General features: G+C 44.2%; 6 protein-coding genes and 1 long non-coding RNA gene across 8 annotated transcripts in view; 5 read left to right on the top strand and 2 right to left on the bottom strand.

Moving 5' to 3' along the window:
* Positions 1–20,438, top strand: part of LOC115161044 (E3 ubiquitin-protein ligase SH3RF3) — a 73,970-nt gene extending 53,532 nt beyond the window's left edge. The window contains 8 exon segments of the mRNA XM_029711725.1: positions 698–748; positions 751–798; positions 6,058–6,527; positions 7,157–7,327; positions 7,684–7,889; positions 10,240–10,574; positions 11,707–12,038; positions 20,242–20,438. Of these exon segments, the coding sequence (XP_029567585.1) occupies positions 698–748; positions 751–798; positions 6,058–6,527; positions 7,157–7,327; positions 7,684–7,889; positions 10,240–10,574; positions 11,707–12,038; positions 20,242–20,410 (1,782 nt within the window). The 3' untranslated portion in view covers positions 20,411–20,438.
* A 6,681-nt stretch (positions 20,439–27,119) lies between these two features.
* Positions 27,120–28,325, bottom strand: LOC115161521 (uncharacterized). Its single transcript, XR_003869276.1, has 4 exons — positions 28,244–28,325; positions 27,613–27,638; positions 27,475–27,518; positions 27,120–27,314 (listed from the first exon to the last, which is right to left on the bottom strand). It is a non-coding gene; the product is annotated as an uncharacterized LOC115161521 (long non-coding RNA).
* Positions 28,326–28,483: 158 nt separating this feature from the next.
* On the top strand, positions 28,484–30,548 carry LOC115160521 (ankyrin repeat domain-containing protein SOWAHC-like). The gene is made up of 3 exons (XM_029710689.1): positions 28,484–29,446; positions 29,564–29,950; positions 30,066–30,548. Exons 1-3 carry the CDS (start codon positions 28,649–28,651, stop codon positions 30,546–30,548), a joined length of 1,668 nt encoding a protein of 555 aa, XP_029566549.1. The 5' UTR covers positions 28,484–28,648.
* A 2,807-nt stretch (positions 30,549–33,355) lies between these two features.
* LOC115161043 (A-kinase anchor protein 17A) lies at positions 33,356–46,017 on the top strand. Its single transcript, XM_029711724.1, has 9 exons — positions 33,356–33,485; positions 34,003–34,111; positions 34,242–34,351; positions 36,483–36,612; positions 36,779–36,982; positions 37,107–37,331; positions 41,572–41,717; positions 43,706–43,946; positions 44,051–46,017. The coding sequence occupies exons 2-9, from the start codon at positions 34,022–34,024 to the stop codon at positions 45,041–45,043; spliced, it is 2,139 nt and encodes a 712-aa protein (XP_029567584.1). The 5' UTR covers positions 33,356–33,485; positions 34,003–34,021; the 3' UTR covers positions 45,044–46,017.
* A 134-nt stretch (positions 46,018–46,151) lies between these two features.
* On the top strand, positions 46,152–53,589 carry LOC115161042 (acetylserotonin O-methyltransferase). Its single transcript, XM_029711723.1, has 8 exons — positions 46,152–46,708; positions 46,792–46,966; positions 48,186–48,315; positions 48,402–48,470; positions 48,956–49,074; positions 49,815–49,955; positions 50,058–50,180; positions 52,956–53,589. The coding sequence occupies exons 1-8, from the start codon at positions 46,616–46,618 to the stop codon at positions 53,165–53,167; spliced, it is 1,062 nt and encodes a 353-aa protein (XP_029567583.1). The 5' UTR covers positions 46,152–46,615; the 3' UTR covers positions 53,168–53,589.
* A 22,049-nt stretch (positions 53,590–75,638) lies between these two features.
* Positions 75,639–109,026, bottom strand: LOC115161041 (dehydrogenase/reductase SDR family member on chromosome X-like). The gene is made up of 7 exons (XM_029711722.1): positions 108,783–109,026; positions 91,850–91,957; positions 91,339–91,407; positions 81,479–81,580; positions 81,161–81,368; positions 79,743–79,932; positions 75,639–76,810 (listed from the first exon to the last, which is right to left on the bottom strand). The coding sequence occupies exons 2-6, from the start codon at positions 91,878–91,880 to the stop codon at positions 79,791–79,793; spliced, it is 552 nt and encodes a 183-aa protein (XP_029567582.1). The 5' UTR covers positions 91,881–91,957; positions 108,783–109,026; the 3' UTR covers positions 75,639–76,810; positions 79,743–79,790.
* Positions 109,027–110,685: 1,659 nt separating this feature from the next.
* Positions 110,686–135,515, top strand: LOC115161040 (fibrous sheath CABYR-binding protein). Of its 2 annotated transcripts, XM_029711720.1 has the most exons (11): positions 110,707–110,992; positions 116,740–116,798; positions 116,847–117,147; positions 120,495–120,527; positions 121,353–121,403; positions 121,557–121,643; positions 122,237–122,257; positions 122,383–122,400; positions 131,329–131,445; positions 132,743–132,796; positions 132,893–135,515. In XM_029711720.1, the coding sequence occupies exons 1-11, from the start codon at positions 110,932–110,934 to the stop codon at positions 132,922–132,924; spliced, it is 834 nt and encodes a 277-aa protein (XP_029567580.1). In that variant the 5' UTR covers positions 110,707–110,931; the 3' UTR covers positions 132,925–135,515. The 2 variants fall into 2 exon arrangements, with proteins under 2 accessions (XP_029567579.1, XP_029567580.1); XM_029711719.1 differs by having other exon boundaries at positions 110,686–110,992; positions 116,740–117,147.
* Positions 135,516–144,179: the final 8,664 nt, after the last annotated feature.

The raw sequence follows: 144,179 nt of genomic DNA, 5'->3' as shown, positions 1-144,179 counted from the left end.
AGTCGCTGTAATCCACTGTGTGTGCATCTATGATACCCCACTGAATGGTTTGTGTTTATCTACTCACTCTTCCTTCTCTCTGTCTGTCTTTCTACCTCTATCTGAATATAGTTATTCTCCTCGTGTGTGGGAGAGAGAGAGGAAGAGAGAGAGCAAAGACACTCTCTCTTTCTCTCTCTCCCCCCCTTTCCCCAGCACAGTGTTTGTGATAAACAGTGATTTGTATTCCCTCCGCTCCTCTCCTCTTTAAAGCTCATATTTGTTCATGCTGTTACACACACTCATCTAGCTAAGGACCTGGAGAAATGCAGCGGTCTCTTGTTCTCTCTCTAATCAATTACTCTGTGTGTGTGTGTGTGTGTGTGTAGGGTGGGGGGGGGGGGGGGGGGGGGTGGGGGGGGGGGGGGGGGTGTGTGTGTGTGTGTGTGTGTGTGTGTGTGTGTGTGTGTGCGTGGCTGTGCGTGCGTTGGCGGGCGTGCGTGTGTGTGTGTGTTCCTCAGCAGCACCTGTTCTGGGTTCACACACTCTCTCAGGATGGATCTGGGGAAAGTGGGGCCAAGTCAAAGGACAGAGAGACACAGACACACACAGAATCACAGCTGCAGTTCCCTAGCTAAATGTCTGAATGGAAGGATTGGCTGAAATTCATTAGAAATGAAGAGAGGAGAGATTAATCGAATTCCTGTCTGTTTAATAGGATGAGGTTCTGACAGTGATCAGACGAGTGGATGACAACTGGGCACGAGGGCAATGCTGGGAGATAAGATCGGGATCTTCCTCCCCATCCTCTACGTAGAGGTAACACAACACTCACACACACACACTCACACAACACACACACACACACACACACACACACACACCCACACACACACACACACAGGGGGTCTTATTAGATAGAGATACATCAATAATTAAGGGTCTTCCATCACTTTGACACGGCATGGAGTGTGTGTGTGTGGTTATCTCTGCACGAGGTGGTTTGGGGGGGGACATAATTAGGGTGTCCCAGCTGGAGTGGAGCATTGCGGGAGGGAGGAGGGAGCTCTCTCTTGTCCTCTGCTATGCTATCCTCCTGTCTCCTCTCCTCTGGTGGTGTGGCCTCTGCGCCCATTAACCCTTCACACCCCTTTAATCACACTGCAGATTGACTTAGGAGTGGGTGTGGGTGGAGAAGACACACTTGCCACAGTGTGTGTGTCTCGCTTGCCCTTTTCGCAGTGCAGATATCAGCTCATCAGCTGTAGTGTCAGACTCACCTAGAGGAGTACTTAATGCACCTCTCTCTCTCACACACACACACCACACAAGCCACACACACAGTGAGCATAGCGCTACTCAAATGAAATATGACCACAGCAGAAAGCAAAAAAGCACAGGGTGGAGGATGGGGTCTGCCTCAGGGAAGAGTAAATGCAGACACACAACACACACACACACACACACACACGTAAAGACAGTGATAAGGGACACATTCAGGTGTATTGTGTATACTGTGGGAAAGTATGCATGAGATGGCGAGGCAAAACATCATATTTGGATGAAGTTATTCACTGTCTGTCTGTGTGTAGCTGACCTTCAGAAAGAGTGTGTGTGTGTGTCTATTGGTCCCCTGAGTGTGATGCCGTCAGTGCAGGATCAATCTATCAGGCTCATTTCCATATGGTCTGGCTCTGATTAGCATATCTATTAATATGGAAAACTGACATGTCACACACTGAGACAGATTCACTCCTACAGTCTATACACACACACACACACAGAGAGGGAAACAGCGCAGGTGATATTGATGTAAATGAATGTAGCAGTAGCCTCCCCCTGAGTTCAACATGGTGAAAAATACAATGGCGCCGGAGGGGAGGGCTGCCGTCTTATCGGCTCTTCAAATTTTAACCAACCGTGCTATTTTGTTTGTTTTTTCGCGTTGTTCGTAACTTGTTTTGTAGATAATGTTGCTGCTACCTTCTCTTATGACCGAAAAGAGCTTCTGGACATCAGAACTGCGATTACTCACCTCAAACTGGATGAAGAATTCTTCTTCAATGAGTCGGAGCGGGAGGGATATACTACTACAGACACCCAACCAGGCCCAGATCCCTGTGATTCACATGGAGAAGGAAACTGAGATTTCATGGAAAAAGATCAGGGTGCCTTGCGAGGATCAGATGATGAGTGGCTAATCTGCCCTTGCCTTCTGTCCTGCTAGCTAATGTTCAATTGCTGGAAAATAAATGGGACGTGCTGAAAGTACCACAACAGCTGGTGCACGATATCTAAGGAAGTCTCAAAGTTTTTTGCTCGTCTGAGATAGTGTGGTCTACAGCTTATCATGAGATACTCTAGAGAGTTTTCATCTGTATTTTTTAAGCTGTCTACATACCACCACAACCGATGCTGGCACTAAAACCTCACTCAATGAGCTGTATACCGCCATAAGCAAACAGGAAAACGCTCATCCAGAGACCACCTTTACTCCACACACAGAGACGCGGGACAAAGTTCTCCCTCGCCCTCCATTTGGCAAATTTGACCAGAATTCTATCCTCCTGATTCCTGCTTACAAGCAAAAATGAAAGCAGGAAGCACCAGTGATGCTAAACTACAGGACTGCTTTGCTAGCACAGACTGGAATATGTTCCGGGATTCTTCCGATGGCATTAAGGAGTACACCCCATCAGTCACTGGCTTTATCAATAAGTGCATCGAGGACATCATCCCCACAGTGACTGTATGTACATACCCCAACCAGAAGCCATGGATTACTGGCAACTTTCGCACTGAGCTAAAGGGTAGCGCTGACGCTTTCAAGGAGCGGGACTCTAACCCGGAAGCTTATAGGAAATCCCGCTATGCCCTCCGACAAACTATCAAACAGACAAAGTGTCAATACAGGACTAAGATCGAATCGTACTACACCGGCTCTGACGCTCGTTGGATGTGGCTGGGCTTGCAAACTATTACAGACTACAAAGGGAAGCACAGCCGAGAGCTGCCCAGTAACACGAGCCTACCAGATGAGCTAAATAACTTCTATGCTCGCTTTGAGGCAAATAACACTGAAACATGCATGAGAGCATCAGCTGTTCCAGACGACTATGTGATCACGCTCTCCGCATCAGATGTGAGTAAGACCTTCAAACAGGTAAACATTTAGGCCACAGGGCCAGACGGATTACCAGAACGTGTACTCCGAGCATGCGCTGACCAACTGGCAAGTGTCTTCACTGACATTTTCAACCTCTCCCTGTCTGAGTCTGTAATACCAACATGTTTCAAGCAGACCACCATAGTCCCTGTGCCCAAGAAGCACTAAGGTGACCTGCCTAAATGACTACCGACCCGTAGCACTCATGTCTGCAGCCATGAAATGCTTTGAAAGCCTGGTCATGGCTCACATCAACACCATTATCCCAGAAACCCTAGATCCACTCCAATTTGCATACCGCACCAACAGATCCACAGATGATGCAATCTCTATTGCACTCCACACTGCCCTTTCACACCTGGACAAAAGGATCACCTATGTGAGAATGCTATTCATTGACTACAGCTCAGCCTTCAACACCATAGTGCCCACAAAGCTCATCACTAAGCTAAGGACCCTGGGACTAACCACCTCCCTCTGCAACTAGATCCTGGACTTCCTGACAGGCCACCCCCAGGTGGTAAGGGTAGGTAACAACACATCCGCCACGCTGATCCTCAACACGGGGTCCCCTCAGGGGTAGGTGTTCAGTCCCCTCCTGTACTCCCTGTTCACTCATGACTGCACGGCCAGGCACGACTCCAACACCATCATTAAGTTTGCTGATGACACAACAATGGTAGGCCTGATCACCGACAACGATGAGACAGCCTATAGGGAGGAGGTCAGAGCCCTGACCGTGTTGTGTAAGGACAACAACCTCTCCCTCAACGTGATCAAGATGAAGGAGTTGATTTGTGGACTACAGGAAAAGGAGGACCGAGCACGCCCCCATTCATCGACGGGGCTACAGTGGAGCAGGTTGAGAGCTTCAAGTTCCTTGGCGTCCACATCACCAACAAACTAACATGGTCCAAGCACACCAAGACAGTCGTGAAGAGGGCACGACATAACCTTTTCCCCCTCAGGAGACTGAAAAGATTTGGCATTGGTCCTCAGATCCTCAAAAGGTTTTACTGCTGCAACATCGAGAGCATCCTGACGGGTTGCATCACTGCCTGGTATGGTAACTGCTCAGCCTCCGACCGCATCGCACCACAGAGCGTAGTGCGTACGGCCCAGTACATCACCGGGGTCAAGCTTCCCACCATCCAGGACCTCTATACCAGGCGGTGTCAGAGGAAGGCCCTAAAGATTGTCAAAGACTCCAGCCACCCTAGTCATAGATTGTTCTCCCTGCTACTGCATGGCAAGCGGTACCGGAGCCCCAAGTCTAGGTCCAAGAGGCTTCTAAACAGCTTCTACCCCCAAGCCATAAGACTCCTGAACAGCTAATCAAATGGCTACCCAGAATATTTGCATTGCCCCACCCCCACGCTGTTGCTACTCTCTGTTATTATCTATGCATAGCCACTTTAATAACTCTACCTACATGTACATAATTACCTCAATTACCTACACACCGGTGCCCCCGCACAGTGACACATTGACTCTGTACCAGTACCCCTGTATATAGCCCCGCTATTGTTATATACTGCTGCTCTTTAATTATTTGTCATTCCTATCGCTTTCTTTTTTTTTAGGTATATTCTTAAAACTGCATTGTTGGTTAAGGGCTTGTGAGTAAGCATTTACTGTAAGGTCTACACCTGTTCGGCGCATGTGTCAAATACAATTTGATTTGATAATGGCATGATGTCACATTGACATTGACCTTTGTGGTACGTGTGTGTATATTTGTGGGTGTTTGTGTGTGTGTTTTTGGTTTTACTATCCTTGTGGAGACCAGAAGTCCTCACAAGGATAGTAAAACAAGGAACATTTGGACAAGAGGGGACATTTTACCGGTCCCCACAAGGAAAAAGGCTATTTTAGGGTTAGGTTTAGGGTTACAATTAGGTTTATTGTTACAATTAGGGTTAGGAGTTAGGGTTAGATTTAGGGTCAGGGCTTTAGGGTTAAGGTTAGAGTTAGGTGTTAGGGAAAATTGGATTGAATGGGATTAAGTTGTTTGATCCCCACAAGGATAGTAAAACAAACATGTCTTTGTGTGTGTGTGTGTGTGTGTGTGTGTGTGTGTGTGTGTGTGTGTGTGTGTGTGTGTGTGTGTGTGTGTGTGTGTGTGTGTGTGTGTGTGTGTGTGTGTGTGTGTGTGTGTGTGAACTGAGAGGACCTGTGAGACTGAGCATCCGTCTGTGAGGTAGAGTGAGTAGTATTGTTGCTGGGCAGATTCAGTGTGTATATTATCTGACTAGCAGGAACAGACTACAAGATCTACTATCATCCTCTCAGATATGAGCTGCATTACAAACATTGTTCTCTCCTCCTACTCTTTCACTGAGTACATAGATACTCCTAAGGGTGCGGCGTGTGGTTGTGTGTGTGTGTCTTTGTGTGTGTGTCTTTGCACGTGCGTGTGTGTGTGATCCTTTGCGGCTGGTTTGAAGTTCTGCCAACAAGAGAAGGCGGGCTCTGAGAGCCAGGAGATCTGAGATCCTCTCCTCCTCTCTCATCTCTCCTCTCTTCTCCTCTCCTCCTCTCTTCTCCTCTCCTCCTCTCTCCTTTCTTCTCCTGACCTCCTCTCTCCTCTCTCTTCTCCTCTCCTCCTCTCTCCTCTCTTCTCCTCTCCTCCTCACTCCTCTCTTCTCCTCTCCTCCTCTCTTCTCCTCTCCTCCTCTCTCCTTTCTTCTCCTCTCCTCCTCTCTCCTCTCTTCTCCTCTCCTCCTCTCTCCTCCTCTCTTCTCCTCTCCTCCTCTCTCCTCTCTTCTCCTCTCCTCCTCTCTCCTTTCTTCTCCTCTCCTCCTCTCTCCTCTCTTCTCCTCTCCTCCTCTCTCCTCTCTTCTCCTCTCCTCCTCTCTCCTCTCTTCTCCTCTCCTCCTCTCTCCTCTCTTCTCCTCTCCTCCTCACTCTAGCTAAATGAAACAGCCAAACAGTTGATGGAGATTGACAAGCCGACACCCAATCCTGTCCCTGGCCCCAGCTCTGACCCGCCCCCCGGCCTCCCATTGGGTCCCTGCTCCTCTGGCCCCTCCCCTAACCCATCCTCTCCAGGAAGCAGCAATGGCGCCCTCCAGAGGCGAGGGGAGGAGAGGAGAGGAGGAGAGGAGAGGAGAGGAGGAGAGGGGAAGAAGAATGCTAAGAAGCGCCACTCGTTCACAGCTCTGAGTGTGACCCAGCGGACAGCACAGCTCAACAACAGACACAGTATGGAGATCTCCCACCCTGTACTCATCAGCTCCTCTGACCCCAGGGCTGCTGCACGGATACAGGACTCTCCCCCTGGTCCCTCTCCCTCCTCAGTAGGGGTTCTGGTTCCTCCCAGAGTGGCTTCAGTCACCTCAGAACTGCTGGCTCAAGCCAAGGTCCAACTACCACTCAACATGTAAGTACACTCAAGAAACGTACAGTTTACTCATCACACAGGCATGGTTCACTAACTGGTAAATCTATAGGTAAATGAGTTGCCTGACAATGTTTGCTGTTTTCTCTGAGCTGCTGTCCTATCTATATGGTGATACAGAAACTGAGATGAATATAGAGATGCTGTCGCACCTAATTACATATTTCCCTGGGCGCAGGAAACACACACACACACAGTATCCAGAGCAGGTTGTCCCGCTGATGAGGTCACACACTTCCATCTCCGACCTGGCAACCAGCCCTGTTGCTATGGGGAAAACGTCCCCCAGTTACCATAGTAACCCAGAGGCAGTGCATGGAGACCTTGTTTACGCTTCCTTCCTATTATTCTTCAGACATATATTCAGACGTATACATTCATATATCAAACATATATTCAGCCATACAGTACCCTCCAACAGTATTTGGACAGTGAAGTCAACATTTTTCTTTGAGTTCTTTCCTCCAGCCATTTGGATTTGAGTTCATGAGACAATTGTACGGGACCTCTTTTTATGGGGGAGTATTTTATTACATATTTGTTTGACCATTTGAAAAGAATACCACTCATTTTTTCATCCTGTTATCATGAATGATCTCTGTGTATCCCAGCTACCTGGCCCTGTATGCGTATAAGCCCCAGAAGGCAGATGAGTTGGAGCTGAGGAAAGGAGAGATGTACCGCGTCACAGAGAAGTGTCAGGACGGGTGGTTTAAAGGAACCTCTCTGCGCACCGCTGCTTCAGGTGTCTTCCCTGGAAACTACGTCACACCCGTGTCCAGGTGAGACACGCACGCACACACACACATACTTTCTCTCTTTCTCAGAAAAATACTCTCTCTCTATCTCTCTCTTTCTCGATCTCTCGATCTCTCTCTCTCTCTTTCTCTCTCTCTCTCTCTCGATCTCTCTCTCTCTCTTTCTCTCTCGATCTCTCGATCTCTTTCTCTCTCTCTCTCGATCTCTTTCTCTCTCGCTCTCTTTCTCTCTCTCTCTCTTTCTCTCTCGATCTCTCTCTCTCGATCTCTTTCTCTCTCTCTCTCTCGATCTCTCTCTCGATCTCTCTCGATCTCTCTCTCTCTCTCTCTCTCTCGATCTCTCGCTCTCTCTCTCAATCTCTCTCTCTCTCTCTGTGCAGAGCTCCGTTTGCGGTGGGTGGTTCGCGCAACTCCTGTCTCTCAGGGCAGGTGGGAGGGGCGGGACAGGGGAGTAAGGCAGCCTCCCCCTCCTCCTCTCGTCCCTCACCTCCCCCTTCCTCCCCCCAGTCTGCCGCTGCTCAGCTGAAGAACTGCCTTCGCTCTGGACAACAAACAGTTAACCAGGCCCGCTCTGCCATGCAACTGGGTGAGTACACGCAAAAGTTTGAGCACACCTACTCATTCAAGGGTTTTTCTTTATTTTACTATTTTCTACATTGTAGAATAATAGTGAAGACTTCAAAACTATGAAATAACACATATGGAATCATGTAGTAAACAAAAAAGTGTTAAAATCAAAATCAAAATCAAATCAAAATCCATTTTATATTTGATCTTCTTCAAAGTAGCCACCCTTTGGCTTGATGACAGCTTTGCACACTCTTGGCATTCTCTCAACCAGCTTCATGAGGTAGTCACCTGAAATGCATTTCAATTAACAGGTGTGCCTTGTTAAAAGTTAATTTGTGGAATTTCTTTCCATCTTATTGCATTTGAGCCAATCAGTTGTGTTGTGACAAGGTAGTGGTGGTATGCAGAAGATGGTGTCACACGCTGATCTGTGACACTATCTTCTGTCCTTGTGATTGTCTCCACCCCCCTCCAGGTTTCGTCCATCTTCCTCATTATCCCCTGTGTATTTATGCCTGTGTTCTCTGTTTGTCTATTGCCATTTCGTCTTGTTTGTCAAGTCAACCAGCATTTTTGTTATCAGCTCCTGCTTTTCCCAGTCTTTCTTTTTCTCGCCCTCCTGGTTTTTGATCCTTGCCTACCTGACTCTGAGCCCGCCTGCCTGACCACTCTGCCTGCCCCTGATCCTGAGCCTGCCTGTCTATTGCCTGCCGACCTGTCCATTGCCTGCCCCTGTTGGAATATTAAACCATTGTCAACTCGACGTGTCTGCATCTGGGTCTTACCTTGATTCCTGATAGATAGCCCTATTTGGTAAAAGTCCCTATTATGGCAAGAACAGCTCAAATAAGCAAAGAGAAACGACAGTCCATCATTACTTTAAGACATTAAGGCAATTTAAGACTTTAAGACAATCCGGAAAGTTTAATGAACTTTGAAAGTTTCTTCAAGTGCAGTCGCAAAAACCATGAAGCTCTATGATGAAACTGGCACTCATGAGGACCGCCAAAGGAAAGGAAGACCCAGAGTTACCTCTGCTGCAGAGGATAAGTTCATTAAAGTTACCTGCCTCAGAAATTGCAGCCCAAATAAATCCTTCACAGAGTTCAAGTAACAGACATCTCAACATCAACTGTTCAGAGGAGACTGCTTGAATCAGGCCTTCATGGTCAAATTGCTGCAAAGAAACCACTACTAAAGGACACCATTAGGAAGTGGAGACTTGCTTGGGCCAAGAAACACTAGCAATGGACATTAAACTGGTGGAAATCTGTCCTTTGATCTGATGAGTCCAAATGTAAGATTTTTGGTTCCAACCGCTGTGTCTTTGTGAGACACAGAGTAGGTGAACAGATTATCTCCGCATGTGTGGTTCCCACCGTGAAGCATGGAGGAGAACGTGTGATGGTGCGGGAGTGCTTTGCTGGTGACACTGTCTGTGATTTATTTAGAATTCAAGGCACACTTAACCAGCATGGCTACCATTGCATTCTGCAGTGATAAGCCTTCCCATCTGGTTTGTGCTTAGTGGGACTATCATGTGGGACTATCATTTGTTCACCTGGAAAAGCATTCCAGGTGAAGCTGGTTGAGAGAATTCCAAGATTGTGCAAAGCTGTCATGAAGGCAAGACTGGGTACTTAAAATATAGTAACTTTTTTATATTTTTGGTTACTACATGATTCCATATGTTATTTCATAGTTTTGAAGTCTTCACTATTATTTTACAATGTAGAAAATAGTAAAAATAAAGAAAAACCCTTGAATGAGTAGGTGTGTCCAAACTTTTGACTGGTGCTGTACATACACTTACACACACAAAGATGATTCAGGTTCTAGTGCTGTACATTTTATCTCTCTCTCTTACATCTGGCCTCTCTCTCCCTCCTTCCCTCTCTCCGTCACGGAGAACATGATGATATTTAAAGTTTCTCCTGGGAGCCTTATGAGTGCACAGTGTGGAATCGCTTCCCAGAAAAACACACACACACACACACACACACACACACACACACACACACACACACACACACACACACACACACACACACACACACACACACACACACACACACACTTCTTCCTCAGTGACATCACTGCTGTTGTTTAGTGGAGGCGTAATAATAAAGCACAGAACTCAATCTCTCCCCACCTCCTCTCTCTCTTTCTCTTTTTCTTTCTCACTCACACAAATCAACACATCTGGTATCCATTACAAAAGAAAGTATCGCCATAGGTAGGCTATGTGAGTTCAAACTGCCAGCTCTGATGACAGCAGGAACAGGATGCAGGTGGTGTCTAGTAACAGTAAGATGCTGTGTAATACTATATAAGAGTGTGTTATAGTGTGTAATGTGTTTGTTCAGTCCACAGCCCGCCCGCCAGCAGCCCAGAGCGTCCCACAGCGGCCATCTCTCCTCTCCGACATCAGAACTCCTCCCCCTCGCGCTGCGCTGGCCAATCGGCTCGCCCAATGTCCATGGTGTCCCCTGGCCCTTCCCCCCTCTCCTCCCCTGCCTCACGCCCCCTCTCCTGCCTCTCCTCCCCTCTCCTTCCCCGTTCCTCTCCCCTCTCCTGCCTTACCCCTCCCAACGCCAGTGCTGCCCTGCTCAATGGAGAATCAACCAATCCCTTCCAGCCACCCTCACCTGGCCCCTCCCACAGCAACGCCCAGGGGGCAGTCCCCCCAAAACCAGAGAAGGTGAGTCATCTAGCTGTCTCTCTTTTTCTGTCCTCTCATCTCTTCTCTCTCTCCTTGCTCCATGCTCACAACAGAGTCTGGCTCCCACATCACACTGCTTTAAAATCTTTCAACATGATGCCATAGTCAGGATATAGACAGGGATTATTAAAGGAATGGCTAGGGGAAAAGGTGTTGGGGGGAAGTTGCTTGCACCTGGACATGGAGCAGAATCGTCCAACGACAAACAGACAGACTACCCGTGTAACAGGGCTGTCTCTGTGTTGCTCTCTTCATCTTGATGTGTATATTAAAGCTGATTCCACGGTGACAGTGATGGATGGTCAGGATGTCTGTGAGAGAGGAGCCTATCTGGCTTCACAGACACAAGATGAGACAGTTTGTGGCAATAAGATTTAATCTGAAGCTGGGCAGAGACTAAGACAAATAGACTAGGGAACGACCACGATAAACATTCTTTGGCTATGAGCTGTGATGGATCATCTATAGTATGAATTAGTCTCATAGCATTAAGCCTCCTATCTTTCCTAACCATTTTATTTCCCCCATGCATTGGCTTATTATGCGTTGGAGTTGCCTGATTGAGCTGTGTGTGTCAGGGAGTTTGAGATTTGTGGTGTGCGCACGCGTGTCTTCGCGTGTGTGTGTTATGAGTCCTGCTGTGCCGTCACAGACGCCTCCATACTCATTATGCGCTGATAATTGGCTCACCCATCACCTCTAACACGCACACACAGGCACATGATTACACACACACACACACACACACACACACACACACACACACACACACACACACACACACACACACACACACACACACAAACACACACACAAAAACACACACACACACCCTCAGTAAGTTCCACCTCACATACATCGAGACTAAACTATCTGTTCTCTGTATATGTGCTGCTCTCTGGTGGCGAGTCAGAGAACTACACTCAGATCTCAGAGACTGTACTGGCAAACAGGAGGTGTCATTATTACATCAGGTAGATAGCAGTTAACTGTCTCTGAGACCAGGAGTGATACTGTCAGACAAAGAGAACAGATAGTCTGTAGATGAGTGAAAAGAACACGTCGTTTTACCATCCCCTTCTCTTCTCCGTCTCGTTCGCTCTGTCCGCAGAAAGAGAAGAAAGGATGTCTGCTAAAGCTTCTCTCGGGAGCCGCGGCCAAGAAGAAGTCATCGCGCTCTCCCCCGTCCTCACCCCCGACCCTCCCCCTGTCGGGTGCCGTCCTCCCACATCACACCCGCTCTGGCTCCTGTCCAATGGAAGCTCAGGGGCGTGCCGGGTCTTGTCCAATTGAGAGTGAGATGGTGGGGGCCATGGGGTTAGAGCCTCTGCACAGGAAGTCAGGATCCCTCGACCTCAACTTCCCCCGGTCGGCCCCGACGCCCCGCACCGGAAACGCACTGCTGGCCCTCCGGCCTGAACCCAAACCCCTGTCCAGAGAGAGGTATACGTATACAGTATTGTGGTAACACACACTCTCATACACACACCCTGTCCAGAGAGAGGTATACGTATACAGTATTGTGGTTACACACACTCTGATACACACACCCTGTCCAGAGAGAGGTATACGTATACAGTATTGTGGTTACACACACTCTGATACACACACCCTGTCCAGAGAGAGGTATACATATTTTAGTATTGAGTAGTATTTATTAGGATCCCCATACATCATAAATAACACAATACATCATTACTCTGTTAAATGTATAAAATCCACAATAGCACAGCATTACAATGTGTGTGTAGAGTGCGTGTGTTAGAGTGTGTGTATGTGTGTTTGTCAAAAAATCTAATATAATTGTATTTGTCACATGGTTCGTAAACAACAGGTGTAGTTAAACAGTGAAATGCTTACTAACGGGCCCTTCCCAACAATGCAAAAAATAATTGTAATAATAACACAAGGAATAAATACACAATGAGTCATGATAACGTGTCTATATACCGGGTACCAGTACTGAGTCCATGTTCAGGGGTATGAGGTAATTGAGGTAGATGTACATATAGGTAGGGATAAAGTGACAGGCAACAGGATAGATAATAAACAGTAACAGCAGTGTATGTGATGAGTCAAAAGAGATTAGTGCAAAAAGGCTCAATGTAGATATTCTGGGTAGCTATTGGTTAACTATTTAACTAACTATGCTGAACAAAAATATAAACGCAACATGCAACAATTTCAAAAATGTTACTGAGTTACAGTTCATATAAGGAAATCAGTCAATTGAAATAAATCAATTAGGCCCTAATCTATGGATTTCACATGACTGGGTATACAGATATGCATCTGTTGTTCACAGATACCTTTTAAAAAAGGTAAGGGCGTGGATCAGAAAACCAGTCAGCATCTGGTGTGACCTTGCCTCATATCTCCTTCACATAGACTTGATCAGGCTGTTGATTGTGGCCTGTGGAATGTTGTCCCACTCCTCTTCAATGGCTGTGTGAAGTTGCTGGATATTGGCGGGAACTGGAACACGCTGTCGTACACGTCAATCCAGAGCATCTCAAACATGCTCAATGGGTGACATGTCTGGTGAGTATGCAGGCCATGGAAGAACTGGGGCATTTTCAGCTACCAGGAATTGTGTACAGATCCTTGCGACATGGGGCCGTGCATTATCATGCTGAAACATGAGGTGATGGCGGTGGATGAATGGCACAACAATGGGCCTCAGGATTTCGTGATATCTCTGAGAATTCAAATTGCCATCGATAAAATGCAATTGTGTTTGTTGTCCGTAGTTTATGCCTGCCCATAACATAACCCCACCGCCACCATGGGGCACTCTGTTCACAACGTTGACGTCAGAAAACCACTCGCCTCTGTCTGCCATCTGCCCGGTACTGTTGAAACCCGGGATTCATCCGTGAAGAGCACACTTCTCCAGGGTGCCAGTGGCCATCAAAGGTGAGTATTTGCCCACTGAAGTCAGTTACGACGGCGAACTGTAGTCAGGTCAAGACCCTGGTGAAGACGATGCGCATGCAGATGAGCTTCCCTGAGACGGTTCCTGACAGTTTGTGCAGACATTCTTTGGTTGTGCAAATCCACAGTTTCATCAGCTGTCCGGGTGGCTGGTCTCAGACGATCCCGCAGGTGACGAAGCCGGATGTGGAGGTCCTGGGCTGGCGTGGTTACACATGGTCTGTGGTTGTGATGCCAGTTGGACGTACTGCCAAATTCTCAAAACGTTCTCTGGTGGACGTTCCTGCAATCAGCATGCCAATTGCATCTGTGGCGTTGTGCTGTATGACAAACTGCACATTTTAGAGTGGCCTTTTTTGTCCACAGCACAAGGTTCACCTGTGTAATGATCATGCTGTTTAATCAGCTTCATGATATGCCACACCTGTCAGGTGGATGTATTATCTTGGCAAAGGAGAAATGCTCACTAAGAGGGATGTAAACAAATTTGGGCACAAAATTTGACAGAAATAAGCTTTTTTTGCGTGTGGAAAATCTCTGGGATCTTGTTAAGGCTGTGGGTAACTGGTGAAAGGAGTCAGGCGCAGGAGAGCTGAGATGCGTGGACAAGGTATTTAATTCAAGAAAACACCAGTATAAACACAATACTAATGGTGCTGGAAAAATACCGGTACCACGAAATAAATGGGCGTAATAACAAAACCCGGTAACAATATACCAGCTGTCAGATACAGCCTTACAATAAAACAAACACGCACACAAACATGGGGAAACCAGAGGGTTAAATAATGAACATGTAATGGGGGAATTGAAACCAGGTGTGTAAAAAACAAAGACAAAACAACTGGAAAATGAAAAGTGGATCAGTGATGGCTAGAAGGCCGGTGACGTCGACCGCCGAACGCCGCTCGAACAAGGAGAGGGACCGACTCCGGCGGAAGTCGTGACAGATCTTTTATTTCAGCTCATGAAACACAAACTTTACATGCTATGTTGTGTTTACATGTTGTGTTTATATTTTTGTTCAGTGTATTTAGCAGTCATATAGCTTGGGGGTAATTATAATAATTAGCTGGGTGCTTACATTTGTCCGATTTCATACATGTACTATAGAGTGCATTTGGAAAGTATTCAAATTTCCAAATTTTTGTTAGGTTACAGACTTATTCGAAAATGGATTACATTGTTGGTTTTTTTAATCTACATACACTACCCCATAATGACAAAGCAGACAGGTTTTTAAAAATGTTTGCAAATTTATCAAATAAAAAAAGAAGTAAATATTACATTTACATAAATATTCAGATCCTTTACTCAGTACTTTGTTGAAGCACCTTTGGCAGCGATTACAGCCTCAAGTCTTCTTGGGTATGACACTTCAAGCTTGGTACACCTGTATTTGGGGAGTTTCTCCCATTCTTCTCTACAGATCCTCTCAAGCTCTGTCAGGTTGGATGGGGAGCGTCACTTCACAGCTATTTTCAGGTCTCTCCAGAGATGTTCAATCGGGTTCAAGTCCAGGCTCTGGCTGGGCCACTCAAGGACATTCAGAGACTTGTCCCGAAGGCACTCCACCGTTTCCTTGTTGTGTGCTTAGGGTCAATGTCCTGTTGGAAGGTGAACCTTCGACTCAGTCTGAGGCCCTGAGCACTCTGGAGCAGGTTTTCATCAAGGATCCTGACTTGTCTCCCAGTCCCTGCTGCTGAAAAACATCCCCACAGCATGATGCTGCCACCACCATGCTTCACCGTAGGGATGGTTCCAGGTTTCCTCCAGATGTGACACTTGGCATTCAGGCCAAAGAGTTCAATCTTGGTTTCATCAGACCAGAGAATCTTGTTTCTCATGGTCTGAGAGTCCTTTAGGTGCTTTTTGGCAAACTCCAAGCGGGCTGTGCCTTTTACTGAGGAGTAGCTTCCGTCTGTTTTCACTTTGTCATTATGGGGTATTGTGTGTAGATTGATGAGGAAAACAATTAATTTAATCAATTTTAGAATAAGGCTGTAAAGTAACAAAATGTGGAAAGGGTCTGAATACTTTCCAAATGCACTATATATATATATATTATGTGAATTGGAAATTAGTTTTTTGCATATCCCACTCTCCCGAGACACCCTCAGAGAGTGGGGTCGCAGCCAGGGATCAGCCATTATTGATGGCGACCCTGGATCAATTTTGGTTAAGTGCCTTGCTCAAGGGCACATTGACAGATTTCTCACCTAGTTGTCTTGGGGATTTGAACCAGCGACCTTTCAGTTACTGGCCCAATGCTCTTAACTGCTAGACTACCTTCCACCCTAGAAGCTGTTCAGGGTCCTGTTGGTTCAAGACTTGGTGCATCGGTACCGCTTGCCGTGCAGTAGCAGAGCGAACAGTCTATGACGGGTGGCTGGAATCTTTGACAATTTTTAGGGCCTTCCTCTGACACTGCCTGGTGTAGAGGTCCTGGATGGCAGGGAGCTCGGCCATCCGCTGGGCCATCCGCACTACCCTCTGTAGCGCCTTGCGGTCTGATGCCAAACAGTTGCCATACCAAGTGGTGATGCAGCCAGTCAAGATGCTCTCCAATGGTGCAGCTGTAGAAATTTTGGAGGATCTGAGGGCCATGAATGTTTTCAGCCTCCTGAGGGGGAAGAGGCATTGTCGTGCCCTCTTCACAACTGTGTGTGGACATCAAGGAACTTGAAGCTCTCAACCTGTTGCACAACAGCCCTATCTATGTCAATGGGGGCCTGTTCGGCCCTCCTTTTCCTATAGTCCACAATCAGCTCCTTTGTCTTGCTCATATTGAGAGAGAGGTGGTTGTCCTGTCAGCACACTGCCAGGTCTCTGACCTCCTCCCTATAGGTTGTCTCATCGTTGTCGGTGATCAGGCCTACCACTGTGGTGTCGTCAGCAAACTTAATGATGGTGTTGGAGTCGTGCTTGGCCACGCAGTCGTGGGTGAACAGGGAGTACAGGAGGGGACTAAGCACGCACCCCTGAGGGGCCCCTGTGTTGAGGATCAGCGTGGCAGATGTGTTGTTGCCTACCCTTACCACCTGGGGACAGCCCATTAGGAAGTCCAGGATCCAGTTGCAGAGGCAGGTGTTTAGTCCCAGGGTCCTTAGCTTAGTGATGAGCTTTGTGGGCACTATGGTGTTGATCGCTGAGCTGTAGTCAATGAACAGCATTATTCACATAGGTGTTCCTTTTGTCCAGGTGGGAAAGGGCAGTGTGGAGTACGATTGAGATTGCGTCATCTGTGGATCTGTTGGGGTGGTAAGCGATTTGGAGTGGGTCTAGGCTTCCTGGCATTAGAGTGTTGATGTGAGCCATGACCACCCTCTTCATAGCACTTCATGGCTACCAATGTGAGTTCTACGGGGCGGTAATTATTTAGGCAGGTTACCTTCACTTTCTTGGGCACAGGGACTATGGTGATCTGTTTTAAACATGTAGGTATTACAGACTCGGCCAGGGAGAGGTTGAACATGTCAGTGAAGACACTTGCCAGGTGGTCCGCACATGCTTTGAGTACACGTCCTGGTAATCCTTCTGGCCCTGTGGCTTTGTGAATGTTGACCTGTTTAAAGTTCTTGCTCACATCAGCTATGGAGAGCGTGAGCACACGGTCGTCCGGAACAGCTGGTGCTCTCATGCATGCTTCACTGTTGCTTGCCTCGAAGCGAGCATAAAAAGCATTTAGCTTGTCTGGTGGGCTTGTGTCACTGGGCAGCTCGCGGCTGGGTTTCCCTTTGTAGTCTGTAATAGTTTTCAAGCCCTGCCACATCCGACGAGCATCAGAGCCAGTGTAGTAGGATTCAATCTTAGTCCTGTATTGACACTTTGCCTGTTTGTTGGTTTGTTTGAGGACATTGCAGGATTTCTTATAAGCGTCCGGATTAGTGTCCCTCTCCTTGAAAGCGGCAGCTCTAGCCTTTAGCTCGGTGCGGATGTTGCCTGAAATCCATGGCTTCTGGTTAGATTTGCCAAATGGAGGGAGAGGGAGAGCTTTGTATACATCTCTGTGTGTGGAGTAAAGGTGATCTAGAGTTTTTTTTCCCTCTGGTGTCACATGTGATATGTTGGTAGTAGTTTGCCTGCATTAAAGTCCTCGGCCACTAGGAGCACCGCTTCTGGATGAGCATTTTCTTGTTTGCTTATGGCCTTTTACAGCTCGTTGAGTTCGGTCTTAGTGCCAGCATCGGTTTGTGGTGGTAAATAGACAGCTATGAAAAATATAGATGAGAACTCTCTTGGTAGATGGTGTGGTCTACAGCTTATCGTGTAGTATTCAACCTCAGGCGAGCAATACCTCGACACTTCTTTAATATTAGACATCGCGCACCAGCAGTTATTGGCAAATAGACACACACCCCCGCCCCTCATCTTACCAGACGTAGCTGCTCTGTCCTGCCGAAACACATCGAAGCTAGCCAACTCTATATTATCCGTGTCGTCGTTCAGTCTCTGTGAAACATAAGATATTAGAGTTTTTAATGTCCCGTTGGTAGGATAGTCTCAATCATAGATCGTCCTGTTTGTTTTCCAATGTTTGCACGTTAGCCAATAATACAGAGGGTAATGGTGGTTTACCTACTCGTCGGCGAATTCATACAAGGCACCCTGCCCTCCTCCCCCTTTTTCTCTTTCTTTTCTTCACGCTTATGACGGGATTTGGGCCTTGTCTCAACAAAGCAGTTCAACCTTCGTGTCGGACTCATTAAAGAAAAAATCTTCATCCAGTTCGAGGTGAGTAATCGCTGTTCTGATATCCAGATGTTATTTTCGGTCATAAGAGACGGTAGCAGCAACACTATGTACAATATTAGTTACAAACAATGCGAGAAAAAATAAATAAAAATAGCACAGTTGGATTGGAGCCCGTAAAACAGCAGCCATCCCCTCTGGCGCCATTATAATCTCAATAAACTTATTCATGAAGCCAGTGATTGAGGTAGTAAACTCCTCAATGCCATCGGATTAATCCCGTAACATATTCCAGTCTGTGCTAGTGAAACAGTCCTATAGCTTAGCATCCGTGTCATTGGACTACTTATAGTATCTAATATAATAATAATATATGTGTCACACCCTGACCTGAGAGAGAGGGTTTGTTTCTCTATGTGGTTAGGTCAGGGTGTGGGGTGGGCATTCAATGTTTTGTATTTCTTTGTGTTGGGCCGAGTATGGTTCCTAACCAGATGCAGCTGTCTATTGTTGTCTCTGATTAGGAACCATACTTAGGCAGCCTTTTTTCCACCTGTGTTTGTGGGATCTTGTTTTTGTATTGCTGTTAGTAGCCTGCAAAACTTTTTGTTCGTTGTGTTGTTTATTGTTTTGTTTTTTGCTGGTTCACCGTTAAATAAAATATGATGAACCCAACACACGCTGCGCCTTGGTCTACCTTTAACGACGGACGTTACAATATGCCATTTAGCAGACACTTTTATCCAAAGCGACTTACAGTCATGAATATATTTTACTCACGGGTCGTCCTGGGAATCAACCCCATATCCTGGCGCTGCACGCACCATTCTCTACCACCTGAGGACCACTTCCGTATTGAGCATGTCACTGGTACTTCCTTATTGAGTTTTTGCTTGTAAGCAGGAATAAGGAGGATTGAGTTATGGTCAGATTTGCCAAATGGAGGGCGAGGCGGAACTTTTTATTGCATATTTTCTTCGTTTCTTCGCCTCTAGTTGCACAGGTGACATGCTGGTAGAAATTAGGCTAAACAGATTTCAGTTTTTCTGCGTTAAATTCACCGGCCACTAAGAGCTGCCTCTGGGTGAGCATTTTCTTGTTTGCAGTTCGTTGAGTGTGGTCTTAGTGCCAGCATCGGTTTGTGGTGGTAAATAGACAGCTATGAAAAATATAGATGAAAACTCTCTTGGTAAATAGTGTGGTCGACAGTTTATCATGAGGTGTTCTAATTCAGGCAAGCAGAACTTTGAGGCTTCCTTCATATAAGAGATTGTGCACAAGTTCTTGTTAACAAAGAGACACAAACCATGTGGCCATGTCAGTTTACAATCTAGGGTTACACCAATATATACTGTGTTCCAACAAATATACTGTGTTACAACAAATATACTGTGTTTACACACACTCTCATACACACACCTTGAAACATACACTAGTCTACGCCACGGCAGCACAAAAAAGAACTGAGCCTCTGATCATCACTCTTCTCCTATCCCCATCACTGTGTGTCAGAGATAATAGTGCCCTCCAGCACACGCACACGCAAGCAAGCGCAAGCACGCGCAAGTACTAGCGCACACACAGAAACACACACACACACACACATACGCACACACACACACAGACACACACACACACTCACAGCTTGGAGCTTGATACTAGCTGTAGGTTATCAGTCCTTCAGCGGTCACTGTGAGCTATAGCTCCTCTGGTTTACACAGACATGTATTTTTTCTCTGAGAGCAGCTGCTTAACATACACACACACACACACACACACACACACACACACACACACACACACACACACACACACACACACACACACACACACTACTCCAAAGTGTCAAGCACTTTGTGAGCCGTTTATGTACAAAACTGCTGAATGATGTTGACCTGAGTAGCTGCATATATCAACTCTTACTGTGTGTGCATGTGTGTGTGTGTGTGTGTTTTGGTGTGTGTGTGTGTGTCTTAATATGAGTTACAGTGCATCATTCTTCCTAACTCTCCCTCCCTAGGTATCGTGTGGTGGTGCCCTACCCCCCTCAGAGCGAGGCAGAGATCGAGCTGAGAGAGGGAGACGTGGTGTTTGTTCATAAGAAGAGAGAAGATGGCTGGTACAAAGGCACTCTGCAGAGGACTGGACGCACTGGGCTCTTCCCCGGCAGCTTCGTAGAAATCTTCTGAACAGGATCGCTACACACACACACACAAACACACAGAGCATACAGTTGAAGTCGGAAGTTTACATACACTTAGGTTGGAGTCATTAAAACTTGTTTTTCAACCACTCCACAAATTTCTTGTTAACAAACAATAGTTTTGGCAAGTCGGTTAGGACATCTACTTTGTGCATGACACGTGTCGTTTTTCCAACAATTGTTTACAGACAGATTATTTCACTTATAATTCAATGTATCACAATTCCAGTGGGTCAGAAGTTTACATACACTAAGTTGACTGTGCCTTAAAACAGATTGGAAAATTCCAGAAAATGATGTCATGGCTTTAGAAGCTTCTGATAGGCTAATTGACATAATTTGAGTCAATTGGAGGTGTACCTGTAGATGTATTTCAAGGCCTACCTTCAAACTCAGTGCCTCTTTGCTTGACATCATGGGAAAATCAACAGAAATCAGCCAAGACCTCAGAAAATAAATTGTAGACCTCCACAAGTCTGGTTCATCCTTGGGAGCAATTTCCAAATGCCTGAAGGTACCACGTTCATCTGTACAAAAAATAGTACGCAAGTATAAACACCATGGGACCATGCAACAGTCATACCGCTCAGGAAGAAAACACGTTCTGTCTCCTAGAGATGAACGCACTTTGGTGCGAAAAGTGCAAATCAATCCCAGAACAACTGCAATGGACCTTGTGATGATGCTGGAGGAAACAGGTACAAAAGTATCTATATCCACAGTAAAACGAGTCCTATATCAACATAACCTGAAAGGCCACACAGCAAGGAAGAAGCCACTGCTCCAAAACCTCCATAAAAATGCCAGACTACCATTTGCAACTGTACATGGGGACAAAGATCGTAGTTTTTGGAGAAATGTCCTCTGGTCTGATGAAACAAAAATATAACTGTTTGGCCATAATGACCATCGTTATGTTTGGAGGAAAAAGGGGGATGCTTGCAAGCCGAAGAACACCATCCCAACCGTGAAGCACGGTGGTGGCAGTATCATGTTGTGGGGGTGCTTTTGCTGCAGAAGGGACTGGTACACTTTCCAAAATAGAAGGCATCATGAGGCAGGAAAATTGTGTGGATATATTGAAGCAACATCTCAAGACATCAGTCAGGAAGTTAAAGCTTGGTCGCAAATGGGTCTTCCAAATGGACAATGACCCCAAGCATACTTCCAAAGTTGTGTCAAAATGGCTTAAGGACAACAAAGTCAAGGTATTGGAGTGGCCATCACAAAGCCCTGACCTCAACCCTATAGAAAATATGTGGGCAGAACTGAAAAAGCGTGTGCGAACAAGGAGGCCTACAAACCTGACTCAGTTACACCAGCTCTGTCAGGAGGAATGGGCCAAAATTCACCCAACTTATTGTGGGAAGCTTGTGGAAGGCTACCTGAAACATTTGACCCAAGTTAAAGAATTTAAAGGCAATGCTACCAAATACTAATTGAGTGTATGTAAACTTCTGACCCACTGGGAATGTGATGAAAGAAATAAAATCTGAAATAAATCATTCTCTCTACAATTATTCTGACATTTCACATTTTTAATATAAAGTGGTGATCCTAAGTGACCTAAGACAGGGAATTTTTACTAGGATTAAATGTCAGGGATTGTGAAAAACTGAGTTTAAATGTATTTGGCTAAGGTGTATGTAAACTTCTGACATCAACTGTATGTTTTACTATCCTTGTGGGGACCTAAAATTGATTTCCATTCAAAATCCTACTTCCCCTAAACCTATTTTCCCTAACCCTAACACTAAACCTAACCCTTACCCTAACCTTAACCCCTAACCCTAACCCTTAACTCTAATTCAAACCCTAACCCTAATTGTAACCCTAACCCTAAACCTAACCTCTATGCCTAAAATAGCCTTTGTCCTCATAAGGACCTGGGAAATGTCCCCATGGGGGATCATTTTCCTTTTTTTTTACTATCCTTGTGAGGATTTCCAGTACACACAAGGATAGTAATACCCACACACACACAACACAACACACACCGCCACCCCAGCTCCAACCAGCCTCATAGGAGCAGGGGCCTTTATCCACGCAGGCACTCCCAGGACAGGTATGGGAGGGGTCCTTCATCAACCTCATCAATGACTTATGATGTTGACATCATCAGGCGGTGCATAGTATTTTTCTACTGCTTCAGTGTGTATATGCTCTAAACATGAGTGTCCATATGAATGTGTGGTATGGCTAGAGACAGGCCGGACTGGTTACAGAAGCACCTAAAGACCCTGGCTTACCTGATACTTGTTCCTTCTGGTCGGTGTGTGTGTGTGTGTGTGTGTGTGTGTGTGTGTGTGTGTGTGTGTGTGTGTGTGTGTGTGTGTGTGTGTGTGTGTGTGTGTGTGTGTGTGTGTGTGTGTGTGTGTGTGTGTGTGTGTGTGAGTGCATGCGCGTGTGACCAGCAGTGGTTAATACCAGCCATGTGGCAGCTCAACAACGGGACAGAAAGCACACCAACGGTCTCAAATGGTCTTAAACATACCTCACGTCTGGCAAGCTACATCAAACCTCCTATTTCACTGGCTAAGCACACAACAGTACTCCTCTTTCATTGGCTAAGCACACAATGGTGGTCCTTTTTTATTGGCTAAGCACACAGCAGTATTCCTCTCTCATTGGTTAAGCACACAACAGTGGTCCACTCCTATCTATGCACACAACTACTGTCTCATTGACTCAGCACAAAACAACTGTTCAACAACAGAAGTAGGATCAACTGGTTTAGAAGAGTAAAGCACATAAGTCTACAGGTCAGGAAGACATAGTGAAACAGAAGCACAGAGTTAGGAAGGCCAGAACAAGTTGGCTACAGCACAGATGAGACTAGATCTACAATAGACAGACAGCACACTCCATCTCAGCACAAAGCACACCCTTGTGTGTGTGAGACCATCTGGTTCTGATTCGAGTAACAGCAGCAGGGGAGTCTGGGTAATCCCTTAGTTGGGTGACAGACAGATGACTTTAAACACCCAGAGATTCAGAGGAGATTAGAGTCTTTCCATCAAGCCCTGATACACACACATACACACCAACACACACACTGTGACGTGAAAGGACTGGATGGGTCCCAGTCTCTCCCCTCCTCCTCAGAGAGAGAGAGAGAATAGAGTGAAACCCGGTCCAGAAGCAACCCTTAACCCCAGATGAACCAGCTGTAACCCTGTTTCTACTGAACCCAAAATGCCAGCCTGTTTGTCTGTTTCTACTATTTGTCTATGGAGCTAAATCACCTCCTTGTTGGAGATGCAGCACTTCCACATGATTCAGTCACCACACATCGCCCATCTTGCTATTCCTGCTCCCCAGTGTTCCCATGAGTCAGTGTGTTCAGGTCAACTGTCTTTCTGGTTTGTCTGATAAAACATTACAGATTGTCTGGTGTGAGTACTGTACCACTGACAAGACTTTACAGATTGTCTGGTGTGAGTACTGTACCACTGACAAGACTTTACAGATTGTCTGGTGTGAGTACTGTACCACTGACAAGACTTTACAGATTGTCTGGTGTGAGTACTGTACCACTGACAAGACTTTACAGATTGTCTGGTGTGAGTGCAGTACCACTGACAAGACTTTACAGATTGTCTGGTGTGAGTACTGTGCCACTGACAAGACTTTACAGATTGTCTGGTGTGAGTACTGTGCCACTGACAAGACTTTACAGATTGTCTGGTGTGAGTACTGTGCCACTGACTTTTCATGCTGAATCTAATGCTGTCTAACTATGAGAGAAGTGTTACAAGAGAAGTGTTACATTACTGCAAAAGAAAATAAAGAATATATATATTTATACAGTACCAGTCAAAAATTTGGACACACCTACTCATTAAAGGGTTTTTCTTTATTTGTACTAATTTCTACATTGTAGAATAATAGTGAAGACATCAAAACTATGAAATAACACATATGGAATCATGTAGTAACCCAAAAAGTGTTAAACAAATCAAAATATATTTTACATTCTTCAGAGTAGCCACCCTTTGCCTTGATGACAGCTTTGCACACTCTTGGCATTCTCTCAACCAGCTTCACCTGGAATACTTTTCCAACAGTCTTGAAGGAGTTCCCACATATGCTGAGCACTTGTTGGCTGGTTTTCCTACACTCTGCGGTCCAACTCGTCCCAAACCATCTCAATTGGGTTGAGGTCGGGTGATTGTGGAGGCAAGGTCATCTGATGCAGCACTCCATCACTCTCCTTCTTGGTCAAATAGCCCTTACACAGCCTGGAGGTGTGTTTTGGGTCATTTTCCTGTTGAAAAACAAATGATAGTCCCACTAAGCACAAAACAGATGGGATGGCGTATCGCTGCAGAATGCTGTGGTAGCCATGCTGGTTCAGTGTGCCTTCAATTCTAAATAAATCACCAACAGTGTCACCAGCAAAGCACCCCCATCACACCTCCTCCTCCATGCTTCACAGTGGGAACCACACATGTGGAGATCAGCAGTCTCCTCTGAACAGTTGATGTTAAGATGTGTCTTACTTGAATTCTTTGAAGCATTTATTTGGGCTGCAATTTCTGAGGCTGGTATCTCTAATGAACTTATCCTTTGCAGCAGAGGTAACTTTGGGTCTTCCTTTCCTGTGGCGGTCCTCATGAGAGACAGTTTCATCATAGCCCTTGACAGTTTTTGAGACTACACTTGAAGAAACTTTCAAAGTTCTTGAAATGTTTCCAAATTGACTGACCTTCATGTCTTAAAAGTAATGATATTTGAGCTGTTCTTGCCATAATATAGACTTGGTCTTTTACCAAATTGGGCTATTTTCTGTATACCACCCCCTATCTTGTCACCACACACCGCATTAAGAAGGAAAACATTTCCACAAATTAACTTTTAACAAGACACACCTGTTAATTGAAATGCATTCCAGGTGACTACCTCATGATTCTGGTTGAGAGAATGCTATGAGTGTGCAAAGCTGTCATCAAGGCAAAGGGTGTCTACTTTGAAGAATGTGAAATATAAAATATATTTTGATTTGTTTAACACTTTTTTGGTTACTACATGATTCCATATGTGTTATTTCATAGTGTTGATGTCTTCACTATTATTCTACAATGTAGAAAATAGTAAAAATAAAGAAAATTCCTTAAATGAGTAGCTGTGTCTAAACTTTTGACTGATACTGTATATTGTCCAGATTATTTATATTTCGTGGGTGCCAGAGTTGCCATCCGCTGGTGACCAGCGTTCTACAATGTGATCATGTGATCATTAAACATTGTCTCGTAATGATGACCTCGTGGTTTGGTTTTTCATGTCAAGTGCATTTTTGCAATAAATGCCTTTGTTTTAATACAACCTGTCTCGCCTCGTGCCTGATGACAAACATGCTATCTCACTACTGCCTCCCCTCCTCTCCATCACTTCCCTCTCCTCTTCTTTCCTCCCTCTCTCTGTCCCAGTGGAGGTGGGTGACAGCAAGGCTGTCAGGAATAATCACCTCACACCTATTTGCATTTAGAGTGAAGCTAAGGCCTGGCTGACACACATTGCTATATAGGTGGAGAGGTGTGTGTGTGTGTGACACTGTGTGTATGTGTGTCATCACATGGTAGAGAGGTGTGTGTGTGTTTAGGAAACTGGGCTGTAAGGACACTGATCACCATTCTAGTCAACACTTCTCTGATGCCAACAGCACTTCAGCATGCCAGGTTCTGTGTTGGTGTGTTTCTATTCAGGATACAGTGAAAGTCACCCCGACCCAGATATCCCATCCTCCTCAACACGGTCAACCCAGCCCACTACCCACTCCAACCCACTACCCACACATATGCTTCATCCACTGTTTCCACACACACACACACACACACACACACACACACACACACACACACACACACACACACACACACACACACACACACACACACACACACACACAAACACCCCTGGTCCAGCACAAGATAGGTTTGACCTCGTTCAGTCCCTCACCAAGCCTAAAACCTCTATATACACAGCTCAGCTGCTGCAGATACTGTATTTATGTAGATTCCACAGCATCAACTGGCCACATTCCAGACCTGTGTGTGTGGCAGTGAGCCAGGCAGCACAGCAGGGTGTCAGGAGAAGGTGAGAAGGGCATAGAGCTTCGTGAAGAGAACACTGAAGATCATAGATCATCTCAGTAGGGCAGTAAACACCCTTTAAATAGTCTACAGACCACCAGAAATATAGCTGAAAAGAATAAAGCATACATTCTTGAGAGATTGATAAAAATAACTCGTATTCTTTGTTGTTATTCTGAGTGTTCTATAGGTCGTTGTTAATATATCAATTATATAATGAGAATGAGAAATACTTTTGAAGGAGAAATGTATCATAGTGCATGGCATTTTGTCTCTATAGTTTAAGCAGTTGTTTCGCGCCCTCTAGTGTCAGTACTACACTGCAACCACAAATATTTTCATGAGGACAACGGCCAGGGCCACGTTCCTTTGCCAAACGTTGCAGATAGAAATGCCAACAGAAATGCCAAATTAATACATAGGAAATGATTCCTTGTCGGAGAAGCATGTTTGTTCTAGCTACATTACCTAGTTATATCTGAACATTCCAAAACATTGTATCCTGCTGAATGCGCACCAGGACACAGCAGAGGAAACGTAGAAAAATATCTAATTATGATGATTATTATTATTATTATTAATCAGTATAACAATAACACAATATTTTAGTTGTCCGTGTTTATTATAATTTTAATGGCAAAGCAACATTTTAAAATCCAATTATGAGGTAATCTCCCAGCAGAGCGCCAAGTCCAATGGGTTCATCACCTTACATGTTGATGTTAATGTGATGAATGTCCTCTGTAGGCTATCCGGAGCCAGAATCATTTTGCAGTGCATGGTGATCGAACAGGTTTCCTGTTATATTCATCAGAGGTGTAGGGAGGATGAAGTTTGTGAGTACAAAAAAATATAATTATACAGATGATTAACAAAACGTACACATGACAGTATTCATACCTTGGTTTTTGTGGTCAAAAAAAGTATTCACTTTTGACAACGGTTTTCATACACATACCTTGTCCATAATGTAGAGTCCTTTGGGATCTTCATTGAAGAGTCCTACAAGGTTTTAGAGAAACCATTACAATTAACTGTAGTTGATACATGTGATCTGCATAACATTATGCGGCAAACCAATACCAATTGTACATACATTTGTGTGCCTCCTCGTCAGTATACCTGTAGACATAGACACACACAAATAAGGGAGCAGTTTAGTCATCAATGCAGCAATAGTGTTTAACATATTCTAACTTATACCGTGCATTGTTGAATACTCCTTTCAGATAGACTTGAAGGGCATTCTAAAGCGTGCATTATTTCCCTTTATAAACTGGGTGGTTTGAGCCCTGAATTCTGATTGGCTGAAAGCCATGGTATATCAGACCACCACGGGTATGACAAAATATTTCGTTTTACTGCTCTAATTACGTTGGTAACCAGTTTATAATAGCAATAAGGCTCCTCGGGTGTTTGTGATATATGGCCAATATCTCACGGCTAAGGGCTGTTCTTAGGCACGGCGCATGCAATAATTCGATTTTCATATAGCAAGCAAGCTAGGACTGTTCTTGGAAGAACCTTTTGGGGGCATTTTTCAGTGTCAAGAACCCCAAGGTTCTTCAAGGAACTTTAAGGATCTTAGAAGAACCGTTGTTGAACCCCTCATTTTTTACTCTGCAATTCACATAAATAAAACGCAATTTTAGGCTACATTTCGGGAATGTTTCGCTTTCTTTGTGAACAGCAGCGGTTTGTATGAGTGTAGATAACGTTGCACTTACATAAATGACTGGTAACCCCTTCTTTAAACACAATGGTATCATCCAAATAAAAACCTTCCACTGCTACCATGGTGGCTCTGTCATGGATGGAACCCCTGTTCATTTCAAACAGAACGTTGGATCCAAAATGGCCATACAAGTATGCCAGTTTCACTGATCTCTAATTACGTTGCTAGGGGAGGGGATGATGTTTTGATGCTACTGCGACCCCTGTCTGTCACACACGGTTTGTCTCTTGGAGGAGAGACTCGGAGAGTAGGGATTAGGATGATGGTGATAATGAATATGCTGTTATCGGCGTACTTCAGAGACCTGTCAGTGATGCACGGATGAAACGATGCAACGTGGGAAAGAAACATTTTAAATCGTTATTATTGTGTTGGCTATTTCCACTATTTATTCTAAATGGCGACCGAATGCACAGAACAAGCCGTCCTGGAGTTCCTGACGGAGAGAGGAGGGTTGGTCAGATATATGGACCTGATTGATCATTTTGAATCAGTGTGGAAAGGTGATGCGTCAAAGAAAACACTGTTCAATGAAAGGTTGAACCGTCACGTTGACAGCGTTGCTTTCATAAAACTGGAGGATGGAGTGAAATTCGTGTGTTTGAAGGAAAACAGCACAAGCTCCGTGAAGCACACAGACCCTGGCAACGATGGAGAGTGTAACGGCAACGAGGTGTGTGGTAGGGACCGCCCACTATCTGAATCTGGAGAACGGGGTGGGAGCAGCAATGCCAGCCGAGATGGAAACGGACATTCTAGTGATACATGTGATTCACCTGAAAAAGACTCAAATGCACCCGACGCCCTATCTTGGCTTGATAATGACATGGAATCAAACGGTAATGTTCATCATCCATGCTGCCTAGAGGAAGGTAAAGTTATTGATGTTACCTCAGGTGGAGTCACAGAGGTGAAGCTTAGAGAAGTTAGTGATGATACCTTCTCTGGTGGAGAGGTGAAGCTAAGAGACAGGAGGAGGAGAGAGTCAGCTCCAGCACTGGGGACAGACTCAGGTGTGTTGGCTGGCCAGGTGCAGGTGAGGGGAAGTAGGAGGACCTCCCGGGGCTCCCAGAGGGCTCTGCTGACCAGCGCTCTGTCAGAGGACGGTGGGTGGGAGGGACTGGATGGAGACTGGAACACCCCCAAGAGCAGCCGCAGGAACTTCATAGAGCTGATGATGAGCAGCTCCCCACAGGTAGACGACTCACACTTTCATTTTATTCTATCACTGGTTCTGGTCTAAGGTTGTTTAGGCTGCCTTTTCTGAGATGTAGCCTACTAATTGTTCCTTTCTGTCTTTGCCTGTCTCCAGGTACGTCGGTCTCTGATCAACCGTGGCTCTCGTCTCAGAGACTCTGTCAGGAGCGACGGTGACTCCACCTCTCTGCTGTCGTCTGCAGACGGGGACTGTGTCTCAGTTGCCCTGGACCCCCTGGAGCACGAGTGGATGCTGTGTGCCTCGGACGGTCAGTGGGACAGTCTGTATCCGCTGCTGATCCTGGACCCCAGCCTGCTGACCAAGAGGGACTTTGTGACGGGCTTCTCCTGCCTCCACTGGGCTGCCAAGCAGGGCAACGAGGAGCTGTTGACACAGCTACTGGAGCATGCCAAGCAGAACAATGTCCCTGTGGATGTTAATGTACGCTCTAGTGCTGGGTACACTCCCCTTCACCTGGCCGCTATGCATGGACACACACAGGTAGGTGCTGTCCTCCTGCCCAGCCCTCCACTCTGCCCTGCTGTCCACTGATATTGTTTTCTGTGGCGTGCTTGTTAGGTGGTTTAAATCAAGTTTTCTGTGCTGTGATTGTCAGGTGGTGCATGTGCTGGTAGACCAGTGGTCTGTAGACCCAGAGGCCAGAGACTACAGTGGGAGGAGAGCTGGCCAGTACCTTCCCCATGGAGTCTCCTCTACTGCAGCCCTGGAGCCAGGGGGTGGGACCAGCCCTGTAGGAGGAGGAGAATCAGACACGGAGAACGCAGACAGCGGGGCACAAGGGGGGCGGTGGAGATTACCCAGAGTTCTCCAGTCCAACCTGAACCCACTGAGGCTGCTGAATGGATCAGGGGAGGGGGGGGAGGGGGCGGGAGGGGGGGCAGGAAGGAGCAAGGCTGTTCAGAGGAAGTCGTCTCTAAGTCGGATCAACGCACGGCTCCACCGAGGACGCCATAAGACCCAGATCATCCACAGCACCTCCTTCAGAGGGACGGGGGAGGGAGTGGAGGAGGGAGAAAGGGGGGAGACCAGCCCAACCAGCCCCCTCAAAGGCAGACCAATTTCCAATCTGTTTGGATAAGTCACTGCAGTGTTAGAATCGCACGTACAGTAACAGATCAAAGGCGTCCCTTATAACCAGCCTACTGATTATGATACTATTATGACATGGGATCTAGTACTAAGGGCCAAGTTTCCACCCAACACATATTACATTTAGTCCTGGACTAAAAAAGATGAGCAGGAGCATGCCTTTCCATCCAGGTGTAGGCTTAACCTGGGTCTGGGAACTGTAGGCCTACTTTAAACTTTAGATTTGGCACCGTTTACTAGTCACTGGGAAATTAATCCCAGAACTAAAATATTGCGTAATTTGGTCAGATGCTCGTACCATTTATGTTTATGTAATCTGTCCACGAGAGATTACAGGGAAATAGATCTGGGATCATTTTGCTGTAAGAAAAATGTTCACTGAATAGATCTGAATCCTGTGGGGATGTAAGGTGCTGCTTACAGTAATTACCTCTACATAATTCTTTAATATATTTAACAGAATTATTTAACTTCTAAAATTATTATAAAGACAAGTCAAAATAACCACTGAACACCTTCAACACGAGTCTCGATGTAACTGCACTTGTCACTTTGAAGGTTTAACCAGAATGAAATAGGTGAGTCTATGACCTATGGGTTGTGTAGAGGTTTTACCTGCAGTAAAGTTAGAAAGACTCTGCACATTTTAAGTTACATTCGCTAGACTGTGAATGGTCTATTCCTGAAATGGTCAGGAATAGAAAAAGAAAGGGTCAGAACTCCTAGAATTGAGATGGGGGAAAAAGGAGTCCCCATATAGGCAGAAATGTAGCCAATGAGTAGGACATGCTGTACATCTATGGCCCATTCCACAGACCCTGCTCTACAAACAGTCATTCATTCAATCACGTTTTTTACCTGTTCATGAATTTACCATAGAATAAATACATGTTTTCATTCTGTGGAACAAATGTCCCTGAATATTTTTACCTATATTTTCTCACAATAAATGACTGTTAACATTTCAAATGTTTTTGGACATACCCTTAAATTCTCCAGCATGATCATCATAGTGTTGGGCTGAAGTTCCTCACTCATATGTTGCAGTTTAGATGTTGTCATTGTCCTTGTATACTATAGATAAATACTGAATATTGTACAGACCAGCCTGTTGCTAGACTCTAGCAGTCTGACTGCTGGGCACCTGATGTCACTTTTCCTAATGTTGGATGAATGCAAAGATGCTGTTTTCTTGGTCTCTCTGTCTGTCTGATATTGTCTGATTCCACTCCAGTTTTGAGCCATTGTATATGTATTATACACTTGAATGTTTCTCCTCTCTTCCCAGATTCCTTTCATAGTGCCCCGTCTTTTCACTTTGAATCTTATTGGGGAAATAAAGCAATAACTGTTTTCATACATCTGACGCCTGTGTGTTTTTGTAGCCAAAGCAGAAATATACAATTACTTTACACAGAGGTATTGCTATAGATATTGAATGTCTATATGAGACTAACGCTGAAACGTAATGGTGTGGTGTGGTTGAATTATTGATGCTCTTTGATTGGCTATAGACAGTTGAGGTTAATCTGGAATTCATTACTCTGCAGGTGTACAGGCTGTTTGATGGAACTGCTATGCACCTGTTACTGTTCACAGTCAACTCCCAGTCAGCACCTGTTGTGTTCATGATGTGTCTCTGCTCTCCTCTTTCCTCTCCTCCCTCATCTCTCTTATCCTCCCTCATTTCTCCTCTCATCCCCAATCAGTGCTTGACTTGGACTGAAATAGGTTACGGTACTCATTTTGGGTGTTGGTACTGTTTATATTTAGGTGTAAGAGCTCCGCAATACTTTTGAGCTAATATTCTATAAGAGGAACAGGAGCTCAAGCAGGAGAACATTTGAGGTGCCCAAGTCAAGCAACTGTCCCTAATCTGTACTGAAGGGAGTTTAGTACTGAGTTGCCCCAGCAAAGAAGTTTACCAATTTCTCTTCTTGTTCAAAAAATGACTGAAGTTCAGTTTATCTGTGATGATGACAGAGCAGGGTGCACAGCAGAGCAGAACAGGGTGAGTGCTGCCAGGGCCTCATGGCTGCCTGCCTGACCTACATACACACTGAGGGGAATAATGCCTATTATGTAAATTCCTCCACATCTTTTCAGGGAAACTATGCCAACTTTACTGCCCGGGGCTCTAGCTCTCTATAGCACCGCTGAATCAATGAGAGGGATGAGAGAGGAAAGAGAGAGCGGGGTGCTGCTCACTGTACTTCACTCTTTTGGGGTGCTCACTCTACTCCCCCTACTCTCATGCCTACTCCAGCCGTAGGTTTCCATTTGCAGAAATCTTAGAAAGACGAAAGGAAAAGTGTATTTGCCAATATTATATTTTGTCAAAATGTATTCATGACGTTTGCTGATCTCTAGTGGATACTTTTGATACCATTTTTTGCTGTTGACAATTTGCAATTTATCCGTACACGATTTTGTATTTTTAAAAAGATGAAGAAATGTGTATTTGCCAATATTATATTTTGTCAAAATGTATTCATGACGTTTGCTGCTCTCTAGTGGATACTTTTGATACCATTTTTTGTTCTTGACAATTTGCAATTTATCCGTATACGATTTTGTATTTTTAAAAAGATGAAGAAATGTCATAAGTTGAAACTAAAAACCAAAGATAGCTAGCCCACTAGCTGCTAACGTTACGACGTTATTTGTTAATTTCGTTAGTAAATAATTACGGTATGAGCAAATGCGCTTCAGGGATCGTCGCAAGGTGGCGATAAATGTTTAATTCTACAGTAAAACGCTTTCGTGTGTCTATGGTAAGTTCAAAGTTCACCCAACTCGGAAGTTTCCGCCAGTAGCTACATTTGTTGTGGAGAAAAGTGCAGTTAACTGACGTGTTGTGGAGATATTCTAGTTTTAACACATGCAAACAACATAAAGTACATATATTTAGCTGCTGGTGAAACAGGTTGGTGTTTATACGTACTAACTGTAAATTATTACATTGTTTGTTTTGAGGATAAAAGTGCTGCGGCCGCATTGGTTACCGTTAGCCAGCTAACGTTACTGTAACTGCTGTGCTAGCTATCTGAAACCACTCAGTCGTAACGTTAGCAGCTAGTCGGCTAGCTACCTTTGGTTTTTAGTTTCAGTGCTAACTAGCTACATATCGGATATTTAGCTAGTTTGCTAGCAAATGTGTCACAGTGATGTCTGCTTTCTAGTGACTCGATAAAACATACCAAGATCATGGCTAATGTTTAAAAGGAAATACTATTAGCTAACGTTACAGTAGCTAGCAAGATAAATATATTCATTGGCAGTTTCTGTATGAATTATAGTTAACGTTAGTTGGCTGGCCAGCCAGATATCCAGTGATGGTAGGCAATTCGTGTATGAAAGACACAGCACATCTACACATTTTCCACACTGATCCCATTGACTAGCTCCCCTCTATCACCCCCATCTTTCTCTTCATCCCCCAGGTTTCTGTAGTCAGGTGTCATGATGACCACCATCGTCCATGACACCACTGAGGCGGTGTGTCTGTGTCAGGAGTACAACCTGTTCCTGAAACCCATTGCCAAGATGACTGTGAGTGATTCACATGCACACTGTCACATACACTTGGACCGGAAGTAGTTAAATGAGCATCTCCAACTTAATGTTTTTGACTTCCAGGTGAGCATGTATTGTGATATGTATTGTATGATTTCTCTTTCAGGTGAGTGTGGCACTGCCCCAGCTGAAGCTGCCTGGGAAGAGCATCTCTAACTGGGAGGTGATGGAGAGGTTGAAGGCAATGGTAGCTCCTGAACAGTTCTCTGCCCTCAGGTAGGCATGGGCCCTATGGGCAATTCCATGGTAACAGTCATGCTGACACTCTGCTTTTTCACTTTAAAATGTATGTCAAACATAAACCAATGATTGCAAAACAAACCATACAACTCCATGCACAAGGATGACTTTTAACAATTTCCAATGAACATTTTACAAAAACACATTTACTTGAAGAACAGTTCAGATGCAAAGTTTGGTAACAGAATGACTTTGTGCCATCATTCTGTTACCAAACAGTTCTTCAAATAAACTGTTAAAAGTATTAATTGTGCATGCATTTGAATGGTTTGTTTAACTTTCCAACCATTGGTTTTTATTTGACATACAGTACCAGTCAAAAGTTTGGACAAATCTACTCATAGAATAATAGTGAAGACATCAAAACTATGAAATAACTCATGGAATCATGTAGTAACCAAAAAAGTGTTAAAGAAATCAAATATAGTTTATATTTGAGATTCTTCAATGTAGCCACCCTTTGCCTTTGACAGCTTTGCACACTCATGGCATTCTCTCAACCAGCTTCACCTGGAATGTTTTCCAATAATCTTGAAGGAGTTCCCACATATGCTGAGCACTTGTTGGCTGCTTTTCCTTCGCTCTACGGTCCAACTCATCCCAAATCATCTCAATTGGGTTGAGGTCGGGTGACTGTGGAGGCCAGGTCATCTGATGCAGTACTCCATCACTCTCCTTCTTTGTCAAATAGCCATTACACAGCCTGGAGGTGTGTTGGGCCATTGTCCTGTTGAAAAATAAATTATAGTCCCACTAAGTGCAAACCAGATGGGATGGTGTATCGCTGCAGAATGCTGTGGTAGTCATGCTGGTTAAGTGTGCATTGAATTATAAATAAATCACAGGCAGTCACCAGCAAAGCACCATCACACCTCATCTTCCATGCTTCACAGTGGGAAACACATGCGGAGATCATCTGTTCACTTACTCTGCGTCTCAAAGACATGGCAGGTTGGAATCAAAAATCTCAAATTTGGACTCCTCAGGCCAAAAAACAGATGTCCACCGGTCTAATGTCCATTGCTCGTGTTTCTTGGCCCAAGCAAGTCTCTTCTTATTGGTGTCCTTTAATAGTGGTTTCTTTGCAGCAATTTAACCATGAAGGCCTGATTCACGCAGTCTCTGAACAGTTGATGTTGAGATGTGTCTGTTACTTGAACTCTGAAGCATTTATTTGGGCTGCAATTTCTGAGACTGGCAACTCTAATGAACTTATCCTCTGCAGCAAAGGTAACTCTGGGTCTTCCTTTCCTGTGGCGGTTCTCATGAGAGCCAGTTTCATCATAGCGCTTGATGGTTTTTGCGACTGCACTTGAAAAAACGTTCAAAGTAGTTGACATTTTCCGCATTGACTGACCTTAATGTCTCAAAGTAATGATGGACTTTTGTTTCTCTTTGCTTATTTGAGCTGTTCTTGCTGTAATATGGAATTGGTCTCTTATGAAATAGGTCTGTCTTCTGTATAGGGCTGTCTACCTTGTCACAACACAACTGATTGGCTCAAACTCATTAAGAAGGAAAGAAAATCCACAAATTTACTTTTAACCAGACCCATCTGTTAATTTAATTGCATTCCAGGTGACTACCTCATGAAGCTGGTTGAGAGAATGCCAAGAGTGTGCAAAGCTGTCATCAAGGCAAAGGGTGGCTACTTTGAAGAAGCTCAAATATAAAATATGTTTTGATTTGTTTAACACTTTTTGGTTACTACATGATTCCATATGTGTTATTTCATAGTTTTGATATCTTCACTATTATTCTACAATGTAGAAAATAGTAAAAATAAAGAAAAACCCTTGAATGAGTAGGTGTGTCCAAACCTTTGACTGGTACTGTACATTTTAAAGTGAAACATTTGAGTCTCTGCATAACCCTGTCTCCATGGAATTGCCCCTATCTATAGGAACATATTCATACTGTTAGTCATAGGTCACATGTTTTCTGTGTGTGTTGTTATAGCTATAACCAAGCTAATAACTCTACAATAACCTACATTAAACCATGACAATACTGATAATACGGCCAATGGGTTGCCTGGTATCAATATTTTCTGGTACTGATATATGTATTGTATGGAGCGGTAAACATCCCACCTCTGTCTCTGCAGGATCTCTAAGAGCACAATGGACTTCATCCGTTTTGAGGGCGAAGTGGAGAACAGAGGGGTGGTGAAGATCCTGCTGGCCAAACTGGACGGGAAGAGCATCAAACTCAGCGGCTTCACTGACATACTCAAGGTAGCGGAGATAATGTTGTGTAGGCTTGAAAATGTACAGGGGAAATGTAGAGTGTAACAGTCTGTATTTTTGGTCATGGACAGCCTTCCCCAGGTTCTTGCAAAACAGAGCTCTCTTTCTCCCAATCAATTGATAATAATGAATAATTTCTCTGTGGGATGTCTAGGTGCGTGCGGTAGAGAATAAGATGGACTTCCCGACACGTTATGATTGGGACTCGTTCTTCCGTGACGCCAAGGACATGAACGATACTGTTCCAGGGGAGAGGCCAGACACCATCCACCTGGAGGGCCTGCCCTGTCGCTGGTTTATCCTGCCTGACGGACCCCCCGACCGGCCCTCCGAGACCGCCTTGCAGGCTGTCTTCCAGGTACGGAGGGACGCACCATATACCTAGCAATCACTCAATCCATCATTGATCAGTCAATCACCCTAACACACACATCCCCACTAACCCTAACGTACACACCCCCTAACCGTACATCTCCTCCCAGGGTTTTGGTCCGGTGCGTCACGTGGACATCCCCATGCTGGACCCGTACAGAGAGGAGACTCTTGATAAGAACTTCAACACCTTCACCTTCGGCGGCCATCTTAACTTTGAGGCATACGTCCAGTACCAGGAGTACGATGGCTTCGCCAAGGCCATGGACACACTGAGAGGCATGAAGCTCATGTACAAAGGAGAGGACGGCAAGGCTGTGGCCTGCAACATCAAGGTACTGAACTACACACACTATCCATGCTACAGATATCTTCATGCATGTTAACATCAGAAGTCTCCTCCCTAAGTTTGTTTTATTCACTGCTTTAGCACACTCCGCCAACCCTGATGTCCTAGCCGTGTCTGAATTCTGGCTTAGGAAGGCCACCAAAAATTCAGAAATTTCCATCCCCAACATTTTCCGACAAGATGGAACTGCCAAAGGGGGCGGAGTTAGCCTGCAGAGTTTTGTCATACTATCCAGGTCTGTGCCCAAACAATTCGAGCTTCTACTTTAAAAAATCCACCTTTCCAGAAATAAGTCTCTCAACGTTGCCGCTTGCTATAGACCCCCCTCAGCCCCCAGCTGTGCACTGGACACCATATGTGAATTGATTGCCCCCCATCTATCATCAGAGTTCATACTGTTAGGTGACCTAAACTGGGATATGCTTAACACCCCGGCCGTCCTACAATCTAAGCTAGATGCCCTCAATCTCACACAAATTATCAAGGAACCTACCAGGTACAACCCTAAATCCGTAACGCGGGCACCCTCATCCTGACCAACTTGCCCTCTAACTACACCTCTGCTGTCTTCAACCAGGATCTCAGCGATCACTGCCTCATTGCCTGCGTCTGTAATGGGTCCGCGGTCAAACGACCACCCCTCATCACGGTCAAACACTCCCTAAAACACTTCAGCGAGCAGGCCTTTCTAATCAACCTGGCCCGGGTATCCTGGAAGGATATTGACCTCATCCCGTCAGTACAGGATGCCTGATTGCTCTTTAAAAGTGCTTTCCTCACCTTAAATAAGCATGCCCCATTCAAAAAATGTAGAACTAAGACCAGATATAGCCCATGGTTCACCCCATCCTGTGGCGTACCGCATTAGCATCGAATAGCCCCTGCGGTATGCAACTTTTCAGGAAAGTCAGTAACCAAGATACACAGTCAGTTAGGAAAGCTAAGGCTAACTTTTTCAAACAGAAATGTGCATCCTGTAGCACTAATTCAAAAAGTTTTGGGACACTGAAGTCCATGGAGAATAAGAGCACCTCCTCCCAGCTGCCCACTTCACTGAGGCTAGGAAACACCGTCACCACCGATAAATCGGCGATAATCAATAATTTCATTAAGCATTTTTCTACGGCTGGCCATGCTTTCCACCTTGCTACCCCTACCCTGGCCAACAGCTCAGGACCCCCCGCAGAAACTTGCCCAAGTCCCTCCTGCTTCTCCTTCATCCAAATCCAGACAGCTGATGTTCTGAAAGAGCAGCAAAATCTGGATCCCTACAAATCAGCTGGGCTAGACAATCTGGACTCTCTCTTTCTAAAATTATCTTCCGAAATGATCTGCAACCCCTATTACTACGCTGTTCAAACTCTCTTTCGTATCGTCTGAGATCCCCAAAGATTGGAAAGCTGCTGCGGTCATCCCCCTCTTCAACGGGGGAGACACTCTAGACCCAAGCTGTTATAAACCTATATCCATCCTGCCCTGCCTTTCTAAAATCTTCGAAAGCCAAGTTAACAAACAGATCACCGACCATTTCGAATCCCACCGTACCTTCTTCACTATGCAATCTGGTTTCCGAGCTGGTCATGGGTGCACCTCAGCCACGCTCAAGGTCCTAAACGATATCATAACTGCCATCGATAAAAGACAGTACTGTGCAGCCGTCTTCATCGACCTGTCCAAGACTTTCGACTCTCACTGCATTCTTATCGGCAGACTCAATAGCCTTGGTTTCTCAAATGACTGCCTCGCCTGGTTCACCAACTATTTCTCAGATAGAGTTCAGTGTGTCAAATCGGAGGGCCTGTTGTCCGGAACTCTGGCAGTCTCTGGGGGTGCCACAGGGTTCAATTCTTGGGCCGACTCTTTTCTCTGTATATATCAATGATGTTGCTTTTGCTGCTGGTGATTCTCTGATCCACCTCTACGCAGACGACACCATTCTGTATACATCTGGCCCTTCTTTGGACACTATGCTAACAAACCTCCAAACGAGCTTCAATGCCATACAACACTCCTTCCGTGGCCCCCAACTGATTTTAAATGCTAGTAAAACTAAATGCATGCTCTTCAACCGATCGCTGCCCACACCCGCCCGCCCGACTGACTAGCATCACTACTCTGGACGGTTCTTAGAATATGTGGACAACTACAAATACCTAGGTGTTTGGTTAGACAGTAAACTCTCCTTCCAGACTCACATTAAGCATCTCCAATCCAAAATTAAATCTAGAATCGGCTTCCTATTTCGCAACAAAGCCTCCTTCACTCATGCTGCCAAACATACCCTCGTAAAACTGACTATCATACCGATCCTTGACTTCGGCGATGACATTTACAAAATAGCCTCCAACACTCTACTCAGCAAATTGGATGTAGTCTATCACAGTGCCATCCGTTTTGTCACCAAAGCCCCATGTACTACCCACCACTGCGACCTGTATGCTTTTGTTGGCTGGCCCTCGCTACATATTTGTCGTCAAACCCACTGGCTCCAGGTCATCTATAAGTCTTTGCTAGGTAAAGCCCCACCTTATCTCAGCTCACTGGTCACCATAGCAGCACCCACCCATACCATGCGCTCCAGCAGGTATATTTTACTGGTCATCCCCAAAGCCAACACCTGCTTTGGCCGCCTTTCCTTCCAGTTCTCTGCTGCCAATGACTGGAACAAATTGTAAAAATCACTGAAGCTGGAGACTTATATCTCCCTCTCTAACTTTAAGCATCAGCTGTCAGAGCAGCTTATCGATCACTGTACCTGTACACAGCCCATCTGTAAATAGCACACCCAACTACCTCATCCCCATATTGTTATTAAAAAAAAAATGTTTTGCTCTTTTGCACCCCAGTATCTCTACTCTCACATCATCATCTGCACATCTGTCACTCTGTTAATGCAAAATTGTAATTATTTTGCCTCTATGGCCTATTTATTGCCTTACCTTCCTAATCTTACTACATTTGCACACACTACATACATTTTTCTATTGTGTTATTGACTGTACATTTGTTTTCCCATGTGTAACTCTGTGTTGTTTTTGTCACACTGCTTTGCTTAATCTTGGCCAGGTCGCAGTTGTAAATGAGAACTTGTTCTCAACTGGCCTACCTGGTTAAATAAAGGTGAAATAAAAATAAATAAACAGGCACACACGTACACTGAGTGTTCAAAACATTAAGAACACCTTCCTAATATTGAATTGCACCCCCCCCCCCCCCTTTCCCTCAGAACAGCCTCAATTCTTCAGGGCATGGACTACAAGGTGTCAAAAGCGTTCCATAGGGATGCTGGCCCATGTTGACTCCAATACTTCTCACAGTTGGCAAGTTGGGTGGTGGACCATTCTTGATACACACGAGAAACTGTTGAGCGTGAAAAACCCAGCAGATTTGTAGTTTTCGACACAAACAGGTGTGCTTGGCACCTACTACCTTACCTCGTTCAAAGGCACTTAACTATTTTGTCTTGCGTATTCACCCTCTGAATGGCACACATCCACAATCCACGTCTCAATTGCCTCAAGGCTTAAAAATCATTCTTTAACCTGTCTCCTCCCCTTCATCTACACTGATTTGAAGTGGATTTAACAGGTGACATCAATAGGGGCTCATAGCTTTCACCTGGTCAGTCTGTCATGTAAGAGCAGGTGTTCTTAATGTTTTGTACACTCAGTGTATATAACCACACTAAGAGGGATGAAACATCAATAGAAGAGAGAGGCGGTAAGGCTGGGTTAGATCTGGGTTAGGGAAGAGGGGATTGTCCTGTTGTGTGTTAGTTAATGAGAAGGGAGGGTTAGAGTCAGTACAGAAAGGCTTGTGTAGGGCAACAGGTTTAAGGCCTTTTAGTGAAATGAAAGTCAGGGCTGTATTATAATTCCAAGGATCACTGGGCTAAACCAGGGACCTGGTCCCTAATCCAAAACTAAGCCGTGCTGCCTTAATGAAGAGGGAGAAGAGGATGGAGAGAAAGAGGGTGGGGCAGAGGGAGAAATGAGGAGAGAGATCTGAGTGTCTAATCCACAGGGGTCAAAGCCTCTCAACCCAAATTAAGAGAATGAGGGGCGGGATGAGGAGGAGATGGGGGGGGGGGGGGGGGGGGGGGGGCAGGAGAGTAGCATGTCTGTCTGTCTTTTTGTCAGGTGACCTGAATGTCACTAGTGCACCCTGTAGTCCTACCCCAACTCTAATCAGGTGGCTCACTGTATTTTTTTCTATCTGCCTGTCAGGTGACCTTTGACACCAGTAAGCACCTGAGTGACGTGGCTCTGAAGAGACGCCAGCAGGAACGACTGAGAATACAGGAGCTGGAGAGACAGAGGGAGGAGCAGAAACGCAGAGAGAAGGAGGAGGAGGAACGCAAGGAGGAGGAGAGGTATAGTGAGAGAAGAGGATGAAGAATTCATGTGCTTGGTCTGAAAACATTGACCCCTGTCTATCTAATCCTTTCTTCTTTACTGGCCCTACCGTTTTCCTAGTCCTTGCTTCATAAGTGTCTCTACCGTGATCTTAGTCATGGTGATGGCTCTTAGGCCGGGGATTCAGTCCGAACCGCGCAATAGCACAAGTCAATATACAGCCGACAAAGCCTCTTTCAAAGGCATTAGCCCGACGTTTGCAGGGATTACTTTCATGGGAAACACTGTGTCAGCTCAACCATAAATTACCTTTAAAAGTAAATGACCTTGTCTTCAAGTGTGCAGAAGGGAGCTTCCACCATATTGTGGTCACCCATCCAGTCCTTCAGATCTGCGAACAGAAGGTGGTAGGAACCAGTGGCGGTCGGTGCTGTTTAAGATGAGGGAGGACGGTTCTTTTTTTTTTGGAGCATGGCCTTATTTCTATTTCAGCATATTGGATGACTGTCATTCATATTCCATTCACCCAGCTCAATGTAACATTGATAGGTTTAGGCTACTACATGATACTCTACATGATACTCATGAGGTTGCTACAACCCAGCCTGTGAATTAAAGTTTACAATGTAGGTCGATAGAAATTTAACTAATCAAGGTAAGACATTGACACATTCAATACTGCCTTGCACAATCTTGCCTGCATCTTGCTGATCTAGGGTGTAATCATTGGTCCAACAGTTGCAAATTAGTTTCTCTTGGACATATTCGGGTATGTTTATCCCCGTTTCGTTCCATTTGCTTCAGTTTAAGAAAGTCTTTCAACAGAATCGGCAGAATGAATACACCCCTGATCACACGCAAACACAGTTCACTTTCATAGCAGCCACACACAAACAGCATGATCCTTTCGATCATTGGATAATTCGCATCTACACGCTCTCCTCCTCACCTTTTCCTTTCACTTGTGGACTTCTGTACACAACACATCAGCTGTCTGTGATCAGGCAAGAGAACCTTTCCAAGCCAAATCATAACTGTTAACCACTACACACAGCCTACATTATTCTCACCATATTAGCTAACGTGACGTTAACATAGTTACTAGAACTAACGTGTTAGTAAACCCGTTACAATCATGCAGTACGGTGTACAGTTAGCAAGCAGTTTAGCAGTTACACCGGCAGGCCCTGGTGGCAATAAATTATTAAAACCAAAAGCTTACCTTGACTTGGAAGAGTTCCAGTGTTGGATAGCCAGAGCTAGCTAGGTAACACAGCATCCCTCTCTGTTTGAGCTGGGTGTTTGAATAGGCTAAATTAGCTAGCTGCATTTGCTAGCTAAGTGAAAGTGGGGGAAAAAATATGAAATATAGCTAGCTCTCTCTCTTTTTTGCTTCTTCATTTTTTAAGATTAAAATGTTTTTCAAAACTGTTCAACTATTGTCTTTCAGTAAACTATTCACCGCATTGTTTGCACTGCAGTGCTAGCTAGCTGTAGCTTATGCTTTCAGTACTAGATTCATTCTTTGATTGGGTGGACAACATGCTGCAAGAGCTCTGATATGTTGGATGACGTCCTCCGGAAGTTGTCATAATTACTGTGTAAGTCTATGGAAGGGGGTGAGATCCACGAGCCTCCTAAGTTTTGTATTGAAGTCATTGTACCCAGAGGAGTACAGAAACTAGCTGTCCTTCCAGCTACCCCATGGTGCTACCCTACATAGTGCTGTTGAGGCTACTGTAGACCTTCATTGCAAAACATTGTGTTTTAATCAATTATTTGCTGCCGTGAATATATTTAGTATAGGTTTATCCAAAAAGGATAACTTTTTAAGTGTTTCACTATTTTTATTTTTATGAAATTCACTGAGGAGAGTTGGTCCTCCCCTTCCTCCTCTGAGGAGCCTCCACTGGTAGGAACTAGGCTACTGGGGCCTGTATTGGTTGACAGTAGCAGAACTATGTATTAGACTAGATGATGTACCATGCTTCTGCTGTGGTGGTAGGAAACAGAAAGAGGCGGAGGAGGAGGAAAAGGTGCAGAGGAAAGCGGAGAGGATACGGAAACGGGAGCAGAAGCTGAGAGAGAGGGAGGAGAAGAGGAACATAAAGAAGGTGAAGAGGAGGCAGGAGGTGGAGCAGAAGAAGTTGCAGTTAAAGATCGCGACGGAGGAGAGAAGGCTGTTGTTGGCTCAGAGGAACCTGGAGTCTATACGCCTTATCGCTGAACTACTGGGCAGGGCCAAGGTACACACACAACCACACACACTTGATACATGGCGCCATTGAACATTCAATACGGAAACATGCTGATAGGAACCACTTAATAATTTCTCTCTCCCTTCCCTCAGGCTCTGAAACAGCAGCAGCAGGAGAAGGAGAGAGCAGAAAGAGAGGAGCAAGAGAAGGAGGAGTTAGCCAGGCAAAAGGAGAAGTTAGCCCGGCAGAAGCAGCTCGAGGCCTGCAGGCGGGAGCAGGAGGCGGAGCTGAGACGTGTGGAGTTAGAGAAGGGGCGTGCCTTGGATCTGCAGCGCAGAGAGAGAGAGCTGAGGGAGAGACTGGTTGGTAACCTGCTGAAGAAGGCTGCAGGAGAGGGAGAGAACCAGACCTCCACCACCCAGCCCTCCGCCCTGACCATGCCCAGGGGAGACAGCTCCGACCTGCGGAAGACGGCCAGGGCCCTGGGGGTGAACGGGGTTAGACCAAGGGGAGAGGAGAGCCCCAGAGCTACCGTACGATCACACGTCACTGAGAAACAGATAGGAAGGAGGGAGGAGAGGCGAGGAGAATGGGAGGAGAGGCGAGGGGGCAGAGATGACAGGGAAGAAGGTATGGAGGAGAGAAGAGGTTATGGGTTGAGAAGCAGAGAGATGAGGGAGAGGAGTCGGTCCCACAGCCGGGGCAGGAGGTGGTACAGCCGGAGACGCAGCGGTAGCAGGAGAAGAAGAAGCTCTAGTAGAAAGAGGAGTGATAGTCAGAGGAGGAGGAGAAGTGATAGCAGATGGAGGAGAAGTGGTAGTTCTAAGAGGAGAAGCTATAGCAGGAGGAGGAGTGGTAGTTGTATCCACAGGAGACGCAGTCACCATGGACGGGGCCGCAGCAGCAGGAGCACCAGCCGTGATTGGAGCAGAAGCTCTAGTGGGAGGAGCCACAGCAGAGGGAGGACACATAGACATAGTCGACATAGAGACAGCAGGCGCAGATCTAGTAGCAGCAGCTCTAGGAGTAGAGAGAGGAGCAGCGAGAAAGACAGCAGCAGGGAGAAGGAGAGGAGTGGCGACAGGAGCAGCGATAGAGACAGGGACTCCAGGAAGCATAGTAGTAGTTATTCCAGACGACACTAAACTGTCAATACAGCCAGAGGAGACAGAAGAGGACCCTATGCCTGGGCCTAGTTTTAGTAATGCACGGTCAGGGGATCTGGTTCTGTATGCTGCTATCTGCTGCCCACTGTCTCTGGACCATATCAGCTTCTTACAGTCTCCACACACACCTCTCTTTCTCTCCCTCCCTCCACCAATGCTCTTCGATCATCTGTAGGTTACAGAATGCTGCACTGCTATTATGTTTTGTTTGACACATGTAGTGTAGATGCTGTATGTACTGTAGTTTGATCACTTGGTTAGTATGTGTCTCCTTTGAGGAAAGATAGAAAAAATACTTTAAACTTTTTAGGGTCACAGTGAATGGCCTGTTTTGTGTTTCAGAAGAACAGTGTTACTGGGTTTCTGGGAACTTCAGCAGGGATCTGTAGTCCTATGGCCAGACACCGCACAGTCTAGTGCAGTAGATAGACAGCTGTAGTCTAAGTCAAGTGTTTCCCTCCAGGAAAAATGGAACGAAGCCAAAGACAGACTAAAAAATGTCCAACAGCTGAACCAGACACACGTTTCCAAGTTCCACGTGTAACCACCAGACTAGACAGTAGTTTCAGTTCTAAGTTGATGTCACTAGAACATAAAGTGGTTCTGTGACATTTAAAGATGTCTGCAGTGTTCTGGTGAGAGAGAATCTTAGGTGACTCTGTTTTAAAGCACCCACCCCAGACTGAAGGCTAGTGTCACCATGTTCATTTTTTGTACGGTGTCCCTGCTAGTTCAAGCCAGAAGCCTGCCTGTCTGTGTACATTTCATTTGCCTTATTGATGAGTGTGTGAACAGAGCAGAGTGAGTGGGTAACGTTGTATATAGGTTGTATAAAGGTTCAGGGTGTCGTCAATCTGCTGTATATGCTCATGTTTTTCTGTTCTGATGGGTGGCTGCATGTCCTCAACACACTCATTTTATTTGTTCAAATAAAGAAACCACTGAAAAAATGTGATTGAATGGATGGATAACTTAATGCCTACTAGATCATTCCTTCTAAACATTTCATTATTCTAGCTAATCTGTGATTCTATTACAAACTGCCGTTTTAATGTGTGTAGTTATAGTGGGTGTTAAAGCAGGCCCCAGTGTAAGGACAGTATGAAACAGAATGAGGTGTGTGTGTGTGTAGTGTTTATCAAGGTCTGAGCCCCTGACTGTAATCTGGGTTATTTGACTAATCTGATTATTCTGCTCCGACTGGGGCTGTACTCACACACACTCACACACACACAATACCTATGGGCTATCCGATTAAACCTGAGACTGAGGCAGCAGTGGTCATTAATATTACTCCCTCAGTCGTTTTCACTGCCACACATTTAGAAGAGCTATTGGCTGTTTCACTACAATACACACGAGGACTAGCAGCAGAACCAGGATCGACTTGGGACCGACTCATACAGGACACACTCCTAAAGGACTCATACGGATCTCCTTTGACAGCAGGAGGCCTTGCAGGGACACTCAGTCTCATACAGCGACAGACAAACCTACGCTGATCAGGCAGAGGTGTCTAGTGAGAGGCTGAGGGACCAGGGAAGACTTCTAATGGAGCCAGCTGGTACTACTGTTACTACTACTGCTGCTGCTGCCTACCCCCGGAAGATTCTGGACTATATGGAAGGCTTCCTGGTCTCTAAGGTAAAACACACACACATAGGATTCAAGTCCCATTCTCAACCACTGTTTGATGTGTGTGTTTGAGCCTGCCCTCTCTCCCCTAGACCCTGTTCACAGCCTGTGAGCTGGGTGTGTTTGACCTGCTGGCCTCGTCACAGCACCCCCTGTCTCTAGAGGAGGTAGCACTGGGAATCAGGGCCAGCCAGGACGGGACTGAGAGGCTCCTGGCAGCCTGCACCGGGCTGGACCTACTCAATACACACACACTGGACGGACAGGGTAATGCACACACACACACACACTGGACGGACAGGGTAATACACACACACACTGGACGGACAGGGTAATACACACACACACTGGACGGACAGGGTAATACACACACACACTGGACGGACAGGGTAATGCACACACACACACACACTGGACGGACAGGGTAATACACACACACACTGGACGGACAGGGTAATGCACACACACTGGACGGACAGGGTAATGCACACACACACACTGGACGGACAGAGTAATGCGCACACACACACTGGACTGACAGGGTAATGCACACACACACACTGGATGGACAGGGTAATACGCACACACACACACTGGACAGACAGGGTAATGCACACACACACACACTGGACGGACAGGGTAATGCACACACACACACACTGGACGGACAGGGTAATGCACACACACACACTGGATGGACAGGGTAATGCGCACACACACACACTGGATGGACAGGGTAATGCACACACACACACACACACACACACACACACTGGACGGACAGGGTAATGCACACATGCACACACACACTGGACGGACAGGGTAATGCAAACACACTGGGCGGACAGGGTAATGCACACACACACACACACACACACACACACTGGACGGACAGGGTAATGCATACACACACACACACACACACACACTGGACGGACAGGGTAATACACACACACACACTGAACAGACAGGGTAATACACACACACACACACACACACACACACACACTGGTCGGACAGGGTAATGCACACACACACACTGGACGGACAGGGTAATGCACACACACACACTAGACGGACAGGGTAATGCACACACACAGACACACTGGACGGACAGGGTAATGCACACACACACTGGACGGACCGAGTAATGCACACACACACACTGGATGGACAGGGTAATGCACACACACACACACACTGGACGGACAGGGTAATGCACACACACACACACTGGATGGACAGAGTAATGCACACACACACACACACTGGACGGACAGAGTAATGCGCACACACACACACACACAGGACGGACAGGGTAATGCACACACACACGCAGACACACTGGATGGACAGGGAAATGCGCACACACACACACACTGGACGGACAGGGTAATGCACACACACACGCAGACACACTGGATGGACAGGGTAACTCACTCACTCACTCACTCACTCTTTTTTTTATCCCTCTCTGTGTCTCTAGTGATGTACAGTAACACAGAGCAGTCCAGTGTGTATCTGACCCAGTCCAGTCCAGTGTCCCTGACCCAGTCCATCCACTACAGCTCCAAGACCATCTACCTCTGCTGGCACTACCTGACTGACGCTGTGAGGTGAGTCCTCTCACCTGAGTTGTGTTCACCAAGGAGAACATGTTTGGATTTGAATTGAAACAGGAACCTGAACGTTGTCCCCCCAGGGAGGGCAGTAACCAGTATGAGAAGGCGTTCGGTGTTAAATCTGAAGATCTGTTTGAAGCCCTGTACAGGTGACACTCATACACACACAGCTCTTCATCTCTACTCTACCTTTACTCTCTCTCCATATTCTCCTTGTCCTCCACACATTCTCTCTCTCTGCTTTCCTGCCCGGAGAAAAAGTGTCAGTGAAATGAGAAAGTTGTGAAATGTCCTTGAGCTTCACAGTCAATCTAATGAAAATTGTATTTTTTATGGTTCAGTGATTTTCAAGGATCACATTTATTTTAGAACAAAACACTTTCTCTTCATTACTCTCTCTCTCTCTCTCTCTCTCTCTCTCTCTCTCACTCTTTATCTGACTCTATCTGTCAGTCGTTGGCGGTGTGAGAGGCGGGGAAGGACAGAAAGGAGGGAGAGGAGGGAGGAGGAAAAGGAGGAGAAGGAATCAGAGTTGTGAATCATTCAGAGAGCAGTTTATATTTGCTGGGCACAGCTGTCTGGCACTGTCTGTGTGAAAAGAGGTGTGTGTGTGTTTGTGTGTGTGTGTGTGTAGGTCTGAGGAGGAGATGGTAAAGTTTATGCAGCTGATGAACTCCATCTGGAACATCTGTGGTCGAGACGTGGTGACGGCCTTCAACCTCTCACCTTTCACAACCATCTACGACCTCGGGGGTAAGGAGTTGTGTGTGTGTGTGTGTACCATCTTGACATAAGGTGAAAGGTCACTGTAGAGTAGACCTGTGTGTAATAACTCCAGAGACCACAGGGGGTAGCTGTGCAGCTACAAGCTGAGGCTGTCAGACACACACACACACACACACAGGCTGACACACACACACACACACTTTGTTGAAAAGGAAAGAGAGAGAGGGAGAGTCTAGGGAGAGAAAAAGTTCTGTGGTTTTTTTCCCTTTCATTCTGTTTTCTTCTTTTTTCTTTGATTCCTTCTCTCCCCTGTCCTGTACTATTGAACTGTTGGTGCGTGTGTCTGTGATATGAGAGTGAGTGTGTTCAGAATACAGATTCCACTAAACAAAGTTCTGATAAAGCACACCCAACCTCAGGACTCAACAGTCTTCCAGACAGGCCAGGTTTCTAGAAGTGTCTCTGTAGACACTGTCTGGGTGTAAAACCCACATAGAGATGACACATCACATCACAAACACACACCAGGGCTGGGCGGGCTCTCCTGGGACAGCACCTCATTGGTCAGTTAAGGATTATTGATCTGCTAATTAGTCCTGCCCCCAGGTCTAATGTCCATCAGTCAGTAATCATTTTATAGGTTACCATGGCAACATGATCTCCGGGTTTCCCGCTCTGGAAGTCTAGCTGTTTATTCCTGTGATTATAAATACTATGTTACACATCACTGCATCTCTCTCGCTCTCTTTCCCTCACTCTTTCTCTAGGTTGTAGTGGAGCGCTAGCCAAGCAGTGTGTGTTGGCGTACCCAGAATGCACTGTGACAATCTTTGACCTCCCTAAAGTGGTGAAGACATCCAGAGAACACTTTGTTACCAATGACAACCAGAGGGTCAGCTTCCATGAAGGTAGACAACTCCTACACCGAGAGACAGCCAATCAGTGACCTCAGACAGAGCGATGGGAGGAGCCATTGTCTTTGACTGACAGCATTGTATATTTGTGTGTAGGGGACTTTTTCAAAGATGCACTGCCAGATGCTGACCTCTATATTCTGGCCAGAATCCTTCATGACTGGACAGACGTGCGCAGCATAGAACTACTGACCAAAGTCTACAGGGCCTGCAGACCAGGTACACACACACACACACACACACACACACACACACACACACACACACACACACACACACACACACACACACACACACACATCCTCCTGTATCGCTCGCTCTCTCCTTCAGTCATTCTCCCAGCTGGGAAAGATCAGATGCGACTTGGCTGTCTCTGTGTGTGTGTGTGTGTGTGTATGCAGCCAGGTCACCTGTGATACAAGTCAGTATTCAACGCCCATCCATGTCTGACGGCTTCCTGAGATGACGTGGAAACTGGCCACTAGAGGCAAAGTGAGCGCTCTCATTCCAAAGGTTGCTAGTTCGAATCCAGCGATATAATTTTTTTGTTGTTGAGATTTTAGTTTTAAGCCTATCCCAAACCATAACCCTTATCTTAACCATTCGGAGTTAATGCCTGAACTTAACTATTATCTTAACCATTCAGAGTGTGGTGGCTAATTTCTGCATTACCAAATGAGGAGAGTTACAAACTTCACACACCAGTCAGAGTTATACTTAAACTACATCTTTAATAATAAGAGCTTTGCATTAGCAATGACTTTCAATGATGCTCCATTTCTAATGAACCATTGAAAGTAACAACACAAAAGTACAAAGATCTTTTATAGCCAAGATACACCCCTCTCAACCTACATGACGAACCACAGATCTTAGGAACAGTCCACAAAGGAAGACTTTATAATGAGAAAGGAGTATCCCTTAGCCAGATAGCATTCGCTATAAATTATCGTTCAGTTTGGTCCCTAAGACGAGGCTCTAATCTCGTTCCTGGTACTTCATAGCACAAAAACATTACCTCATGTTATCTGGAATGCTGTTTAGGTTTTATCACCCAAAGACATCGTAAATCTCCTCTGTCAGTGTTATCTCATAGAGGCCCATCCTCAGTAGAACACACACACAATAGTTAAGAATACTCTATTCTGACGAATAAAACAACCATTATAATACAATACAAGCATTATAACATAATCTCGCAATTTTCCACGACAAGAGTTAATGCCTTATCTTAACCATTCAGAGTTAATGCCTTATCTTAACCATTCAGAGTTAATGCCTTATCTTAACCATTCAGAGTTAATGCCTTATCTTAACCATTCAGAGTTAATGCCTTCTCTTAACCATTCAGAGTTAATGCCTTATCTTAACCATTCAGAGTTAATGCCTTATCTTAACCATTCAGAGTTAATGCCTTATCTTAACCATTCAGAGTTAATGCCTTATCTTAACCATTCAGAGTTAATGCCTTATCTTAACCATTCAGAGTTAATGCCTTATCTTAACCATTCAGAGTTAATGCCTTATCTTAACCATTCAGAGTTAATGCCTTATCTTAACCATTCGGAGTTAATGCCTAACCTAAAGAATTCGGAGTTAACCCCATAGAGTCGATGCCCGCTCCCCCGCGGAAATCTAAATAGCATAATAAAAAATCCTGATTAAAAAAAAAATCCTGGTGTGAAAGGTGACAGATTGAGCAGTGTTTGTCAGACCATGAGACATCCCGAAAATCAGTCTTCTCACAACTGTAGCATCTGACGGTTGAGACTGTCACAAACACGATGGTGTTCTTCATTTTGCTCTATGACCCCCACAAGGTTCTTGGGGCTTATCTGAAGTCGGTACAGCCGATCTGCCAACTTCTGTACTCAAGTACTGTATATTGAGACTGTTTAGTGCCCAAAATAAGGGGTTAAATACAAGTTGAAAAATTATAATAATGTTTCCTGATCTTTCTTATATCTCTCAGATATTGGACAGACATTTCAGAACAAACTTCCTACCTTTTTTTTGTTATACTTCAAGGGGTCTTAAAATTCTGAATCAAATAGCAAAATTATCCTTGGTATGACCTTAAAATAATTCCATATAGCTTAGTAGGGTTAATGCCTGAACTTAACCTTAAACACTTAGAAATTTGACGTTTCGAACAACCTTGAAGTTTGAGAAACATGAATGAACGTCCTATTCTGACATGAGGCTGTGAGAGCTGGTAGCCAAATTCTGTTTGTTGTTGTCTGTTTGTGTGTGTGTATGTCCCATAGCTGCACTGTCACAAATACCACCCCTCTCCTTACTCTTCCGCACCCCCTCCCTCGCCTCGGGTGACTGTGTCAAGAACAGCATCCTATCAGACAAGCCCACAAGTAGCCACACACAAACACTATGATCTTTGAGAGCTCCGCTGTAGCCAGAGGCTTGTTACATAACACAAACACACTCACACACATTGGAAATAACATAACACACACACACACACACATTCAGAGATGCAAATGAGGATATTGTTTTAACCTTCAGCTCAACCTTCTGATAGAAACTAACAGAGTAAGCAGCAGTCTGGGAAGGACAACTGAGGAAGAACACACATTGACTGACATCACAGCCAGGCCATCGTAGCCCAGAGCCAAAGAACGCAATCAGGCACTCATTATACGTTTTCTCTCTGTGTGTGTGTGTGTGTGTGTGTGTGTGTGTGTGTGTGTGTGTGTGTGTGTGTGTGTGTGTGTGTGTGTGTGTGTGTGTGTGTGTGTGTGTGTGTGTGTGTGCGTGCAAGATTGTGTGTTTGTGTGCGTGTGTATGTGTGTTTGTGTGTGTGTGTGTGTGTGTATGTGCGTGCGAGAATGTGTGTTTGTGTACGTGTGTGTGTGTGCGTGTGTTTGTGTGTGTGTGTGTGCGTGTGTATGTGTGCGTGTGTTTGTGTGTGTGTATGTGTGTTTGTGTTTGTGTGTGTGTGTGTGTGTGCGCGTGTGCGTGTGTGTGTGCGTGTAGGAGGAGGTGTGTTGGTGGTAGAGGCGTTGCTGTGTGAAGACGGGTCAGGGCCTCTGACAGCCCAGCTGTACTCTCTGAACATGCTGGTGCAGACGGAGGGGAAAGAGCGGACGGCAGCAGAGTATACTGCCTTGCTGACAGCCGCAGGGTTTCAAAACATACAGGTGGAGAGGACAGGCAAGATCTATGATGCTGTCCTGGGACGCAAGTAGAGAACTCTCTATATCTACTGTTGATGTTGCTGATGTACAGATCTGCTATCTTCATTTGATCACTCTGTTGTCGCAAAGAATTTTCAAAATGCATTTTGTAGTGTATTCAAGGTTTGAAAAGGCTTCTTAAGTTTATCATTTCCACTACAAAATGTCAGACTTGATTAACGGAAAATGAATCAAACCCTACAAAAATGTAGATGAATTACAATCTACATAATAATTCCCATTTCCTGTTGCTGGAGGTTTATTATTAAACAGGGTCAAATGAAATGATAGACCGTTATTATCTCTGGAGACCTGTCTATCTCTGTAGCCTGGGTAGTAAACCTATCGTCTTTGTAATCTTTATTTGTATGTTAAAACCTTTGTTCTTCTGATATGATAGAATATTTACCCATTAAAACTGTGTTGGAAGTCAATGTTCTACAGCTTCTCTGTTTCTGATTGGTTCTCTGATTGGTTTTCTGATTTGTTCTCTGGGGAGGTAAAGGGAGGGAGGGTGGAAGTAAAGTAGAGGAGGGGGGTTCATCCTCCTCTTCTCTTCCCCTCCTCCTCTTCACCAGACTAATCTGGCCTCAGGCTGGTTCACTTCACACCACACTAACACTCTGTGATGATGTCACTGTTCTTTATCCAGAGGCCTTTCGATGACGCTCCTGTAAGACAACTGCTCCAGGGCATACTGGGGATACACTCACAGCCACTGACCGTGTGTGTGTGTTTATGTGAGTCTTGGTTATTCGTGGCAAAAGTTAACTTTTTTTTAGAGGTTATAGCAAGATTTTCCTACTGTATATTTTGGCATGAAAACCACATTTTGCTGTAGGAATATTATTTAAATATTAGCTCTGCATGGGCTCTTGAGTGGCGCAGCGGTCTAAGGCTCTGCATCTCAGTGCTTGTGATACAGCCTGATTCCAGGCTGTATCACAACCGGCCGTGATTGGGAGTCTCATAGGGCGCCGCACAATTGGCCCAGCGTCGTCCAGGTTTGGCCGGTGTAGGCCGTCATTGTAAATAAGAATTTGTTCTGAACTGACTTGCCTAGTTAAATAAAAGTTAAATAAAATGGTTGGCCCTGGTCAAACAAGGCCTTGTTTGATTATAAGTATTTAGGTGAGTCCCATAGGGTGGCGCACAATTGGCCCAGCCTCACCCAAGGTGATAGTGGCCTTGTGGTTGGAGTGTCCTCCTGAGATTGGAGGTTGTGAGTTTAATCCCTGGCTGAGTCATACCAAAGACCGTAAAAATGGGACCTGATGCATCTCTGCTTTGCACTCAGCATTAAGGAGATAGATTTGGGGTAAGGCCCTATGATAGGCTAGCATCCTGTCCAGTGGGTGTACTTGTACATCAAGCTGCCTCACCCTACAGAAACAATGAGCCAATGAGCCATTCTGGCTCGCACAAGCCAAGACAGACACACACACAGACAGACAGACACTTCTCACAATTCAATAAAAACTTTTTCTGTGTAAACCTGCTTTTCTCCAGTATAAACATTCAGTTATTCATGCTGAAGTCTCGGTGACAGCAGTATTGAGCTGAGGACGAAGCCTGTCTGCCCTGTAGGCTACACACACACACACACAAAAAAAGTATTTTCACACATTCATTACCAGACACCTGTGGCCAGCAGACATGAACTACTCTCTGAATGATTACACAACTCTGATTCCTTTTCCTCCTCCCTCTACTTAATCATCACTCCTCTCTCTCCCTTTCTTCCTTCCTCTTCCTCCTGCCTGGAGTAGAATGGTGTGGGTTAGGTTAGGGCTTTGGGGTTGGAAGGTTAAAGCTGTGTAATGATGCTACAGTGAATCTCGAATGTATTATATCTGTGTTTCTAAGGGCTTCTCTTACTAAGTACTAATTCAGGGGTGGGTCTCAGCACGATGTGTGTCTGTCCATGTGTGTGTAGCTGTCTGTCTCTGAGGACCATATATCTCAACCCTGATAATCACTTATTCCTCTCCCTCTCTCTCTGAGCCATTCCCTTCATGAGCAGTGAGATTTATAATAATGAATGTAAAACTAGACAGAGAGACAGGTACTGAGGGGTGAGACAGTGATGTTTGTAATGTAACAAGACAGTGAGACAGGTATTGAGCAGTGAGACAGTGATGTTTATAATGTTTAAGGTTAAATGGATGCGGTTGCTGTGGGTGACTGCTGCCAGGGGGAACTGGCCTTTAAAAACATCCAACCACAGTTCAACTCATTAGCATATTCCCAATGATTATTTTCATTACAGTAAAAATGTAACGATCCTAGGTCTGTCTCTCACAGCATCTGGCCAGACACACGCACTCAAGCATGCACGCAGACACACCACATAGCGCACACATACACAAAACAGAACGATTGATCAGTTCTGCCACTGTTGATTAAGATCAAATCTGGCTAAAGTCAGCTGTGTGCAGTCATGTCTGTCAGTGGAGAAAGCTTGGTACTCATTAGATTATGTGGATAATTAGCAAGCTCCACTCTCATTATCTGTACATGGCAACATAATGAGCTGCAGCAAGGATGGCAAACATTACTCCTGCCTGTCTGCCTCCTTCCTTCCCCTGGCAGCAGTCACCCACAGCAACCGCATCCATTTAACCTTAAACATTATAAACATCACTGTCTCACTGCTCAATACCTGTCTCACTGTCTTGTTACATTACAAACATCACTGTCTCACCCCTCAGTAACTGTCTCTCTGTCTAGTTTGCCTGCCTGCCTGTCTGTCTGTCCGTCCGTGTGCCCATCTATCCATCCATCCATCCGGCCCTCAGTGACATTACTACAAACCTCTGACTATCCAAGCATGCTGCACGTTGCTCTACATACGTATACTGTCATTATAAATGCATAGAGACATTTTATAAATAGATCTTCCTCACATTTTAGGAACCAACTGTAGGCTACATTAAATGTATCAAATTCAGAAATGAAGGAGCGACTGGAAATGAGAGGAGCAGAGAGAGAGAGGGTTCAAACGGTTCAAACGGCTGCTAGATTCTCTTCCTCCAAGCTGTCACTGACTCATCCTAACAAGTTTCAAAATATAGATTATTTAAATGTCTAAAGTTTGGGTTTTGATAATATGTATGTCTAATACTGTACCTACTGTACATACATACATACGTAATGAAAGTGGTTTGGGTTGGATGAGAAGGAACCTTGCCTGAGACATGAAGGCTCCCTGAGCTAATTCCTAGTCTTTAAATCAGTAATACAGTCTCCAGAGAGTCCTGGTTAGTATTAAGTGTGTTCCAGCAGGTGTTTCCTGTGTGTAGCAGAGAGAACCAATCATTATGGTAATGCATCAGACACCTATCAGATGGGCTTCCCTGCTGCTGCTGCTGCTGCTGCATGGGAATAAGCTGCTCATATCTTATTCTGACACTGGAGGTGTGCGTGTGTGTGTGCATGTGCCTCCGTTGCTGAAAACGTCATAGTTGTATGTGGAAGGCATAAGGATAGTATTGCTAATTTGCTGTGTGTCTGTGTGCGCGCACATGTGTGCTTGTGTGTGTGATTATGGAGAGAAAGGCAGTGTGTGATAGCTGCCTCCTTCAGAGAGGCTGTAAAGCTCAGAGCTGATGATGACCGGAGAGAAAGGCAGTGTGTGATAGCTGCCTCCTTCAGAGAGGCTGTAAAGCTCAGAGCTGATGATGACCGGAGAGAAAGGCAGTGTGTGATAGCTGCCTCCTTCAGAGAGGCTGTAAAGCTCAGAGCTGATGATGACCGGAGAGAAAGGCAGTGTGTGATAGCTGCCTCCTTCAGAGAGGCTGTAAAGCTCAGAGCTGATCATGACCGGAGAGAAAGGCAGTGTGTGATAGCTGCCTCCTTCAGAGAGGCTGTAAAGCTCAGAGCTGATGATGACCGGAGAGAAAGGCAGTGTGTGATAGCTGCCTCCTTCAGAGAGGCTGTAAAGCTCAGAGCTGATGATGACCGGAGAGAAAGGCAGTGTGTGATAGCTGCCTCCTTCAGAGAGGCTGTAAAGCTCCGAGCTGATGATGACCGGAGAGACGAATACCTACGGTTGATGTCGGAAGTTTACATACACTTAGGTTGGAGTCATTAAAACTTGTTTTTCGACCACTCCACAAATGTCTTGTTAACAAACTCTAGTTTTGGCAAGTCGGTTAGGACATCTACTTTGTGCATGACACAAGTAATTTTTCCAACAATTGTTTACAGACAGATTATTTCACTTATAATTCACTGTATCACAATTCCAGTGGGTCAGAAGTTTACATACACTAAGTTGACTGTGCCTTTAAACAGCTTGGAAAATTCCAGAAAATGAAGTCATGGCTTTAGAAGCTTCTGATAGACTAATTGACATAATTTGAGTCAATTGGAGGTGTACCTGTGGATGTATTTCAAGGCCTACCTTCAAACTCAGTGCCTCTTTGCTTCACATTATGGGAAAATCAAAGGAAATCAGCCAAGACCTCAGAAAAAGAATTGTAGACCTCCACAAGTCTGGTTCATCCTTGGGAGCAATTTCCAAACACCTGAAGGTACCACGTTCATCTGTACAAACAATAGTATGCAAGTATAAACACCATGGGACCACGCAGCTGTCATACCACTCAGGAAGGAGACACGTTCTGTCTCCTAGAGATGACCGTACTTTGGTGCGAAAAGTGCAAATCAATCCCAGAATAACAGCAAAGGACCTTGTGAAGATGCTGGAGGAAATAGGTACAAAAGTATCTATATCCACAGTAAAACGAGTCCTATATCGACATAACCTGAAAGGCCGCTCAGCAAGGAAGAAGCCACTGTTCCAAAACCGCCATAAAAAAGCCAGACTACGGTTTGCAACTGTCCTCTGTTCTGATGAAACAAAAATAGAACTGTTGGGCAATAATGACCATCGTTATGTTTGGAGGAAAAAGGGGGAGGCTTGCAAGCCGAAGAACACCATCCCAACCGTGAAGCACAGGGGTGGCAGCATCATGTTGTGGGGGTCCTTTGCTGCAGGAGGGACTGGTGCATTTCACAAAATAGATGACATCATGAGGAAGGACAATTATGTGGATATATTGAAGCAACATCTCAAGACATCTGTCAGGAAATTAAAGCTTGGTCGCAAATGGGTCTTCCAAATGGACAAAACCCCAAGCATACTTCCAAAGTTGTGGCAAAATGGCTTAAGGACAACAAAGTCAAGGTATTGGAGTGGCCATCACAAAGCCCTGATCTCAATCCTATAGAAAGTTTGTGGGCAGAACTGTAAAAGCGTGGGCAAGCAAGGAGGCCTACAAACCTTACTCAGTTACATCAGCTCTGTCAGGAGGAATGGGCCAAAATTCACCCAACTTATTGTGGGAAGCTTGTAGAAGGCTACCCAAAACGTTTGACCCAAGTTAAACAATTTAAAGGCAATGCTACCAAATACTAATTGAGTGTATGTAAACTTCTGACCAACTGGGAATGTGATGAAAGAAATAAAAGCTGAAATAAATCATTCTCTCTACTATTATTCTAACATTTCACATTCTTAAAATAAAGTGTTGATCCTAGCTGACCTAAAACATGGAATTTTTACTAGGATTAAATGTCAGGACTTGTGAAAAACTGAGTTTAAATGTATTTGGTTAAGGTGTATGTAAACTTCTGACTTCAACTGTATGTACCTTCAGAAAGTATTCATAACCATTTGTTTTTTCCACATTTTATTGTTACAAAGTGGGTTTCAAATGGATTTAATTGTCAACAATCTATACAAAATACTCTGTAACGTCAAAGTGGAAGAATCATTCTAACATTTGTAAAACATTTATGAAAAAATAAAACAGTAATATACAGTATCTTGATTAGATAAGTAGTCAATATGTGTTAGAATCACCTTTGACAGTGATTACAGCTGTGAATATTTCTGGGTAAGTCTCTAAGAACTTCACCCACCTGGATTGTACAACATTTGCCCATAATTTTTTTCAAAATTCTTCAAGCTCTATCTAATTGGTTGTTGATTTTCAGGTCTTGCCATAGATTTTAAAGCAGATTTAAGTCAAAACTGTAAGTTGGCCACTCAGGAACATTCCCTGTCTTCTTGGTAAGCAACTCAGGTGTAGATTTGGCCTTGTGTTTTAGGCTATTGTCCCGCTGAAAGGTGAATTAATCTCCCAGTGTCTGGTGGAAAGCAGACTGAACCAGGTTTACCTGTAGGATTTTGCCTGAGTTTAGCTCCATTCCGTAAATGTTCTAGCCTGAAAAACTCAGCAGTCCTTAACGATTACAAGCATACCCATAACATGATACAGCCACCACTAAGCTTGAAAATATATGGAGAGTGGTACTCAGTAATGTGTTGTAATGGATTTGCCCCAAACATAACACATTGTATTCAGGACAAAAAGTTTGCAGTTGTCACGCCCTGACCTTAGAGTTCCCTTTTATTCTCTATTTGGTTAGGTCAGGGTGTGACTAGGGTGGAAAATCTATGTTATGTATTTCTATGTTGGCCTGATATGGTTCCCAATCAGAGGCAGCTGTCTATTGTTGTCTCTGATTGGGGATCATATTTAGGCAGCCTTTTCCCACCTGTTTGTGGGATCTTATTTTGAGTTAGTGCATGTTGCACCGCTGTCGTCATGGTTTGTTGTTTTTGTTTTGTTTATAGTTTATTGTATGTCTGGCTGGCTGGCTAAGTTTCACATATTAATAAAGATGTGGAACGATACTCACGCTGCACCTTGGTCCTTCTCTACACACAAACGTGACAGCAGTATTACTTTAGTGCCTTGTTGCAAACATGATGCATGTTTTGGAATATTTTTATTCTGTACAGGCTTCCTTCTTTTCACTCTGTCAGTATTGTGGAATAACTATAATGTTGTAATTTTCTCCTGTCACAGCCATTAAACTCTGTAATTGTTTTAAAGTCACCATTGGCCTCATTGTGAAATCCCTGGGCAGTTTCCTTTCTCTCTGGCAACTGAGTTAGGAAGGACGCCTGTATCTTTGAATTTACTGGGTGTATTGATACACCATCCAAAGTGTAATTAATAACTTCACCATGCTCAAAGGGATATTCAATGTCTGTTTTTGTATATTTACCCATCTACCAATAGGTGCCCTTTTTTGCGAGGCATTGGAAAACCTCCATGGTCTTTGTTGTTGAATCTGTGCTTGAAATTCCCTGCTCGACTGATAATTGTATGTGTGGGGTACAAAGATGAGTAGTCATTCAAAAATCATGTTAAACACTATTATTGCACACAGGAGTGAGTCCATGCAACTTTTATATTACTTGCTAAGTACATTTTTACTCCTGAACTTTAGGCTTGCCATAACAAAGGCGTTGAATACTTATTGACTCAAGATATTTCAGCATTTCATTTTTCATTCATTTCAAATCATTTCTAAAAACTTAATTCATTATGGAGTATTGTGTGTAGGGTGTTACTTCAGGCTGTAACACAACAAAATGTGGAGAAAGTCAAGGGGTGTGAATACTTTCTGAAGGCACTGGATGTATGAGGTTAACAGAAATAATTGTGGGTGACCGAGTGTGTGTGTATTATGTACTGTATGTATGAGGTTAACAGAAATAATTGTGTGTGACCGAGTGTGTGTGTATTATGTACTGTATGTATGAGTTTAACATAAATAATTGTGGGTGACCGAGTGTGTGTGTATTATGTACTGTATGTATGAGGTTAACATAAATAATTGTGGGTGACCGAGTGTGTGTGTATTATGTACTGTATGTATGAGGTTAACAGAAATAATTGTGGGTGACAGAGTGTGTGTGTATTATGTACTGTATGTATGAGGTTAACATAAATAATTGTGGGTGACGGAGTGTGTGTGTATTATGCACTGGATGTATGAGGTTAACAGAAATAATTGTGGGTGACCGAGTGTGTGTGTATTATGTACTGTATGTATGAGGTTAACATAAATAATTGTGGGTGACCGAGTGTGTGTGTATTATGTACTGTATGTATGAGGTTAACAGAAATAATTGTGTGTGACCGAGTGTGTGTGTATTATGTACTGTATGTATGAGGTTAACAGAAATAATTGTGGGTGACCGAGTGTGTGTGTATTATCTACTGGATGTATGAGGCTAACAGAAATAATTGTGGGTGACAGAGTGTGTGTGTATTATGTACTGTATGTATGAGGTTAACATAAATAATTGTGGGTGACCGAGTGTGTGTGTATTATGCACTGGATGTATGAGGTTAACAGAAATAATTGTGGGTGACCGAGTGTGTGTGTATTATGTACTGTATGTATGAGGTTAACAGAAATAATTGTGTGTGACCGAGTGTGTGTGTATTATGTACTGTATGTATGAGGTTAACATAAATAATTGTGGGTGACCGAGTGTGTGTGTATTATGTACTGTATGTATGAGGTTAACATAAATAATTGTGGGTGACCGAGTGTGTGTGTATTATGTACTGTATGTATGAGGTTAACAGAAATAATTGTGGGTGACAGAGTGTGTGTGTATTATGTACTGTATGTATGAGGTTAACATAAATAATTGTGGGTGACGGAGTGTGTGTGTATTATGCACTGGATGTATGAGGTTAACAGAAATAATTGTGGGTGACCGAGTGTGTGTGTATTATGTACTGTATGTATGAGGTTAACATAAATAATTGTGGGTGACCGAGTGTGTGTGTATTATGTACTGTATGTATGAGGTTAACAGAAATAATTGTGTGTGACCGAGTGTGTGTGTATTATGTACTGTATGTATGAGGTTAACAGAAATAATTGTGGGTGACCGAGTGTGTGTGTATTATGTACTGGATGTATGAGGCTAACAGAAATAATTGTGGGTGACAGAGTGTGTGTGTATTATGTACTGTATGTATGAGGTTAACATAAATAATTGTGGGTGACCGAGTGTGTGTGTATTATGTACTGTATGTATGAGGTTAACATAAATAATTGTGGGTGACAGAGTGTGTGTGTATTATGTACTGTACGTATGAGGTTAACAGAAATAATTGTGGGTGACAGAGTGTGTGTGTATTATGTACTGCATGTATGAGGTTAACAGAAATAATTGTGGGTGACGGAGTGTGTGTGTGTATTATGTACTGGATGTATGAGGTTAACAGAAATAATTGTGGGTGACGGAGTGTGTGTGTGTATTATGTACTGTATGTATGAGGTTAACATAAATAATTGTGGGTGACGGAGTGTGTGTGTATTATGCACTGGATGTATGAGGTTAACAGAAATAATTGTGGGTGACCGAGTGTGTGTGTATTATGTACTGTATGTATGAGGTTAACATAAATAATTGTGGGTGACCGAGTGTGTGTGTATTATGTACTGTATGTATGAGGTTAACAGAAATAATTGTGTGTGACCGAGTGTGTGTGTATTATGTACTGTATGTATGAGGTTAACAGAAATAATTGTGGGTGACCGAGTGTGTGTGTATTATGTACTGGATGTATGAGGCTAACAGAAATAATTGTGGGTGACAGAGTGTGTGTGTATTATGTACTGTATGTATGAGGTTAACATAAATAATTGTGGGTGACCGAGTGTGTGTGTATTATGTACTGTATGTATGAGGTTAACATAAATAATTGTGGGTGACAGAGTGTGTGTGTATTATGTACTGTACGTATGAGGTTAACAGAAATAATTGTGGGTGACAGAGTGTGTGTGTATTATGTACTGCATGTATGAGGTTAACAGAAATAATTGTGTGTGACCGAGTGTGTGTGTATTATGTACTGTATGAGGTTAACATAAATAATTGTGGGTGACCGAGTGTGTGTGTATTATGTACTGTATGTATGAGGTTAACAGAAATAATTGTGGGTGACAGAGTGTGTGTGTATTATGTACTGTATGTATGAGGTTAACATAAATAATTGTGGGTGACCGAGTGTGTGTGTATTATGTACTGTATGTATGAGGTTAACATAAATAATTGTGGGTGACCGAGTGTGTGTGTATTATGTACTGTATGTATGAGGTTAACATAAATAATTGTGGGTGACCGAGTGTGTGTGTATTATGTACTGTATGTATGAGGTTAACAGAAATAATTGTGGGTGACAGAGTGTGTGTGTATTATGTACTGTATGTATGAGGTTAACATAAATAATTGTGGGTGACGGAGTGTGTGTGTATTATGCACTGGATGTATGAGGTTAACAGAAATAATTGTGGGTGACCGAGTGTGTGTGTATTATGTACTGTATGTATGAGGTTAACATAAATAATTGTGGGTGACCGAGTGTGTGTGTATTATGTACTGTATGTATGAGGTTAACAGAAATAATTGTGTGTGACCGAGTGTGTGTGTATTATGTACTGTATGTATGAGGTTAACAGAAATAATTGTGGGTGACCGAGTGTGTGTGTATTATGTACTGGATGTATGAGGCTAACAGAAATAATTGTGGGTGACAGAGTGTGTGTGTATTATGTACTGTATGTATGAGGTTAACATAAATAATTGTGGGTGACCGAGTGTGTGTGTATTATGTACTGTATGTATGAGGTTAACATAAATAATTGTGGGTGACAGAGTGTGTGTGTATTATGTACTGTACGTATGAGGTTAACAGAAATAATTGTGGGTGACAGAGTGTGTGTGTATTATGTACTGCATGTATGAGGTTAACAGAAATAATTGTGGGTGACGGAGTGTGTGTGTGTATTATGTACTGGATGTATGAGGTTAACAGAAATAATTGTGGGTGACGGAGTGTGTGTGTGTATTATGTACTGTATGTATGAGGTTAACATAAATAATTGTGGGTGACGGAGTGTGTGTGTATTATGCACTGGATGTATGAGGTTAACAGAAATAATTGTGGGTGACCGAGTGTGTGTGTATTATGTACTGTATGTATGAGGTTAACATAAATAATTGTGGGTGACCGAGTGTGTGTGTATTATGTACTGTATGTATGAGGTTAACAGAAATAATTGTGTGTGACCGAGTGTGTGTGTATTATGTACTGTATGTATGAGGTTAACAGAAATAATTGTGGGTGACCGAGTGTGTGTGTATTATGTACTGGATGTATGAGGCTAACAGAAATAATTGTGGGTGACAGAGTGTGTGTGTATTATGTACTGTATGTATGAGGTTAACATAAATAATTGTGGGTGACCGAGTGTGTGTGTATTATGTACTGTATGTATGAGGTTAACATAAATAATTGTGGGTGACAGAGTGTGTGTGTATTATGTACTGTACGTATGAGGTTAACAGAAATAATTGTGGGTGACAGAGTGTGTGTGTATTATGTACTGCATGTATGAGGTTAACAGAAATAATTGTGGGTGACGGAGTGTGTGTGTGTATTATGTACTGGATGTATGAGGTTAACAGAAATAATTGTGGGTGACGGAGTGTGTGTGTGTATTATGTACTGTATGTATGAGGTTAACAGAAATAATTGTGGGTGACCGAGTGTGTGTGTATTATGTACTGTACGTATGAGGTTAACAGAAATAATTGTGGGTGACAGAGTGTGTGTGTGTTATGTACTGTACGTATGAGGTAAACAGAAATAATTGTGGGTGACAGAGTGTGTGTGTGTTATGTACTGTACGTATGAGGTAAACAGAAATAATTGTGGGTGACAGAGTGTGTGTGTGTTATGTACTGTACGTATGAGGTTAACAGAAATAATTGTGGGTGACCGAGTGTGTGTGTATTATGTACTGTATGTATGAGGTAAATAATAGGAGCTGAAATCAGCTGGATCCCCACAGCAGCAAGGGACAGAGATATCAGGACGGAAGACAGCTGCACACCTGAAAGAGAGGGTGAAAAAGACACAAAGATGGGAGAGAGCTGGACCCCTGGTCCCAGAGTTAGTAACTTGGGGCCTGACTGGGCTACAGACTGTGAGTTGGGGGATGTTAGGCATTTACATTTTAGTCATTTAGCAGACGCTCTTATCCAGAGAGACTTACAGTAGTGAATGCATACATTTCATACATTTTTTTCTCCGTACTGGTTCCCCGTGGGAATTGAACCCACAACCCTGGCGTTGCAAACACCATGCTCTACCAACTGAGCCACACGGGACCATTGGCCTATTGGGACAGAAAGCGCTGTGCCTACTGGGATAGGAAACTAGGGACCTAGCATAGCAGGAGACTGTAAAGGCATTAGGTGATCAGGAAACTGAGGGCTAAGATGCTCTGGACCTGCTTGGGCTATAGGGACTATGAACTGAGGTCCTAGTAGGGCAGAGGGTGAGGTTCTAGAGACTGGAGCTAGCAGGGTAATAGCAGTAGTGGCTAGCAGAGACCACAAGGTGGTGACAGGCAAGTCCCACCAGGCAGGGGCTGACGAGCCGGGCCAGCCTGAGCAGATTGGGGGCAGGCTGACACCATTGGATGGCGACAGGTTAGACTTGGAAGGTAGGATGAGGTAAACCCCACCAGACAGGGTCTGACTGACATTCTGATACTGTCACACCCTGATCTGTTTCACCTGTCCTTGTGATTGTCTCCACCCCCTCCAGGTGTCACCCATCTTCCCCATTATCCCCTGTGTAATTATAGCTGTGTTCTCTGTCTGTCCGTTGCCAGTTCATCTTTTTGTCAGGTCAACCAACATTTTTGTTCTCAGCTCCTGCTTTTCCCAGTCTCTCTTTTTCTCGCCCTCCTGGTTTTTGAACCTTGCCTGTCCTGACTCTGAGCCCGCCTGCCTGACCACTCTGCCTACCCTGATCCTGAGCCTGCCTGCCGACCTGTACCTTTGCCCCACCTCTGGATTGTTGACCCTGCCTGCCGACCTGTACCTTTGCCCCACCTCTGGATTGTTGACCCTGCCTACCCTGACCCTGAGCCTGCCTGCCGTCCGGTACCGTTGCCCCACATCTGGTTTCCTGACCCCTGCCTGCCTTGACCTGTCTATTGCCTGCCAACCTGTCTATTGCCTGTCCCTGTTGGAATATTAAACCATTGTCAACTCGACGTGTCTGCATCTGGGTCTTACCTTGATTCCTGACAGATACGTTGGCTGGAGTAGGGTGCTCTCTCAGGGTGAGCTCTGGTAACTTCTCCTTCCCTGGAGAGGGCTCTAGCACCACTGTGATCCAAGACTGGGGCTGATGGCGACTCTGATGCTAACGGTGAGGGCGTTGTCGAGGGTTCATGCTGATGGAGGCGCTGATGATCAACTTTAGGCTTGAGAGAGTGATGTGGGGCTGCAGGGGTTAAATCTTCAGCATCCTCTTGAATATGAGCCACAGCAGCTGGCAGTGAACGATGGTGCATGAGAAAGGGGACTGGTCAGCCTCCACTTGGTCAGGATGGGCATCCCTTTTGGTGACCAATGGTGGTGATCTTCTTCTCATCGTAGATACTGAGCTCGCCCTCCGTGGTGTGCTGGTATGAGCCTGTGACACTGGAGGTTCAGCTGGTTGTGGGCGTGGTTTGACTAGTGTAGCCATGAGCTGCTCCATCCTTTTCTCCATCTTTTTGAGCTCCTGCTAGGTCTCGAGTAGCATCAGGTCTGAGATGAGAGCTGTGCTGTGGTAGAGGACCTTGGACCACTCCCGGATAGCATGCAACCGATCTTCTGTCTACTGGTCACCGCAAGCTTGTGAGGACCATGTAGAACAGGCACTAGTAGAGAGCTATAGGTGCTAGTTGATAAGGTTTAGCCACCAAAGTATCCAGTCCTGAGACCATCGTCAAGCTATGCTGCTGCACCCCTTATTTTCACCATAGTGGTACCTCCAAGTCACCCCACTTGTATCAGCCAATGATAGTTCACTATTCCCTGTGCATCTCACTGAACCCTGCTCCTGCTGTCAGAGTGAGATCACAGTCAGAAGAGTATGGACTTGCTGGACTGTTCCTCATGTTTCTTGTATTTTTGTATTTGACCCGTGCTTAGTGCGTGGATCTAACCGTAAGTACCGTTAGAAATGATTGGGATTTTAGTTGGGTGTTGCTAAGGCTGTAGAGTATTTATGATGTCTATAAGGTTTATTTAGTTATTCGTTTTCCATGTGCGTCATGCTACATTTAGCCTGCTAGCCAAGATGTTAGCCAGTCATGCTAGCTTGTAATGATGTGTACCACATGCCTTGTTTAGGATAGCCTATATATTATGTTCATATTGTCTAGAAATGCATATCATTATGTTTATGGACATATACAACCACTGTGTAGCCTCATGCTACCATGTCCTGTATTTAGCCTTATGTAGCGTTTGCCTCATTTAGCCTGCCTTTCTCGTGGAGCAGTTACTATCCCACGTTGGTCATGTTCTTGTGCACATGCGCAGATCCTGTTTACAGTATGGTCACGTTTCTGTTGCTAGAGCAGACACTTCCTGCGTCATTGCATTTGTGTAGATGTGGCCTATGCTTATCAGTGGTCCTTCTCTGTTGTGTGCATTATTCACCTGTATGCTTTATTGTAACTAGTCCTACAATTGTGGTAATACTTTCTGGTCATTAGTGCATGGTAATGTTTAGATATTATGTTATTACTGTATCCTGCATGGTAATGTTTAGATAGTATGTTATTACTGTATCCTGTATACACTATTCCTATCATTCATATGTCAGTGTGCAGTATGTGTATATTATATCTAGCCTAAAATACTATTCCAGAGATGCATTATTGTTATTTATTCTAGTCCGCCATAGAACCACTTTTACTTTGAGCCGTCATTAAAGAGGAGTGTGGTGTGTTGAACAACTAGCTCTCACAGTCTCATGTCAGAATTGGACGTTCATCCATGTTTCTCAAACGTAACATTTCGAAGTTGTTGCAAATGTCACATTTCTAAGTGTTTATGCTTAGGTTTAGGCATTAACTTCCAATTTTTAAGGTTAGGGTTAAGTTTAGGCTTCAACGCCGACATATTAAGGTTGGGCGTTAACTCTGGATCGTTAAGTTAAGGGTTAAGGTTCGGGATAGGCTTAAAACAAAAATCTAAAAAAGAACTTTCTATCGCTGGATTTGAACTTGCAACCTTTAGAATTAGAGGCAGATGCTTAAACATAAACCTACTGTTGCCCCTTGTGTCTGGTTTCCAGGTCATGTCCTGACATCCTCAGACATCGATGGACGTCGAATACTGACTTGTATCACAGGTGACCAGACTGGTGTTGAACCCAATATGTGCAATAAACCTGTTCTGTTGACTTCTGACTTGTTCTTGCTGGACAGACCTGTGGTGGCTGAATCTTATCATCTGGCACCTATAGCTCTCTGCTAGTGCTCATTCTACATGGTCTCCCCAGATCAAATCAAATCAAATGTATTTATATAGCCCTTCTTACATCACCTGATATCTCAAAGTGCTGTACAGAAACCCAGCCTAAAACCCCAAACAGCAAGCAATGCAGGTGTAGAAGCACGGTGGCTAGGAAAAACTCCCGTGAAAGGCCCAAACCTAGGAAGAAACCTAGAGAGGAACCAGCCTATCAGATCAGCCCCTTAGTATTTTTCACTGTGAGTAGTCAGTCTTGTGGGCATTGAGGCAGGAAGAAAACTTTCCTATTGTGATGCTGTGCATGCATATAACACATGCACGCACACAAACTCCAACACAAACACACACACACACACACAAATTGAAGGTGTGAATAGCCTGCTGTACTGTATGATGTGTTTCAGCTCTGTGTTGCCTGCAGGCCAACACTCTCCCTCATATCTGACAGGCCTTTTATTCCTACAGTTTGTCTTTGAGAGCCCAAAGTCCATAGATCACAGACACACAGGCATACAGATACACGCACTCATGTATGCACACGCATGCATGCACGTACACACACACTCTCCTCTCTTCTCCTTTCTCTCTTCTTCCTTTCTTCTTCTCTCCTCTGTCCTCGCCTCTCATTCTGTCCTTCTTAAAACATACAGCTCGTTAAGTCACTCATTCTCAACAGATGAGTCATTCCAGCCTCCAGTCTAGCCAGAGTCCTAGTAAACACACATTTATTTCCAGCCTGAAACACACACAGCCTGAAACACAAACTAAATGTTCTTATCTGAAGCCTCTGCTAAACCGTTCCTTCCCCAGGGTGCGTCCGTCCATCCATCCGTCTGTCTGTCTGCTAGATCTGACTCATTACTGCACTACAGGGGGCTGGACACACACACACACAGCTCTCCCATCTATCAGGGTGGCATCTCTCACATCCATCAGGGTGGCAGCGCTCACATCCATCAGGGTGGCAGCGCTCACATCCATCAGGGTGGCAGCGCTCACATCCATCAGGGTGGCAGCGCTCACATCCATCAGGGTGGCAGCGCTCACATCCATCAGGGTGGCATCTCTCACATCCATCAGGGTGGCAGCGCTCACATCCATCAGGGTGGCAGCGCTCACATCCATCAGGGTGGCAGCGCTCACATCCATCAGGGTGGCAGCGCTCACATCCATCAGGGTGGCAGCGCTCACATCCATCAGGGTGGCAGCTCGTAGCCAGCAGGCTAAAAAAAGCTGAGGCCCGTGGCATAAACAGCCTATGTTATATCCTGTGTGTGTGTCTGTGTCAGACAGCAGCAGATCCACTGATCCACAGTGACAACAGAGGGACAGTAGAGACAGATATAACACGGACCGTCATGATGACCCATAGATGCTGTCTGCTTAAACCATCTATAGCACTATATATTATGACATTCATGCATGAGTGTGTGATACATTCATCTTATAGGGTGCAGTCTAGAGAGATGATTCCCTCAGTACCACAGCAGAATTAGCAGACATGTAAAGTGACTTACCAGGAAGACTATGGAGTAATGGCGGCTTCAATATGGCTCCCTTTTACAGTTTTACACTAGTGAGAAATAACAGCAGGAATCTGTAACCGAGGCTGTGATAGCAATATGTGTATTGAAACATGATTTTGAAAGGATTTGAAAAAAAATATTAAAACAAAATGTCGCTGGAAGCCACCTTGGAAAGGCGCTAAAGTAAAGAAACTAACAACTATCAATGGCAATCTGACATTCAGCACCACAGACAGCGGGATCAGAATCCTGTGATCTGACATTTCAGAACCAGAGGACTGTGGACAGCGACCATCATGTGCAGCCATCCCTGAATCCCTGAAATAGGCTACAGGAAAGCCTGGTAAGCAGCGAGAAGTGTGAAGGTCAAGACTCCCCACAGACTCTGTTTTCATAGACTGTTCACAAACAAGCAATTTTCCAAGATAAAAACATTTGATGAATCTTGTGTGGGTGTGTATATTGCCCTTCAGCAGTGGGGCTGATAGTGGAAAGTGGTGTGTGTGCGCACATACATGTGTGTTAATGGAGGACCCCCATCTCCGCCCACTCCACCCCATCTCCCCCCACTCCACTACAGCGAAACCCATTACATACTGTATCTCTGACCCCCCCTTCCCTCTCTCCTCCCCCGCCTCTCAGGAGGACTGTCTCTCCATTCAATCTGAAATGGAGTGTCTTGATGCTGTCATGGGTGAAACGAAGGAGACAGGGGCGATGTGTGTGCATGTGTGTATTTATGCCTGTGTAATGAGGGTGGTTTTGCCCACTGATGTGTTTTCAGCGAAGCCACTTCTCCAGTGCTTGTCTCTTGGTAAGACCATTGCAGGGGGTGGGTGCACTACTTTTGTGAAAAGAACACTTACTTATTTTTATATTTTTTGTATTTATTCAGATTTTTCAGGGGGTGCTGCAGCACCGTCAGATCCCCTACTTCCTGTGGCTATGGGTGAGACTGTTAAACAGACAGGTGTGTATGTACGTGTGTGTGTGTGCGGACCTGCGTGCCATTGAGAAAGATTATTATTAAGAGCTCAGATCAGAAAGAGACATTTCAGCAGGTCTTCAAGACGTGCCAAAGCCCAGTTGATGCCTGGCACACACACATGCGTGAGTATGGAGAGAACATAACGATGTGCAGGTGAAAGAGGGGGTGGAAGGAATGCAGAGTGGAGAAGATTGGGAAAATGGAGAGAGGAGTGGTTTAAAGAGAGGATGGCGGTATGACGCAGCAGGAATGAGTGGGCAGAGGGAACCATATGCCCCGGGGGCCGTCATGCTTCAGACATGGAGAGAGAGAGAGAGAGAGAGAGAGAGAGAGAGAGAGAGAGAGAGAGAGAGAGAGAGAGAGAGAGAGAGAGAGAGAGAGAGAGAGAGAGAGAGAGAGAGAGAGAGAGAGACTGACTCTTAAATAGACTCTGTCTCCCATTGCCAAGGTGGAATAGCGATGTCTGATAATGTTCCTCCACGCAAGCACACACACACACTCTGCTGTAAACCTGAAATTACTTTTTGAAATGTAATTTGCGTTTTGTCAGTCAGTATTGTTAGTATTTCTAGGAGAAGATCTGGCCTATCCAATATGTTGGAGGCTTTACACCACTGGCTCTGCTGGGACATATACAATAGGATGAATCAGCTAATGAAACGATCAGTTACTGAATTAATAATGAGAAATGTGACTCCTGCTGTGTGCTGTTCCTCCACACTGAGTTCTTTCTCATTCTCTTCCATTTTATTCTGTCATTCTTTTAGAACATATTTGTTGTTGTCTAATTGGAGCATTTGGAGGAAGCAGCTTATATGGGAGAGAGATGACTCATAGCAGGAGGGAACGGGATTGTAAGTGTGTGTGCGTGCGAGCTTGAATGTGTGGCTGCTCGCGTCACAGATGTCCTCTACCACTTTCAGTTTCTTCCCTCTGCTGCCAACACACACCAGCAGTCTGTGTCATTGAGATGGAGTGGCTCTAGTGATTTTGAATGTGGCATTGGGTATTGTTGACGGCAGAGGGGAAATGGTTGTTAATTAGAGGGGAAAGGTAATGACTGTGTGTGTGTCTGAGGGCAGCGTAATGACTGCTGCCAATACTCTGGTATGAGAACCACTAGGAGACTAACTATGATGAATAGCTATTAACAGCTCTCAATATGCTAATAGCAGTAAGAGATCTCACTATAGTTACCCATTTTAAACCCATTACCCCTCTACACTCATGACAATTGGCCTATATGGAAAGGGTAAATTATAAAACATGCATGACCATGTTAGCAATTGAAAGAGAACACTTTGGAGATTATGGGGAAATTATCAGACCAAAGATGAGGACGCAACAGTTCACCTGACACAAGACTGAATCCAAACATTACATCGTTGATTTGTCAATAACGAAATCTGACAATACTCTGGATACATTCAGTACCATAATAAAACTATTCATGGAAATGTTGAGGTAGGTGCAACATAAGACTATGACAAGGGTTTGAGTGTGAGGTCTAACTGGTGTCTCCTAGTGGACACAGTCATTTCAGTGGCACAATAATGTTTATTGAGGCTTTTGCCTGGTAGAAAAAGAGGTGGAGAACGTCACAACAACATAAGCACACTGTTCATATTGACACAATGACCTCCATATTGAAACTAACCATAGTCTCCATATAACAGTCTTCATAGTGAAGTCTTTCTCCTCCAGAGGTATAAGCGCTAGATGTCTTCATATTGCTCAAACAGCTAACAAAGGTTTTTACAGAAACATGACAATAACAAGACAAGACAGTTCACAATTTAACTATAGTTCAACTCTACATGGAAATTCACAATCAAATTCTATATCTGAGGGAGTTCGGGCACAGCACAGCAAAATATACTTTGCACATCGCAAATCAATATTATCTGTATCTTGTCTGTTCTCCTGTAGCAGTCTCTGGATGTCGACAGGCTGGAATTCAAACCTGTCATGGTGATGGTTATATAGTGTCTTTATTTACTAATTACTTCAAACACACACTTTCTATTCTGAAAACTGGATGTGCCAGTAAAGGTCTGTTTTTAAAACCAAAACCCTACCCATAATAACCAGCCCAAACAGCATCCAGTCTGACAGCTACAGTAACACACTCACACACCTCATGAACCCTGTGCTCAGTAGCAGAATGAGAGCTTAAACTAAAGGAAGGTTACACACAGAGTCGGTAGTTATCCCCCGTCCTGATTTACTAGTCTCTGTGGGCGTATGTGTTATAGAAATTAAAATCTGAGCACTGGTGGTAGATACAATTACTTGCGAAAGTATTCACCCTTGGCATTTTTCCTATTTTGTTGCCTTACAACCTGGAATTAAAATAGATTTTGGGGGGGGTTGTATCATTTGATTTACACAACATGCGTACTACTTTGAAGATGCGTACTACTTTGAAGATGCATAATATTTTTATCTTGAAACAAACCAGAAATAAGACAAAAAAACTGCAAACTTGAGAGTGCATAACTATTCACTACCCCCCCCCCCCCAAAAAAAGCCACCTTTTGCAGCAATTACAGCTGCAAGTCTCTTGGGGTATGTCTCTATAAGCTTGGCACATCTAGCCACTGGGATTTTTGCCCATTACAGCTACAAGTCTCTTGGGGTATGTCTCTATAAGCTTGGCACATCTAGCCACTGGGATTTTTGCCCATTACAGCTGCAAGTCTCTTGGGGTATGTATCTATAAGCTTGGCACGTCTAGCCACTGGGATTTTTGCCCATTTTTCAAGTCAAAACTGCTCCAGCTCCTTCAAGTTGGATGGGTTCCGCTGGTGTACAGCAATCTTTAAGTCATACCACAGATTCTCAATTGGATTGAGGTCTGGGCTTTGACTAGGCCATTCCAAGACATTTAAATGTTTCCCCTTAAACCACTTGAGTGTTGCTTTAGCAGTATGCTTAGGGTCATTGTCCTGCTGGAAGGTGAACCTCCGTCCCAGTCTCAAATCTCTGGAAGACTGAGACAGGTTTCCCTCAAGGATTTCCCTGTATTTAGTGACATCCATCATTCTTTCAATTCTGACCAGTTTCCCAGTCCCTGCTGATGAAAAACATCCCCACAACATGATGCTGCTACCACCACGCTTCATTGTGGGGATGGTTTTCGCAGGGTGATGAGGTGTAGGGTTTGCGCCAGACATAGCGTTTTCCTTGATGGCCAAAAAGCTACATTTTAGTCTCATCTGACCAGAGTACCTTCTTCCATATGTTTCGGGAGTCTTCCACATGCCTTTTTAGCTTCTTTTTTCTTTAAACCATGGCTTTTTTTTGGCCACTATTCCGTAAAGAAGAGCTCTGTGGAGTGTACGGCTTAAAGTGGTTCTATGGACAGATACTCCAATCTCCACTGTGGAGCTTTGCAGTTCCTTCAGGGTTATCTTTGGTCTCTTTGTTGCCTCTCTGATTAATGCCCTCCTTGCCTGGTCCATGAGTGTTGGTGAGTGGCCCTCTCTTGGCAGGTTTGTTGTGGTGCCATAATCTTTCCATTTATTAATAATGGATTTAATGGTGCTCCGTGGGATGTTCAAAATTTCAGATATTATTTTATAACCCAACCCTGATCTGTACTTCTCCACAACTTTGTCCCTGACCTGTCTGGAGAGCTCCTTGGTCTTCATGGTGCCGCTTGCTTTGTGGTGCCCCTTGCTTAGTGGTGTTGCAGACTCTGGGGCCTTTCAGAACAGGTGTATATATAGTGAGATCATGTGACAGATCATGTGCCACTTAGATTGCACACAGGTGGACTTATTTAATTAATTATGTGACTTCTGAAGGTAATTGGTTGCACCAGATCTTATTTAGGGGCTTCATAGCAAAGGGGGTGAATACATATGCACGCACCACTTTTCTGTTTTTATATTATATATTTTTTAAACAAGTTATTTTTTTCATTTCACTTCACCAATTTGGACTATTTTGTGTATGTCCATTACATGAAATACAAATACAAATCTATTTAAATTACAGGTTATAATGCAACAAAATAGGAAAAACGCCTAGGGGGATGAATACTTTTGCAAGGCACTGTAGATCACATTGGGTATGGTTTGGACGTAACATAGTAAACAAAAATCCAGGACACTCAGATGAATATGATATATTACGTATGGTATGTATTCATTTGTGGATGTCAATCATCCCTTTTGTATGATATGTTACGAATTACAATTCGTATGATATGTTGACAATTCAAATTTGTTGTGGCTAATGTTAGCTAGGTGGCTAGGTTGCTAACATTAGCTAGGCTAGGGGTTAAGGTTAGGAGTTAGGTTAAAGGGTTAAGTTTAGGGGAAGGGTTAACTAACATGCTAAATAGTTGCAAAGTGTGTGTGTGTGTGTGTGTGTGTGTTCACAGGGGCAGACTTGCCAGATGGGCTGGTCCAGCTAACTGGGCCTGTCTAACTTAGGTTTTTACTCAAAATGATAATCATCTGGCTAATAATGAGGGCCTCAAGGAACAAAATGGCCAGTGTGTTAGAAATGACAGGGCCCATTTTTGGTCACAGTCCGCCTCTGTGTGAGTGACTGTTTGTCTTTGTCTTAATGTTGCTGAATTTTCACTGGGATATCTCCCTCCCACAATGAATGCACTGGGAGCAAGGCCGAACGAGGTAGCAGCAGAGAGAGAAGATGAAACACCACAGAGGAAGAATCTCTCTGTCTCCTTTTCCTTTGCTCACTGTCTTTCTCTCCCTCTGCCACAAATATCAGTACTGGTTTCAGTTGTGCTGCCTTTTTATGGATGCATACAAACTAATGACTGGAAGAAACACACAAACAGCGCACACACAAATACACATACTGTGCACAGAAACACACACAACAACTGGACTTGAGAGAGGTGATATGTGCATATTGATAAACCATCGCTCAGCTCTAACAGTAAAAGAGAAATACCATGAAACAGGTGTGTGTGTGTGACTCAGAGCCCAGGAGGCGGGACACAATCTAAAGACCTTCTCTCAGATGATTTCTGCCCCCTGGAGAGGAAACCAGCAGCTTTGGTGAGAATTCCACAAAACAGCCTTTGCTTTCACAAGAACTGAAAATATCAGTTTCAGGCTGTGATTTACTGATGTTACCATGCTGGCTTGTTCATTGGTCCTGGACCCTCCACTCAGGCAGGGGTCAGTATATGCTTCACAGATGGATCAGAACACCAGATGCTCCTAATATCATAATACGCACACACACACTGATGACAAGTACACACACACACATACTGATGACACTTGTTTATGACAAAACTAAGTTCTCCCATGGAGGGAAGGTGCTTTCTGTTCTGGAAGATCTGATCTGTGAACCAACAGTCATAAGGTTGCTATGAACACTTATAAGGTCACTATTAACACTCATAGTGGCGCTACAGACACTCATAGCAGCACTATAAATACTCTTAACATAGTGTGTGTGTGTGTGTGTGTGTGTGTGTGTGTGTGTGTGTGTGTGTGTGTATATGTTCACAGTGCCAGAGGGAGAAGGTTGCTTCATTTCCATTAGCACATTCATTTGAACAGCATGGGAAGGGACTTAACTCTTCACTAACCAATCAAAGTCTAGTCATGGTCATCATCAGTCCAATCACAGTCTGGTGGTGAGGAGATTGTCAAAACAAAGACAACGCCAGTCAGACAGACTAAGTGTTGGGTCTCAGCCATCCAGTCCCATGTTGGGGGTCAGGGGTTGAAGGTCAGGGGTCATGGTTGGTGCTGTTCCTGCAGGCCAACTTGTCTGCAGCTGGAGTCCCAGAGGCCGCGATGGAGCTGGGGGTCGTAGGTGTTTGGTGATGTCATCTCTGTGCGCCCATTGCTCCAGCAGGCTCCTCCCTCCCCCTCCAGAGACGGAGACAGAGCAGTGTAGAGGACCGTGGACGCTCCCTGGGACGGGCTCTGGGGGCACAACACAAACTGTCAGACTGTTATACATAACGCACGCACCCAGGCACGCACACACAGTGGCTGTTATATAAACACTCACAACCAGCAGAGCTTCACTGGCATAAAGATACAGCTAGATCTACAGCCTAACAACAAAAGCCTACAGTATTTCTACAACAACATGACTTTTCAACCTATTTCTACATGAGACTTACTTCAACCTATTTCTACATGAGACTCTGGTAAACAGTGTGTGTGTGTGTGTGTGTGTGTGTGTGTATATTAATGTGATAGCGCTGAGGAGCCTGTTATTAATGGTGCACTTGTAGCTGCACGGCAGAGGCTCCCTAAAAGTAATTTACTTAGGCAACTGCCTGTAGTGATTACACTCTCTAACACCCACCCAGCACACACAGGGCTGTCTCCTTCCATCCCATCCTCCAGACACACACAGGGCTGTCTCCTTCCATCCCATCCTCCAGACACACACAGGGCTGTCTCCTTCCATCCCATCCTCCAGACACACACAGGGCTGTCTCCTTCCATCCCATCCTCCAGACACACACAGGGCTGTCTCCTTCCATCCCATCCTCCAGACACACACAGGGCTTTCCCCTTCCATCCCATCCTCCAGACACACACAGGGCTTTCCCCTTCCATCCCATCCTCCAGACACACACAGGGCTGTCTCCTTCCATCCCATCCTCCAGACACACACAGGGCTGTCTCCTTCCATCCCATCCTCCAGACACACACAGGGCTGTCTCCTTCCATCCCATCCTCCAGACACACACAGGGCTGTCTCCTTCCATCCCATCCTCCAGACACACACAGGGCTTTCCCCTTCCATCCCATCCTCCAGACACACACAGGGCTGTCTCCTTCCATCCCATCCTCCAGACACACACAGGGCTGTCTCCTTCCATCCCATCCTCCAGACACACACAGGGCTGTCTCCTTCCATCCCATCCTCCAGACACACACAGGGCTGTCTCCTTCCATCCCATCCTCCAGACACACACAGGGCTTTCCCCTTCCATCCCATCCTCCAGACACACACAGGGCTGTCTCCTTCCATCCCATCCTCCAGACACACACAGGGCTGTCTCCTTCCATCCCATCCTCCAGACACACACAGGGCTGTCTCCTTCCATCCCATCCTCCAGACACACACAGGGCTGTCTCCTTCCATCCCATCCTCCAGACACACACAGGGCTGTCTCCTTCCATCCCATCCTCCAGACACACACAGGGCTTTCCCCTTCCATCCCATCCTCCAGACACACACAGGGCTGTCTCCTTCCATCCCATCCTCCAGACACACACAGGGCTGTCTCCTTCCATCCCATCCTCCAGACACACACAGGGCTGTCTCCTTCCATCCCATCCTCCAGACACACACAGGGCTGTCTCCTTCCATCCCATCCTCCAGACACACACAGGGCTTTCCCCTTCCATCCCATCCTCCAGACACACACAGGGCTGTCTCCTTCCATCCCATCCTCCAGACACACACAGGGCTGTCTCCTTCCATCCCATCCTCCAGACACACACAGGGCCTCCAGGCCAATGCTTTAAGATATGCAACACAATCAAAAATAACCCCAATGAAATGAACAACTATTTACTTAGCAACAAGCAAATGTTTTAACATTTAATTTTGTGCTTGTGTCTGTGTGTCTGTGTGTGTGAGTGTGTGTATGTGTGCGTGCGTGTGTGTCTGTGTGTGTTGGTAGAGCATGGCGCTTGCAACACCAGGATTGTGGGTTCGATTCCCATGGAGGACCAGTATGAAAAAGTACCAAAATGTACATTTACATTTTAGCAGACGCTCGTATCCAGAGCGACTTACAGTAGTGAATGCATACATTTCATACATTTTTTTTTTCTGTGCTGGCCCCCCGTGGGAATCGAACCCACAACCCTGGCGTTGCAAACACCATGCTCTACCAACTGAGCTACAGGGAAGGCTGTATGCACTCCCAACTGTAAGTAACTCTGGATAAGAGTGTCTGCTAAATGCCTCAACTGTAAGTAACTCTGGATAAGAGTGTCTGCTAAATGCCTCAACTGTAAGTAACTCTGGATAAGAGTGTCTGCTAAATGCCTCAACTGTAAGTAACTCTGGATAAGAGTGTCTGCTAAATGCCTCAACTGTAAGTAACTCTGGATAAGAGTGTCTGCTAAATGCCTCAACTGTAAAAGACAGAGTCATGGGACATTGATTCATGCATATCTTATGGAGATTCTGAACATTCTCATCTTTGGGCCGTAGAGATGAAGAGGGCAAGTTTTCCCTCTTCATCTCTTTCCCTTCACCTCTCTCTCTTTCTCTCTCTCTCTCTCTCTCTCTCTCTCTCTGCCTAAATATAGTTTACAAGTCAGTATGGTACTGAAATGCTACATGACACATTTTAAGATACTTATTCTGTAATTAACTTCTTGAATAAATCGTTGTGATTTATTCTGAAAACTCTGACAGTAGTCAGATACGGGAAATTCAATGGTAGCCATATAACTCCATGCACAATGATGACTTTTAACAATTCCACAGAACAGTTTCCAAAAACACATTTACATGAAGGTCAGTGCAGATGCAAAGTTTGGTCACAGAATGACATCACAAAACAACACAAACTGTCATTATGTTACCAAACGTTGCATCTGCACTGTTCAGTAAATGTGTTTATATAAAATGTTCAGTGGAAATTGTTATAAGGAGTCCTTGTGCATAGAGTTGTAGGTTTGTTTAATTTCACAATCATTGGTTTTTGTTTGGCATAAATGTATAAAGTGAAAAATCTGAGTCTCAGCATCATTCTGTTACTGTGGAATTGACAATACTCGATTAGCACTGTTTGTGTGAGTGTGTGTGTGTGAGTGTGTGAGTGTGTGTGTGTGTGTGTGTGTGTGTGTGTGTGTGTGTGTGTGTGTGTGTGTGTACCCTGGCTGTCTGTGCGAGGCAGGCGGAGGGGAAGAGGTGGCAGTAGAGTTACGTGTCGACCATCCCAGGGTCCACTGCACATGAGCTCACTGGAAACCCTCCTCTATCCAGCCTCTGTTGCAGGTGGGAGGAAAATAACAGTAGTGCCAGCTTACTCTGGCAATACGCCGCATGGGCCGAATAACACTGCCTAAAGACAGAAAGAGAGGGGGGAGATGTTGAAAAAGGGTCTGGAGTGGGAGGAAATTAGGAGAGGAGAGTGTATGTGATGCATGGGTTGACTCATAACCCGTAGTCCCCACGGTCATATCCGCTGGGTGGGTGGGTTTAGGGTCATGAAATATTATGTGGATGAAGGGTGGCTGGATTGAATATAGAGAAAACACTACTTTAAAAATTCTATAAATATATCATTATTGTGCAATTTTATCTATAGGTTTTTCTATCATTATTTTAGGCTATCTGGTATTAGTGCATAAGCCTAAGCTTTAGGGCCTAACTGTATGCACGCCAAATAGCCTACACACCAATCGCCAAATGCATTTGGGAACGGGCAGAAAAAGTTAATGTCAATCCACTGAAACAAAAAGGACAATGTCGGAGTTTAATTCAGTAAGAGAAAAGCTGCAAAATGGAGTGGAAAATAAAGAGACGGGAGGGCCGGAAAAGTCATGTTTGGGATAGATTTGGTGAAGTGGTAAAATAGGATGATAGCAGGCTATGTTATGTGTAATGATTGTGATGATTTCTTCCCGGTCCCTAAATGTCTTTGCGCCCTGAAAGAAGCAGGGATGACAGAGAAAACTTTACCGATGTCAACTTGACTGAAGCATTCATTCTATCAATTTATGACATTCTGGTGACCAAGGGTTTATTTATTTATTTAGTCTTCTAGGGCAACATAATGAGTGAAGAGAAGCTGCATATATCTAATTATAGACGGGGCGGCGGGTAGTTTAGTGGTTAGAGCGTTGGACTAGTAACCGAAAAGTTGCCAGATCGAATCCTCGAGCTGATAAGGTAAAAATCTGTCGTTCTGCCCCTGAACGAGGCAGTTAACCCACTGTTCCTAGGCCGTCATTGAAAATAAGAATTTGTTCTTAACTGACTTGCCTTTTTAAATAAAGGTTACATTTTTTTTTTTAAATAGACAAGTTGGTTAACGAATAGCCTACCAAAACATCAGAAATTATAAGCAGAAACATATCTACAATCAGGCAAAAAGATAGTCCAAAAAAATCGTTATACCTTCTCTGCCTGCAGCGCATTTTCTATATTAGTGGGTTAGGGACGGGTGCAGGCCTCAGATGTTTACTTTATCACATATAGTCGGGCGGTTGCGGATGGGTTATTAGTAATTGCGGGCGGGTGCAGGTGAACAAACAGCTCACCCGTGCCCCACTAGTGTGTGTGTGTACCTGTTTAGCAGGCTGTCTAGTCGTATCTCTCCAGCACCATGAGCTGACGAGGAAAGGGCGACAACACGTGAGCAGGAACCGCGTTTCCCAGAATGCTTTAATGTGTCTAACAGCAGCAAGGCCAACAGGAAGTGACCTAGGTAGTTGACCCTGAAGTGATGCTCAAAGCCCTCCTCTGTACGACCCTCAGGGACCAACATGACCGCCGCTGCACGCGTGCACAAACACAAATAGTTAAGACACAGTTCATTTAAGAATTTAAGTCTCATATCAAGCGTATAGGTCGGCAGGTTGATTGGTTGATTGTGTGTCACTCACCATTGTTGACTAAGATGTGCAGCGGTAGGCCCCATCTCTTGATATTCTGGACAGATTGCCTGACTGACTGCAAAGATGCCAGATCCAACTGCTCAAACTCCACTGAAAACACAAAACACACACACACACACACCAGTCATTTAAATACAATACACAGTATGATTACCCTGTTGCAGGAGAACTTTCCTGCAATACAGAACATTTTAAATGTATAGTGTAGTTGAGGTTTAAAAAGGCTTCTGAAGTTTGTAATTTCCACTTAGAAATTTCCGATTTGGTTTTCCCTTACCAAAAATGTATCAACCCTTACAAAAATCTCTATTAATTATAATCCATTTAATGGATAATTCCCATTACTTGTTGCTGCAGGATTAATCTCCTGCTGTAGCAAACTGGCTCAAATTAAGATCCTACATCTGTAAATACACACATACGGGTAGAAGGTCCTATAGGCAGATCATTTGAGCACAAACAAACAAACACACACAGCATAATCAGCACTCTTGTAAAAAAATGTTTTTCTGCTAACTGTGTCTGTAGTGGAAAATCAAAGCAGCATCAATGTATTAATCTCCTACAGTAGACTCTTCTCTAATAGAGAACACAAACTGCTGCTAGCTTCAAACACATTATACTACATGATAACAATACCTCCTCCTAACATCTCATACGGTAAGTATTCTGCAGCAGCGCTGGCAGGACCTGCTGTAGGACCTCTGCTCTGAATGTGTTCTGTTGTGTGTGACTTTCACAGTCAAAAATAGCCTTTCACAATGGATGATTTTTAGTCCAGGGCTAAACTTATCCTGGGTTAAAAGTAGCCTAGGGCTAGCTTACCCTTGTTTCACACTAGCATTAGTTTACCCAGGGTGAAACCAAAATGTACAGCTTGAAAAGCCCTAGTCCTCTGGCTGTGTGCGTGTGAGGACTGTTTGTGTTTGTGTGTTTCATACACAGGCTAAGCCAGGGTTTGATACTGATATGAGAATAATTTAACTAATGCCAAATTCCATCCCTAACCCTGTGTGCTTATAGCTAGCTTTGCCCCTGTCTGAATGCCTGCCTGCCTTTCTGTCCCTCTCTGTCCCCATGTCCCCAACCTGTCATCCTGTCTGTCTGAGTATGTGCAGATTTTGCTATAAACCGGTGGTGTTTTGATTGGCTCTGGCAAAACATAAGAAGCATTTGGTGTACATGTGCTTTGCTATTTTCCTCTCAACAATTGGGCATTTAGGGCACACTCCACTCCTTTCCTCCTATCCTTTCCTCCCCTCCTCTTCATCTCTCCCTTCCACTCCACCTTTTCTACCTGTGATAATTACAACGAGGATCTGGGCTCCATGCCAGAGAGACAAGCACATTTTACACCTACAAGCTTTTCATTCTGTTAATGTACCCAGGGCTACTCCACTCTAACCCAATACACTACTGCACCACTGCTACAGTCTATACCAAATGCACTGTTAATACACTACTGTCTATCAAATGTAGCCTAGCTACTGCAGTATTACATTTAACCTCTCTGGGATAGGGGGCGGTATTTTCACATCCGGATGCGTGTGCCCAAAGTAAATTGCCTGCTACTCAGGCCCAGAAGCTAGGATATGCATATTATTAGTAGATTTGGATAGAAAACACTCTGAAGTTTATAAAACTGTTTGAATAATGTCTGTGAGTATAACAGAACTGATTTGGCAGATGAAACCCCGAGCACAATCCATCCAGGGATTTGTTTTTGAGGTCAATCTGTTTTCAATTGGTTTTCTATGGCAAGCCCGTTTTAACAGAAATATGCTTGCAGTTCCTATAGCTTCCACTAGATGTCAGTCTTTAGAAATTGGTTGATGTTTTTCTTTTGAGAAATGAAGAAGTAGCCATTTCCTTTCTGGGTGGATAGCGAAGTGGACTGTTTTGGTTGGGGCGCGTGACCTGAAGCTCGCTCCATTTTCATTTTATCCGCTATTGAACGCAGTTTATCTCCTCTTAAATTTTAGCGATTATTTACGTTTTAAAATACCTAACGTTGGATTAGGAAAGTTGTTTGAAATGTTTGGACAACGTTTACAGGTAACTTATTCGATATTTTGTAGTCATGCTGGGCGAGTTGGAACCGGTGTTTTTCTGAATCAAACGCGCCAAATGAATGGACATTTTGGAGATATAACGAAGGAATTAATTGAACAAAAGGACCATTTGTGATGTTTATGGGACATATTGGAGTGCCAACAGAAGAAGCTCTTCAAAGGTAAGGCATGAATTATATCATTATTTCTGAGGTTTGTGTTGCGCCTGGCGGGTTGAAATATGATTGTCATGTGTTTGTTTGATGGGGTGCTGTCCTCAGATAATCGTGTGGTTTGTTTTTGCCGTAAAGCCTTTTTGAAATCTGACACGGTGGCTAGATTAACAAGAAGTTACGCTTTAATTTGGTGAATTGCACTTGTGAATGTATGAAAGTTAAATATTTCAAATAATTTTTGGGGAATTTCACGCTTTGCAATTTCACTGGATGTTGTGATCCATAAGAAGTTTTTAATATAGTGTCGAGTCATGACTCACAAAAGAAGGTGGGTAAATTCTGGGCACCTATCAAGATGATAGTAGGCAAATAATTAAACGTTAATACAAAAAAACGCTAATAGGTGGTTAAACACTTTTCACTATTCAGTGCTGTGTTTACTTACATTTATCCTCCATTACATCACTGGTTAACACACTGTTCCCTTTCAGTCGATGACTCTGTATACAATACTATGGGGAGTCACCGACCAATCTACGGCCCAAGGGATGCCAAGCCCGGCCTCAGAAGCATCCATTTCCTAAATTCTTTGCTTTTCAGCTCGCCTGAAGGAAGAATGTGTCACGCAATTTACAAACTTTTCAAGCACACGAAGACTACGAGATTCGGCACTGACTAAAGTGTCTGTTAGTGGGGAGAGAGTACTCGCCCCCCTAGATGTTGTGAGTTTTGGGTCTTGGTATACATTTTTGTGGTTTCTAAAAGCTAACTACTTTCTGCTCTGTTTGTGTAACTAATGCTTTCTTGCTTGGGTAGGATTTGTGTTTGCCAAAAACCCACTACTTTCTTATCTGCTTGTGTAGCCAGTGCTTCCTTGCTTGAGTAAGATGGCCAGTGGTAAGAGTAAGTTCAAAAAAAGACTAACCATCCGAGTTTGAACCTTCTACCGTGCCCTTGGGCATGTGGTTTCACAATGAAAATGAAAGATACCCACGAGTGCTGTCCTGTTTGCCTGGGGTGGAAACATGCTCAGGAGGCTTTGGCTCGGATCAATTCGTGTGACCATTGTCTCCGTCTGGGCTCAACTTTCATTGGGCGTCGGGCTGAATTAGTAAGAAAGATTGGGGCTGCTGGTGAAGGGTCTTCCGGTGAAGTGACCTTGATAATGGGGTTGTCTGAAGCTGGGAGAGAGTGGCAGTGGTGGTTGGATAGGGGTGTCATCCCAGCCGTGTGAGGCTCATTCCGGTTTCTCTGGCAGTGTTCAGAGTCCGGATTCCGGGATGATATAGTATCCCTGGTTGGCTCTGGAGGGATTTCAGAGTGTCAATCGGATTACATCAGTCCAGGGCAGCCTACATTCCCAGCTTTGGATTCGGCGGGGCAGAGTGAACCATTAGTGGTTAATGCACCTTTGATGGAGCTATATCGTAGGGTGACAAATCACCTGGGGGTGGATTGGCCGTCTTCTCCCCGCAACAGAGTTTCAAATCAAATTTAATTTGTCACATGCTTACTTACGGGCCCTTCCCAACAATGCAGAGAGAAAGAAAAAAGTGAAATAACAGAATAATAAAACACAATGAGTATATATATACAGTGGCAAGAAAAGTATGTGGACCCTTTGGAATCATCTGGACTTCTATATAAATTGGTCATAAAATTTGATTTGATCTTCATCTAAGTCTACAATAGACAAACACCATCTGCTTAAACTAATAACACAAACAATTATACGCTAAACCGTGTAAACATTAACAGTGCAGGCTGGAAAAAGTATGTGAACCCTTGGATTTAATAACTGGTTGACCCTCCTTTGGCAGCAATATCCTCAACCAAACGTTTTCTGTAGTTGTGGATCAGACCTGCACAACGGTCAGGAGGAATATTGGACCATTCCTCTTTACAAAACTGTTTCAGTTCAGCAATATTCTTGGGATGTCTGATGTGAACCACTCTTTTGAGGTCATGCCACAGCATCTCAATCGGGTTGAGGTCAGGACTCTGACTGGGCCACTACAGAAGGCGTATTTTCTTCTGTTGAAGCCATTCTGTTGTTGATTTACTTCTGTGTTTTGGATCGTTGTCCTGTTGCATCACCCAACTTCTGTTGACCTTCAATTGGCGGACATATAGCCTTACATTCTCCTGCAAAATGTCTTGATAAACTTGGGAATTCATTTTTCCATCGATGATAGCAAGCTGTCCATGCTCTGAGGCAGCAAAGCAGATCCAAACCATGATGCTCCCTTCACCATACTTTACAGTTGGGATGAGGTTTTGATGTTGGTGTGCTGTGCCTTTTTTCTCCACACATAGAGTTGATTTGTTCCATCCAAACAACTCAACTTTAGTTTCATCTGTCCACAGAATATTTTGCCAGTAGCACTGTGGAACATCCAGATGCTCTTTTGCGAACTTCAGACATGCAGCAATGTTTTTTTTGGACAGCAGTGGCTTCTTCCGTGGTGTCCTCCCATGAACACCATTCTTGTTTAGTGAATAACGTATTGTGGACTCGTCAACAGAGATATTAGCATGTTCCAGAGATTTCTGTAAGTCTTTAGCTGACACTCTAGGATTCTTCCTAAACTCATTGAGCATTCTCTGCTGTGCTCTTAAAGTCATCTTTGCTGGACGGCCACTCCTAGGGAGAGTAGCAACAGTGCTGAACTTTCTCCATTTACAGACAATTTATCTTACCATGGACTGATGAACATCAAGGCTTTTGGAGATACATTTGTAACCCTTTCCAGCGTTATGCAAGTCAACAATTCTTAATCTTCTGAGATCTCTTTTGTTCGAGGCATAGTTAAAATCAGGCAATGCTTCTTGTGAATAGCAAACTCAAATTTTATGAGTGTTATTTATAGGGCAGGGCAGCTCTAACCAACATCTCCAATCTTGTCTCAATGATTGGTTAGCTGACTCCTGTCTCCAATTAGCATTTGGAGAGGTCATTAGCCTAAGGGTTCACATATTTTTTCCAACCTACACTGTGAATGTTTAAATGATGCATTCAATGGAGACAAGAACATTTAAGCAGACTGTGTTTGTCTGTTGTTGTGACTTAGATGAAGATCAGATAACATTTTATGACCAATGTATGCAGAAATCCAGATAATTCCAAAGGGTTCAAATACTTTTTCTTGAGACTGTATATGGTGTACCAGTGCTGAGTCGATGTGCAGAGGTACACGGTAATTGAGTTAGACACTGTATGTACATATAACTGGGAATAAGGTGACAGATAATAAACAGTAGCAGCAGCATATGTGATGAGTCAAAAAAGTTATTCCAAATGGGGCAATGCAGATAGTCTGGGTAGCTGTTTGGTTAACTATTTAACAAACAATTTAGCAGTCTTATTGCTTGGAGGCAGAAGCAATTCTGGGTCCTGTTTGTTTCAGACTTAGTGCATCGGTACCACCTGCCATGTGGTAGCAGAGAGAACAGTCTATGACTTTGGTGGCTGGAGTCTTTGACAATTTCTAAGGCCTTCCTCTGACACCGCCTGGTATAAAGGTCATAGACGGCAGGGAGCTTGGCCACAGTGATGTACTGGGATGTACGCACTACCCTCTGTAGAGCCTTGCGATCAGATGCAAAGCAGTTGCCATACCAAGCAGTGATGCAGCCAGTCAAAATGCTCTCAATGGTGCAGCTTTATAACTTTTTGAGGATCTGAGGGCCCATGTTAAATATTTTCAGCCTCCTGAGAGGCCATGTTCACGACTGTGCTGGTGTGTGTCACCATGATAGATCCTTAGTGACGTGGACACCGAGGACCTTGAAGCTTTTGACTCACTCCACTACAGCCCGTAGATGTGAATGGGGGCGTGCTCGGCCCTCTGTTTCCTGTAGTCCATGATCAGCTCCATTGTCTTGCTGAAATAGATGGAGAGGTTGTTGTTCTGGCACCACACTGCCAGGTCTCTGACTTCCTCCCTATAGGCTGTGTCATCATAGTCAGTGTCTGTCGTATTGTCGGCAAACTTAATGATGGTATTGGAGTCGAGTGCTGCCACTCCAGGTCAGAGGCAGGTTGCCCCTGGCCAGGGGGCGGCTTCAAGGACGGTTTTTGACCATTTGGGTGTTTCTGAGCAGCTTTGAGCGTCTTGGAACAGACACCATGCTGGGTCAAAGAAGAAAGGAAAGGGGGATACCTAGTCAGTACCAATGAATGCATTCAACTGAAAGCTTGGTTACTGGCCCAACGCTCCTACCCGAAGAGCGGGATGGAAGCTGATTATTCAGCAGGGCAGGGGAAGGAGGAGACCTCGTGACCCTAGCTGGAGAGGGGGCGTGTTCTCGGGGCCCTCCTTCCCGACCATTTACTGTGGCAACAGTGTTTCCAAGTGGCTCGGTCAATGGGGGAAAGTTACTGGTTGCCGAAGTCCCCAAACCCATTGTGAGCCGGGTATCAGAATGGCAGTACCACGAAAGCACATTGTTTCTACCCAAGGTTCCTTGGTGTTGGCGTACATCAACAGGCAGGGGGGAAAGCGGTCTCCCTCTCTCCTAAACCTTGCCTGTTATCTGCTTGTATGGAGCAGAGCATATTTCCTGTCACTCACGGCAACGTATCCTCCCGGATCTCTCAACGTGGGTGCACCCCCTGGGACCGGTTTGGCAGGGCTGATGTAGATCTTTTTGCATCGTTTTTGCATCGGAGATCATCCGCCAGTTGGGCGGGGCCACGTGGAGGGTTCTGTGTCATCGGGATCTATTGTCCCAGGCGCACAGGAAAATATGTCACCCACGACCGCAAATATGGATCTGGGGGTTTGGCCTCTGAAAGGTTGAATTTGACAGCTAGGGGTTTACCATCAAATGTGATTATGACTATACAGTCAATGCGTGCACCCTCTACTAGAGGGTTGTACATATATATACTGTGTGTCTTACAGGTCCCTGGCTTTCGAGATGTTCCCTGTCTCACCTCCACCGTTAGCTTCCAGTAAACAACGAAGGTTGCATGGCCTGAGTCCGCTGCTCACTTTTTGTCCAGTGCGCGCTTTAGGACCAAGGATATCCGCGTTTGTGACCAGCTTTTTGTTTGTTTCGCTATCTAGCTCGGGGTAGGTCTTTCTCATTGGAGTGTGGAGGCTATCTCCCTGGCATATGTCAGCAAAGGACAAGGGTTGCCTAGTGGTGTGCGTGCTCACTCCACTAGGGGTGTGGAGGCTTCTTGGGCATTGTTCAGGGGCATAAAGATTGGAGATGTCTATGCTGCAGCGAGTTGTGGTTCCCGAAAAATGCCTTTGTGAGGTTTTATTCCTTAGACATAATTGCTTATAGTGTTCTGGGATTCTCTGCCTCTAACCCTATTACAGGGGCCGAGTCACTGGCTTACTGGTGCTCTTCCATGCCGTCCCTAGGAGGGGTGCATCACTTGAGTAGGTTGAGTCACTGACGTGGTCTTCCTGTCTGGGTTGGCACCCCCCCTTGGGTTGTGCCGTGGCGGAGATCTTTGTGGGCTATACTCGGCCTTGTCTCAGGATGGTAAGTTGGTGGTTGATGATATCCCTCTAGTGGTGTGGGGGCTGTGCTTTGGCAAAGTGGGGGGGGTTAGATCCTGCCTGTTTGGCCCTGTCTGGGGGTATCATCGGATGGGGCCACAGTGTCTCCTGACCCCTCCTGTCTCAGCCTCCAGTATTTATGCTGCAGTAGTTTATGTGTCGGGGGGCTAGGGTCAGTCTGTTATATCTGGAGTATTTCTCCAGTGTCCTGTGTGAATTTAAGTATGCTCTCTCTAATTCTCTTTCTTTCTTTCTCTCTCTCGGGGGACCTGAGCCCTAGGACCATGCCTCAGGACTACCTGGCATGAAGACTCCTTGCTGTCCCCAGTCCACCTGGCTGTGCTGCTGCTCCAGTTTCAACTGTTCTGCCTGCGGCTATGGAACCCTGACCTGTTCACCGGACGTGCTACCTGTCCCAGACCTGCTGTTTTCAACTCTCTAGAGACAGCAGGAGCGGTAGAGATACACTCAATGATCGACATTTACTCCTGAGGTGCTGACCTGTTGCACCCTCGACAACCACTATGATTATTATTATTTGACCATGCTGGTCATTTATGAACATTTGAACATCTTGGCCATGTTCTGTTATAATCTCCACCCGGCACAGCCAGAAGAGGACTGGCCACCCCTCATAGCCTGGTTCCTCTCTAGGTTTCTTCCTAGGTTTTGGCCTTTCTAGGGAGTTTTTCCTAGCCACCGTGCTTCTACACCTGCATTGCTTGCTGTTTGGAGTTTTAGGCTGGGTTTCTATACAGCACTTTGAGATATCAGCTGATGTAAGAAGTGCTATATAAATACATTTGATTTGATTCTTAGTGTGCAGGTTGCGCATTTATCAAGGTTACGACAGTTACCTGTGGGTTTGAGCCTTGGGCTCCTGTGGTTCATCGACTCTGGTCGATGCTATGCAGTGAGCGTGTGCACTTTACCAAGTCACGACAGGTGTTCTGTTGTTCTGGGTTCCTTGTATGAATTCTGACATTTCAGGCTCGCAAGATATGTATTTTTCATGGAACCGTTGGATCTATGGACTTGGGCTGCAGTGGCAGCGTGTCAGTGTGCATAGCCAAGTTGCAGTAGGTTCTGGTTCCCTGTATGGGGCTCTGACAGTCCAGGCTTCTAAGGGTAAGTATTAGGGGAAAAGGTGACTTCTGTAACCCCTTTTTGGAGCCGGTGAAACCTGTGTGTGCTTGGGCTGCTGTGGGCCTCCTAGTCTGGCACCCTCTGAGGCGGCTTGGGGTGTGATTTATGTCCCCATAGTATATTATACTGACTGACCGACTGAAAGGGAATGTACAGTTATGAATTTAACTACTGTTCCCTGAAGGAGGTAATGAGGTATAACTCATTTTGGCCCATCACCATCAGGGGATTTGGGCTCGCTGAAGAGTGGTACTGAATTGAGGAAATAGATGTGAGCCCCGGTATTATACCCAGGAAGGCGGGCTATTGAGGGCAGGCTTGACATCCATTGGCCCGTTGGGCGTGTACTCTTTCTTCTCCTCTCCTCTCTCCTGCGCTGTCTCCTATCCTCCGTACACACAGACAAACACACACACGAAGAGCCAGAGGACGTTTGGTGAGAAGCACCTGCCTCACATACTAATGACGCTTCCGTTACATTGTCATTCAGACACACGCTCACACACACCCCTCCCTACCCCCACCTCATCGCCCCATCGGCACATTGTCATTCAGAGGACAGAGCTACATGACCCTCACCTCCCCCCACTTCCTTCATCTCCCAACTCACCCCCGTCATTCAGAGCACCGTCACGCTTCTCTCCCCCGCCCCCGCCCCCGCCCCCGCCCCCACTCCCTAACACCCCTCAATGCCATACCTCTTAATCTTCACAAAGAGAAATAGATCATGCAACAGTTCCAGAGAGGAAATCTATTTCAATGACGCCGTCTCTACTTCTAACTGACGTGACGCACTTGAGCAGAGGCACAGCTCCAGTTCTTAACAGTCATTCTGCTTTTTAACTAGGAGCTGATTTCTACCTGCAAAAAGGTGTGTTCATTCACACTCCAGTCAGTAATATCAAGAGCCATGGACGCACGAAAGCAAACAGGACTGTGTGGACTGTGTGTGTTACCTTTGGCCTCTCTGTTCTCCTCACAAATCCTCTTCACAGCAGACACACCCTCCAGCTCATTCTGTCCAGCTAGAGAGGGAGAGAGAAGGGAGAAGAAAGGAGGGGAGGAGAAGAGAGGAGACTGATCTAATTAATTTCCTAAGTAAACACACCCAGTAAACACTCAGAGCGAAAGAGAGAGCGAGAGACGCATACCCACACGCACATCCAGACACACACACAAACACAGTCCCTTGCCACAGCAGGCCTATATGCACACATTGCTAAATTCCACAACACACAACTACCCACATACACTCCAGGACAAGCTGCCTATCTGAACAGATCATTAAAAACCTGCCCTGAAGAAATCATTTGCCTACTAAATATTTCTGTCCGTGGGAATTAAACATATAATTAAGACATTAAATTAACTAAGTATATTAATCAGTTCATGGTACTGTTGGACTTTATAACACATTCACATTGGTAGGCCTATGGTGTACAGTATGGCGTCTTTATGTAGGCCTACCTTTGATAACATGTGCCCCCAGGCTGGCCATGTGTCTTGAGGTCTCATAGCCAATTCCCCTGGTGCCTCCCGTCACTATAGCAACTTTGCCATGTTGTAAGGTCAGCTCTGGAGAAAGGAAATGAATACAATGACAAATGGAATGGGGTAATAAACATGGTGCAGATATTACCCTGTCCTCTAGTGTTATTCTTTAGGCCAGGAAAACTCTCCTTCCGTACATGGCCATGCAGGTTATGAAGTTTGTATGGCATGTTTAGAGGTTTATGAAGTTTGTATGGCATGTTTAGAGGTTTATGAAGTTTGTATGGCATGTTTACAGGTTTATGAAGTTTGTATGGCATGTTTACAGGTTTATGAAGTTTGTATGGCATGTTTAGAGGTTTATGAAGTTTGTATGGCATGTTTACAGGTTTATGAAGTTTGTATGGCATGTGTACAGGTTTATAAAGTTTGTATGGCATGTTTACAGGTTTATGAAGTTTGTATGGCATGTTTAGAGGTTTATGAAGTTTGTATGGCATGTTTAGAGGTTTATGAAGTTTGTATGGCATGTTTAGAGGTTTATGAAGTTTGTATGGCATGTTTACAGGTTTATGAAGTTTGTATGGCATGTTTACAGGTTTATGAAGTTTGTATGGTATGTTTACAGGTTTATGAAGTTTGTATGGCATGTTTACAGGTTTATGAAGTTTGTATGGCATGTTTACAGGTTTATGAAGTTTGTATGGCATGTTTACAGGTTTATGAAGTTTGTATGGCATGTTTACAGGTTTATGAAGTTTGTATGGCATGTTTAGAGGTTTATGAAGTTTGTATGGCATGTTTAGAGGTTTATGAAGTTTGTATGGCATGTTTAGAGGTTTATGAAGTTTGTATGGCATGTTTACAGGTTTATGACGTTTGTATGGCATGTTTACCGGTTTATGACGTTTGTATGGCATGTTTACAGGTTTATGAAGTTTGTATGGCATGTTTACAGGTTTATGATGTTTGTATGGCATGTTTACAGGTTTATGAAGTTTGTATGGCATGTTTACAGGTTTATGAAGTTTGTATGGCATGTTTACAGGTTTATGAAGTTTGTATGGCATGTTTACAGGTTTATGACATGTAGCTGGATGTATTTTATTATTTTCCAGCTGGACAGTCTGTTTCTGCTGTAGCAATTATCATGCCAACATCAAAGGAGAAATATGTGGTGGTGAGCAGGTCAGTGGTAAATGTCATGTTGAGGTGTGTGTGTGTTTTAAGATTATATCATTAGAATGAGTGAACAATAATTCTTTCTAATTCTATGGTTGGGCAGTATGTTTGACATTGTTTAGTATGTGTGTAACAGGCCTAACCATTCCCTTTACAATATTCTTCCCTCCTGGTCCAGTAGACACCGATGTTGTGCAGGCTTTTGTTCCAGACCAGCTCTAACAGCCTGCTTCGGCTGATGAGCGGCTGCGCAAGTAGCGCGCAGATAGAACTCTCGTGACTGCGCTGTTTTTATGGAGGCGCTGATGAGCAAAGGAGGGCAGCTGAGGCTGTCTGCTAAACTTTTGTTTTGTGTTCACTTCAAACGGTTAGAAATGACCGGCAAAGCAATACTTAACAAAGTCAGTCTATGTTTTAGCTGGGGTGAACAGCAGCTCTTTCATCACAGCCTGCAGCTGCTCTTACTCTTAGCGAAACTGGCTAATTAGCCTTGTTATACACTAACCTGGCAACGTGAAGGGACGGCAGATCAATTGATTAATTAGAACTCTCAACCCAAGCAGGTACAGCCTAATAGCAGGTAAATAACAATCCAGAAACCCCATAGCCTGGAGGTTGTGTTTGCGAGCACTTCTCTGGTCTCTTTATAATGACCGGCATACACACGAGTCCCTCACTCCACCATGTGCCCAGCAAGACGCCCGTCCCAACACTAAGTATCATACGCCTTCTTGTCTCTTCTCTTCCTTGTCTAATTCCCTCATCATGCGGACTAGACAGCATAACAGAAGTTTAGGCCTACAGTGAGAACCTGGGGTCTGTTCAGTTGGGTGAAACGTTGCAGAGCTTTTAGTTTAAATTGTGAAGAACATATATGACTGTCCGTAGAGTAGACTAGAGAAGCATGTCAGCTCTATTAGAGTGAGTGAGTTTCTAGATTGAGGGTCAGTGACGTGGGCCATCCTTTGTATTGTTTGTGGGAATCGCATCTCACGCATGACTGGGATTATTTAAGATGATGGGACAGTACTGTGACAGCTTTGTGCGCGCACACACAGACAAACACATGCATATGTACACAACCACATTCTCACACCTTCACACAAATGAACACTAACACACACATCCTTCCTGATTGTGATTGTTATTCAGCAGTGTGGCCAATAAGATCATAGACTTTGATCACAGCTTTGTTTTGTTGTTGTTGTTGCTGATAGTGTGTGTGTGTGTGTGTGTGTGTGTGTGTGTGTGTGTGTGTGTGTGTGTGTGTGTGTGTGCTTCATGTTGCATAACTAGGAGATAAGTACAGTGGACATAGAATATGACAGGACTTGAGGGTGTGTGTGCTAACCAGCACAGAGAATACATTCAGCCTAACCCAGAGCTAAGACATTCCCATGGTTAAGGATAGTCACAATAAGTAGGGGTGCTGCAGCACCCCCTGATAAATTGACCCTCCACCAGATTTCACAGTGGGTGCGAAACACTGTGGCTTGTAGGCCTCTCCAGGTCTCACACCCACAGTGAAATTTGGAGGAGGATCAGTGATGATCTGGGGGTGTTTCAGCAAGGCTGGAATCGGGCAGATTGGTCTTTGTAAAGGACGCATGAATCAAGCCACGTACAAGGTTGTCCTGGAAGAAAACTTGCTTCTTTCTGCTTTGACAATGTTCCCCAACTCTGAGGATTGGTTTTTCTAGCAGGACAATGCTCCATGCCACACAGCCAGGTCAATCAAGGTGTGGATGGAGGACCAACAGATCAAGACCCTGTCATGTCCAGCCCAATCTCCAGACCTGAACCCCATTGAAAACCTCTGGAATGTGATCAAGAGGAAGATGGATGGTCACAAGCCATTAAACAAAGTCTAGCTTCTTGAATTTTTGTGCCAGGAGTGGCATGAAGTCATCTAACATCAATGTGAAAAACTGGTGGAGAGCATGCCAAGACACATGAAAGCTGTGATTGAAAATCAGGGTTATTCCACCAAATATTGATTTCTGAATTCTTCCTAAGTTAAACCATTAGTATTGTGTTGTTTAAAAATGAATATGAATTTATTTTGACCAGTTATTTTGACCAGTTATCATTTTCTGCAAATAAATGTTCTAAGTGACAATATTTTAATCTGGAATTTGGGAGAAATGTTGTCAGTAGTTTATAGAATAAAATAAATATGCTAATTTTACACATACCTATAAATAGTAAAACCAGAGAAACTGATACTTTTGCAGTGGTCTCTTAATTTTTTCCAGAGCTGAATGTATATATACAGACTGCTCAAGAAAATAAAGGGAACACTTAAACAACACAATGTAACTCCAAGTCAATCACACTTCTGTGAAATCAAACTGTCCACTTAGGAAGCAACACTGATTGACAATAAATTTCACATGCTGTTGTGCAAATGGAATAGACAACAGGTGGAAATTATAGGCAATTAGCAAGACACCCCCAATAAAGGAGTGGTTCTGCAGGTGGGGACCACAGACCACTTCTCTGTTCCTATGCTTCCTGGCTGATGTTTTGGTCACTTTTGAATGCTGGCTGTGCTTTCACTCTAGTGGTAGCATGAGACGGAGTCTACAACCCACACAAGTGGCTCAGGTAGTGCAGCTCATCCAGGATGGCACATCAATGCAAGCTGTGGCAAGAAGGTTTGCTGTGTCTGTCAGCGTAGTGTCCAGAGCATGGAGGCGCTACCAGGAGACAGGCCAGTACATCAGGAGATGTGGAGGAGGCCGTAGGAGGGCAACAACCCAGCAGCAGGACCGCTACCTCCGCCTTTGTGCAAGGAGGAGCAGGAGGAGCACTGCCAGAGCCCTGCAAAATGACCTCCAGCAGGCCACAAATGTGCATGTGTCTGCTCAAACGGTCAGAAACAGACTCCGTGAGGGTGGTATGAGGGCCCGACGTACACAGGTGGGTGTTGTGCTTACAGCCCAACACCGTGCAGGACGTTTGGCATTTGCCAGAGAACACCAAGATTGGCAAATTCGCCACTGGCGCCCTGTGCTCTTCACAGATGAAAGCAGGTTCACACTGAGCACGTGACAGACGTGACAGAGTCTGGAGACGCCGTGGAGAACGTTCTGCTGCCTGCAACATCCTCCAGCATGACCGGTTTGGCGGTGGGTCAGTCATGGTGTGGGGTGGCATTTCTTTGGGGGGCCGCACAGCCCTCCATGTGCTCGCCAGAGGTAGCCTGACTGCCATTAGGTACCGAGATGAGATCCTCAGACCCCTTGTGAGACCATATGCTGGTGCGGTTGGCCCTGGGTTCCTCCTAATGCAAGACAATGCTAGACCTCATGTGGCTGGAGTGTGTCAGCAGTTCCTGCAAGAGGAAGGCATTGATGCTATGGACTGGCCCGCCCGCTCCCCAGACCTGAATCCAATTGAGCACATCTGGGACATCATGTCTCACTCCATCCACCAACGCCACGTTGCACCACAGACTGTCCAGGAGTTGGCGGATGCTTTAGTCCAGGTCTGGGAGGAGATCCCTCAGGAGACCATCCACCACCTCATCAGGAGCATGCCCAGGCGTTGTAGGGGGGTCATACAAGCACGCCGAGGCCACACACACTACTGAGCCTCATTTTGACTTGTTTTAAGGACATTACATCAAAGTTGGATCAGCCTGTAGTGTGGTTTTCCACTTTAATTTTGAGTGTGACTCCAAATCCAGACCTCCATGGGTTGATAAATTGGATTTCCATTGATTATTTTTGTGTGATTTTGTTGTCAGCACATTCAACTATGTAAAGAAAAAAGTATTTAATAAGATTTTTTCTTTCATTCAGATCTAGGATGTGTTGTTTAAGTGTTCCCTTTATTTTTTTGAGCAGTATATATACACTGAGTATACAAAACATTAATAACACCTGCTCTTTCCATGACGTAGACTGACCAGGTGAATCCAGGTGAAAGCTATGATCCCTTATTGATGTCACTAGTTAAATCCACTTCATCAGTGTAGATGACAGGGGTGCAACTCAATATTAGGCAGGTGTTCCTAATGTTTGTATATTTATGCCACCGCCTTTGGTGCATGTAACTCTATGTGAAAATGAGCGAGTGTGGAATTGAATCCCCATCCCACCGCCATTTCCACACACAACCTTCTCTCTGTATTACAGACGAAAAAACTAGTGCTTCAGGGCACAAGTGTTAGATGCCTGGGTGAACGTTTATCCCTGGGTGAAGTTTTATATCTGGGTGAACATTTATCCCTAGGTTAACGTTTATCCCTGGGTCGACAAATGCCTGTGTGCAAGGAGGGTAAGCTATCTCTAGGATAGTTTTAGCCTGGGTTAAAGAGAGGGCTAAGGAGGTGCAGTCTGAAAAGCCCTAGAGGCAGAGAGAGAAGAAAGAGAGAGACGGAGAGACGGAGAGAGCGAGAGAGAAGGAGCACCGCAGCAGTCGCTCTGTGCAGCGAGTCTCCGTCAGTAGCCAACTCTAATGAAAAGATGTGTGTGTGTGTGTGTGTGTGTGCGCGCGTGTAATACCTCTGGTCACGTGTCTTTCTCATTACAGTTCTCAATGATCTGGTGTGTTTCCATTAGTAATGCCAAACAGGAGGAGGAGCACCTCACACACCATTGTCATTGTACACACAACGTGATGTGTGTGTGTGTGTGTGCAGGGCCGGCTCAAGGCATAAGTGACTAAAGCGGTCGCTTAGGGTCCAAGGTCGCTAGGTACCCCCCAACCCAAAATGGTTAATAGTTAAATATTTGTTATATTTTTTTTGGAACTCTGTCGGCATCCCAACTTACTGTTGAGCGTTAGAATAGTAGAATACACAATGTGCAAGTTCAATATTTGGTTGTGCATCAGCAATTTTTCTCTTGTTTGCCATGTCAGCTAACAATTTTTAGATTGGTAAGTTAGTCTACCGATCAGTCACGCAGGACACGTGCCCTAACCTCCAAGGGTCCCCCATTCATTTTGTTAGTCACTCTCACTCAGATATCATTAACATGGCATAAGTCATGGCAAAATATGTAGAATTGCAGGAAATGAGCTTTAAAACTACCAAAATAATGATCTGCCCCATGGCAAAATGAGTAGAATTGCATGACATTTGTTATAAAATTGCTAAAATGTTGCTCTGCCTCATGGCAAAATGTGTAGAACTGCAGAAAACTTTTTTTTCCAATAAAACATTTAAAAGAAATTGTGCTCAGTGATACGCCTGGGTTAACGTTTATCCCTGGGTGAAGAAATGCCTGTGTGCAAGGAGGGTAAGCTAGCCCTAGGAGAGTTTTACCCTGGGTTAAAGAGAGGTCTAAGGAGGTGCATTCATTATCATTAACATGGTATAAGTCATGGCAAAATGTGTAGAATTGCAGGAAATTTGCTGCAAAACTGCCCCATGGAATTTAAAAAAAAATTGGAATGGGAGAACGGTATGGGAAAGAAGGAAGGGGTGGACAGAAGGAGTGGGAGGGAGGGAGGATAATGACACGTCACAACACAGTTCCCTGGGCTCATAGCACAGACACAGAGGATACAGTAACCTGGGCTCATAGCACAGACACAGAGGAAACAGTAACCTGGGCTCATAGCACAGACACAGAGGAACCAGTAACCTGGGCTCATAGCACAGACACAGAGGAAACAGTAACCTGGGCTCAGAGCACAGACACAGAGGATACAGTAACCTGGGCTCATAGCACAGACACAGATGAACCAGTAACCTGGGCTCATAGCACAGACACAGAGGAACCAGTAACCTGGGCTCATAGTACAGACACAGAGGATACAGTAACCTGGGCTCAGAGCACAGACACAGAGGAAACAGTAACCTGGGCTCATAGCACAGACACAGAGTTAACAGTAACCTGGGCTCATAGCACAGACACAGAGGAAACAGTAACCTGGGCTCATAGCACAGACACAGAGGAAACAGTAACCTGGGCTCATAGCACAGACACAGAGGAAACAGTAACCTGGGCTCATAGCACAGACACAGAGGAAACAGTGACCTGGGCTCATAGCACAGACACAGAGGATACAGTAACCTGGGCTCATAGCACAGACACAGAGGAAACAGTAACCTGGGCTCATAGCACAGACACAGAGGAAACAGTAACCTGGGCTCATAGCACAGACACAGAGGAAACAGTAACCTGGGCTCATAGCACAGACACAGAGGAACCAGTAACCTGGGCTCATAGCACAGACACAGAGGAACCAGTAACCTGGGCTCATAGCACAGACACAGAGGAAACAGTAACCTGGGCTCATAGCACAGACACAGAGGATACAGTGACCTGGGCTCATAGCACAGACACAGAGGATACAGTAACCTGGGCTCATAGCACAGACACAGAGGAAACAGTAACCTGGGCTCATAGCACAGACACAGAGGATACGGACATTATACTGACATCTAAAAAAATGATATCCTTATGACTCACACACAGGACAAGACTCGGACTTTACCACTGAGTGTTCGATAATGAAACATCTGAATACGAATATGATAAAAAAGACAGTGTGTGTATGTGTTTGTTAGTTAGAATTACACCAAAATTGTCCCCAATTTTTATTTACTTTAATTCAGCACCGCTAGAGCAATTCAGCACAACTGGAGCGGACCGCAACACAACCGAAATGATGAAGTTTAGCACCACATGACAGTCGGCAGCGACTTTCTGATGCGCAACAAGAGCAGCTATGGGTGCAGCCACTCCCCAGTACTGAGAATTCCTGAAGATAAATCCAGGAGAGACAGAAAGTAATAAGACACCTCTACGAATTTGCTCACTTGCTAGCTTGATTCAGCCATATTGACTTTTTCAATTCAAACTTCAGATTTAAATTGAAAATGAAAGGAAATAGACCTCTCCGTTGTTTTTCTGCCTCATGTGTAGGTTAAGCAGGGCGAGGACAGAGCAGACACACATCACATCCGCGTTAAGGGTTAGTCGCACTGCAGCGTGATGTGTGTGTGTCTATCTGGGTTGGACTGACAGTTAGCCTAAGGCAGTCCTATCAGAGATGGACTTTACATAACAGCTGAGTCACACAGGATCTGTTTTGAGGTGTGTGTGTGTGTGTGTGTGTGTGTGTGTGTGTGTGTGTGTGTGTGTGTGTGTGTGTGTGTGTGTGTGTGTGTGTGTGTGTGTGTGTGTGTGTGTGTAAGATGAGGAGGGAGATGGGATGGATGGCCTGTGTATGTGTGTGGCACTGAGTCCCACTGAGCCTTTTCCTGCTCTACTTTCTCAGACTGTCACTAGAGCAACACACTCACCTGTCTTCACAAGGCAATCACGGACAAAGATTTGAACAGAAGGCCACAGAGCCATCAGTGTATCATTGGCTGTTCTCTCCTCTCCCTATCAGACACAGGGGAAATGCAGCTTCAGAAGTGTCTCAGACAACGTTTTTTGTCTGTCTGAAAGAATACACTACGGAGGTTTTGTCTGTCTGAAAGAATACACTACGGAGGTTTTGTCTGTCTGAAAGAATACACTACGGAGGTTTTGTCTGTCTGAAAGAAGACACTACGGAGGTTTTGTCTGTCTGAAAGAAGACACTACGGAGGTTTTGTCTGTCTGAAAGAAGACACTACGGAGGTTTTGTCTGTCTGAAAGAAGACACTACGGAGGTTTTGTCTGTCTGAAAGAAGACACTACGGAGGTTTTGTCTGTCTGAAAGAAGACACTACGGAGGTTTTGTCTGTCTGAAAGAAGACACTACGGAGGTTTTGTCTGTCTGAAAGAATACACTACGGAGGTTTTGTCTGTCTGAAAGAATACACTACGGAGGTTTTGTCTGTCTGAAAGAAGACACTACGGAGGTTTTGTCTGTCTGAAAGAATACACTACGGAGGTTTTGTCTGTCTGAAAGAATACACTACGGAGGTTTTGTCTGTCTGAAAGAATACACTACGGAGGTTTTGTCTGTCTGAAAGAAGACACTACGGAGGTTTTGTCTGTCTGAAAGAATACACTACGGAGGTTTTGTCTGTCTGAAAGAATACACTACGGAGGTTTTGTCTGTCTGAAAGAATACACTACGGAGGTTTTGTCTGTCTGAAAGAATACACTACGGAGGTTTTGTCTGTCTGAAAGAATACACTACGGAGGTTTTGTCTGTCTGAAAGAAGACACTACGGAGGTTTTGTCTGTCTGAAAGAATACACTACGGAGGTTTTGTCTGTCTGAAAGAATACACTACGGAGGTTTTGTCTGTCTGAAAAGGTTTACTAAGGTCTCCTTGTGTCTCCTCCTTCCATTGAAAATGACTGATTTACAGAAGTTTGAAACTGATAGATTTTTTGCATTTGGAATGAAGATTCTGTGGAACACATCTCCAAATGTGCATACTGGATGGATTACCATCCATTATGAGATACATATAACCAATGCATGACATACCACTTGATTAGAGTATTGGACACATTAGATACACTACAAGGCCAAAAGTATGTGGACACCTGCAAGCCGAACATCTCATTCCAAATTCATGGGCCTCAATATGGAGTTGCGAGGACTTGCCACCATTTAGCCACAAGAGCATTAGTGAGTTTGGGCACTGACGTTGGGCGATTAGGCCTGGCTCGCAGCCGGCATTCCAATTCATCCCAAAGGTGTTCAATGGGGTTGAGTTCAGGGCTCTGTGCAGGCCAGTCAAGTTCTTCCACACCAATCTTGACAAACCATTTCTGTATGGACCTCGCTTTGTGCACAGAGGCATTGTCATGCTGAAACAGGAAAGGGCCTTCCCCAAAATGTTGCCACAATACTGGAAGCACAGAATCATCTAGAATATAATTGTATGCTGTAGCGTTAAGATTTCCCTTCACTGGAACTAAGGGGCCTAGCCCGAACCATGATAAACAGCCCTGTACCATTATTCCTCCTCCACCAAACTTTACAGTTGCCACTATGCATTGGGGCAGGTAGCATTTTCCTGGCATCCGCCAAACCCAGATTTGTCCGTCAGACTGCCAGATGGGAAGCGTGATTTATTACCCCAGAGACACATTTCCACTGCTCCAGAGTACAATGGCAGCAAGCTTTAAGCCATTCAAGCCGATGCTTGGCAATGCAAATATGGTGATCTTAGGCTTGTGTGCCGCTGCTCGGCCATGGAAACCCATTTCCTGAAGGTTGCAACAAACAATTATCGTGCTGACGTTGCTTCCAGAGGCAGTTTGGAACTCTGTAGTGAGTTTTACAACCAAGGACATATGATTTTTACTCGCTACACGCTTCAGCACTCAGCGGTCCCGTTCTGTGAGCTTGTGTGGCCTACCACTTCGTGGCTGAGCCGTTGTTGCTCCTAGACGTTTCCACATCACAATAACAGCACTTATAGTTGACCAGGGCAGCTCTACCCGGGGAACAATTTGCCACGTTGAAAGTCACTGAGCTCTTCAGTAAGGCCATTCTATTGCCAATGTTTGTCTATGGAGATTGCATGGTTGTGCACTCGATTTTATACACCTGTCAGCAACGTGTGTGGCTGAAATAGCCAAATCCACTCATTTGAAGGGGTGTCCACATACTTTTGTACATATAGGTTATGGTTCCCTTCCATTATGCAGATGAGCTTCCACATAGACAGTGCTCTGACTGGGTTTCCACATAAACAGTGCTCTGACTGGGCTTCCACATAGACAGTGCTCTGACTGGGCTTCCACATAGACAGTGCTCTGACTGGGCTTCCACATAGACAGTGTTCTGACTGGGCTTCCACATAGACAGTGCTCTGACTGGGCTTCCAAATAGAGAGTGTTCTGACTGGGCATCCAAATAGAGAGTGTTCTGACTGGGCTTCCACATAGACAGTGCCCTGACTGGGCTTTCAAATAGAGAGTGTTCTGACTGGGCTTCCACATAGACAGTGCTTTGACTGGGCTTCCACATAGACAGCGTTCTGACTGGGTTTCCACAGATAATGGTCTGACTGGGCTTCCACATAGACAGTGCTCTGACTGGGCTTCCACATAGACAGCGCTCTGACTGGGCTTCCACATAGACAGTGCTCTGACTGGGCTTCCACATAGACAGTGCTCTGACTGGGTTTCCACAGAGACAATGGTCTGACTGGGCTTCCACATAGACAGTGCTCTGACTGGGCTTCCACATAGACAGTGCTCTGACTGGGTTTCCACATAAACAGTGCTCTGACTGGGCTTCCAGATAGACAGTGCTCTGACTGGGCTTCCACATAGACAGTGCTCTGACTGGGCTTCCACATAGACAGTGTTCTGACTGGGCTTCCACATAGACAGTGCTCTGACTGGGCTTCCACATAGACAGTGCTCTGACTGGGCTTCCACATAGACAGTGCTCTGACTGGGCTTCCACATAGACAGTGCTCTGACTGGGCTTCCACATAGACAGTGCCCTGACTGGGCTTCCACATAGACAGTGCCCTGACTGGGCTTCCACATAGACAGTGTTCTGACTGGGCTTCCACATAGACAGTGCTCTGACTGGGCTTCTACATAGACAGTGCTCTGACTGGGCTTCCACATAGACAGTGCTCTGACTGGGCTTCCACATAGACAGTGCTCTGACTGGGCTTCCACATAGACAGTGCCCTGACTGGGCTTCCACATAGACAGTGCTCTGACTGGGCTTCCACATAGACAGTGTTCTGACTGGGCTTCCACATAGACAGTGCTCTGACTGGGCTTCCACATAGACAGTGCTCTGACTGGGCTTCCACATAGACAGTGCCCTGACTGGGCTTCCACATAGACAGTGCTCTGACTGGGCTTCCACATAGACAGTGCTCTGACTGGGCTTCCACATAGATAGTGCTCTGAATGGGCTTCTACATAGACAGTGCTCTGACTGGGCTATGAGTGAAGTGATTGATGTTGGATGTTTGGAAAATGCTTCTGGAAAATGCTTCTGGACTCAGGCCAGTCAACCTTTCATGGCCAACTATATATTGTCTAGATAAGGAGGAATATTTTCCCAGTATTTTAGAAAATGTTCCATCCCAAGAATAAATAACTTTTCTCCCAGGTAACCCGCTATTTCCCCCCAAAATGGAAGAGTCCTTCAAAAGCAATTATAAAGCATAGAAATATGTCTGGATTTGATTAGAGCTTTGATCAGTATGAAAATTCAAATCTGATGCTACCTGAGTCTGATGAACCATATCTTAAATACATATTATGAGCGCTTCATTAATGACATTTAATGAGCCCAAGCCCCCTAAAAAACAAATGATTGTTTCTCCAGTACATATATGATAGGCTACTGCACATTACACACGACAGAAAAAACATAAATGCACTTAGATGTAGTTCGCTAAACTCAGCAAAAAAAGAAACATCCTCTCACTGTCAACTGTGTTTATTTTTCAGCAAACTTAACATGTGTAAATATATGTATGAACATAACAAGATTCAACAACTGAGACATAAACTGAACAAGTTCCACAGACATGTGATAACAGAAATTGAATAATGTGTCCCTGAACAAAGGGGAGGTCAAAATCAAAAGTAACAGTCAGTATCTGGTGTGGCCACCAGCTGCATTAAATACTGCAGTGCATCTCCTCCTCATGGACTGCACCAGATTTGCCAGGTCTTGCTGTGAAATGTTACCCCACTCATCCACCAAGGCACCTGCAAGTTCCCGGACATTTCTGGGGGGAATGGCCCTAGCCCTCACCCTCCGATCCAACAGGTCCCAGACGTGCTCAATGGGATTGAGATCCAGGCTCTTCGCTGGCCATGGCAGAACACTGACATTCCTGTCTTGTAGGAAATCACGCACAGAACGAGCAGTATGGCTGGTGGTATTGTCATGCTGGAGGGTCATGTCAGGATGAGCCTGCAGGAAGGGTACCACATGAGGGAGGAGGATGTCTTCCCTGTAACGCACAGCGTTGTGACACACCGCCCCAGACCATGACGGACCCTCCCCCTCCAAATCGATCCCACTCCAGAGTACAGGCCTTGGTGTAACGCTCATTCCTTCGACAATAAATGTGAATCCAACCATCCCCTCTGGTGAGACAAACCGTGACTCGTCAGTGAAGAGCATTTTTTGCCAGTCCTGTCTGTTCCAGCGACGGTGGGTTTGTGCCCATAGGCAACGTTGTTGCCGGTGATGTCTGGTGAGGACCTGCCTTACAACAGGCCCACAAGCCCCCAGTCCAGCCTCTCTCAGCCTATTGCAGACAGTCTGAGCACTGATGGAGAGATTGTGCATTCCTGGTGTAACTCAGGCAGTTATTGTTGCCATCCTGTACCTGTCCCGCAGGTGTGATGTTCAGATGTACCGATCCTGTGCAGGTGTTGTTACACGTGGTCTGCCACTGCAAGGACGATCAGCTGCCCGTCCTGTCTCCCTGTAGCGCTGTCTTAGGCATCTCACAGTACGGACATTGCAATATTTTGCCCTGGCCACATCTGCAGTCCTCATGCCTCCTTGCAGCATGCATAAGGCACGTTCACGCAGATGAGCAGTGACCCTGGGCATCTTTCTTTTGGTGTTTTTCAGAGTCAGTAGAAAGGCCTCTTTGGTGTCCTAAGTTTTCATAACTGTGACCTTAATTGCCTACCATCTGTACGCTGCTAGTGCCTTAACAACCGTTCCACAGGTGCATGTTCATTCATTGTTTATGGTTCATTGAACAAGCATGGGAAACAGTGTTTAAACCCTCTACAATGAAGATCTGTGAAGTTATTTGGATTTTTAAGAATTATCTTTGAAAGACAGGGTTCTGAAAAAGGGACGTTTATTTTTTTGCTGAGTTTATATGCTCTCTTGTGTAAATAAATGAAACTAGCTCCAGTAGGCGTATATTTTTAAGTGTGAACTGTATTACTGTATTGTATTATACTGTATTATATGGACTGGAATTATGCACATCATTCAAATCATGATAAAGCAGCAGAGAACACGCGATTCTGGTGCAGCACATGCGTACTAGTTACAGTTACAATTATAGGCTAGCGAATTTGATTACATTTTTTAAATAAAATAGGGCCTATTTGTACAAGGCGTATTTCCCCTAATGTTATTAGCCTACCTCCTCTTCCTCTCTCTATTGTTTCTTCATTCCTTCCTCGCTTTCAACAGTTCAATGAAATAAGTGTCATTGTCCTTCTCTTCCTCATTCTAATGACATCATTGAATAATATAGGACTAGAATCAGATGCAGAAGGATTTCATTTCTCTTCACAGAAGAGAATGGTTGTGAGTCTGAATAAATAGCTTACCCCCATCCGCGTTCGCTCTTCTTTCAAACTAACTGTGAGTTCTATTGGCTGCTGTATTTAACATTCAGCAAAAAATAGCTTGCATCCCTCTTTGAATAGTCTATTGGTATAAGATATGCAACAACAACATAATAATTCAAGCCAGCTATTCTAGTCTAGCTTTTCCGGGAAGGGACTCCTAGAGCTAAGGAGCGTTTTTTACAGATAGGCCAGCAAAGAACAGGTGCTTGCATATTGCGCAAGAGACAGAGGCTATAAATTAGAAGCTTATTTAGCATAAACCATCATTAATTAGCTAGATTGAAGGCTAATACTGCATTGAATGTATTACCTGAAAGAGGTAGGCTAGAACATCTATATATCAATCTAGAACAGAATGATCTTTTTTGGATGCAATTTGAACAGAGTTGATGGAGAGGGAGAAAGACTGTGAGAGTGCTCCCGTGTTCACTGATTTAAAGCAACGATATTCGAGTGGTAGGCTGTTTTAAAACTCTGCAGCTGCGATTTAAAAAAATATTATTTTTACAATTAATAAACAAGGTGACCCCCGAAAGCCAGGTGGAGATGTGTGAATTAGACGCGCATTCTGTAGCATAGGCTATGCTGCAGCAAATGTAGGCCTACCTGTCATAAGAAAACCAGTGACCATGATGAGATGATAGGTCTACATGCATTGTGAACTGCGCTCCATACTGCGATGGGTCTGTCCCCACTCTGAGCGTTGATTCAGCATGCAGAGGTGGTAGAGAAGCCAGATTTAGACATCGCATATAATTAAACAGTTCCATTTCAAACCATGCTGTTCATATAAATAATGTATTACAATTGACCGGTTTCCCGCAATTACTTATCACCGGAAAAGGGAGTGGTTTAGGGTGGTAATCCCCGGTAAATCTCGATAGCTGGGTTCTCGCCATTAACCCCCCCCCCCCCCCAAACACACAACACACATAGTGTCCTTGGTGTGTCCTTCAGCCCCTCATGTTGGTATGTGGATGGTTTATTTGTTTCCGCCAGGCAGGAGAGAAGCTGTTATTCTGTCAGTCTGCTTCTACGGGTCCATCTGGGTCTGAACACTGTAGGACTGTTGATCAGGTGATCCTTTATTAAGTATAGGGACAAATACAATGGGTTTTCTACAGTCACATTCACTTAACAACAGTTAGTTGCATTGCACCATCACACTTTATCTTGCGGCTTATCCATCGTTTCCCCTGAACCACAACAGACTAGGGTCGGGTTTTCGAGACTATGGTTACCATTAGGTCAACCGCAGTGGTAACGCAGAGGGATAATGTAATTCACTGAAACTCTCTCTCTCTCTCTCTCTCTCTCTCATTCTCTCTCTCTCTTTCTTTCTCTGTCTCTCTCTCTCTCTCTCATTCTCTCTCTCTCTCTTTCTTTCTCTGTCTATCTCTCTCTCTGTCTCTCTCTCTCATACATGCACGCAAAGAGCGCCAAATGTCAGCTGAAGTCAAGAACGCCTATGCGTAAAAAGCAACATTGACTCGGCATGGCTATGATGATTAGCGGAATAAAGGGTAGAATAAATGGCACGCTCATCGTTATTCTTGGTACAAAGTCTTTGGGTGCAGGGTTGTAAAAGCATATATGACAGTAAAGATGAATCCCACACTGAAAGACAGTCGTCTTTAGATGTTTTAATTGAGCAGCAGCAGAGGTCACAAACGAACGCGTATCGGCAAAAGTCTAGGGAATACAGTACCAGCGACAAACATCACATGATTGCTGCATGGCACAAGAAGACATGGTATTCTATAGGGGGAAGGATAATCCTGTTTGTTTGATCGTGTTAAATGATAATGCCATTAGCAATGTCAGATCTTAGGCTACCCTTAGAGACGAGATGAACTGAACATGAACTATGAAGCTCACATGCACGCCAACACGCGTACGGGCGCACGCACGCACGAACACACACACACACACACACACTGTGATTATAGATCAGTATTGCTAAAGCATGGCTTACATCCAAACGCCGGTTCCCGCGCAGCCTGTCCTCGTGCGCTATTAACCCGGTAACGACTATAGTAGCCGCTGCCTCTCCACTCAGACTGGAGAAGATAACATAACATTCCTGGAGGCAATGACATTGTGTCACCTTTTGTGATGCTGATGACACTGTGGTCACAGCGACGCTACTGTTACTGTTATTGGGGGAGACTGCATGAACAAGACCCCCAAAAACTCTAAATGAAGACAAACGTATCCTCCTCGAATTGGATTGTGATTGGCCTAAAAGGATTTTTCTTTCTGAATTTCTTACTCGGTCTCTCACAAAAGGTTCTCAGTCTTAAGACATTTCTGGCAAATAAAGGTTAGTTAAAAACGACCTTTCATAACGGACTGGAGGCGCCATCGGGAACAAGGTTATGCGCGGCACTGTTTCTGTTTTTGTCATGATACTGATGCTGTTAGAGGAAACACTTGTTTTGTCACTTGAGCCACACACACGCGAGCGCGTAGAGCAGAGGAGACATGCTGACTTACCAGGGTGACCCTCTGTCAGACGCGTCTCTCTCCTCCGTTTTTCGGTGGTGTTCCCGGTGTTAATCAGATCAGATGCCGTGGTCGCAGTCCACGTCTCTACAGATGTACCAGAGGATCACATAGAGGATGAGGAGGATGGCGAAGATGAACAGAGCTACTAGAATAGCCTTGTTCACTGGAGAGAGGAACGACTGCATGACAGAGCTCATCGACAGACAGTGTGACAGCACACTGTGTGTGTGCGTGTTTGTGCGTGTGTAAGGGTTTCTCTCTGTGTGTGTGTGTGTGTGTGTGTGTGTGTGTGTGTGTGTGTGTGTCTCCGAGTCCGCGCTGAGCGACGCAATGAAGGACCGCGTCTCAATAACACACTTCTCTGATCTCTGTCAGCATCAACTGTTGAGGATGGACGTGTGGACACACTCACTCACACACTCACCTAAACACACACACACTCACACATGCAAACAGCTCAGGGCTTCCCTCCAAATGGAACATCAATTCCTGAGGGCTATTAAACCAAACGGTATCTCCACGTATGAAATCCACAGTCAAAAATACTAATAAATCCTAATAAATAATGAACATAGTGAAGGAGAAAGCCTAAATAATAAATGTAATAAAATCCATCAGAACCCAGTTGAATGGGGGATCTCCAAGTTCCGCGCTGTAGCTGCTTGCTGCGAGTCTCGAGAGAAAACCGTTGATTATTATTCCTCTCGGTGAGGCGTGTGGTCAACCCGGTTAAAGGCGCCCGAGGGCGACCAGCAGGCAGCACATGCTGTGAGGGGCTTGGTAATAATGATAAAAATAACACGGTCCTGTCTCGACTCGAGGCTATACCACATCATTATCTTGGCTATACAGTCTCTCTGTTAGTAGTAAATCTATATGTATTATATCATATTGTATTATAAGAAATCACAGTGAGGATACTTTTTTCATGCCAGCAATAAGATTCGTTCATTTGAACATGATTAAGGTTTATTTCATAGAGCTATGTTATTCATTAGTATAGGTCTATATTTCTAGATGTATTTATTTATTTGCATGCAATTGGCATGCTGACAGCAGGAATGTCCACTAGATCTGTTGCCAGATAACCGAATGTTCATTTCTCTACCATAAGCGCTGTTTTTGAGAATTTGGCAGTACATCCAACCACTCTCACAACCGCAGACCACGTGCCAGCCCAGGACCTCCACCATCGGCTTCTTCAGCTGCGGGATCGTCTGAGGCCAGCCACCCAGACAGCTGATGAAACTGTGGGTTTGCACAACCAAAGAATGTATGCACAACCTATCAGAAACCGTTTCTGGGGAGCTCATCTGTGTGCTTGCCGTCCTCAACAGGGTCTTGACCTGACAGCAGTTCGGCGTCGTAACCGAATTCAGTGGGAAAATGTTTGGGCTTCGTTCATGACCAGATTATAAGAGCACGCACCAATTCAGCGTATTAATTCATCTCAGTACCATTATGAATTACTAGATGGCGACAATAGACCATCCGGTTGCGCTGGTCTCACTCTCATATAGGTATCGTCACTACACAGGTATGCTACGTAGAGTTGGGCCACTAAACTACAGGTTTGTCTGCGAGTATCTGTCCTGTGTCTATGGATCAGCGTCATATTGTGTGTACTTTTCTCAAAAGGCACTGTACTGTTACAGTTCGATTGTACTTTCTTCCACAAGGGCCACAATGTCATATCTCTACTCACAAATAACATGACATCGTATAAAGATTTCAATCCATACTATGGTTAGTGCAGGCTTATGAAAACAGATTTTCAATTAGTCAATCACCTTCCATTCCCCTAGAAATGTTGGCATCGCCTTCGATGCCAGGCACGTGTTTACAGCGCACGGTGTCTGATGGAACAATACAGTTTGGGGTGTGGCTGGGAGAAAGACACGCCCGTTAAAGTTGGTTTGATGCGGAGAAAAAGAAGGTGTAAGAAGATTGGAGCTGCAGCAGAGGAGGCAACATTAAACTATAATCAGATCACACACATAGCCATGAAACTATAATCAGATCACACACATACCCAGTCTACATTACCAGAAACATAATCATTACTACTTGTATTATTTTCACTATTCAACAGAGAAGTCTAAAAGTCCAGCTTTGTAATTCAGCACACTGTGTTCCCATGATGTCATACCTGTGGATTCTCCTGCTGGGCAGTTTGGTGATTGGAGCCAAGACACAAGGTAAGAACTTTTATATCCACTAATGTACTTTGGTAAGAACTTTTATATCCACTAATGTACTTTGGTAAGAACTTTTATATCCACTAATGTACTTTGGTAAGCACTTTTACATCCACTAATGTACTTTGGTAAGCACTTTTACAACTAATTTTATGGTGCTTTATGTTTCTGTTTCTACTTAGACAAGTAAGTCAAGTACTCACACCTTTCACACCCACTACTTCTGTGACATACATCCTCAATCTTTTTCTGTCTATCTCTACCTGAGGCTGATATGCAGAACAAAAATAATGTTGATAAACCTGCTCTGATTTATCATTATAAATACACGCTGTAGGCTATATGCCAGATAGCATCATTTATTCAGCCTGATATGATGTTGGTGTGTAGATATGCATTATACTGTATGTATATAAGGGAAAGGGAAAGGGGATACCTAGTCAGTTGTACAACTAAATGTATTCAACTGAAATGTGTCTTCCGCATTTAAACCAACCCCTCTGAATCAGAGAGGTGCGGGGGGCTGCCTTAATCGACATCCACATCCTCAGGCACGGGGAACAGTGGGTTAACTGCCTTGCTCCGAGGCAGAACGGGGCAGAACAACAGATTTTTACCTTGTCAGCTCGGGGATTCGATCCAACAACCTTTTGGTTACTGGCCCAAAGCTAGTCCTTTAAGGTGTGGCCTACCGCATGTACAGTATAGTCTTACTGCATTTATCTATAATCTGTGTACACTGGTAAAAATGTGTTTAATAAAGCATTTTGTGACAACTGCTGATGTAAAAAGGGCTTTATAAAATTCATTTCATTGAGTGTCCTATAGGTTGTGTCCTACTGGACATGTAATCATGTGGGTTGTGGACAATGTGATCGATCCCTTTCTGTCTCTGTCTGTGTCCATATTCTGTTTCTTTCTTCCTTCTTCCTTTTTTTTTCTTTCTCTCTACTCCTGTAGGGTGATTCCATGCCAGCAGAATCTGAAGATATTTTTGGTATCTTAGATTGTTCTAGCAATTCTCACATGGAAACATTGGGATGAAGGATATTTGAAATGCTTTTTACATTTGTATCACAAACCATTATTATTATTATTTTTAATCATGATGAAAGTGGCCATTTTAGGCCCTTTTTAGACTTATACGTACCTCCTGTAAGACCCTATGATCTGTGAACCGTACATGATACAGACAGCCTCTTGGTGTCATTATACTCCTTATAGTGTGCTCTACATTTTTCACATTCATTTATTCAACATGAAACATATTAATATTAGTATCTCAAAATGACCCTTTTTGATTTAGTTAATTTGAAGGCATATTGTTTGGAACAATATACTCTACAAGTATATCACATTTCCAGTGGGCTCTCTGCTAATTCTGAAGGTATGATACATTTTATGAGCACCACCAATACAGTGAATGGGAAAATGGATTCAAAGGAATCTCCCTCTCTGCCGCTGACTTGCTGAATGTGAAATCCTAAAGGAGTGCTGTGATTGGTTAATGGTTTATAATCAGTGGTGCAAAGTATTTAAGTACAAATTCTTTAAAGGACTACTTAAGTAGTTTTTTGGGGTATCTGTACTTTACTATTTATATTTTTGACACTTTTACTTCACTACATTCCTACAGAAAATTCTGTGCTTTTTACTCTATGCATTTTCCGTGACACCCAAAATACTTGTTACATTTTGAATGCTTAGCAGGACAGAAAATGGCCCAATTTACACACTTATCAAGGGAACATCCCTGGTCATCCCTACTGCCTCTGATCTGGCAGACTCACTAAAGACAAATGTTTTGTTTTTAAATGATGTCTGAATGTTTGAGTGTGACCCTGGCTATCCGTAAATAACAAAAAAACAAGAAAATTGTGTCGTCTGGTTTGCTTAATATAAGGAATTTTAAATTATTTGTACTTTTACTTTTACTTTTACTTTTGATACTTAAGTATATTTAAAACCAAATACTTTTAGACTTTTACCCAAGTTGTATTTTACTGGGTGACATTCACTTTTACTTGAGTCATTTTCTATTATTAAGGTATCTTTACTTTAACTCAAGTTTGAGAATGTATTACTTTTTCCACCACTGCTTTTAATGTCAATTTCTCTGTATAAAATGGGCGATATCAATTAAAATAGCAGAGAGCCCACTCTGGAAATGCGACGTGATTGAAGAGTATATTGTTATAAGCAAAATCAAAATCATTGATATTCATATTTTTTTATGTTGAATAAAATAATGTGAAAATGTATATTTCAGAATCTAGATACACTCCATATTTTAGAGCACACTATAAGGAGTATAATGACACCAAGATGCTGTCTGTACCATATATAGTGCAAGGACCATAGTCTTACAGGAGTCATGTATAGGTCTAAAAGGGCCTAAAATTGCCACTTTCATCATGGTTGTCTAGAAAATGGTTTGTGATACAAATGTAAAAAGCATGTCAAACATCCTTCCTCCCAATTAAGTTTCTATGTGAGAATTGACAGAACAATCTGAGATACCAAACACATGTCCATGTTCTGTCACTCTTCCTCTATTTCACACATTTTCTCTCTCTTCCCCCACTCTCTCTTTTCTCTCTGTCTGTCTCCCTCTACCCCTGTACCCATATATCCCGTACTATCTCTCACCAGTAGGCCTGTGTGTTGTCCTTTGACCGATCTCTATTTCACAACTAGCAGGGCTACAGGCATTTGGCTTTAAGAATGATTGTGACCTGGTATTAATGTGATATAAGAGTTATTACAGTCTCATCTGGCCTAAGTCATGTTGGTTAATGTCGTGAAATAATAGTTTTTGTTTTCTACACAGAGAGTCTGAGTCCTGGCTGCCACACCTCCCTCCCCTCAGGAGACTCTGATCTGAAGCCAGTTCATTAATGAAAACTTCACATTATACTTCACATCTCAGTGTGCCACATATTGCTGGAACACAGCTTTACTGTATATCACACATGAGATGAGTTCTGGTGTTAAGTCTGTCACAGTGTCATGGTGCTCTGGGCTCTGTTTGGGTGTACATGATGAATGGGTTGTGTGTGTGTGTGTGTGTGTGTGTGTGTGTGTGTGTGTGTGTATGGCAATACTAAAGGGCTGGGCGCTGCCTCGGTAACCCAATCCAGCCCAGCTGCAGACTACACCCTACACTCAGAACCAGTCTCAGCCTCTCTCATTCCCCTAGGGTTATGTCTATGTGTGTGTGTGGGTGGGTGGGTGGGTGGGTGAGTGAGTGTGTGTGTGTGAGAGAGAGAGAGAGGATCCCCCACTGTATGTGTGTTTACACCTTTCAAATGCAAACACAGATTAAACAACACACACAAATGCACACACACACAGCTCAGAGACAGACCAGATGACTTAGTGGCCTTGCCCGAAATCTGTCTTGCCTACTACTTACGAAAACGACATACAGTGTACTAATCGTCCTGCATACTATTTAGAACGTACTGTTTAGAAAAAAATTATTCAGTAAGAAACAAATAACAGCATACTAGGCTCATCCTACTGAGAATGTGACATCTAATAACAGCACACTAGGCTCATCCTACTGAGAATGTGACATCTAATAACAGCACACTAGGCTCATCCTACTGAGAATGTGACATCTAATAACAGCACACTAGGCTCATCCTACTGAGAATGTGACATCTAATAACAGCACACTAGGCTCATCCTACTGAGAATGTGACAGCTAATAACAGCACACTAGGCTCATCCTACTGAGAATGTGACGTCTAATAACAGCACACTAGGCTCATCCTACTGAGAATGTGACATCTAATAACAGCATACTAGGCTCATCCTACTGAGAATGTGACATCTAATAACAGCATACTAGGCTCATCCTACTGAGAATGTGACATCTAATAACAGCACACTAGGCTCATCCTACTGAGAATGTGACGTCTAATAACAGCACACTAGGCTCATCCTACTGAGAATGTGACATCTAATAACAGCACACTAGGCTCATCCTACTGAGAATGTGACAGCTAATGCACAATTTTGTTGTTTCCTGCCATTTGTTCATTTTTCTACATTCCGTCCCGTTCTTTGATTATCAGTTGTTGTCAAACACACATGGGTCTGAAAAGACGATTCTCTTCTTCAATAGCGTGCAGAGAATTCTACTAGATGAGAGGCTGAAATTAGTAGGACATCATTGCATTTAAAGCATACTCAATAAAAATAAAAAAATCCTATAAACGTTCTATTTTCGCATTCCCAAAATGGCTAATATTTAGAACGCAAGTACAGTTTTTGGACATGGCCTTACACCCAGCTCAGAGCCAGACCAGGTCTACATGTAGAGACAGGAGCAGCAGTATATGTTCTAGATCAGTGGTTCCGTAGAATGTTCTAGATCAGTGGTTCTCTGCTGTGAGCCACCTGGATTCTACTGTGACCCTCCAGATACTCAAAAAAACTGGTACATCTGAAATGGCAGCCTATTCCCCACAGTGACCTATACTTTTGTCCATTGGGTTCTGTGTGGCCAAAAGTAGTGCATTTATTCCACAGGGCCAGCTGAAACAGGGAAACAACAACAGGGTCCCTCCACGCTACCACACAATAGAAATACCTGAGAACACAATGTTCTAACTACTGGAACATATCACCTGTCAACCACCTCACATTGTACTGGCTGTTACCAGAGAGGGCAAGGTTACCCACGCATACACATACACACACACACACACGCACACACACACACACACACACACACACACACACACACACACACACACACACACACACACACACACACACACACACACACACACAGAGAGAGAGACACACACACACAGAGAGAGAGACACACACACACACAGAGAGACACACAACACACACACACACACACACACACACACACACACACACACACACACACACACACACACACACACACACACACACACACACACACACACACACACACACACACACACAGAACATACCATAGAAGGAAGGCTGTGTCTTTGGCATGTCATATATACACACACATGGGACTAGGGGAAAGGCATTGGCACTGCGTCAGTCTCAGGATAGGGTCTCTCAAGTACATGAGTCATACAGCTTTAGAAAATGTCTAATATCACATGAGAACAGCAACACATTGTATCATTTTTGTGGTTCCCCTACACACACGTATGTACAGTATGTTTAAGGTACAGTAGTCTAAAGTCCCTGTCTTTCGTTTCCTGCCGAAACTCTCACATATAGTACCGTACACACATAAGATGACAAGCCAGTCTGTCTGTCTTGGTCATTGTTGATGTTGGATTGTGTTTGACTATTGATTCTGTTCTCTAGAACAGGGAAGGGCAACTCCAGTCTCTGAGGGCTGCAGAGTGTGCAGGCTTTTGTTCCAACCCAGCTTGAACACCTTCAACTGATCAGCTATTCAGTGTAGACCAGTTGAATCAGGAGGTGGATCAGAAGCAGGGCTTGAACAAAAGTCTGCATACTCTGTGTCCCTCCTGGACCAGCTGGCCATGCCTGGTTTAGAGAAATAAGAGGGTTGAAGTGAGAAGGTTGTCTGCTGTTTCGCTGTTACACTCTCTGGCACACTGCTGCACCTTACATACAATTGGGGAATGTCACAGCCGCCTCTGACTGCAACACACACACGCTCATTAGAGTAGACCTGTCATATTTATCTGTGATGTCGTAAAATGTGATGGGGTACACTGCTGCTGCCTAAAGGAAAAGTCTGTTCCTCTCTCCAGAAGACCCTGCTACTGAGCCAGAAGCGAAGGAACCAGAGGCAGAAGCAGCAGAGCCTGAGGCCCCTGCAGAAGAAGTAGCTGCCGAGGAGGCCCTGGTAGCTGAGGAGGCCCCTGCAGAAGAAGTAGCTGCCGAGGAGGCCCTGGTAGCTGAGGAGGCCCCTGCAGAAGAAGAAGCTCCGACAGAAGAAGAGGAGGAGGCTGCAGAGGAGGAGGAAGTTCCAGCCACAGAGGAAACGGCTCCGACAGTTGAGGAGGCTCTGGCAGAAGAGGAGGCTCCAGCCACAGAGGAAGAGGAGGCTCCGGCCACAGAGGAAGAGGAGGCTCCGGCCACAGAGGAAGAGGATGCAGAAGTAGTAGACGAACCAGCAGTAGAAGCAGAGGCAGCCCCTGAAGCTGAGGCTGAACCAGGTGAGCCAGACACACACACACACAGCAGGTCAAACACCCCATATGCCTACAGTACATTCATGTTCTTTGCATACAAGTGTATAGGACCAGTTTCAATTCATTTAGCTGTATAGCGTTGGGTTTGAGTTCTTGGATCCGTTTGTCCTTACTTTTTTGAAATCTGAATTGGAGGGGATGGAGTTACAGGTGAAGTGGGTGGGGAGGGTCAAGTACAATTTAGTTGGCCTTCTGATGAATCTGATCAACACAGAGTCAACAGCCAGCCACAGTAACATATTCTGACATTCTAGCCGATGAACTTCTCGTAGGACACTGTATAAGTTCTATTCTAGACCGACAGAAGACACAGAAGAATTTTAGAATGTGTGTTGGAATGCAAGGCTAGAGAAAGTGTTCTGAAAGCAGACTTAAACTGTAAATCCAAACACTTTAACACTGTGATTCTGCCAGTGTGTAGACCTCAAGGCACTATCCTGTATCGCATTGGTTCCCAAACTTTTTATAGTCCTATACCCCTTCAAACATTCAACCTCCAGCTGTGTACCCCCTCCAGCACCAGGGTCAGCACACTCTCAAATGTTGTTTTTTGCCATCATTGTAAGCCTGCCACACACATACACACGATACGATACATTTATTAAACATAAGAATGAGTGTGAGTTTTTGTCACAACTCGGCTCGTAGGAAGTGACAAAGAGCTCTTATAGGACCAGGGCACAAATAATATAATAATCAATCATTTTGGTCTTTATTTAGCCACCTTACACATAGAACCTTATATGTTCATCAAAAATGGTGAATAACTCACCACAGGTTAATGGGAAGGGTGTGCTTGAAAGGATGCACATAACTCTGCAATGTTGGGTTGTATTGGAGAGAGTCTCAGTTTAAATCATTTTCACATGCAGTCAGTGCCTGTATTTACTTTTCAAGCTAGTGAGGGCTGAGAATCTACTCTCACATAGGTACGTGGTTGCAATGGGCATCAGTGTCTTAACAGTGCGATTTGCCAAGGCAAGAAACTCTAAGCGCAGCCCTATCCAGAAATCTGGCAGTGGCTTCTGATTCAATTCAATTTTCACAGAACCACTTGTTGCAATTTCGATGAGGCTCTCTTGTTCAGATATCGGTAAGTGGACTGGAGGCAGGGCATGAAAGGGATAATTAATCCAATTGTTTGTGTCGTCCGTTTCGGGATTGTACTTCCGTAATTGTGCACCCAACTCACTCAGGTGCTTCGCTATATCACATTTGACATTGTCCGAGTTCATTTGCACGCAAAATATCATACATTGATGGAAAGACCTGTGTGTTGTCCTTGTTAATGCAGACAGAAAAGAGTCCAACTTTTTAATCATAGCCTCAATTTTGTCCCGCACATTGAATATAGTTGCGGAGAGTCCCTGTAATCCTAGATTCAGATCATTCAGGAGAGAAAAAACATCTCCCAGATATACCAGTCGTGTAAGAAACTCGTCATCATGCAAGCGGTCAGACAAGTGAAAATTATGTTCAGTAAAGAAAACTTTAAGCTCGTTTAAAAAAACTTGTCAATACTTTGCCCCTTGATAACCAGCACACGTCTGTATGTTGTAAAAGCGTTACATGGTCGCTGCCCATATCATTGCATAATGTAGAAAATACATGAGAGTTCAGGGGCCTTGCTATAACATAGTTAACCATTTTCACTGTAGTGTCAAAAACGTCTTTCAAGCTGTCAGGCATTCCCTTGGCAGCAAGAGCTTCTCGGTGGATGCTGCAGTGTACCCAAGTGGCGTCGGGAGCAACTGCTTGCAGGCGCGTTACCACTCCACTATGTCTCCCTGTCATGGCTTTTGCGCCATCAGTACAGATACCAACACATCTTGACCACCAAAGTCCATTTGATGTCACTAAGCTGTTCCAGTACTTTAAAAATATCCTCTCGTGTTGTCCTGGTTTCCAGTGGTTTGCAGAAGAGGATGTCTTCCTTAATTGACCCCCATAAACGTAACGGACATATACCAGGAGCTGTGCCAGGCCCGCCACGTCTATTGACTCATCCAGCTGTAACGCATAGAATTCACTGGCTTGTATGCAAAGCAGTAATTGTTTCAAAACACATCCTGCCATGCCACTGATGCGTCGTGAAACAGTGTTGTTTGATGAAGGCGTTGTCTGTATAGTTTTTTTGGCCTTTCCCCCCAGCATTGTTCCAGCCATATCCGCGGCAGCAGGAAGAATTAAGTCCTCTACAGTAGTATGGGGCTTGCCTGTCCTAGCCACTCGGTAGCTCACCATATAAGACACTTCTAGCCCCTTCTTATTAATGGTATCTGTTGCTTTTATACATGTCGTACTACTTTTATTTATTTATTTTTCTTTAAAGAAAAATCGGAATCACATTTTTATTTGGCGTACCCCTCGACGGCACTGCGTGTACCCCCGTACCCCAGTTTGGGAATACCTGCTCTGACTGATTAAATTCAAATGGATCGGTACTGGTTGTACCCCTAACAACATACATACCCACACACCCCTCCCTCTCTCTCCACCCTGGCCTCAGACTAGATGTAATATGGTAAATGTAAATCTGTGAAGCTCAAATTAGTCTGATATGTTATGTTTGTTATGGTTACATAAGACAGAAGGTTACTTAAGCCAAAAAATCAAAAGGAGGGAGGTTGGTCAGGGAGGATGGGTGGGCGTATAATGTAAATGTCTTGCAACCCAAAGGTTGTGTGTTCGAATAACATCACAGACAACTTTAGCATTTTAGCTAATTTGCAACTATTTACAAATATTTTACTACTTTGCCACTACTTAGCATGTTAGCTAACCCTTCCCCTAACCCTAACCTTAACTCCTAACCATAACCTTAACCCTAACCTTAACCCCTAACCTTAACCCCTAACCTTAACCAGTCACCTAGCCACTTAGCTAACGTTAGCTACAACAAATTGTCATTTGTAATGTATCAGACGAAATGGATGATAATCCATAGCGGCTGTGTAGTAGTGAGTGATACTGTTGGAAAAGAAGATGAAGATAAAACACAACATCAACACATTCACACCCCTTATCCCTTAACCCTCACCTCTCACCTGACAATATTTACAGTTAGACATTGACATCTGGGTGGTGTTCATTTGGCCCCAAAAAACACAAAACGTTTGAAATGGAAAAACTGAAATATAGCTTTCTTTGACAAGTTCAGGTAGTACCTGCTCCTTTATAAAGAGTTTTCCCCCATTTGCTCCAATTGAACAAACAACTCTGGCCTCTCAGACAGTCATAAATCAGCCTGAAGGTGCTGCTCATATTTCTCTGTGTTTATGTCTGTTTCTATGTGTCTGTTTTTTTTGCAGATGAACTAGATTTGTCTGAAGCTATTGAACCAGGTAAGAATGGTTTATTTACTTTGGTAAATCGGACTGTCAGTACCAAACATTTCTGCTTTCCCCCCTACATTTACAAGACTGCAGTTTTCTGATAAACCAGTAAAGTTAGTTTACTATAGAAGTAGAGACACAGTTTTACTGTGTTTGAGAAGCTCCGATGTCAGACTTTAGTGAGCTGGTTTTTATTCATTTCAGATCTAGCTCACCTGCCACTGCTGCTCTTACAGCTAGGTCTACAACCCTGGAGTCACAGATACTACATGTCTATACAGTGTGCAATGCTACTTTAGTCCTGTAATCCTATATTCACCTCTCCTCCCTCTTCCCTGACAACACCTGTCTCACCTCTTCTCCCTCTTCCCCGACAACACCTGTCTCACCTTCCCTCCCTCTTCCCTGACAACACCTGTCTCACCTCTTCTCCCTCTTCCCCGACAACACCTGTCTCACCTTCCCTCCCTCTTCTCTGACAACACCTGTCTCACCTCTTCTCCCTCTTTCCTGACAACACCTGTCTCACCTTCCCTCCCTCTTCCCTGACAACACCTGTCTCACCTCTTCTCCCTCTTCCCCGACAACACCTGTCTCACCTCCCCTCCCTCTTTCCTGACAACACCTGTCTCACCTTCCCTCCCTCTTCCCTGACAACACCTGTCTCCACTCCCCTCCCTCTTCTCTGACAACACCTGTCTCACCTCTCCTCCCTCTTCCCTGACAACACCTGACTCACCTCTCCTCCCTTTCCCCTGACAACACCTGTCTCACCTCTCCTCCCTTTCCCCTGACAAAACCTGTCTCACCTCTCCTCATTCCTTCCTTTCACAGAGGCAGAGCATGAAACACCAGCAGAGAGCGAGCCCACGGAGGAGAAGACAGGTGAGAGTCTCAACGGCCTGTGTGACTAAGCACGTGTTTTTATGTGTGTGTATGTGTTTCGGGGGAAGGGCTTGTTTGGCTTTACACGCCACATTAAAGTTGACACCACATTGTTGATATATGAAAACACAATGTTTTAATGAACTGAAACAGGGGGAGATTTGGATCTGGAGGACGCTGTAGCTGAGAATGAGGAAGACACACCTGCGGGAGGGAAGAGCCGCAGCAGGGGCTCAGTTGGTTAGTATCGTGTACTGCTGCTGCTAGTGGCTACAACACATGCGGTATGGAACTGGGCTAGAAGACTTGGCTCCAGCACAGTATAGAACCAGACAAATGGCTGTTAACTGAAACTGATACTTGATATAATAATGTGAACATTTCTACATCATTACGCTGTGTCCGATTGATTACATTCTGATATACAGTTAGATATGGAGTCTCTATGGATGAGTCAGAAAACAGCTTTTACAATATATTAACTGCTCAGGGCTCATTGTGGTCTATGACCAATAAAGTGACTAATATAGAATATTGAGTCACATGCAGGAGGTTTATCATGCTCCAACATGCATGAGAAGCAGAGTCAGAGGCCTTAGTGCCTTCAGGTGCTGCAGCTTACAGAGAGTTCCAGGCAATAATGACTCACATTCACTATGATCCATATGCAAATATACACTTGATTAAGTACAGTACGTGTGTGTGAGTGTTTGCATGTAGATTTGTCCTTTCCGACCGGTTAGAGCAGAAACTCTATAGCAGTAAATACCTTCAGGGCATCAACTAGATTAACGACTGGGTTTGAATAATGCCTCCCCCTTCTCTTTTTCCAGCCCATGCAGCAGAAACAGAAGGTAAAGGCCTTGCTTCCCCTAATGATATATTATGTCAATAATCGGGGTGCGTGTGTGCGTGTTTTATTTGTGTGTGTGTTATGTGAATAATTGTCTGTTTCTTTTCTTTTATTTCTTCTAATCAGGCACATCTGAAACTCAAGGTGAGTCCTGCTCCCTTGCTCTCTGTCTCTCTCTCCACTGTGTGTGTTCTGGATGTTTCCATACTGTGGAAGAGTTTGGTTTCCATACTGTAGAATAGTTTCTAGTTTCCATACTGTAGAATAGTTTCTAGTTTCCATACTGTGGAATAGTTTCTAGTTTCCATACTGTGGAATAGTTTCTAGTTTCCATACTGTGGAATAGTTTCTAGTTTCCATACTGTAGAATAGTTTCTAGTTTCCATACTGTAGAATAGTTTCTAGTTTCCATACTGTAGAATAGTTTCTAGTTTCCATACTGTAGAATATTTCCATACTGTGGAATAGTTTCTAGTTTCCATACTGTGGAATAGTTTCTAGTTTCCATACTGTGGAATAGTTTCTAGTTTCCATACTGTGGAATAGTTTCTAGTTTCCATACTCTGGAATAGTTTCTAGTTTCCATACTGTGGAATAGTTTCTAGTTTCCATACTGTGGAATAGTTTCTAGTTTCCATACTGTGGAATAGTTTCTAGTTTCCATACATACTGTGGAATAGTTTCTAGTTTCCATACTGTGGAATAGTTTCTAGTTTCCATACTGTGGAATAGTTTCTAGTTTCCATACTGTGGAATAGTTTCTAGTTTCCATACTGTGGAATAGTTTCTAGTTTCCATACTGTGGAATAGTTTCTAGTTTCCATACTGTGGAATAGTTTCTAGTTTCCATACTGTGGAATAGTTTCTAGTTTCCATACTGTAGAATAGTTTCTAGTTTCCATACTGTAGAATAGTTTCTAGTTTCCATACTGTGGAATAGTTTCTAGTTTCCATACTGTGGAATAGTTTCTAGTTTCCATACTGTGGAATAGTTTCTAGTTTCCATACTGTGGAATAGTTTCTAGTTTCCATACTGTGGAATAGTTTCTAGTTTCCATACTGTGGAATAGTTTCTAGTTTCCATACTGTAGAATAGTTTCTAGTTTCCATACTGTGGAATAGTTTCTAGTTTCCATACTGTGGAATAGTTTCTAGTTTCCATACTGTGGAATAGTTTCTAGTTTCCATACTGTGATATGCGGGGCTCAGTGTCTTAACTGTCCCTTCTTGTCTCTCTCCCACACATTCCATTTCCATTGTGTGTGTGAATGTGTGTGTCTGCGTGCATGTGTGTAGGTGTGTGTGGCCCGTGTGTGTGTGTGTGTGTGTGTGTGTGTGTGTGTGTGTGTGTTAGCCAAGGTTATTATAGTTTTGTGTTTTTATTTCTATTCGTTTTTGGTTTTATTTGAAATTCTGTTTAGTTTCAGTTAATTTTCAGATCTGATTTGCTAGTTTTTATTTAGTTTTAGTTTTATACATTATTTCAGTTTGTTTTTTTAGAAAGCATGCGTGCGCTTTTAATAAAAAAAGTTATATCTAGAGCCTAAAAGGGTTCTTTACGGTCCCCATAGGAGAGCCCTTCCATGTAGAACCCTCAGAGGGTTCAACATGGAACCCGAAAGGGTTCTACCTGGAACCAAAAAGGGTTCTACCTGGAACCAAAAAAGGTTATCCTATGGGGACAGACAAAGAACTGTTTTGGAACCTTTTTTCGAAGTGTGGGAAGCTAGGAGCCATTTGTGTTGTATAGTTTTTTGGGGGATGTCATTTCTTGCAACTGGGGGGCAGTAATACATAAGTTAATGGGTCAGGCTATAGGTTAGGTTAAAAACAAAATAGTAGCTTTAATACAAAAAATATATTTATACTGAACAAAAATATAAATGCCACATGTAAAGTGTTGGTCCCATGTTTCATGAGCTGAAAAAAAAGATCCTAGACATTTTCCATGCACACAAAAAGCTTATTTCTCTCAAATTTTGTGGACTAATTTGTTTAAATTCCTGTATTGAGCATTTCTCCTTTGCCAAGATAATCCATCCACCTGACAGGTGTGGCACATCAAGAAGCTGATTCAACAGCATGATCATTACACAGGTGCACTTATTGCTGGGGATAATAAAAGGCCACTCAAAAATATTGCAGTTTTATAACACAACACAATGCAATTGGCATGCTGACTGCAGGAATGTCCACCAGAACTGTTGCCAGAGAACTGAATGTTAATTTCTACCATAAGCCGCCTCCAATGTGGTTTTAGAGAATTTGGCAGTACGTCCAACCGCCCTCACAACCACAGACCACGTGTATGGCGTCGTGTGGGCAAGGGGTTTGCTGATGTCAACTTTGTGAACAGAGTGCCCCATGGTGGCAGTGGGGTTATGGTATGGGCAGGCATAAGCTACAGACAACAAACAAAATTGCATTTTATCGATGGCAATTTGAATGCACAGAGATACCATGACGAGATCCTGAGGTCCATTGTCGTGCCATTCATCTGCCGCCATCACATCATGTTTCAGCATGATAATGCACAGCCCCATGTCGCAACGATCTGTCTCATTGTGCATATCTAGACTCTTGCTCCTGTAAATACAAATGTGAATCTGCAAGAAAATCATATTTAAATGTATATCAAACTATTTTTTTTATTTTGACCCTGATGTCACGCATTATAGAAAGACCCATAAACTGTAATAAATAAAACAAATAAATATCTATTATAAAAGTGTAATAATGATCAACGTTCAGAATCAAATTAATGTAATGGAAAAACAACAACATTAAAGTAATAATAATATTAAAAATATATATAAGAGAAAAATGAAAAATATTGTTGCTATTTATATAGTCAATATACTATAATTATAATATATGGAGAAGATAGTACATTTTATGTTTCCTCCCTTAACTTGTGGCAAGCTGCGACATATTGTGCTGCCAACTCTATCACCACATACCTTTGCACCAAAAGTAAAGAAAGTGTTTGATTGTTGTTTGATTGTTCTGTCCAATTTTTTGACATTTTCATTATGAATTTGGGGGAAAAGGACTCTCTAAGTAATCTATATTTGGGAAAGAAGATTAGAAAGTGTTCTTCACTTTCTATCTCTCCTGACCCACAGTTATGACATACTGTAGTCAGTCCTCTCTGGCCAGCCATGTTTTTTGATGGCGTCCTGTTTCAATTGCCAGGCTATCATCACTAATTCTGTATTTGGTTTATGCTTTTCTTTGTTTGGGGTCTTTTACACGGGTTAAGTATTCTGCTTAAGTGAAGTCTTTCTCTGAACTTCTACTTCACTTTGCCAATAGTCAATGTATGCATTCTTATTATTCACCTCCAGCTGTCTAAGTTTTGCCCTTGAGGACAGATTATTTGTGTTCATGTCGATCTTGTGTATTTGGGCCAGTTTTGTTAAGGTGCCACTCTTTGGGCAAAGACTGTTGACCATAAATATCTGTACTTGCATGAACCTTCCAAGTTCTGCCCTGCATTCATGGTTTGTGGAATTTCTTTGTACATTTTGTACATTCTTTCTGTGGATTTTCTGTGTGTGTTTTGTCCCATGATGTATATGTCTCTCTCTCTCTCTCTCTCTCTCTCTCTCTCTCTCTCTCTCTCTCTCTCTCAATTTCAATTTAAGGGCTTTATTGGAATGGGAAACATATGTTTACATTTCCAAAGCAAATGAAATAGATAAACAAAAGTGAAATAAACAATATTTTTTTTACAGTAAACATTACACTCACAAAAGTTCCGAAAGAATAAAGACATAAATATGGGTTGTATTTAAAATGGTATTTGTTCTTCACTGGTTGCCCTTTTCTTGTGGCAACAGGTCACAAATCTTGCTGCTGTGATGGCACACTGTTGTATTTTACCAAATAGATATGGGAGTTGATCAAAATTGGGTTTGTGGGAATTAGTTGATATATATGTTGAAGAGGGTGGGGCTTAAGCTGCATCCCTGTCTAATGTTTTATGTATGTTTTTCCCCCAACACCACTTTCCATCAATTTGTATAGCAGACCCTCATGCCCAATTGAGTCAAAAGCTTTTTTGAAATCAACAAAGCATAAGAAGACTTTGTCTTTGTTTTGGTTTGTTTGTTTGTCAATTAGGGTATGCAGGGCGAATACATGGTCTGTCGTATGGTAATTTGGTAAAAAGCCAATTTGACATTTGCTCAGTACATTGTTTTCACTGAGGAAATGTATGAGTTCTCTGTTAATGATAATGCTGAGGATTTTCCCATGGTTGCTGTTGACACATAGGTAGTTATTGGGGTCAAATGTGTCTCCACTTTTGTGGATTGGGGTGATCAGTCCTTGATTCCAAATATTGGGGAAGATGCCAGAGCTGAGGATGATGTTACATAGTTTAAGTATATACAATTGGAATTTCTGGTCTGTAAATTTTAACATTTCATTTAGGATACCATCAACACCACAGGCTTTTTTGGGTTGAAGGGTTTGTATTTTGTCTTGTAGTTCATTCAATGTAATTTGAGAATCCAGTGGGTTCTGGTAGTCTTTAATAGTTGATTTTAAGGTTTCTATTTTATCATGTATATGTTTGTTCTTTATTATAGGGCCAAACATATTGGAGAAGTGGTTTACCCATACATGTCCATTATGGATAGATAACTCTTCGTGTTGTTGTTTGTTTAGAGTTTTCCAATTTTCCCAGAAGTGGTTAGAGTCTGTGGATTCTTCAATTACATTGAGCTGATTTCTGACGTGCTGTTCCTTCCTTTTCCGTAGTGTATTTCTGCATTGTTTTAGTGATTCACCATAGTGAAGGCGTAGGCTCAGGTTTTCTGGGTCTCTATGTTTTTGGTTGGATAGGTTTCTCAATTTCTTTCTTAGGTTTTTGCATTCTTCCTCAAACCATTTGTCATTGTTGTTAATTTTCTTACTTGACATGTTTTTATTTGATAGGAAAGCTGAGAGGTCAAATATACTGTTTAGGTGAAGTTTACACTTTCACTATTACAGTGAAATGTTTTGTCCAGGAAGTTGTCTAAAAGGGATTGAATTTGTTGTTGCCTAATTGTTTTTTGGTAGGTTTCCACACTGCTTTCCTTCCCTCTATAGCATTTCTTAATATTATTCAGTTCCTTTGGCTTTGATGCCTCATGATTGAGTATTGCTCTGTTCAAGTAGACTGTGATTTTGCTGTGATCTGACAGGGGTGTCAGTGGGCTGACTGTGATCGCACTGAGAGATTCTGGGTTGAGGTCAGTGATAAAGTAGTCTACAGTACAGTCGTGGCCAAAAGTTTTGAGAATGACACTGTCAGAATGACTCTATCATACAGGAGGGGTGAAGTCAGGCGCAGGAGACCAAGGTACGTGAAAACACACATTTAATGAGCAAGTCCAAAAAGTGCCGCAAAACAAGGCAGGGTACAACACTCCAACGAAGGATAGAATCCTAAAATGAGTCAGGACGCAGCCCAGCAAACCCTAATGCCTAATACAGTACAGCAGAGGAAAATCAAATCCCCCAACCTACGAAAAGACGACACAAAATAATCCCGCACAAACCCAAACCAAAAACAGACAGACTAAATACCCCACTAATGAATTAACACAAAGCAGGTGCTAACCTAAACAGACTATACCAAATGAAACAGAAAAGGAGATTGGTGGCAGCTAGTAGGCCGGCAACGACGACCGCCGAGCGCCGCCCGAACGGGGAGAGGCGCCACCATCTGTGGACGTTGTGACAGACACAAATATAAATTTTCACAAAGTTTTCTGCTTCAGTGTCTTTAGATATTTTTGCCAGGTGTTACTATGGAATTCTGAAGTATAATTACAAGCATTTGATAAGTGTCAAAGGCTTTTATTGACAATAGCGTGAAGTTGATGCAAAGAGTCAATATTTGCAGTGTTGACCCTTCTTTTTCAAGACCTCTGCAATCCGCCCTGGCATGCTGTCAATTAACTTCTGGGCCACATCCTGACTGATGACAGCCCATTCTTGCATAATCAATGCTTGGAGTTTGTCAGAATTTGTGGGGTTTTGTTTGTCCGCCTCTTGAGGATTGACCACAAGTTCTCAATGGGATTAAGGTCTGGGGAGTTTTCTGGCCATGGACCCAAAATATCGATGTTTTGTTCCCCGAGCCACTTAGTTATCACTTTTGCCTTATGGCAAGGTGCTCCATCATGCTGGAAAAGGCATTGTTCGTCACCAAACTGTTCCTGAATGGTTGGGAGAAGTTGCTCTTGGAGGATGTGTTGGTACCATTCTTTATTCATGGCTGTGTTCTTAGGCAAAATTGTGAGTGAGCCCACTCCCTTGGCTGAGAAGCAACCCCACACATGAATGGTCTCAGGATACTTTACTGATGGCATGACACAGGACTGATGGTAGAGCTCACCTTGTCTTCTCCGGACAAGCTTTTTTCCGGATGCCCCAAACAATCGGAAAGGGGATTCATAAGAGAAAATGACTTTACCCCAGTCCTCAGCAGTCCAATCCCTGTACCTTTTGCAGAATATCAGTCTGTCCTTGATATTTTTCCTGGAGAGAAGTGGCTTCTTTGCTGCCCTTCTTGACACCAGGCCATTCTCCAAAAGTCTTTGCCTCACTGTGCATGCAGATGCACTCACACCTGCCTGCTGCCATTCCTGAGCAAGCTCTGTACTGGTGGTGCCCCTATCCCGCAGCTGAATCAACTTTAGGAGATGGTCCTGGCACTTGCTGGACTTTCTTGGGCGCACTGACGCCTTCTTCACAACAATTGAACCACTCTCCTTGAAGTTCTTGATGATCCGATAAATGGTTGATTTAGGTGCAATCTTACTGGCAGCAATATCCTTACCTGTGAAGCCCTTTTTGTGCAAATCAATGATGACGGCACGTGTTTTCTTGCAGAGGACGAACAATGATTCCAATCACCACCCTCCTTTTGAAGCTTCCAGTCTGTTATTCGAACTCAATCAGCATGACAGAGTGATCTCCAGCCTTGTCCTCGTCAACACTCACATCTGTGTTAACGAGAGAATCACTGACATGATATCAGCTGGTCCTTTTGTGGCAGGGCTGAAATGCAGTGGAAATGTTTTTTGGGATTCAGTTCATTTGCATGGCAACGAGGGACTTTGCAATTAATTGCAATTCATCTGATCACTCTTCATAACATTCTGGAGTATATGCAAATTGCCATCATACAAACTGAGGCAGCAAACTTTGTGAAAATTAATATTTGTGTCATTCTCAAAACTTTTGTCCACGACTGTACTACTGCCAAGAGATGAGCTATAGGTGTACCTACCGTAGGAGTCCCCTTGAAGCCTACCATTGACTATGTACAGACCCAGCGTCCGATAAAGCTGCAGGAGTTGTGACCCTTTTTTGTTGGTTATGTTGTCGTAGTTGTGCCTTGGGGGGCATATGGGGGAGGGAATGCTGTCACCTCCAGGTAGGTGTTTGTCCCTTATGTGTTGAGGTTGTTAGGTTTTTGTCCAGTTCTGGAATTTAGGTCAGCACAGACTAGTACATGTCCCTGGGCCTGGAAATGATTGACTTCCCCCTCCAGGATGGAGAAGCTGTCTTCATTAGAGTATGAGGATTCTAGTTGGGGGATATTGGTAGCACACAGGAGGACATTTTTCTCTGTTGAGATAATTTCCTTTTGAAATTGTAAAGTGTTCCTGTTTTGATGAATTGAATAGAGTGAGTTAGTTCTACTCTATTCCAAATTAGCATACCCCCTGAGTCCCTTCCCTGTTTCACACCTGGTAGTTTGGTGGCTGGGACTACCAGCTCTTGTAACCTAGAGGGCAACCAGTGGGTCCATCTCCTCTATACCATATTTCTTGTAGGATGACAATGTCTGTATTTCTGATATTCCAGGATGAGATAGTGAAGGCTTTGTGTTCCATAAAGTGTCCAATGTTGTTAGTCGTGTGGTTTGGCCTCAGACCATTGGCTTGGTCTAGTGCTCTCTCTCTCTCTCTCTCTCTCTGTCTGTATTACAGGGTGGTGACTGATACAGCTCCAGGCTCTATATGAACCCTAGTATTAAAAGTCCAATAGAACAGAGCGGCAGTTTTCCCACCTAATGATTAAGCTATGTTCATCCATACACAGATACAAGCCATGTAGGTCTACACACAACACATTCAACCTGAAAGTACACTACAGTGCCGTTTTTGTTGCTGCCCCTTCACATCAAACATAATATGAAAATTAATAAATTACTCATATAAATAAAAACATTGGATAAATAAACATATATTTATGTGTGTACACTTTTAGAAAAAAGGGTTCCAACAGGGTTCTTCGGCTGTCACCATAAGAGAACCCTTTTTGGTTCCAGGTAGAACCCTTTATGGTTCCAGTTAGAACTCTTCTGGGGTCTATGTAGAACCCTCTGGGAAACATGTGGTATCTCTACTATGTGGTTGCTTGGTATTTACTTGACAGTGGTATTCATGCAGTCATCTAGAGGTTGATTTGCAGGTGCATTGGGAGATTCAAAAGAAAATTAACTTCCTCACAGCTTACTCTCAAAGTATCCCTTGTTTATTGCACTAATGTATTGGCGGAAAGTGGAACAGTGAAGTGATACTTAGCAAGTGAAGTGTGATGGGGCGTGGGGGCGGGTTCTATTCATTTGAACTATGGTTGTTATTTCTTGTATTTATTGACTCGGTTGTGATAGTATTCTGTCGTGTTACATTGTCTTATGTGGAAGAAGTCAGATTGACAAATAGCTATATCTGCTGACAGTTGTGTGGAAGGTAACGTATTGTAATTATTGGATGTATGTTTCAGAATAATCTCTGCTGTATCTGGTGTTACAAACACACACCTCACACACACTCGTCACACACACTCAGCACATTTCATAGGGAACACCTCTGCTCTGGACACAAGCAGAGCCCAACAGTGTATATACATATGGTTATGGATGCAACAGCATCACACTGCATCTTTGTTGCGAAATACAGTATTGCATATCTACTGTGAAAATACTGTATATAACCACCTAACAGAACCTTTCAACAAGCTGCATTATAAGCAGTGTTATAACCACTGTTGTCTCTATAGGCTCTAGCTCTGGCTCGGTGGTGGGCATTCTGTGTGCTATTGGCGTGGCGATCGTTGGAGCTGCCAGCGGATACTTTGCCTATCAGAAGAAGAAGCTCTGTTTTAAGAACAGTGGAGGTGAGATTCTATCAACTACATACTGTCTGCTGCTGTAGCTGGCTCGTTCCATGGAAAGAGTACCTTTTGCGTCCCTTTGACACTTTAAGTAAAATTGGGCAGCAATATTTATTAAATGAAGAGCCCGTTAATATAGACCACATGGAAAATTCAATAAATCTGATTTTCTATATGAATGAAGACTTGCTTAAGTGCCAAAATTCATCATTTTAACATATCCCTCTGTGACTTCTAGAAAGAATTTAATCCACTGAATCCCAACATTTCTCAATGTTTTCACCAGTATTGTAAAGCCCTAGTCATTTTTTTGCTTTGACAGAGTAATTTCTGAAGATTATTATTTATGTCATGTGATTAGTGATTCATTTAATAGTCAGATTATTCTGTCCCTCATTTTAAGGTCTACCCTGTTGCATGAACTGAACTCTCTTTTTAATATGGTGAAACTATTCAGAGTTATTATGTATTTTTTACATCTAATAGTCAAATCATAGTGTAAAAGCAGGTGAGCTGGTTCTACTCCATTTTCTAGTGTTTAGTGTTGGAAAACTGAACGGGTCGAGCATAACACGTCAACCCTGTTACCCAAAGATAGACAGGCTAGAAAGGTTTTAACAATTCAGACCTGGATTCAATAAGAGTCATAGTGTAAAAGCGATAGCCAACAACCACATAGCTGACGTTTTGTTGATGTTGGTGGTGGAACTGCGTTGGAGCTGTCAAATCGGTGAGCAGCTGCTCTTGTGATCATAGTCTCGAAGCCACACCCACCCAATGGCATTAGAAGTTCAGAACGAGAAAGTGTAGGCTATATAGAAATAATGACACTCAAATTCAAAATCATTAAACAAAATAATTAGGATTTATTTCAGCCTTCCAGCGTTCGTACTTGTAAACAAGGCTGCATGGGATTTCTCTTAATGCGACTTCGTGCAGCCAATAGCAGTGTCCGCTTTAGGTATAATGCTGGGATACGCTTGTAGATTTGACAGCGCTAACGCAGTTCCACCTCCAACATCGTCAAAATATCAGCTATGAGGATTTCGGCTAAAGCAGATCTGATCGAATCGGGCCCTAAAAATGTTGGTGAGCTTGAATTCAATTCCCACTCCCTGTTGCACACAACAAGCTTCCTTTCCCCCTGTCAAAAAAATAGATTTATGGCTGATTTAAGATGAAATTGTCAACCCTGTTATTTTAATTGGCACTTTATAGGCACTTACTATCTTCTTTTTTTATTTAACCTCTTGAGATGGGAAAGAGAGAAATAGTAATGAATTCCCTGTCTCTCCATCAGGGGATGTAGAGAGAGCCCGTAAGGAGGAGGCTGAGACCCAGTCGAATCCCCAGGGTATGTAGTATCTTAATAAGTCAAACACATCAACCACTAGTCTGCCGGTGTTGTGATTGTCCGTTGTTAACCCAGCGTGTCCTTTTCTGGTTGCAGTTCTCAGCAACTTGCTGACTAAATCCTCCTAGATCGTCTGAGATTCCAATGGAGAAGAACCAGGAGCAGCAGTTTACCATAACACATACGCACACACACACATGCACATACGCACACACACACATGCACACACTTCATACACAGATCCATCCCAATCTTTAGGCCTTAAACTGATTATAGTTGTAAAACTGTGAGATAGTGGTTTGGAGGTTATGAACTTTCAGCACCACGTTAGAGTGAGACCAATCAGTAGTATCTCAGTGTCTTCTAAAGATCACATTTGTAATCCGTTAAAAAAGGGGTGATATTTTCTGTCCACTTAACAGCACCGAGACAATGTAGACCTATTTCTCTGTTTACAAGTACTGGGAAGTTCATCTGGGTACCTGTCATTTTAGCTAACATTCCACTCCTTGCCACTCCTGTCATTTGCCAAAGAGACTGGTTTATTGACATTCCTAAAGTTCAAAATGCAAACTGGATTTTCAATTACATTGTGATTGGAGGATAACTGTGACGGTTATCGAATCAGGATCAAATCCTCTGATCTTCTCAAGCTCATAATGATAGAATGTTCATATTTGAAGATTGCCGAAAGACAATGAATACAAGGAGTGGCATGTTATTGGCTGAACAGCAACCGGGCTACAGTTCCCAGATTATTTTGGATAAAATGGACCATCCTTTACTTGAAATGTTACCGTTGTTTGGCTCTTTACAATGATTTAATCCATAGTGCTGAAGATCCATGATATAATGCTGATCTTTAGTACTACAGATTGAATCAAGCCCTTACTGTGTGTGCTGTAGCCAACTCTTCTAGCCTGGTTTCATACTGTAGCCAACTCTTCTAGCCTGGTTTCATACTGTAGCCAACTCTTCTAGCCTGGTTTCATACTGTAGCCAACTCTTCTAGCCTGGGTCATACTGTAGCCAACTCTTCTAGCCTGGGTCATACTGTAGCCAACTCTTCTAGCCTGGGTCATACTGTAGCCAACTCTTCTAGCCTGGTTTCATACTGTAGCCAACTCTTCTAGCCTGGGTCATACTGTAGCCAACTCTTCTAGCCTGGGTCATACTGTAGCCAACTCTTCTAGCCTGGGTCATACTGTAGCCAACTCTTCTAGCCTGGTTTCATACTGTAGCCAACTCTTCTAGCCTGGGTCATACTGTAGCCAACTCTTCTAGCCTGGTTTCATACTGTAGCCAACTCTTCTAGCCTGGTGTCATACTGTAGCCAACTCTTCTAGCCTGGTGTCATACTGTAGCCAACTTACATTTGAGTCATTTAGCAGATGCTCTTACAGAAGTAATTAGGGTTATGTGCCTTGCTCAAGGGCACATTGAGAGACTTTTCACCTAGTCAGCTCAGGGATTTGAACCAGAGACCAATCAGTTACTGGCCCAATGCTCCTAACCATTAGGCTACCTACCACCTCTGACTACCACTCTTCTAGTCTGGTCTGGTTTCATACTGTATGTGCTGTAGTCAACTCTTCTAGTCTTCTCCCATAATAAATGTAGCCAACTCCTCTATCATTGTCAAGCCATACATGTTTTGTGTGACAATGAAGGAACTCAGAGAGGAGGTGGCCAAAGCACCAAAAGACTGGAACACCAGGCTAGTAGTGTTGTTCTGTGAAAGCTGGTTAGAGGAAGCTGTGTGAGAGCTGGTATGAGGACAGAAGATATCACCCCTGTTGTGTGTTTGCTGGGTATTTGAGGGGCTTGGGGACCTTGTCTAAAATACAACAATGTATGAGAACATTTAGCTCTGTTGAAATGTTAAAATAGTATGTTACAATATAATGCTGTACTGCTCTGTAAGTGCCTTACATTAGATGTTTCACATGGGAAGCCTTTTTATGACTGTCTATCTCACTACTAAGGCCAGTCTGAAATGGCTCCCTATTCCCTCTATAGTGGAATACTTTTGAAGCACTGCTATAAGGGGAATAGGGAGCCATTTCAGACACAGCTCTAGACTCAGGCAGGGGTCTCCAACTGCCCACCCAGCAGCTATCCAGGACCAGAGTTGGAGAACCCAGTGTCTGCTTAACGCTACAGGATCCACCCAAACAGTACTGTGCTGGCCAGCATATTTTCTTTTCACATTATTCTTTCCAATATGGGTCCAGCAACTATGGGAGATGTGTAACTGGGCAAGCCCAGTACAGCTTGGTTTGGCTCAGTAGTGTGAAAAGGGTATACGACTAACTGTATGCAGTATAACCCTGGGCAGGAGTCAGCCTGGGAGGAGCTCACCGCTGAACACACAATAAATAATGTTCCAGTTCACAGTGAAAGACTGTGAGACTCTTGGAGAAGCAAATTCTGATTAGCCTGGTCCCATGAGCTGTGTGTACTTTAGCCAACTAACTCCTCTGAATATCATTGTCTTGACAAGACTTCTTTTGGAGAATAATTTCCCTCTCCAAAAGAGTTCATGGTAAGTGTAATGACGATACAGTGGTATACAGAGTACTCCACTCTTATATTTAATGAATCTGTCTTTGTTATCGTGTGTTTGAGAATTGTGTGATTTTAATCCTTTAGCACATATTTCTTTTTGAATTGTGTAAATAATACTGGAGATAGAAATAAAGGAGCTGTTCAGGGGGAACTCTCTGTCATGTGTCTGCTGTGTGGGATGGGCGTGACAAACCGTGTCTTGTGGCATGCAGGTGACCAGGGTTGAAACCCAGTCAGTAACATATGGATCAGTGCTGCTAGAGACACAGCTGCCTGTATGAATCAGACATGAAGACATGACCAGAACAGCTTGATATGCCAGGTATTCATCATCATAGGGCAGCCACACACACACACACACACACGCACACGCACACGCACACACACACACACACACACACACACACACACACACACACACACACACACACACACACACACACACACACACACACACACACACACACACACATACAGAGAGAGAGAGAGCAGTGTGTAGACTTGGTAGTGATCGATAGTGACAGGCCCATAAAGCAAGGCCTGGGGCGTCAGGTTCATTACTGCAGGTATATGTGGGAACCTGCTGGGAAATGCTTCTCAACACACATATCATCATCATGGCATCCATAAACCATCACTAGCTAATTAGATCAGCAAGTAAGGGCTTGGTTTTGTTGAATATTTGATTGTAAGTTAAAAGGATTGCTTCACAAGAGGCTATTAAACTTCAGTAGTTCAAAGCAAGGCAAGTGATAGTAATGAATATTGAAAAGTCTAGTAACTAGGCTATTGTATTGAATTGAGCCAAGACATAAATGTATTAAAGCTGAAATGTCAGAATGCGCTGTTGGCTAGACTCACAGGAATTTAAATATATATTATGTGTATTGAACAACGATATTTATATTCAGCTTTCCTATCCTAACCTATCCTCAACTCTAATCCATCTGTTGCACCTGGCATTGACCTCGGTGCTGGAGGAAGGTCTTCTCTAGAACTATTCTACATGACAAAGAAGTGTGTCTGTGAAGGATGACAAACACTTCTCTGGTTTTGATGCTGATGATTCCCTTGGTTTGATCAATCAAGGGGGGCATCTAGTGGCACAGATTTGGTATTGCATGCACGTTGATATTTCTATAGGTAGCCGAGCAACTGCCCCTGTAGTTTTATAAGCAGTTGAGCACCCACAGCTGTGCATTATAAGCAGTTGAGCACCCACAGCTGCGCATTTGATACCAACATAGTCTTATATTAGCTCATGCCTGTAACTACGGTAAATGAGGGAAGTAGAGTTGTAAAGTAGTGTTTAGTTTTTGGAATTTGAATCAAACGCGTTATTGTGGTTCAGAATGAAGTAAGAAATGGTGATGTGGCAGACAGTATGACTCTCAATGATCCGAATAGCACTGGCTGTTATTTTACTGTATGGTTTGACCTTCTCAACCAGTGGTCACCAATCATTCCTAGTCGATCACCAAACATTTCTGTCAAAAACTTGCATTCAGCAGCACTAGCTATGGGAAGACGAAGTTTTCGGATTTTGAACCATTTCATGTGTCTGAATTAGTGATGGGTCGTTCGGGAACATGTCGGCTCTAAGAGCCGGCTCTTGTAGGGGAACGTTGGGAGTCGGCTCTTGTAGGGGAACGTTGGGAGCCGGCTCTTGTAGGTGAACGTTGGGAGCCGGCTCTTGTAGGTGAACGTTGGGAGCCGGCTCGCATATCAGAAGAGCCAAATCTATTTATAAAAATATAAACAAATTAATATATGAATAATCAAAAGATTTAAATGAATAGAATTAACTAATTCAAAGAATGAAAAAATAAATAAAATAATATAGGCCTAAATACACGTGCACACATTCGTTCTGACTGTCTGCTCAGACTAACAGCCAAACCTGTTGTTCCCGTCAATCAGACATGCAGTGTCAACCAATGAACCAAAGATGCGTGAGGGAGGGCCGAGCCAACTCACTCACTTTCACACACATAGCAGCCGAGGAGAGAGAGGAAGGACAGCTGTGAAAACAACAGCTGGAAAATGAGGGAAAGCAGAATAGCATTTGGATGCATTTTAATAATGTAGACAATGTTAGAGCACAGTGTAGAATTTGCCAAAACAAAATCTCATATAGAGCCGGTTCTACGCACAACCTACACCGGCATATGCGAACTGTGCACCCAACTATGAAGCTAGCTGTAGCGGAGCTTCGAGAATATAGCGGGTCTGCTAGTGATAGTGGTGGAGCCAGGTATCCACTCAGTCAAGTAGGCCTACTCCGCGACCCACAGCAACGCAGTCTTCTATGGACCAGTCTATGTCTGTAGCAAAATAAGGCCAAATTGATATTGCATTGGCTAAAACGATTGCCACCAATTTCCAGCCATTTTCGATCGTGGAGGACAGATGTTTTAGAAATTATAGCAATAGTCTAAATCCAAGGTACACAATTCTAAGCAGGAAAACCCTTTTAAAATCACTTATTCCACAACTGTACGAGAGCGCACAGGCTTCAAATCAAATCAAATGTATTTATATAGCCCTTCTTACATCAGCTGATATCTCAAATTGCTGTACAGAAACCCAGCCTAAAACCCCAAACAGCAAGCAATGCAGGTGTAGAAGCACGGTGGCTAGGAAAAACTCCCTAGAAAGGCCAAAACCTAGGAAGAAACCTAGAGAGGAACCAGGCTATGAGGGGTGGCCAGTCCTCTTCTGGCTGTGCCGGGTGGAGATTATAACAGCACATGGCCTAGATGTTCAAATGTTCATAAATGACCAGCATGGTCAAATAATAATAATCATAGTAGTTGTCGAGGGTGCAACAAGTCAGTAACACAAGAGTAAGTGTCAGTTGGCTTTTTCATAGCCGATCTTTGAGAGTATCTCTACCGCTCCTGCTGTCTCTAGAGAGTTGAAAACAGCAGGTCTGGGACAGGTAGCACGTCCGGTGAATAGGTCAGGGTTCCAGCAGGTCTGGGACAACAGGTCTGGGACAGGTAGCACGTCCGGTGAACAGGTCAGGGTTCCATAGCTGCAGGCAGAACAGTTGGAACTGGAGCAGCAGCACGGCCAGGTGAACTGGGGACAGCAAGGAGTCATCAAGCCAGGTAGTCCTGAGGCATGGTCCTAGGGCTCAGGTCCTCCGAGAGAGAGAAAGAAAGAAAGAGAAAAAAAGAGAGAATTAGAGAGAGCATATTTCAATTCACACAGGACACCGGAAAAGATAAGAGAAATACTCCAGATGTGACAGACTGACCCTAGCCCCCCGACACATAAACTACTGCAGCATAAATACTGGAGGCTGAGACAGGAGGGGTCAGGAGACACTGTGGCCCCATCCGATGAAACCCCCGGACAGGGCCAAACAGGTAGGATATAACCCCACCCACTTTGCCAAAGCAAACCCCACACCACTGGAGGGATATCTCCAACCACCAACATACCATCCCGGGACAAGGCCGAGTATAGCCCACAAAGATCTCCGCCACGGCACAGCACAAGGGGGGGCACCAACCCAGACAGGAAGACCACGTCAGTGACTCAACCCACTCAAGTGATGCACCCCTCCCAGGGACGGCATGGAAGAACACCAGTAAGCCAGTGACTCAGCCCCCGTAATAGGGGTAGAGGCAGAGAATCCCAGTGGAAAGAGGGGAAACCGGCCAGGCAGAGACAGCAAGGGCGGTTCGTTGCTCCAGCCTTTCCATTCACCTTCACACCCCTGGGCCAGACTACACTTAATCATAGGACCTACTGAAGAGATGTGTCTTCAGTAAAGACTTAAAGGTTGAGACTGAGTCTGCGTCTCTCACATGGGTAGGCAGACTATTCCATAAAAATGGAGCTCTATAGGAGAAAGCCCTGCCTCCAGCTGTTTGCTTAGAAATTCTTGGAACAATTAGGAGGCCCGCGTCTTGTGACCGTAGCGTACGTGTAGGTATGTACGGCAGGACCAAATCGGAAAGATAGGTAGGAGCAAGCCCATGTAATGCTTTCTAAGTTAGCACTAACTGACTGGTTCTAGTCAGGATTCTAGCAGCCGTATTTAACACTAACTGAAGTTTATTTAGTGCTTTATCCGGGTAGCCGGAAAGTAGAGCATTGCAGTAGTCCAACCTAGAAGTAACAAAGGCATGGATTCATTATTCTGCGTCATTTTTGGACAGAAAGTTTCTGATTTTTGCAATGTTACGTAGATGGAAAAAAGCTGTCCTTGAAACAGTCTTGATATGTTCTTCAAAAGAGAGATCAGGGTCCAGAGTAACGCCGAGGTCCTTCACAGTTTTATTTGAGACGACTGTACAACCATCCAGATTAATTGTCAGATTCAACAGAAGATCTCTTTGTTTCTTGGGACCTAGAACAAGCATCTCTGTTTTGTCCGAGTTTAAGAGTAGAAAGTTTGCAGCCATCCACTTCCTTATGTCTGAGACACAGGCTTCTAGCGATGGCAATTTTGGGGCTTCACCATGTTTCATTGAAATGTACAGCTGTGTGTCATCCGCATAGCAGTGAAATTTAACATTATGTTTTCGAATGACATCCCCAAGAGGTAAAATATATAGTGAAAACAATAGTGGTCCTAAAACGGAACCTTGAGGAACACCGAAATTTACAGTTGATTTGTCAGAGGACAAACCATTCACAGAGACAAACTGATATCTTTCCGACAGATAAATCAAATCAAATCAAATCAAATGTATTTATATAGCCCTTCGTACATCAGCTGAAATCTCAAAGTGCTGTACAGAAACCCAGCCTAAAACCCCAAACAGCAAGCAATGCATGTGAAAGAAGCACGGTGGCTGGGAAAAACTCCCTAGGAAAAACTCCTGAGAAAGGCCAAAAACCTAGGAAGAAACCTAGAGAGGAACCAGGCTATGAGGGGTGGCCAGTCCTCTTCTGGCTGTGCCGGGTGGATATTATAACAGAACATGGTCAAGATGTTAAAATGTTCGTAAATGACCAGCATGGTCAAATAATAATAATCATAGTAATTGTCGAGGGTGCAACAAGCACGTCCGGTGAACAGGTCAGGGTTCCGTAGCCGCAGGCAGAACAGTTGAAACTGGAGCAGCAGCATGGCCAGGTGGACTGGGGACAGCAAGGAGTCATCATGCCAGGTAGTCCTGAGGCATGGTCCTAGGGCTCAGGTCCTCCGAGAGAAAGAAAGAAAGAGAGAAAGAGAGAATTAGAGAGAGCATATTTACATTCACACAGGACACCGGATAAGACAAGAGAATACTCCAGATGTAACAGACTGACCCTAGCCCCCCGACACATAAACTACTGCAGCATAAATACTGGAGGCTGAGACAGGAGGGATCAGAAGACACTGTGGCCCCATCCGATGATACCCCCGGACAGGGCCAAACAGGCAGGATATAACCCCACCCACTTTGCCAAAGCACAGCCCCCACACCACTAGAGGGATATCTACAACCACCAACTTACCGTCCGAAGACAAGGCCGAGTATAGCCCACAAAGATCTCCGCCACGGCACAACCCAAGGGGGGGGCGCCAACCCAGACAGGAAGACCACGTCAGTGGCTCAACCTACTCAAGTGACGCACCCCTCCCATGGACGGCATGGAAGAACACCAGTAAGTCAGTGACTCAGCCCCTGTAAAAGGGTTAGAGGCAGAGAATCCCAGTGGGAAGAGGGGAACCGACAAGGCAGAGACAGCAAGGGCGGTTCGTTGCTCCAGCCTTTCCGTTCACCTTCACACTCCTGGGCCAGACTATACTTAATCATAGGACCTACTGAAGAGATAAGTCTTCAGTAAAGACTTAAAGGTTGAGACTGAGTCTGCGTCTCTCACATGGGTAGGCAGACCATTCCATAAAAATGGAGCTCTATAGGAGAAAGCCCTACCTCCAGCCGTTTGCTTAGAAATTCTAGGGACAATTAGGAGGCCTGCGTCTTGTGACCGTAGCGTACGTGTAGGTATGTACGGCAGGACCAAATCGGAAAGATAGGTAGGAGCAAGCCCATGTAATGCTTTGTAGGTTAGCAGTAAAACCATGAAATCAGCCCTTGCCTTAACAGGAAGCCAGTGTAGGGAGGCTAGCACTGGAGTAATATGATCAAATTTTTTGGTTCTAGTCAGGATTCTAGCAGCCGTATTTAGCACTAACTGAAGTTTGTTTAGTGCTTTATCCGGGTAGCCGGAAAGTAGAGCATTGCAGTAGTCGAGCCTAGAAGTAACAAAAGCATGGATTAATTTTTCTGCGTCATTTTTGGACAGAAAGTTTCTGATTTTTGCAATGTTACGTAGATGGAAAAAAGCTGTCCTTGAAGCAGTCTTGATATGTTCTTCAAAAGAGAGATCAGGGTCCAGAGTAACGCCGAGGTCCTTCACAGTTTTATTTGAGACGACTGTACAACCATCCAGATTAATTGTCAGATTCAACAGAAGATCTCTTTGTTTCTTGGGACCTAGGACAAGCATCTCTGTTTTGTCCGAGTTTAAAAGTAGAAAATTTGCAGCCATCCACTTCCTTATGTCTGAAACACAGGCTTCTAGCGAGGGCAATTTTGGGGCTTCACCATGTTTCATTGAAATGTACAGCTGTGTGTCGTCCGCATAGCAGTGAAATTTAACATTATGTTTTCGAATGACATCCCCAAGAGGTAAAATATATAGTGAAAACAATAGTGGTCCTAGAACGGAACCTTGAGGAACACCGAAATTTACAATTGATTTGTCAGAGGACGAACCATTCACAGAGACAAACTGATATCTTTCCGACAGATAAGATCTAAACCAGGCCAGAACTTGTCCATGTAGACCAATTTGGGTTTCCAATCTCTCCAAAAGAATGTGGTGATCGATGGTATCAAAAGCGGCACTAAGATCTAGGAGCATGAGGACAGATGCAGAGCCTCGGTCTGACGTCATTAAAAGGTCTTTTACCACCTTCACAAGTGCAGTCTCAGTGCTATGATGGGGTCTAAAACCAGACTGAAGCGTTTCGTATACATTGTTTGTCTTCAGGAAGGCAGTGAGTTGCTGCGCAACAACTTTTTCTAAAATTTTTGAGAGGAATGGAAGATTCGATATAGGCCGATAGTTTTTTATAATTTCTGGGTCAAGATTCGGCTTTTTCAAGAGAGGCTTTATTACTGCCACTTTTAGTGAGCTTGGTACACATCCGGTGGATAGAGAGCCATTTATTATGTTCAACATAGGAGGGCCAAGCACAGGAAGCAGCTCTTTCAGTAGTTTAGTTGGAATAGGGTCCAGTATGCAGCTTGAGGGTTTGGAGGCCATGATTATTTTCATCATTATGTCAAGAGATATAGTACTAAAACACTTTAGTATCTCCCTTGATCCTAGGTCCTGGCAGAGTTGTGCAGACTCAGGACAATGGAGCCCTGGAGGAATACCCAGATTTAAAGAGGAGTCCGTAATTTGCTTTCTAATGATCATTATCTTTTCCTCAAAGAAGTTCATAAATTTATTACTGCTGAAGTGAAAGCCATCCTCCATTTGCGAATGCTGCTTTTTAGTTAGCTTTGCGACAGTGTCAAAAAGAAATTTCGGATTGTTCTTATTTTCCTCAATTAAGTTGGAAAAATAGGATGATCGTGCAGCAGTGAGGGCTCTTCGATACTGCACGGTACTGTCTTTCCAAGCTAGTCGGAAGACTTCCAGTTTAGTGTGGCGCCATTTCCGTTCCAATTTTCTGGAAGATTGCTTCAGAGCTCGTGTATTTTCTGTATACCAGGGATCTAGTTTCTTATGACAGATGTTTTTAATTTTTAGGGGTGCAACTGCATCTAGGGTATTGCGCAAGGTTAAATTGAGTTCCTCGGTTAGGTGGTTAACTGATTCTTGTCCTCTGACGTCCTTGGGTAGGCAGAGGGAGTCTGGAAGGGCATCAAGGAATCTTTGGGTTGTCTGAGAATTTATAGCACGACTTTTAATCTTCCTTGGTTGGGGTCTGAGCAGATTATTTGTTGCAATTGTAAACGCAATAAAATGGTGGTCCGATAATCCAGGATTATGAGGAAAAACATTAAGATCCACAACATTTATTCCATGGGACAAAACTAGGTCCAGAGTATGACTGTGGCAGTGAGTAGGTCCAGAGACATGTTGGACAAAACCCACTGAGTCGATGATGGCTCCGAAAGCCTTTTGGAGTGGGTCTGTGGACTTTTCCATGTGAATATTAAAGTCACCAAAAATTAGAATATTATCTGCGATGACTACAAGGTCCGATAGGAATTCAGGGAACTCAGTGAGGAACACTGCATATGGCCCAGGAGGCCTGTAAACAGTAGCTATAAAAAGTGATTGAGTAGGCTGCATAGATTTCATGACTAGAAGCTCAAAAGACGAAAACGTCGTTGTTGTTTTTTTGGGGGGTAAATTTAAATGTGCTATCATAAATGTTAGCAACACCTCCGCCTTTGCGGGATGCGCGGGGGATATGGTCACTAGTGTAACCAGGGGGTGAGGCCTCATTTAACACAGTAAATTCATCAGGCTTAAGCCATGTTTCAGTCAGGCCAATCACATCAAGATTATGATCAGTGATTAGTTCATTGACTATAACTGCCTTTGAAGTGAGGGATCTAACATTAAGTAGCCCTATTTTGAGATGTGAGGTATCACAATCTCTTTCAATAATGGCAGGGATGGAGGAGGTCTTTATACTTGTGAGATTGCTAAAGCGTACACCGCCATCTTTAATTTTGCCCAACCTAGATCGAGGCACAGACACGGTCTCAATGGGGATAGCTGAGCTGACTACACTGACTGTGCTAGTGGCAGACTCCACTAAGCTGGCAGGCTGGCT

The sequence above is a fragment of the Salmo trutta genome, chromosome 24 (assembly GCF_901001165.1).
Source record: "Salmo trutta chromosome 24, fSalTru1.1, whole genome shotgun sequence".
NCBI classification, from domain to species: Eukaryota; Metazoa; Chordata; class Actinopteri; order Salmoniformes; family Salmonidae; genus Salmo; species Salmo trutta.
The sequence above is the reverse complement of the archived record's forward strand: the minus strand, read 5'-3'. Positions and strand labels throughout refer to the sequence as shown.

Excerpts from the sequence above, each read along its gene's own strand:
- LOC115161043 (XM_029711724.1), top strand. The coding sequence starts at position 34,022 with ATGATGACCACCATCGTCCATGACACCACTGAGGCGGTGTGTCTGTGT. Across the intron at positions 36,613-36,778 it reads GCTTCACTGACATACTCAAG|GTGCGTGCGGTAGAGAATAA; the intron begins GTAGCGGAGATA and ends TGGGATGTCTAG. Across the intron at positions 43,947-44,050 it reads AACTACTGGGCAGGGCCAAG|GCTCTGAAACAGCAGCAGCA; the intron begins GTACACACACAA and ends CCCTTCCCTCAG.
- LOC115161042 (XM_029711723.1), top strand. The coding sequence starts at position 46,616 with ATGGAGCCAGCTGGTACTACTGTTACTACTACTGCTGCTGCTGCCTAC. Across the intron at positions 48,471-48,955 it reads CTGTTTGAAGCCCTGTACAG|GTCTGAGGAGGAGATGGTAA; the intron begins GTGACACTCATA and ends GTGTGTGTGTAG. Across the intron at positions 50,181-52,955 it reads CTACAGGGCCTGCAGACCAG|GAGGAGGTGTGTTGGTGGTA; the intron begins GTACACACACAC and ends GTGTGCGTGTAG.
- LOC115161040 (XM_029711719.1), top strand. The coding sequence starts at position 110,932 with ATGATGTCATACCTGTGGATTCTCCTGCTGGGCAGTTTGGTGATTGGA. Across the intron at positions 120,528-121,352 it reads GTCTGAAGCTATTGAACCAG|AGGCAGAGCATGAAACACCA; the intron begins GTAAGAATGGTT and ends TTCCTTTCACAG. Across the intron at positions 121,404-121,556 it reads GCCCACGGAGGAGAAGACAG|GGGGAGATTTGGATCTGGAG; the intron begins GTGAGAGTCTCA and ends GAACTGAAACAG.
- LOC115161041 (XM_029711722.1), bottom strand. The coding sequence starts at position 91,880 with ATGGCCAGCCTGGGGGCACATGTTATCAAAG. Across the intron at positions 81,369-81,478 it reads GCACATCTTAGTCAACAATG|CGGCGGTCATGTTGGTCCCT; the intron begins GTGAGTGACACA and ends GCACGCGTGCAG. Across the intron at positions 79,933-81,160 it reads CTAGACAGCCTGCTAAACAG|GCAGTGTTATTCGGCCCATG; the intron begins GTACACACACAC and ends TTCTGTCTTTAG.
- LOC115160521 (XM_029710689.1), top strand. The coding sequence starts at position 28,649 with ATGGCGACCGAATGCACAGAACAAGCCGTCCTGGAGTTCCTGACGGAG. Across the intron at positions 29,447-29,563 it reads TGATGAGCAGCTCCCCACAG|GTACGTCGGTCTCTGATCAA; the intron begins GTAGACGACTCA and ends GCCTGTCTCCAG. Across the intron at positions 29,951-30,065 it reads CTATGCATGGACACACACAG|GTGGTGCATGTGCTGGTAGA; the intron begins GTAGGTGCTGTC and ends TGTGATTGTCAG.